At 43.0% G+C, this 116,245-nt stretch overlaps 6 protein-coding genes across 9 annotated transcripts; 4 read left to right on the top strand and 2 right to left on the bottom strand.

Moving 5' to 3' along the window:
• Positions 1–3,327: 3,327 nt before the first annotated feature.
• On the top strand, positions 3,328–6,582 carry LOC147795428 (uncharacterized). The gene is made up of 4 exons (XM_087131920.1): positions 3,328–3,841; positions 4,593–5,279; positions 5,788–5,903; positions 6,088–6,582. Exons 1-4 carry the CDS (start codon positions 3,328–3,330, stop codon positions 6,580–6,582), a joined length of 1,812 nt encoding a protein of 603 aa, XP_086988046.1.
• Positions 6,583–36,605: 30,023 nt separating this feature from the next.
• LOC147795427 (uncharacterized) lies at positions 36,606–45,033 on the bottom strand. Its single transcript, XM_087131921.1, has 3 exons — positions 44,901–45,033; positions 39,686–39,770; positions 36,606–39,340 (listed from the first exon to the last, which is right to left on the bottom strand). The coding sequence occupies exons 2-3, from the start codon at positions 39,750–39,752 to the stop codon at positions 38,436–38,438; spliced, it is 972 nt and encodes a 323-aa protein (XP_086988047.1). The 5' UTR covers positions 39,753–39,770; positions 44,901–45,033; the 3' UTR covers positions 36,606–38,435.
• A 10,063-nt stretch (positions 45,034–55,096) lies between these two features.
• Positions 55,097–58,024, bottom strand: LOC147795426 (paraneoplastic antigen Ma2 homolog). The gene is made up of 2 exons (XM_087131922.1): positions 57,807–58,024; positions 55,097–57,220 (listed from the first exon to the last, which is right to left on the bottom strand). The coding sequence occupies exon 2, from the start codon at positions 56,345–56,347 to the stop codon at positions 55,097–55,099; it is 1,251 nt and encodes a 416-aa protein (XP_086988048.1). The 5' UTR covers positions 56,348–57,220; positions 57,807–58,024.
• Positions 58,025–66,380: 8,356 nt separating this feature from the next.
• Positions 66,381–81,391, top strand: slc9c1 (solute carrier family 9 member C1). Its single transcript, XM_022233586.2, has 20 exons — positions 66,381–66,799; positions 67,800–68,029; positions 68,481–68,646; positions 69,170–69,286; positions 69,757–70,027; positions 70,692–70,835; positions 71,423–71,676; positions 72,266–72,453; positions 72,851–72,991; positions 73,398–73,556; positions 74,280–74,546; positions 75,535–75,726; positions 76,362–76,563; positions 76,719–76,867; positions 77,591–77,716; positions 78,266–78,364; positions 78,814–78,990; positions 79,766–79,903; positions 80,161–80,277; positions 80,396–81,391. The coding sequence occupies exons 1-20, from the start codon at positions 66,562–66,564 to the stop codon at positions 80,828–80,830; spliced, it is 3,810 nt and encodes a 1,269-aa protein (XP_022089278.1). The 5' UTR covers positions 66,381–66,561; the 3' UTR covers positions 80,831–81,391.
• Positions 81,392–86,378: 4,987 nt separating this feature from the next.
• On the top strand, positions 86,379–88,347 carry LOC147795425 (uncharacterized). Its single transcript, XM_087131927.1, has one exon. It carries the CDS (start codon positions 86,379–86,381, stop codon positions 87,822–87,824), a length of 1,446 nt encoding a protein of 481 aa, XP_086988053.1. The 3' UTR covers positions 87,825–88,347.
• An 840-nt stretch (positions 88,348–89,187) lies between these two features.
• LOC147795424 (uncharacterized) lies at positions 89,188–115,535 on the top strand. 4 transcript variants are annotated; one of them, XM_087131924.1, is made up of 12 exons: positions 89,188–89,450; positions 93,966–94,046; positions 102,562–102,718; positions 103,149–103,223; positions 104,723–104,944; positions 106,486–106,669; positions 107,375–107,797; positions 108,360–108,595; positions 109,894–110,145; positions 110,741–110,918; positions 111,062–111,345; positions 113,840–115,535. In XM_087131924.1, exons 1-12 carry the CDS (start codon positions 89,338–89,340, stop codon positions 114,425–114,427), a joined length of 2,793 nt encoding a protein of 930 aa, XP_086988050.1. In that variant the 5' UTR covers positions 89,188–89,337; the 3' UTR covers positions 114,428–115,535. The 4 variants fall into 4 exon arrangements, with proteins under 4 accessions (XP_086988050.1, XP_086988052.1, XP_086988051.1 ...); XM_087131925.1 differs by having other exon boundaries at positions 89,189–89,450; positions 109,936–110,145; positions 111,059–111,345; positions 113,840–115,534; XM_087131923.1 differs by having other exon boundaries at positions 89,189–89,450; positions 111,059–111,345; positions 113,840–115,129.
• Positions 115,536–116,245: the final 710 nt, after the last annotated feature.

Below are 116,245 nucleotides of genomic sequence, written 5' to 3'. Positions count from 1 at the left end.
AAAAATCGAACCCAGTATGGTAGGCCCACTGTTCACTCTGGTTGGTATGGTATTTGCCATCTTGCAGACATGCTTCCCAAGGGAGCGTTTATCGCAGTACGGTCTATAATTCAAAATGTAACTACTCTTGGCGAAGAAATGTCACGCACCATAACTTTGAGAAATTTTACTTTTTCTTGGTTAAAAGAAGTTGTCAGCAATACAAAATCACGAAAAGTTTTCCGAAAACACTTTTTGAACCATTAAAATCTGTCCAGAGGAAGCCAAGACATCTTATTTTTTCATTACAGTAGTAGAAAGGTATTTCACACATTTGAAGTTGTTCAGGCAATGGTCCGTGGTTCAGGCATTCTCCCGGTGAAGGCCGTCTGGTCATGGGCATCATTTATCTTTCTTTGGGGGGGGGGGCTTGTGTTAATTACTCAACGAAATGACTTCCAAAGGTCTCGAGGACTGCATGTAGATTTGGGTTTGAAAAGGGTCATTGTTTGAAAAGGCTGTTTCGTCGTAGCTGCTGATTCTTGATCGACCCTGGGGTTACACGTACATGTACATGCGTTTCTGTCTAATTTTCTTTTTTCTGTGACAAATGTTGCCGTACATGTGAGAATCTCCACAACAGATAACTTCATTCTTTATTAGACTAGTTTTCGAGTGTTTTATAATAAGCTTGCAGTACCGGTGATGGACGAGATCTTGGCCTCTATAGGTCTTCCCGATGAAGTAATGAAAAATGCGACGCCCGTAAATAATGCGACGCCGGTTAAAAAATGCGACGCTGGTCGAAAAATGCGACGCCCGTTGAAAAATGCGACACCGGTCGAAAAATGCGACGCCCGGTCTAAAAATGCGTCACATTTTTCTGCCGGTGTCGCATTTTTCAACGGGCGTTTCAACGGTCGTTGAAAAAATTTAACTTTGACCTCCACACAGCCCATTTGAAGCAAGTTATTGGACGGAGAGAACCCCCACCTTTGTGTTGGTCATTGTTTAATCGGAATCTCAGAAATTCTTTACAGACTTCTTGGGGGGATGTGTTAGGTAACAATAGTCTGGAGTGTGTATACGGATTAGACAGGTAAGGAGGGTACCCCTCCGTCCCATACCTTGCCTGGTATAACACAGCCTGTAGCCTACATGCTATAGCCTCCGACCTGAGTAGAAATGTATACGTTGCTACAACCACAACATGCTTTCAACACTGACGGCAATGACACTATCCTACAACAAGATCAATTGGTCCGTCATTACTTTGAAACAGGCTACAGCTACGATGAGGTTCTTTCAATTTTGGTCTTTCGACATCGTAAAGCCATCAGGTATTGGCCTACTTTAGTGAGTGTTGGCCTATGGCTGTAGTATTTGTGTACATGTACTAGTTAGACTTTGAACGGTTAGTATCGCTATCCTGCTGCCCATGCGTGGAAATAACACTTGTGCATTGTTTTATAGAAATGGATATGTTTTCATTCCTTGTGCTGTCAGCCTGAGAACGCTGCTTCGAATTCTCCGCAAATTTACATACAATTAATCGACGCATACATGCTAATTTATCCGCTTCCATAATCATTAAAAATATGTACGCACACTTTTAGCATCCACGTCAACAACGTCAGGTCCGGCTGGACCAAGGTTGACCATTGATGATTAATGGCTTATTCACATTGAAAGGCGACGCAAGTTGAAAAATGCGACGCCCGTCGAAAAATGCGACGCCGGTTAAAAAATGCGACGCTGGTTGAAAAATGCGACGTCGGCTGAAAAATGCGACGCCCGTCGAGAAATGCGACGCCCGTCGAAAAATGCGACACCGGTTGAAAAATGCGACGCCCGTCGAAAAATGCGACGCCGGTTGAAAAATGCCACGCCCTTCGAGAAATGCGACGCCCGTTGAAAAATGCGACGCACGTTGGAAAATGCGACGCGGGATGGCACATATGGAACACCATAACTCAGCCGCACTCAAAAGAATTAGACAAGCGCTATGGAGATGTTGATCTTCCGGCCAATGCTTATGTTCAGTGTACTCTTGGATGGCCAGAAATAAGACATGATGATCCATCAGGACTGGATGCATTTGCCATATTCTTGGTGGAATGCAAGAATGCAGTGTGCGCCATGAATGCGGCGAGAGTTCTGGAGTATTCAGAAAACATTAAAAGATTGGTCTCCAAGCTGCCATTCTATGTACAAGAACGATGGAGAAACATCGTCATGAACAAGAAGGAGCCCGTAACATTCACGCATCTAGGACACCCTCAGCGGCATCAAGTCAAGAAGATTGGATGTGCTTGTGGAGTGGCCAAGTGCAGCAGGACCAACAAGAAGTATGCCTCTCCAGAGTCAAGCACCAAACCAGCGGCTGGCACAGCAAGCTCTAAGCCATGGATTTTCTGCGAGGGACCAGGACACATGATGCAGGAGTGTAGAAAGCTCAAAGCAAAACCACTACACGACAGATTGCAATTTCTGAAGACAAAGGGACTTTGCTTTGGCTGCCTTAAAGGTGGTCATCTTGGTAAGCAGTGCAGAGCCAGAGCCAAATGTGAGGATTGCGGTGCCCTGCAACCCACAGTGCTTCACCAGGAAAGGGAGCAGGAGAAAACGGAGGAGTCCCCAAAGCATGAGACGCCCAAGAACACTGAACAGGGGAGCTCATGTTCCACCTTCATGGCTCCATGCAAGGAAAGAGCAAGTTCCCATATGGGAGCCGGCGCAGGTCTCTGCACCATGGCCATCATACCAGTTAGGGCAAGGTCGTCAACCACCAACACGACGGTGCAGACCTATGCATTCCTCGACCCAGGTAGCAACGTGACATTCTGCACTGAGGACCTGGCACATCAGCTTGGAGTGACTGGCAAGGCGACGACGATGGAACTTCAAACCATGGGGCAAACACATAATTTTTCTACCCGCCGTATCTCGGGATTGGAGGTGTCTGGACTGGACTCAGGCCCTGCTGTGAAGCTTCCCATGGTCTATACCAAACACGAGATGCCCGTCACTAGAGATCTCATGCCAGTGCAAGAAGATGTTGACAGATTTGAACACCTCAGAGGGATCAAGCTTCCAGTAATTCAGGCTGAGGTGGGGATGCTAATAGGCAACTATGTCCCAGCAGCTTACACACCACAAGAACTGAAGACAGGACCAGTGTGAGCCCCATGGAGCCAGGTCAGTGCTTGGATGGATCATATGGGGCATGATTAGAGGCGGAGAAGAGCCCCTTCACATTTCCAACTTTCTATTAGCACTGGCAAGAGAGGAAGCGGGGCATCTACATCATCACAGAAGTTGGAAGACATGGTCAAATCATCAATAGACATGGACTTTCCAGAGTGCCTAGTGGACAGCAAGAAGGAGCCCTCGGATGAGGACAAGCAGTTTGAGGAAATCATATGCAAATCCTTGAAGCTGGTTGATGGCCACTACCAGTGTGACCTACCATTTCGAGACCCAGCTTGTAAGCTACCAGACAACAAAGGTCAGTCCATGGACCGTTTAATGTCCTTGAAGAAGAAGCTGAGAAACAATCCAGCCATTCACTATGACTACACGGAATTCATGGATGCACTGATCAAGAGAGGGTATGCAGAGAAAGTCACCGAAGCAACCGACATCAGCAGCAAGCAAGTTAGCCGATGGTACATGCCTCACCATAGCATCTACAACCCCAACAAGCCGGGAAAAATAAGGGTGGTTATTGACTGCTCGGCAAAGACGAGAGGAGTTTCACTCAATGGCGTACTCCTACCAGGACCTGTCCTCACAAACACAGTCGTAGATGTTCTACTTTGCTTCCGACAGCAGCCAGTCGGGCTCATGGGAGACATTGAGGGTATTTTCTTCCAAGTCAGGGGCTCTGAACACCACCATGACTTCTTACGTTATCTGTGGTTTCCTGACGGGGACACATCCCAACCCCCAGAGGTCTATCCTCTGAAGTCTCACCCCTTTGGAGCTGTGTCATCTCCGTCCTGTGCTTCAGCAGCTTTGCGCAGATGTGCATCTGAAAACCAGCATCCTTAGATTCCGAGAAGCTTCTACGTTGATGACTACCTGAGAGCAGTTTACGACGCCAAGGAGGCCGTTGAGATCAGAAGGATTGTCAAGGAGGTTTCCAGTCATGGAGGGTTCAATCTGCACAAGTGGGTCTGCAATGACAAAGCAGTGAACGACTCCATTCCAACAGAAGAGAGATCGAAGTCAGAGAAGCTGATCATTGAGAACAATGACCAAGTGCCATCAGAGCGAGCCTTGGAGTCTTCTGGAATATTTGGAGGATACTTTTGGGTTTAAGGTGAACCTGAAGGATCGCCCAGCTACGCGGAGAGGCATTCTGTCCGTGGTCAGCAGCGTATTTGATCCCCTGTGTCTAGCAGGTCCATTCATTCTTCCAGCTAGAATTATGCTGCAACGTCTCTGCAAGCAGGACCTGGGATGGGATGAAGAAATTTGGGTCATAGAAATGGCAGTATAGAGACAGAGGCTTCTGGACACTGTAAAGTTGGAGCAGATGTCACTACCAAGAAGTATACAACCAAAGGACCCCATGACCTGCCAAATGCGTGCATTTTCTGATGCGTCAGATGAAGGCTACGGCATCGCTATCTACACTCGTCTGGAGGACAGTTCAGGCAGAGTCTTCTGCAATTTGCTCATGGGCAAATCTAGGGTCGCCCCTCCCAAGAAAGTCACTATTCCGAGGATGGAGCTCACAGCAGCCAGTCTGTTGGTGAAGTTTGTCACTTTGATCACTTCAGCCATGGAGTTGCCGTTTGATGTCCACTACTGGACAGACAGTACCTCTGTCTTGAGGTACATTGCCAACAAGACGACCAGATTCCACACCTTCGTGGCGAACTGGGCCACCACCATCCAAGAGGGCTCGAGCATGGAGCAATGGCGGTACGTCCCAACTTCAGAAAACCCAGCTGATCTAGCTTCCAGGGGAATCCATCCAAAGGCAGATCCCAAACTTTGGTTTCAGGGGCCATCGTTTCTGTGGGAGCCGGAATCCACTTGGCCAAAGACAGTTATCACCAGAAATCTACCAGCCGAAGATCCAGAAGTCAAGCGGGTTCATGTCGCCATGCTGAAGACCCATGAGGGTTCCGTTACTGTGCACCAGCTGATTCACCGATACTCGACCTGGAAGCGACTGAAAACAACAGTGGCATGGATACTACGAGCACAGAGGCTCTTCAGACAGCGCAGGACATCCAGTGTTGACTCGCAACCAGAACATAGCAGAAGCCCGAGTCCTCTCAGTGTGGGTGAGTTTGAGCTAGCTAGCCAGCACAGAGATCATCAAATATGCTCAGCACAGCCATGGCCTAGCTGACTCTGTACGAAAACTTGATCCTGTAATGGACGAAGCTGGACTGCTGAGGGTAGGTGGTCGCCTCAAGCACTCCAAGTTGCCAGTAGACGTTAAGCATCCAATAATCCTCCCCAGAGATTCCCAAGTGTCAAGGCTGGTACTTACCAGTGCCCACCAGAAGGTCGGACACCTTGGAACTAACAGCACTCTTACAGAATTGAGACGCACGTACTGGATTCCAAGGGCCAGTCAGTACGCAGCATCATAGCAAAATGTGTGCTGTGCCGAAGATACCGAGGACGCCTCCAGGTGCAGAAAATGGCCAACTTGCCAGAAGAGCGCTTAGAGCCAGGCCAGCCAGCATTCATGAAGTCCGGTGTTGACTACTTTGGGCCATTTGATATCAAGCGAGGAAGAAGTGTCCTGAAACGCTATGGGGTGATTTTCACTTGTATGGCTAGTTGAGCAGTTCATCTTGAAGTTGCTCAAGCCCTCTCAGCAGACTCTTGCATCAATGCAGTACGACGATTTGCAGCTCAAAGTCAAGTTCCTGAGATCTGACAATGGAACGAACTTGGTGGGTGCCCGAACGGGAGATGCGCGAAGAGATGGAGAAATGGATCCAAGCCAAGATCGACTCCAGCCTGAAACAGATGGGTATACAATGGGAGTTTAACTGCCCATTAGCTTCCCATCATGGTGGAGCCTGGGAAAGGCTCACCAGGTCGACGCGTAAGGTGCTGTACGGCGTTATGAAGTAGCAGCCGATCAGACTTGACGATGAAGGCCTCTGCACAATCTTCTGCGAGGTGGAGGCCATCTTGAACAGCCCACGCATCACCAAGACTTCTAGTGACAGTGAAGATGAACCAGTACTGACACCCAACCACTTGCTGCGCATGGACTCCGACCAAAGGTTACCCCCCAGAATCTTCGTCAAGGAAAACTTGTACCTGAAGAAGAGGTGGCGCCAGGTGCAGTACCTCACCAACGTCTTCTGGCGGAGATGGAGCCGTGAATACCTCGTCAGACTGTTGGAACGTCAGAAGTGGCACAAGGAGACGCGAAACATCAAAGTGGGAGACTTAGTTCTTTTCGCGGACAGCAATCTTGTGAGGAACAGATGGCCTATGGGACGAGTCACCGAGGGTACCCCAAGTAAAGACGGCTTGGTGCGGAGTGTTACAGTACACACAGGTTCTTCAGAACTGAAGAGGCCCATCACCAAGCTGTGGCTCTTGCTGGAGGCAAACTAACCTTGCTCACTATATGTAACTGTTGACGGACTGTCATTCACATTTAAGTAGTGTTAGTTTTTTGGTCATTGTAAGTAATTGCTCCTGACCTTTCGTCCCGCAATTAGGCAGCCGGAATGTTACGGTTTAATCAGACTCTCTTCAAGTAATCTACAGAGGGCGTGCTTCATGCAACGCGAGTACGAGTAGAAGGGATCAGATAAGTTTCTGTATAAGTTTTAACACCATACGTTGGGCAACAAATCACTCATTTTTTCTAGTTGTAGGACCCTGGACCCCGCACCAGCGGTAAGGTCTTTTCATTTGTCTTTGATTGTCAGAATTATTCTATTATGGAAGGTTTTAATATTAATCTGATGGGGTAAAACAGGGTCCTTTTTACCGCACATGTGACACGTCTTGTGTCTAATATCGTTGCAGTGCTTTAGGTCAGACCATCACGCTCGCCATTTTTATGCAACAGCGCCCTCTCGTGGCGGGTTTATTCCTCACTGCTTTCCTTAGTTTCTGTGGGGTTTTGGGGGTAGTTTTCTAGGGTTTGTTGTAGTGAAGTTGTTTATCATGTAATAACTAAACACTGTTTGTGTGTTTTTAATTATAGTTGACGTGACAACAGGCAGCTGTATAGTGGTATTAAAGAGCAGCTGTATGTCAGTATAAAATGAGAGTGAAATAAACGAAGTGTTTTGCTCTAACTGACGTTACAACATCCATCGCTCAAGCTGTCATTACTTTCAAAAATATACGGTCCTTATACCTGCCATTTTATTGAGGCCCAATTCCAACGAATGAGAATTAGAATAACATTGAAAATGAAATATAATTATATCCACCTCGTGGAAGAACTTGAAGGGAAAACAAGAGATACGTAAACAAACGTGCTGTTTCGGCTTTTAGGTAAACAGTCTTTGCTCATGAATGTTATATAAATGTTTCAGAAAAGTACTAACGATCAAACAAAACGTGTAAAAACCAACGGAGAAAACTGTACGCACCTTTAATCATGTCACATCAACCATGACGCTACCATCATATTACCATCAATTGTTACACAATGCCTTCTCTAGCCTTCTACCAAGTATCAACCCAATCGGACATGTACTTCAAGTGGTATATGGTGCTTTAAGAGCGCACCTTTAATTGATGTAACGTGACGTGTCCCTCATGATGTCATCACCACAAAAGGCCAATATTTCTCTAAATCCCTACCCTTTCAAGATACCAGCAAGGTTTGAACCAATCGGACATACAATTCAGGAGAGGGCTTTGAAGGGTCCCCTTTTAATGTCACGTGACTTGTCACCTGATGACGTCATTGTAACACAGGTGCACGTTGTCAAACTATATTAGGTTTACCTTTGACCTTGGGTGCATGATTTATTCATTGGTCTGTAAGCATTGCCCATCGGGCACCAGTTCCCGGACTACGCGTCCGAAATGTTAAATCTAGGTCACAGTAAGTGCATCATGCAGTCTGTACATGTATAATGCATACATACACTTGTGTGGGTTTAGACACGAGGCATTAAACTCAACTCCCGAGATTCGAGTCATGCTCGACATTGTGTTTCCCATTATATTGGAGCAGAAAGCCTCAACGATGTAAGCTAAATTAACGTTGTTGTGAGACTGATTTAGAGCTGATCGGTCCTGCAGCTATTCTAGTTATTAAATCTGACTTTCTGTATTATCCTTGCTTAAGAGTAATCTATCATTACATTGATTTATTAATCACAGATTAAACAGAGTCAACATCCCACGGTGACAGGCGGATTTGTGTCGCAAGTCTAATTGTTATTTTGGGGCGTCAGTGACCACACAATGGCAGCCAGATGTGGGACGAGAAAAACGGGGCATGTATGTGTGTAGTCTACATACTCGTCTACGCAATATTGACAGTGTAATTTTCACAGAGCCTGGGAACAGGACTATGTGCCCACTAGTGTATGTAGTCTACATACTCGGAACCAGACTAACAACTACCAGCGATGCACAGCGAAACATTTCTCATGTACATGTACATGTGTACATATACACCGGCCCAGATAGCTACAGAATACCAGCAAAAATTGTTACGTCTTGCGCATGGCATGCATTCTATCTCAGCCATTTTTCATTTTGTTGAGTGCATTATGCAATATCAAAAAAGCGGAAGTTAGATGTAGAATTTTTTAAAGACCTGCAGCGAGCCGAATGTACGATTCAGACCTATTTATCAGCCAGGAGTGCTGCATTGAACACCGACTTTGTCAAGGTTAATGCTCTCTCGACTGATGACAAACTGTCTCTGATTAGTCGCAAGATTTTCTTTTGACGAAGTTGAAGTTCAGCTCGTTATGAAAGCTGTCCTGGACAACAAGTTTGTGGATCCCATTTTAATTTCGCAAGGTTTATCTGCCGAGTTTTACTTTTGTGCATTTTTGTATTTTTAGTCAGTTTTTATCTAGTGTGTTTCTTGTATTTGTTGACATTTTTATGGAGACCCTCTCGACAATGATTGAGTTCGCTTTTAGGCTATCCGTCAGGGGTGTCAGCTAATATTGTTCTTATATATTGATATGTATCGGATTTCGTGTTGGTTTTAGTACCCTGAGAAATAATAAATGAAATGAAATGACATCGAGTTGTGTGAAGCACTGTGCATCATCACACGGGAAGAACACAGGCCATCCAAGCAGGCCTGCTTTGTACTAGTAGTACTACCAGTACTAGGCCTGCTAGTAATTTGCGATGCTCAACATCCAGCTCTGGCTCTACTGCTGATAGTTTGTTCGCACCACCGGTGTCTCACTGCATTGATTCTGGAAGTAAACTCACTACACACCATGAAATAATAGTTGTTAAATATTTTACAACAAATGGTGTACAATTTGCTAAAAAAGTCAATCTCCGTTGTCGGCCGTACCAGCTGGTGTATAATTGGCACACATATGACAGCCAGGCAACATCTTGGTAGTTGTATGATGAAGAAAGGCCAGCCATCAAGGCAAATGATTCAGTCTGGTTCGAATGGCAGTGCTCACTTGCGTAAGTTTTTTCCCCTTTAGCCTAGGCCTAATTATTGGGAAGATGGACAACAGTAATTGAGTCTTATTCAAGTTCCATATACGGACACCAGTAATTCTGGGTCTTACTAATTGCTGTCAACACACCGTCAACACATGATAGGCTTAGTATAATTTAATGTCAACACAGCGTCAACTGACCAAAAATGCAACTTTGATCTACAAAAGCATGAAAAGAGGGATAGAATACTTGGGCTGAAAGAGACTTTTCAGTTGTTGGATGTCAGAAATCAATTTGCAAAGTGGAGTTAATCACATGAAAAAAATTATTTTTAGCTTAGCAGCGTAGCTGTCTGCTACCATCTTGCCTCCTCATTGAATTTGGACTGTATTTATGTTGCTGACCAGAGGAGATTGTTCCACAAAATCACAAATAGGACCTTCATCCATGCCATGTAAAGTTATGTGTGTGCAACAAAAAATTTGTGTTAATTTGTTATATAAATGATGCACCATGATATCTAAAAACCTTGCAGCATACATATTGGATGCTTAGATTGCTGTACATACACCACCGTGTGACCTTTTTTCAAACTCACTAATACAGCGACAGGCATAACAACCAACTAGTATAATGAACACTTTCCGGACAAATTTAAAAACTGACATTAGAATTCGGTTAAATTTGTTAAAACTTTTAACTTTTTGCTTTCCTTTCCTGCATTACATCAGATGGGTTGCATGCAACAAGTGCTCAAAATGGTTTCACTAGGAATCTGTGGGCATCAAAGTTAGTGATGAAGAGGCTGCAGACATTGAGTTTTTGTGTCCATTATATGCTCTATAAATCAACTTTTGAAGTACTTTTTGACAGAGTGGTTAAGCTACAAAAACTTTGACCAATTCGGTGTGTTAGGTTAGAATGTTGTCACTGTGTGTGACGTCCTCAAAATTATTGCGCAGTTTGAAGAGTTGTAAACGTATACATGTATTGTTACTGATTTCTTTGTTTAAGAAATCAGCCAGCCTGGTACATTAATTTAAGTCATTTGATGTACAGGCACCCATTTCAATAACACCACTTATAGATTCGCCACAGAATGCAGAGGTCATTGGATTGTAAACGAACAGAACAATCACGTTTCAACTAGAACTGCTCTCCTTCGGATGTATAAGTGTCATTTTTTGGATGGCTTTTGTAAGTCCCCAGTTAGGAAAAGGAAGCCTTGATATCAAAGTACCTGGATATTTCATAGTTGCTCATTTGAGGAGGAGCTGGCATATATGCTTCACATCAGTTATTAATGATGCCATGCTTTCCTTCATGTATATTTAGAAAATGCTTTGGCGTGATAGGTTTTTCTAGTTCATGACCATGCATCAGTGTGGTTCCATACATTTTATTCGTAAATGTACACTGGTAAAGATTTTCCGGAAATGATTTAATTAAACTTCAGAAGTTTAAAAAAACAGAAAAGCTATTCAGTAACGCACTGAGGGTGGCACACAGAAGGAAAACTCAAACGGCAAAAAATGGTTCACGTTTAACATGTTATTGTGGGTTCATATTTATCAGAATTCCACTTGTGCATTATTTCAATTTTCTTTCAAACTCCTCCAAAATATAATGGTAAAGGACATTCTATAACATAAAGATTTAAAAGTGTCCTCATAACATAGAAGTGAGTGACACGATCACAACGCGTCAGTTTTTGTATAGTTATGAAGTCTTTAGTAGTTTCAAATAATTCTATTAATATCTCACAGATACCCATCTCACAAAATGTTTCTTAAGTTGTTCCATCACATTCAAGCATTATTTTCAATGTCAGCGACTTTGCTAAATACATAACACTGGGAAAAAATTAACTAATTCAAAGCATTTACAAAATTTAAAAGGCAAACGGCATAGTTGAATTGCAGTTATTTTATAAACTGCAGACAAATGCACATTTCATCAATAACCTGAATGTCTGCCACTCTATCGAAATGGGAATCAGACAATGTCCAGTCAGGGAGGAAGGAGGGGATGCTGTGTGTGGCTGCATCACTGGAGAAGATCACGGATGATAGTTGATAGGTCAAGAAGGTAATACGCTGCAGTAACTATGATGGAGTAGGTGTTATGGGATGAAAGCATTATTCAGGCAAGTTTTTTAAATGTAAATCCACCAGTACAGTATTCAGTCCCCTGTAATTAGAAAACTGATTCTTCGTATTCCATAAAACAATGAAAATTTGCACCAACTCAAACAGAGACTTCCAGGATTCTGTTTCTTTAAAATTACCACTTGAGTTCAAGTTTGCATTTATTCCTATCTGTCCTTTAGCACGGTTTGCAATTCTAGGCCGCAGTAGGTTGTGTCTACTGCATCTCACAAAAGTATGGTGTTCCATATGTGCCATCTGATCGCATTTTTTGACGGGCGTCGCATTTTTTAACTGGCGTCGCATTTTTCGACCAGCGTCGCATTTTTCAGCCGGCGTCGCATTTTTCATTACTTCATCGGAAAGACCTATGAAGGCCAGGATCTTTTCCATCACCGGTACTGCCAGCTTATTATAAAACACTCGAAAACTAGTCTCACAGTCTAGTCTCTAGTGAGATTCTCACACGTACGGCAACATTTGTCACAGAAAAAAAGAAAATTAGACAGAAACGCATGTACATGTACCCCCAGGGTCGATCAAGAAGCAGCAGCTACGACGAAACAGCCTTTTCAAACAGTGACACTTTTCAAACCCAAATCTACATGCAGTCATCAAGACCTTGGGAAGTCATTTCCTTGAGTAATTAACACAACCCCCCCCCCCCCCCACAACGAAAGATAAATGATCTCAAGCCCATGACCAGACGGCCTCCACCGGGGGGATGCCTGAACCACGGACCATTGCCTGAACAACTTCCAATGTGTGAAATACCTTTCTACGACTGTAATGAAAAAAATAATAATAATAACAAGATCAGTCTTGGCTTCCTCTGGACAGATTTTAATGGTTCAAAAAGTGTTTTCGGAGGTTTTTCGTGATTTTGTTGTGAGATTAATGGCACCTTTGGCACTATTGTGCCCTTTGTGCCAACTTCAAGTACAGTAGCTGAGTCACGACGAAATCCTCCTCACAATGAAGACATCAGGCTTGAACTTTGAGAACAATGACGGATAAGAAGAAAAGAAAGGACAAGTCTGAAAACCCAAGAACTGAGAAAGGACTGTGTAAAAGGAGGCATGTACTGTAGGATATGTAGGAGGAAACCAAATAAAAAAGAGATAATTATACATGCATACAGTCAAAAAGAAACTGGACAAGGCTTAGATGAGAAGAACTACATATGAAATGTGGAAAACATGTACATGTGTAAGGCAATCGGTAGATGAAGGATGTTATGGGGGTGATATGACATCAACGATCCTCCAGACATGGAGATGCTACAGTGTCCTGCAAGCCAGCCGTCTCCCTTGCAATTTAAGGGCCCGTGATCCGCCGGTACGTTCGCAGGATGCATACTCACATATCACACCAGAAAGCATAGGCAAATATGGATAAATGCACATGTATGTATGAGCATGCATGTTCATATTAGATGTTACTGTTGTTAGTAGATGTATTTCAGTAAGTGGGGAATATTATATTTTGAGTTTAAAACATTTTTAAGTGTCATTTGATCTGGAGTTAATTTTAATGATTTTTGAAGTTTTCCCCAGGCACTAACATATTTGTTACAGTTTATGAGAAAATGCTCAGCATTGTCGTATGTGTTGCATGTTTCATAAAATCCGTTCGCGTGTTTACCGATTTGTTTTATAGAAACTATTTAGATTTTTACACATATCAAGCCGGAGTCTGTGAATCTGAACTTCTTGCCAGCGTGAGAGGTTTCACGTGTTCATGCTAAGGGAAACAATGGGTTGTATTTTTTTAAGTAAAGAAGCTTTAGAATTATTCCATTCTCGTTGCCACTGTTGCTTGATGCAACTTTTGAGTTGATGTTTAACTTCTGTTATAGAAAGGGGCAGTTTATGGTCAATAATAGTTTTTTTAGTACCCTTTTTAGCAATCTGGTCAACTTGTTCGTTTCCTTTTAACTCCACAGTGTCCTGGTATCCATTCAAAAATAACATTGTTAGCCTGATTTTGAATATTAATAAGTGTATGCCAAATATCACAAGTTAATTTGTTTCTAGAGATAGGCCGAGATGTAGCTTGTATAGCATTTAGACAATCTGTGAATATACAGGATTGCATAGGCTGAACATCGTCAATCCATTCAAGGGCCAATAAAATGGCAAAGAGTTCCGCTGTAAAAATAGAGGCTTCGTTGTTCAATCTGATGTTCTTAGAATAATTAAGTTGAGGTATGCATATACCATATCCCACAGTGTTATTATTCGGGTCGACAGAACCATCTGTATAGATGTGAAGTGAGTTACCCCAAGTCGTATGTATGATCTCTGTAGCAAGGGAACCCTTTTCATTGATATCCATAATATGTTTAACATGGTTCAGAATTTCTGTTGAGATATCAGGTTTAGTATGATGCCAGTAAGGAAAAGGGTTGTGGGAAGGTATTAAAATGCAGTTTACCTGTTCTGGCTTCAAATGGGGCTTGGTATAGATTATTTTTCCATTTTTTAGCAAAGTAGTGTTTCTGCCAGCAGTCTATTTGGACGTATTTATTAGGATGAGAAGCATGCATATCCAGTTTGATATTATATAGATTACAAAAATAATTACGGCTGAGATAAAGAGGAGGATCTCCACACTCTACTTGCAGTTTCTGTAATGAGGTTCCATACAGTGCTCCACAGCATATCCTCAGAGCCTGGCATTGTATACTATCTAATTTTTGCTTGTGTTATAAAGCCGCTGAGTTGAAGGCTTCATATCCGTACTCCAGAATTGGTTTGATAAGAGTTTTGTACAGGCGAAAGAGAATACAACAGTCTGATCCCCAATCAGTTCCACTAATACATCTGAGGATGTTAAGTTTAGCGTTGCTTCTATTGACGACATAGTTGATGTGTTCCTTCCAGGTTAGTTTGTTGTCAAAGATGACAACAAGAAATTTAGCTGAATTTTGAAATTTGATGTCAGAATTATTTATCTTCAGTTAAGAGGAAGCATTTCGTTTATGAGTAAATAGGACAGCGTAGGTCTTGGGAGTTGATATTTTAAAGCCCCATTTTCCACACCAAGAAGAAATGTTATTGAGACTTTGTTGGATCTTATTGGTAATGAAATTAATATTTCTATTGGATTTCCGTATGACTATGTCATTTGCATATTGACAGATATTAACTCCATTAATACATTGAGAAAGGTCATTAACAGCAAGATTAAAGGGTGTTGGACTAATAACGCCACCTTGGGGTGTGCCATTTTAACAGTACATGATTCAGAATAAGTGTTATTTATTTTAACCTGGACTTTCCGATTTGGGAAAGTCATTGATCCATCGGGTAATGCGCCCACTAATTCCAAGTGATTGTAATTTGATGACAATTCCTTTGGGCCATAGCATATCATATGCTTTTTCAAGATCCAGGAAGACCGCCAAAGTACTTTCTCTGTTGGCAGACGCCTTGTTTATGCTAGATTCAAGATGAATGACAGGGTCTTTGGTGCTTCTCCCTTTCCGGAAATCAGACTGATTATTACTGATCAAATTGTGCTTCTCCAGGTACCAGATGAGTCTGTTATTGACCATGCGCTCCATTATTTTGCAGAAGGTGGAGGTGAACGCAATTGGCCGGTAATTTTAGGATCGGTGGGAGTTTTGCCGGGTTTAAGAATTGGAGTAAGTATGACTTCTTTCCATTGGCTAGGACACTGGGAAGTACTCCAGATCTTGTTGAAAATGATGACAATAATTTCACATGCTTTTTGAGGGACATGTTTAATAAGGTACACTTTGCTGCATCAATGTCAGTTTCCAGTTCAGACATAGTAAAAGGTTCATTAATAACATTCTCATTATCATCATTAAGATGAAAATTATTTTCAGCATTTTGTTTAGTTTTTAAAAAGGAGATACTGTAATTTTGATCATTGCTGATAGAAACAAAACTTTGAGCAAGTAAGTTAGCTTTATCTTCGTCAGAGATAAACTCTTTATCACTGTCTTTTAAGACTGAGATGTAACCTTAGTATGCGTATTGTTAATATGATGAATTTTGTCCCAAATCTGTTTGGAAGGAGTTTGGGAGTTCAAAGTATCACAAAAACTTTTCCAATCATCTCTTTTAGCGGCTTTAATAGTTTTACGAACAATAGCACAGGTACGTTTGTAAGCTATAAGGTCTTTAGGGCAACGGGTTTTCCTTAACAATTTAAGGGCTTTTTTCCGGTTTTCAACAGCTTTTTTACAGTCATCATTCCACCATGAAGTAGATATCTTTTGGGGATGGAATGATTGATAGCCTCAGTAGGTTGCTCAATGTACTCATTATAAGCATCTTCAGCATTAATATTAATGCTTGGCTCAGTAATAAGGTTATCACAAGTTCGTTTAAAGGCATGCCAGTTGGCTCCTTTGGTGGACCAATGAGAGTTATAGTTTTTAGAAGTGTACTGGCATTTTTGATTAAATTCAATAATGATAGGGTAGTGGTCGCTTCCCCAAGTATCATCTAAGGTAGTCCAATTACTCTTGGCTGCGAGATCTGGAGAGGTGATAGTAATGTCAATGCAAGTAGTAGTGCCATTGGAGGTGTTAATTCTAGTGCCGTTTCCACTATTAACACAGACAAGATTGTGTTTGTCCATAACATTTTCAATGATATTACCGTTTCCATCTGTCATTTTACTTCCCCAGAGGGAGTTGTGGCTGTTAAAGTCTCCACAAATAATAGTATTCTTACTTATATGATTTTCGATGTCGGTTAAGGAATCGTCCTTCAAAGTGAGACAAGGGTTGTAAGCATTAATAATTTTTAATTTACTTTTATCACTATTATACATTTCAAGGACTTGATACTGGAAAAGGGAATTTTTGTCAGCAATATTTTGAACAACAAGGGCTTTTTTGGTAAAAATAGCACATCCCCCGCCACAGGATTTAAGGTCAGGTTTCCTGTCCAATCTGTAAATGTTATATCCAGGAAGATTGAAATTCTTACTTTCTTCAAGCCATTTATCTTGTATACAAAGTATATCAGGTTTGTCGTTCCAGTCATTTATAGCATGCTTGAGTTCATTTCCGTGTGCAATAAGTGATTGTGCATTCCATTGTAAAATAACAACCATGAGGATAAGATTCATGTTTATGTTTGCTGACTTACCCCTTTTGACCGATTGGATGTTTTCAATGCTGATTTGAAGTTTCAGGTTGTGTGGACTTAGAAGGGGCTCCTCTCTGTTTCGTTTTGGACTGAGAGAATTTCCTTTGTGTCCCCTGCGGGGATGTACCAGTGCTTGAGGATTGTGTGTGAGCATTACGTTTTCTCTCTTTGTCTGATGCCTGCTGTGTTTTGGTTGATTGATGGAATAAGTGATCAAAGAGAGACTTTATTTCTGATTCCCTACTTTCTTTATTTTTAGTTGACTCCCAGATTTGAAGTGTTCCAATAAGTAGTTCTATTAGCGAGTTATCTGCCAGCAAACATGGTGAGATAGGTTCAGTTTGGCTAGCTGCTGATACATCTTCGGTTTGAGTAGAAATCTCTCTTTTGGACGACGGTTGCAGATTCTGTCTTCTTTGTTCACTGCTGACATGTACATTTGTGTATTTTGTGTGTTCGCACATGTTTTGTTTGGAGTCCAGGTTTTCAATTTTGGTGCTGAAGAAGGTGTGTCAGGCTTTTCAGCATGGGTAGTGATGTCTGTACGGATGGACTTTGCTGCCTCAGCATAGGATATGTTGTAGGTTACTCTAACTTCTTGAATTTCCTTTTCTTCTCTAATGGTATCACAACCGGCATAGGCAGAGGAGTGGCTTCCACCACATCTGCTGCATTTGACTTGGTCTTTTTGTCACACTGATCGTACGTGTGAGTACCACTACATCGTACACATCTTGTTTTACTACGACAATTGTTTGCTGTGTGTCCAAGGCGTTGGCAGTTGAAACAGCGTATGACTGGTGGTATGTATGGCTTAACATCGAAGTATTGATAAACGAGTTGAATGCGCTGAGGCAGGTGAGGCGTGTTAAATGTGAGGCAGACAGAGAGGCTGTTTCCAGTGTGTCCATTTCTTTTGAAAGTTAGCCTTCGTGCATCCATGACACCGTCTTTTTTGCATTCCTTGAGGATTTCTTTATCAGAGAGTTCAAGCGGTACTCTAGAGATAACACCTTTACTTTGTGTTTTTGATTTTGCAAACTCGGTGGTTACGGACCACTGTCCAAGCGTATTGATTCTTTTAAGTTGTTAGCCTGACCAGGTGTGTGGCATTTAACACTGATGCCACCTTGGTTGGTTTTAGTAACATTTTTAATGATGTTCGATCCGATTTCATTGAGAGTTTTGGCTATTTTAATGGGATTTATCTGAGCAAGTTTGACATCTGGAGAATTTATGATAACAATGGTAGGATTTGCATTTTCTTGGAACGAATACGGATAAGCATTTACATTTCTTCTCTTTTGGTATCGAGGATAGGAACTGTTGTCAGTCTGTAGAATCTTCACTTGGGCTTATTGGTTTCGCTCTTTTTCTGGACATTGGTCTCCATGAAGTTTTTGGCGAGCTGACCCGAGTTTCCATATCTTTGGCATGCTCAGTATTTTCGTTATTGCTATCTGCATCGTTATCGTCGATATCATTTTGGTCATCTTGGGCTTGACTCATGAGAACTTCTAATGTAGAGCGTGGTTGGTTATTGTTTTGGTTTCGACTATGCCTAATTTATATTCTGATATCTGCTGTTATGATAGCTGATCCCATGTCATGTCTTCCTCACTTTCGTCGGCCATGTTGGCTCGACGATGTACATGTAGCTTTAGTACGTGTAGTTATAATCTGCAGATGTTACTGTAAATGGTCATAAAAGCAGCAAGGAAAAAAGGAAACAGCAAAGCAAGCAGAGTCATGCAAGCATGAAAGCAAAGAAATGATTGCGTGTGGAGAAGGTCTCACCACTCGCACAGCAACGTAGAGAACACGTTCGTACCCGTTCAAAGCTCAAGCCGCTCTTCTCTCGTGATTTTGTATTGCTGAAAACTTCTTTTAACCAAGAAAAAAGTAAAATTTCTCAAAGTTATGGTGCGTGACAATTCTTTCGCCAAGAGTGGTTACATTTTAAATTATAGACCGTACTGCAATAAACGCTTCATCGGGAAGCATGTCTGCAAGATGGCAAATACGATACCAACCAGAGTGAACAATGGGCCTACTATACTGGGTTTAATTTTTGTGGCAACTAGTAATCATCAGTACGGGGACATTTTTCACTCAAAAAGCTTGCAGAAGTGAGAAACCAAATTGAGCGAGGTGAACTTTCACGACTAATCGGGTTCATTAAAGGGCTGTTAATTTATTTACACACAGTTAATCGACGCATACATGCTAATTTAGCCGTTTCCATAATCATTAAAAATATGTACGCACACTTTTAGCATCCAAGTCAACAACGTCAGGTCAGGCTGGACCAAGGCTGACCATTGATGATTAATGGCTTATTCACAATGAAAGGCGACGCAAGTTGAAAAATGCGACGCCGGATGGCACATATGGAACACCATGTATTGTGAAACGTATACCCCCACTCGTCTATATACATACACATTGAATCACATAACGAATGCTTTCATAAAACTTGTGTGATGGTTTAACGATTGAGCATCCTTACTGATCCAAATACTGTCTGGAAATAAATGGATTGGAAAGAGAAACATTTTCTTCATTGTGGAATTAATAGCGAGTAACAAGCATATGTATGCACATGTACACATGTGCGTATATGGACACTGTTTCAACTAATAAGCCTTTTGCAAATTAAGTAAGTTGAATAAAATCGGGTACAATGAGTTCAATTCATGTGAACCCAGCAATTGGAATTATCCACTAGTAAGACACTTGCTATACCTCCTGAATTAGGACAAGCTTTTCTTCAGTTACGTAGGAGATGCCAATTCACTATTTAGTGGATAAGAACGGAACCAGAGTATCCCTGAGACGGTACCTGTGGCCGGTTTGCAAAACTTTGCCCCGATTCACGAGGCACATTTTAACAATGATGACGGTCTGCCCATACTCGATTGTGTGAAGGAAACAATCCCTAAACTCTCCTAAACTGTACGTAGTACCAACTGCTTTTACGTCTGTCGGCTTGTATTGTACCTTTCAATTATACGTAGGGGAGATGGCTGCCGGTGACGGCAGATGCGTAAAGAACTGTTCTTGTACAGGGTAGATGCGTTTAGACTTTTCTTGTTCAGGATAGATGCGTGTAGACTTTTCTTGTACAGGGTAGATGCGTGTAGACTTTTCTTGTACAGGGTAGATGCGTGTAGACTTTTCTTGTACAGGGTAGATGCGTGTAGACTTTTCTTGTACAGGGTAGATGCGTGTAGACTTTTCTTGTACAGGGTAGATGCGTGTAGACTTTTCTTATACAGCGTAGATGCGTGTAGACTTTTTTATTGTACAGGGTAGATGCGTGTAGACTTTTCTTGTACAGCGTAGATGCGTGTAGACTTTTATTGTACAGCGTAGATGCGTGTAGACTTTTCTTGTACAGGGTTGATGCGTGTAGACTTTTATTGTACAGGGTAGATGCGTGTAGACTTTTCTTGTACAGGGTTGATGCGTGTAGACTTTTCTTGTACAGCGTAGATGCGTGTAGACTTTTCTTGTACAGCGTAGATGCGTGTAGACTTTTCTTGTACAGGGTTGATGCGTGTAGACTTTTCTTGTTCAGGATAGATGCGTGTAGACTTTTCTTGTACAGGGTAGATGCGTGTAGACTTTTTTCTTGTACAGGGTAGATGCGTGTAGACTTTTCTTGTACAGGGTAGATGCGTGTAGACTTTTCTTGTACAGGGTAGATGCGTGTAGACTTTTTTCTTGTACAGCGTAGATGCGTGTAGACTTTTCTTGTACAGCGTAGATGCGTGTAGACTTTTTTCTTGTACAGGGTAGATGCGTGTAGACTTTTCTTGTACAGGGTAGATGCGTGTAGACTTTTCTTGTACAGGGTAGATGCGTGTAGACTTTTTCTTGTACAGCGTAGATGCGTGTAGACTTTTCTTGTACAGCGTAGATGCGTGTAGACTTTTGTTGTACAGCGTAGATGCGTGTAGACTTTTATTGTACAGCGTAGATGCGTGTAGACTTTTATTGTACAGCGTAGATGCGTGTAGACTTTTCTTGTACAGCGTAGATGCGTGTAGACTTTTATTGTACAGCGTAGATGCGTGTAGACTTTTCTTGTACAGGGTAGATGCGTGTAGACTTTTCTTGTACAGGGTAGATGCGTGTAGACTTTTCTTGTACAGGGTAGATGCGTGTAGACTTTTTGTTTTACAGGGTAGATGCGTGTAGACTTTTTTGTTGTACAGGGTAGAGGCGTGTAGACTTTTCTTGTACAGCGTAGATGCGTGTAGACTTTTTTATTGTACAGGGTAAATGCGTGTAGACTTTTCTTGTACAGGGTAGATGCGTGTAGACTTTTCTTGTTCAGGATAGATGCGTGTAGACTTTTCTTGTACAGGGTAGATGCGTGTAGACTTTTCTTGTTCAGGATAGATGCGTGTAGACTTTTCTTGTTCAGGATAGATGCGTGTAGACTTTTTTCTTGTACAGGGTAGATGCGTGTAGACTTTTCTTGTACAGGGTAGATGCGTGTAGACTTTTCTTATACAGCGTAGATGCGTGTAGACTTTTGTTGTTCAGGATAGATGCGTGTAGACTTTTCTTGTACAGGGTAGATGCGTGTAGACTTTTCTTGTACAGGGTAGATGCGTGTAGACTTTTGTTGTACAGGGTAGATGCGTGTAGACTTTTGTTGTACAGGGTAGATGCGTGTAGACTTTTCTTGTACAGGGTAGATGCGTGTAGACTTTTCTTGTACAGGGTAGATGCGTGTAGACTTTTGTTGTACAGGGTAGATGCGTGTAGACTTTTCTTGTACAGGGTAGATGCGTGTAGACTTTTGTTGTACAGGGTAGATGCGTGTAGACTTTTCTTGTACAGGGTAGATGCGTGTAGACTTTTCTTGTACAGGGTAGATGCGTGTAGACTTTTTGTTTTACAGGGTAGATGCGTGTAGACTTTTTTGTTGTACAGGGTAGAGGCGTGTAGACTTTTCTTGTACAGCGTAGATGCGTGTAGACTTTTTTATTGTACAGGGTAAATGCGTGTAGACTTTTCTTGTACAGGGTAGATGCGTGTAGACTTTTCTTGTACAGGGTAGATGCGTGTAGACTTTTCTTGTACAGCGTAGATGCGTGTAGAATTTTTTGTACAGGGTAGATGCGTGTAGAATTTTCTTTACCGTGTTCATGTGCATGCGCACGTGTAGACGTTTCTCATTATGCTACGTGTAACGATAGGGCTAGGGACTGGTAGACGTTTGGATCATTAACTTACACACGCGCTTGAGGGCGCTTCTTCAGTCCAATTCGTGTAGCCGTGTATGTAGTCTACACACATACCACTCAAGTTTTTTTGGTCCCATATCTTGCCGGGTATAAGATTGTTGACGTAATTCGTCGTCATTATCAGCTAACTCCGAAGGCCTACCGTGTCAAATTTAGGTTGGCAACAATGAACCACCAGGAAATGCTTAAAGAATTTGCCACAAGGCATGAACTGCCAGCAAGCACTGCGGAAACAAGTAGTTGAGATGCTGGCAGATGGCCGAATTGAACCCTCGTGCTCACCATGGTCGTTCCCTGTGGTGGTTGTTCCAAAGAAGACAAAGGGAGAGTACCGTTTGTGTGTTGACTTCAGGAAACTGAACAACTTCAAAAAAGAAGATGCCTATCCAATGCTGTCTGTTGACAGCATCCTGGGATCTCTTCACGGAGCCACAGTTTTCAGTTCTTTGGACTTGAAAAGTGGTTACCATCAGATGGCCCTGAATGACACAGACAAAGGGAGGACTATCTTCGCATTTGAAGAAGGACTTTTCCAGCTCACTGTCCTGCCGTCGAACCCATCAGGTCACTCTTGTTTAGCGACGAAAACAGCGAGCACCTGAGCAAGAGCCACTGTTGGATCAAAGATTTTTCCCGAGTTTTATACAGTGAAGTCAACAGTCACCACAAAAAAGTACTTTTGTTATCGTTTCTTTCTCATTTTTACAAACAAGGAAAGTTTGACACACACAAGCAAGACTGCCAAGGGAGAGACAGCGCTCCTTTAATAAAGCTGTTATTTCCAGACAAAGACAATAACATTTTGAAGTTAAAAAACTAGACAAAAACAAGACGCGCCTTTTGTGATTTATGCGATTTGGAATCTACGCTAGCTAAGTAAAAAACAATGTTATGTATACATACACAGTCTATGTACGTGTGGCAGATTATTAATAATGCTGCACACAATGCTGTTTGAGTAGTCATGAATATTCTTGTTGTACGTCCGGGAAATTTCTTGTAAGCTGACGATATTTCCAGTTATCTAATGTATAGTCTGATAGTTTCTTGTAAGATTAAGTAATGCTAAAAAGGTCTATTTTAAGAAACTTACGCAATGAAAAGAAATTTGTAGAAGAGGTGTATTACAAAATACGGGCTCTGGCAGGCAAAGACAAGGAGAGACACACACCGCAAGAGAGATCTTGGAAGGCGATTGTACCCTATGCAGGCTGTGAAAAGTCTTTTACTTGTTGGCTTCTGCACCCTTTCAACCTGTGGTGGCGATGCGTCTGTGGAGCGACTCTTGAAAGTTCGACCAAACCAAGTGAAGTGCGGAGCTGAATTTTGTTCCAGAAGAGACATTTTGTGAACTGAACAGTTTGTGGGAGCATCAAGTCCCGTAATTGTGACGGTCATCACGCCCTCGCCGTTTCGTCACGGAGTGAACTATTTTTTGCCATCTGTGGAGTCCAGAATTCGTCACTGTAGTGCCTGCCAAGCTCTCGCGTAAGATTATCTTGTTTGTGTAAGATCTTTCTTCATTTTTTATCCTTATCTTTGTTATTAACTAGTTCCAATCAGCATTTTCTTTGCTATCCTTATTTTCACATGCAAGCGTAACGCTCCCATATAGTATTTAATGAGAGCGTTACACTTGCATGAAAAATTAGAAAAGCAAAGAAAATGCTGATTGGAACTAGTTCACAATGACAAGGACACTGATATAAGGAACAAATAAAAAAGAATATATATTTAATACTTGTTTATTTGTTCCTTATACTTGTTTACGTGTCCCTTATATCAGCGTGATCTTGTTTGATTTCTTTGTTGCATCGGAGAAAATTCAAGCTTTAGAATAATTGTCAGTCTGAAAAAGTTTGGAGTTTTTCAGATCGTAACAAGAAGTACAAACAAGCCAGCCCGTAACTCTACCAAAACGCAATTGCACAAAGCTTTGTAGAAATATTAACCTCATGTGATGATAACGTCATCAGGAGACAAGTCACGTGACATTAAAGGTGCGACCTTTAGGGCCCTATAAATCCTAAAGTGCATGTCCGATCGGGTTGACATCTTGAGATATCTTGATACGTGAGTGTTTGAGAGGAACATTGAACTTATGTGATGATGACGTCATCGATGTGGAGTCAAATAACATTTTATTTAAAGGACGTTATTTCCTGAGGTGCTTGCCTGATATTCTGTTGAAACCTTGGCTAGTCAGGCGGAGCCGGCTATTCAGGGGCAGTCAACCGTAGGGGCGTCCGCTCCTACCAAGCCCATTGTTCCTGGGGACGAACCATTCAAGAACGTCACCAGGAACAATGGTGTTACCTTCCGTGCCACTGACTCTGTGTCCGTACAATCCTACATCGATTCGTTCAGTAATGTTCACCCAGCTAAAGATATCGTCTCTGCCTCTCGTATTTCTAACGGTCGCATCGCTATTTATCTCAGCTCAAGGGAGGCGTCGTGGACGCTGTCCAGCGCGGACTCGACCACGGCGGTTCTTTCCTCGAGCTAACTCCCTTGATCCGTCCTACTTCCCGAATCACTCTCTCAAACGTATACCCTGAAATCCCAAATTCTGTTCTCGTCACTAATCTATCGTTGTTCTGTAAAGTGGTTTCCCAGATCCGTCCCATTCCCCTGGGTTTCAAAAACAGGGAATTGTCACACATCATGTCTTTCCGCCGCCATGTTCAGGTTTTGATTAACGGTAATATCACACCCCCTGATCACATCAATTTTTCATACAACGCAGTGATCTATCGAGTGTTTATTTCTACCGAGTCCGTTCGGTGTTTCAGCTGCGGAGAGTTTGGCCATATCAGCCGGGCCTGAAAAAAGGTCCCCTCCAACCCTGACAACCCTCTCAACCCACCCCCAACCTTCGTACACGGAAAATCAGACCCTAAGCATCCCCCGAAGAAATCCAAGGTCTCCTCCTCTCCGACGACCGGCGGGGGCGGCGCTGCTTCTGCGGGCCGGAGTTCCGCGTCTCGGCCGGGGCCTAGTGCCTCGGCCGGGTCCGGTGCTTCGACCGCGGGGGCGGTGGCTTTCGCGGGCGTCGCGGGTGGGGGGCCCGCCTCTGCTCCGGCGTCTGTTGGGGCGGACCGCGGGGCTCCTTCCTCGGCGTCTGCGGGGCCTCCGGCGGGGGCGTCCGGCGCGACTGCTTCGGCGTCTGTCGCGGGGGCCGACTCGTCGCCACCGGCGTTTGCTGGAGGCGTTGGGTTGGACTCTGCGGCCCCGGGCGGCTCGTCGTCGGGTGCCTCGGCCGGAGCTGCTTCCAAAGAAAAACCAGTCTACATCTGGGGAACACCGCCGGCCCCCTCCCGCCTCTTCTCGGAGGTGACCAAACGGAAGAAATCTCCTCCTTCTGATCCTTCCATTGACACCACTCGTCTCATCCCCCTCAAATCTCCCTCTCCCGTCCGTAAAATTGCCAGGAAAGTCAGCACCCCGATGCAGGTCGTTTCTCCCACCGTCTCCCAGGCCCTCGATGCAGATTCTTCCAATCCCTCCACGCCCGTCCCTTCCACTCCCGCCCCCTCCACGCCCGCCTCCGCGGCTGACGGCACCGATACGGACTCGACGCAGTGGGAGGACTCGCAGGCCGACGATGATCCCTTCGGCTCTGCGGGTCTCCCCACTTACAACGGGCCCCTTAAACCCGACGAACTCCTTACCTTCCTGAAAACCGTCAAATCCAGCAAAAAACCTGAACTTGTTGCACAGAAATTCACCCCAAACATCCCCGGCCTTGTTGCTCAACTGAAACCCCTGAAAAACAGCCCTCTCTTCAAACGAAACTTACAGCAGAGGATTTATAAACTCATTAAAAAGCTAGATGTCTAATTTCTTCCCCATTTTCTTCTCATCATGGATTTTACTCACTTCACTCTTTATATTTTTATAATGACACTGTCACTGCTGACTTTGAACGCGAGGGGCTGTTCGTCTCCGATTAAACATGCCTCTCTTTACACCTATATCGACTCACTTTGCAATGAACCGGATATCATTTTTCTCCAGGAAACCTATACTTTAAATGATCAGCTCGAATCCTGGAGTTCATGGCCTGGTTACACTCCCTACTGTAATCCCAGCCCCTCGCGTGGATCCGGGGTCACTAATTTAATTAAAAATAATATCTCTGTCCTTGAATCTCCCTCCGTTTATGACGGACATGTTACTTACACTAAAATCTCTCGAAATAACGCCATTTTTTATCTGTACAATATTGTCATCCCCCAATCTGACGGTGAAGCCTTAAAAGCCGTCGACTGCATTTACAAGTAGTGCGACCCCATCAGTGATGGTGTCATTATAGTCGGAGGTGACTTTAATTGCACTTTTGATCCTGAGTTAGACCGCTTAGGCATGCCAACCGAGCGTCGTCCCAAAACTTCCTCAGCTCTCAAAAATATTCTAAACAAACTGTCCTTGTACGACGTCTGGCGCAGACGGAACCCTGATGAACAAAAATACACTTGGTACAGAGTTAACCCCTCCAGCCAGTATGGCGTTTCAAAAGCCAGACTGGACCGTTTTTATCTACCCACTACTCTTTTGTCCTCAGTCTCTTTGTGTAACGTTCTTCCCTGTTCTTTGTCAGACCACTCGACTGTGATCGTCACCATTAAGGTTCCTTCTTCCACTTGTAGAGGAAGCGCCTATTGGCATTTTAATAACTCTCTTTTAGACGATCCGGCCTACAGGGAATTGATAACAGACTTTTGGACTGGCTGGAGGGAGAGACAAAATGAATTCCCCGACATTTGCTCGTGGTGGGACTTCGGCAAGATTCAAATAAAAACTCTCACCCAAATGTACAGGTCGAAAGTAGCTAAAGAAAAACGTGACACCCTGCTTATGATTAACAAAACTATAGAAAACCTTCTGTCTGCGCCAGATTTTAACGACAATACCAGACGTGTTCTTAACGAACAGAGAGATCAATTAAATAAGATTCTTAGTAATGAAGCTCGGGCTGCCCTCGTCAGGGCCCGTTTTCAACATATCAATGAGGTTGACACTTGTTCCTCTTACTTTTTCAACCTACAAAAATCTCACTCTCTGTCAAAATCTCTGTCGAGTATCCGTCTTCCCTCCAGTGATGTTACGGACGATCCCGTTCAAATAAAAAACCATGTCCGTAGTTTCTATCGAAATCTGTACAGTCGACCTCAAACTGACGAGGGTGCCCTGAACCAAATTTTAAATGATTTACCGAGACTTGACTCTGCCGATTCGGAGGATCTTGACGTTCCTCCGAGTCTGGAAGAACTGGATGCAGCGGTCAAGCAACTTGGCAGAAATAAAACTCCCGGCCTGGACGGTCTCACCTCGGAATTCTTTCAGTCCTTCTGGCCTCTTTTCAAAGACGATTTTCTCTCTGTGATCTCCCTCGCTTGCAGCTCCGGAATTCTTCCGCATACCTTTCGTCTAGCTGTCATTACGCTCATTCCCAAAAAGGGAGATCTTTCTGTTGTAGCAAATTGGCGTCCGGTTTCCCTCCTAAATACGGACTATAAAATTTTTGCCAAGTTGCTTGCCAATCGTCTCAAACAATTTATTGGTAATGTGGTCCACCAGGACCAGAGTTACTGTGTTCCTGGTCGGACTATTTCTGATAACATTTCTCTCATTAGAGATATCATTAATTTCTGTAATTTAAATGATGTTCCTGTAGCCGTGGTCAACTTGGACCAAAAGAAAGCTTTCGACAACGTTGACCACGGCTTCTTGTTTCATACTATGAGAGCCATGGGTTTTGGGGACGCTTTCATATCATATATTAAACTTTTGTACAATGGCGCCGAGAGCCTGGTAAAGGTGTGCGGTTCCTTGACTGCACCCTTCACCTTCGACAAGGGCATCCGTCAAGGATGCCCGCTCTCGGGCCTCCTTTACTCTATTGCGATAGAACCCTTTTTAAATAAACTCCGTAAAAATCTTAATCATCACAGTTTTCTCCTTCCCGGTACTGATAGATAGTGCTCGGTCTCGGCATACGCCGACGACATTTCCATATTTGTCACCTCCGACGCCGGTTTTAAAATAATTGAGCACACGTATGGTCTTTTCAGCAGAGCCTCTGCTGCAAGGTTAAACACTCAAAAATCCCAGGGGTTGTGGGTCGGTTCGTGGACCGGACGAGTCGACCGGCCCCTGAACTTTCAGTGGAACAATCAAGGTCTCACTTTTCTTGGAGTTCGCTTAGGAAACACTCACGACTTTCTCAAACAAAACTGGACTATCTGTAAAGAAAAACTTAACAAAACTCTCTGTCAATGGAAACGTCTCTCTTCTACTCTGTCCTTTAAAGGCAAAATTCTCGTGGCCAATCAACTAGCCGCGTCAAAGCTATTTCACAACTTGGCCGTTCTCTCTCCCCCCGAAAATGTCCTGAGCGAACTCCAAGACTTGCTGGTCGACTTCGTCTGGTCCCGGAAAAGACATTATCTTAAAAAAAAAAAAGCTCGGATTGACATACCTGTGGATTCGATCAGCCATGTTGTCAACATTCCTATCAATAGTTCTCTTCTCGAACATGCAGCTGACGATGGGAACATCTGTTCTCGGCTCCTCTCGTGCGGGATCAGGATCGTCCGCCATCTTCTCCACCCCTCCACCGGTCGCTGGCTGGAAGCCGAAGATTTGCCTTGTGTTTCCTCGAGAATCCGTCGTCCTTCCCTCCGCCTCATCGATAAGTGGCTTTACCGCCCTCCGCTCGTCTTTTCCGTCGCTCTTCGGCTTCTCCGGTCTGCTCTCTCCTCCAACCCCTCTCCGCACCGTCCCCTGCTTTCCGGACACCCCGATACCTTTCTCCATCCTACCCGACCTCAACGGACTGTCGCTATCTTCAAAGACTCTCTACGACATCTTCAACGTTTCTATCAACTCTCACCCTCCCCCCCACCGCAATCACCCACTGGCATCGACTCGGCTTTTTCAAGAACTGCAGTCTCTCCATCCCCTGGAATCCGATCTACAAGCTCCCTATTTCCAAGAAAGAAGGCGACGTTCAGTTCCGTCTGCTTCACAACTTCCTGTCCTCTCTCCCTGTTCTTCATCATCTCAACTCTGACATCTCCCCTTCCTTCGGATGGTGCGGAGAGGAAGGAACTGTCGTCCACCTTTTCATCCTGTGCCCTGCCATCCAACCAGCCCTCAACCTACTACATACCCTGCTCTCCTGTCTTCTTCCCGATCTCCGTCTCAACTTTGACCTCTACTGGATCCTGATCCCAAACGCCGGTAGTCGGGACCGGGACGCGGTCAAACTCGCAAATTATCTCATCGTCAGCCTCAAAAACGTCATCTACTGGTCCTATCGCTCTACTGCCTTCTCCGATCCCCTTCTCGTCTGGTCCCACCGCCTAAAATCAAAAATCGTCATCGAATATCACTATCACCGCTTGAACTCCTCTCTTAATCTGTTCTTCAAAAAATGGTATATTAACAACTCTCTTTTTGCAGTAGTTAACGACAAGATAACATGGCTGATCTAATCACTGTCTTCTTGCTTTTTTCTTCCTAACGGCCCAAGTCCGGGACGGCTGCTCGCTTTGTCGAGCGAGGGGATCCCACCGTCCCGTGACGCGGGCCTTTCTTACCCTATTGCTTCTTGTCGTAAATTGTGTTTGATCTATTATACTTCATAAACTTTGATTTGGATTATACTTCGGTTTAAATTCAGTGTGTCATAAAGTCTTTAATCATGTTATTGTGTCTTAATTTTCTCAATGTAATCTTTTATACCCAAAGTATGTATTTTTACTTGTGAATTTCTTTACCATGTTTAAATGGGTCTCCCCGGGAGTGGCTGTTCGTGCAAACGAAATGTGGTGTAATGCCTCTGCTCCTGGGTGGGACCCTCGAGTTTTTTTCTCCACTGTTTATCTGTTTCTTTAATCTAATTATACTTTGTAAGTTTGGTTTCTCATTAGTTTTTTGTTACTTATCGTTAAATGTTCCTTTTCCGTCTCATTTACGTATTATACTGTTCATACATTTCGTGTAATTTGTTTGCGCATTGTTATCAGCTTTTTGTTTTTCTTTGAAATTTTCCCTCCCCTCCCAGGATCGCCGTTGCGTGGATAGTCACCGCTGACCCAAAGGCGGGACGTTGTGCCTTGCGCACAGCCCACCTCGGCGGTCCTACCACTCCCGAACCGGGGATTCCCGACAGTGGGCGTTTAAGATGCCCACACCAGTGATGCCGGGATCCCCTTTCCCTCCCTCCCTTTACCCTTCTTCCCTCCCTTCCCTTTAATCCTGCCTTCGTTTATATCTACTAAACGAGTTACTATTGTGTGGAATTTTCGAAAAGCTTGTTTTCGTATTTATAAATTTCTCTGCGTATCTCTTTCTTTTTTGATTATCTTACTTTAACGTACATACGTATTTTATTTCTGTTCATCCAAGTGTACTCTGTGGTAAAATTCGTAGTCGGTTATTCCTGTCAGTACTTTCTTTTAGTTTAATTCTCATTGACAAATCTATTGTATGTCATTTTGTTAAATTTATTTTTGTTCATCGATTAATTTTTTTTTGTCCTTGATTACAAACTCTTGGTTACATTTGACATGAGTACAATTTTATTGTAATCCTTCTCGTCAATGATCTCGTTTGTATATTATTTTCCAATTAATGATCTTTTTGTACTTTAATTTGTGATTCTTGGTCTTCTTATGATTATTCAGTAACTTCTTGTTTGTATTCATTCTTCATTTGTATTTTTCACGTGATCTGTTTCCAACCTTATTTACGTGGCTTTTTCCATGTTTACAAATCTTTAGATAAATGTTATATTAACGACTCTCTCTTTACTGTGGTCAATTGTACGATAACAAGGCTCATCTAATCACTGTTCTATCCCCCTCCCCTCCCCTTTCCCTTCCAGGAGCTTGGCCACGGCAGTGGGCAGAATTGCCCATGTCCAGAGACGCCGGTGGCCTACTCCGCCCCTTCTCCCACCTCCCCTCTCTCAGCCTGGCCTGAGTCCGGGGCAGCTGCTCGCCTCGGCGAGACATGGGCCGTAGTCCCTCTGCCTCGTGACGCAGGCCCTCCACCTCTCCTTCCAGTAACCCTCCCTGAGCCACATAGAATATTTTCATTTGTTAATTTGTCAATAGTGTATATTTCCTTCCATGTATTGTACAATGTTCCTGACTAAATTTTGCTGCTGCTGTTTTTCTCTTTTGTTCACCCTACCTGTCTTCTTGTCAATTGTAATAATTTCAACTGTTAACAGTTGAAATCGGTTATATTGTATCTCTTAATACATTCTTCTGTTTTTTCAATTATGTTAAAACAAATCTTTTATCTGTAAATATTCTAATTTCTTGTAACTTATTGTATTTTTGTTCATTTCAATGGAACGAAATAAAGTTTCCATTTGAAAAGTCAAAAAAAGTCTTCTTCTTCTTCTAATCCCCTTTGTTTTGTACGTTTCTGCCACCACCCACTTCAGTCCCTTAGCAACTTTGGATCTTCATCAAACTTACATCAATGAAGGACCCTTGTCCAAAGATGTGCGTAGAACAACAACATCATGATGACGTCATCGAGTGATTTATTATTGATTTTTTAATATTTATTTTAGCCCATTGACTTTGTACACGTTTTCATGACTCTATTTTGGTGATTTGGCGATCTTCAATTGTAACCAAAGTTACAGCCAACAAAGACCCTGATGCAAGATTTATATCATATCACCTCATTTTTTTATGGATTTTGGAATATTTAGTTTTCCTCATACGTTTATTACACGTTTTCTACTACACACTGTTATCGAGCTTAATGAGTGAGTAGTCCCCAACCTCCACCGAGAATTACTACCAGAAGCAAAGAGACTAAATTTTTTCCTTTTTTCGATTACAAATATAGCCTAGAGTAAAAATATCAAGTAATATTTCAGAAAATGTTTTCGGTTAAAACGCAAATCACGTGACATAGATTTAAAGGAGCAGTTTTTCTACATGTGTTTTCAGCCCATTGTTTTTGTACATGTTTTCAGGGCATCGTTTTGGTAATTTAGCGATCTTCAATTGTTATCAGAGTTACAGCCAACAAAAACTCTGATACAAAAACACTAATATTATGGCGTCATGATGACGTCACCTTCTGATTTTTTATTGATTTTTGAATATTTTGTATTTCATATAGGTTTCAAACATATTTCTTGATCTGATTGACTGTTTAATAGGTGTGAATTCGTTATTTCCCCCAGCTAGAGAGGGTCCGAGAACAATATCGTCATAATGGCGTCATACGGTGTCGGCTGACGTTACATTAAAGGAACAAACTGCAAAGCCCTATAACTCCTGAAGGACACATCTGATTTGGTTGAAACCTTGCAGATATCTAGAAAGGGAAGGGCAATAGACACAAATTGACCTGACGTCATTACACATAACCAGTCACGTGACATTAAAGGTGCACTCTTTCAAGCAATGTTTCTTGTAAAGTACTTTTCTGATTGGCTTCAAACCTTGCATTTATCTTGAAAGGGGAGGGCTTCTGACGAATAATGAACTGATGAGCCGATCACGTCATCAGAAGACAAGTCACGTGACATTAAAGGTGCACTGTTTAAAGCCCTATATCTCCTGAAGTACATATCCCATTGGTTTCAAACGTTGCAGATAACAAGGAAAGAAGGTGTTTTAGCTGAAATTATACTTGATGGGAAGATGACATCATCAATTGAAGATTCAAATTATGTTTTATTCAAAGCACGTTTTTTCCCGAAATACATTCCTAATTGGTTTGAAAAACAGGACCCAAATAGTCATGATGACTGATTTACACCATTAGGTTTGTGGAGTAGATTGGTTGTTCAACTTAAATGGGATTCAAAAAGCCCTCTGTTCTGTTGGCGAACAGACAGATGACCTCTCGTTGGCTTTTTTGCAAATTTGCGAAAGGCATTCCTTTTGTTGGGTTGTTTTTGTTTTTGTTTTTTTGCTTTTTTGCAAGTTTCGAAATAGGCATTCTTTTTGTTCCGTTTTTTTCTTCTTCTGACCCAAATCCCCTTTGTTTTGTACACATTTCTTCCACCACCCACTTTAGTCCCTTAGCAACTTTGCATCTTCATCAAACTTATATCATTGAGGGACCCTTGTCTAAAAATGTGCATAGAACAATGACGTCATGATGACGTCATCAAGTGATTTAAAATTGATTTTATTCTATTTATTTCAGCCCATTGACTTTGTACACGTTTTCATGACACTATTTTGGTAATTTGGTGATCTTCAATTGTAACCAAAGTTACAGCCAACAGCTAAGATGCAAAGATACGTCCAAATTTATGATGTCATGATGACGTCGTCAAGTGATTTTTTTTTTATTGATTTTTCGATATTTATTTCAGCCCATTGACTTTGTACATGCTTTCGAGGCACTGTTTTCGTACCTTAGTAATCGTTGATTGTCGTCAAACTTACAGCAAGCACTAACTATAAATCGGAGATAATTCTAAAATAATAACGTCATGATGACGTCATTACCTGTTTTTTAAAATTAAATTTTGAATATTTGAATATTCTGTTAAATGTATAAAATCCATATAAAGTCAACCGTGGCCTCCCGCAACATTCTGTTTGCAGCAAGTGCCAGGATAAAACGTGGTCTTGAATTCGTCTCGTGTAGGTCAAATAACCCTTCCCTCCGGCTTATTGTTTAAAAGTGGTAAAAGCCATTAATTTTTTTCAACAGAATTTGTCTGTTGGTGTTAGTGCTGGGTTGAAACCATGCTTATATCTTGGAGAGGAAGTGCTTTAGGCAAATATTGAGCTCATTAAGTGATGATGTCATCAACAATTGCTTTTTTTCATAACGGACGTTATTGACATGTCAAATGTTATTAATTTTACCTGGATTCTACTTTATCTTTGATTAAAAAATGGGGCGTGACACCTGATGATCTGGGTGGGGACGTATTAAGTTATGAACCCCAAACAGGACGGGTGATGAAGTCAATGACAACACCAGACCCTTAACTTGCAGATTCAGCGTGACAAAGTATATATCATACAGTACAACTTCTAGTCACAGTTAAAAGTGAAATTCATTCATGCACCAAAATGTTCAGGGTAGTGCAACAGATGTCATCTATAGTGGTCCTGCAATCTTTGTCTTATATTTTGTACACAGAAAATGTGCAATGTGCAACCAATTACTGTTATGTTAGATATTATCAAAGAATTTCAGTTTTTTAGAGTGACAATGCATATTTATCATTATGCAACTAAAGCAGGGTTTGCAGACCGATGTGAATGGAGAATACACTCTTTAAGGCCCCGTATCTCCTGAAGTACATGTCCGATGGGGTTCAAATCTTGCAGATATCTTGAATAGAGAGTGCTTTAGAGGAAAATTGACCTTATGTGGTGATGACGTCATGAGGAGACAAGTCACATGACATTAAAGTTGAACTCTTGAAGGTCCTTTATCTCCTGATGTACATGACCAATTGGTTCAATTCTCGCAGATATCTTAAGAAAGGGGTGTTTTAGAGGAATATTGACCTCATGTTATGATGACGTCATCAGAAGACAAGTCACGTGACATTAAAGGTGCACTCTTCAAAGCACTATATCTCGTGAAGTACATATTTGATTGGGTTCAAACCTTGCAGATCTCTTGAAAAGGAAGAGTTTTAGACAAACATTGACCTGATGTGGTAAGGATTTCATCGTGTGACTGGTCACGTGACATTAAATGTACATTCTTTACAAGCCTATATCTTGTGAACTACATGTCTGATCGGGCTGAAATTTGGTAGATAGATTTGGCAAGTGTTATACACAAGGTGACGTCATGTAAAGGGCAAAAACTTTTATTCTTTATATCTCATAATGTCCAAAAGGGTTAAATTAAAATGTGGTAGTATCTCAAATGAAGGAATGCCCTTTCTTAAGAAGAAAAGAAAATGCGAAAAAGCCCTTTGCTCTGTCAATGAGACAGACAAAACCTCTAGTTTTCTTCTTCCTCTTCTGGCCAAAAGCCTATTTGTTTTGTGCGCGTTTCTTCCACCATCGACTTTGGTCCTTTTGCAACTTTGGATCTTCATCAAACTTATATCATTGAAGGACCTACGTTCAAAGATGTGCATAGAACAATGACGTCATGATGACGTCATCATGTGATTTAGTATTGATTTTTTAATATTTATTTCAACCCATTGACTTTGTACACGTTTTTGAGGCGTCATTTTGTTTACTCAGCTATCTTTGATCGTCATCAAAGTTACACCAAGGAAAGACCTTGGGACAGAGATGATACTAAAATAATTACGTCATGATGACGTCATCAAGGGAGATATTATTAAATATTAAATATTTAGTACTCTGTTAAAATTTAAAAATCCATATAAAATCAACTGTGGCTTCCCGCAACATTATTTTGCGTCAAGTGCCAGAGTATACATTGACCTTCAATTCATCTTGTGTGGGTCAAATCACGTAACTTTTCCTTCCGGTTGAAACCGGAAGTAGGCTTATTGTATAAAACTGGTAATGGGTATTTAGTTTTTTACTATGGAATTAGTCTGTCGGCGTTAGTGCTGGGTTGAAACCTTGCTTATATGTTAGAAAGGAAATGCTTTAAGCAAATATTGAGTTCATTTAGTGACATTAAAGGGGCACTATCTAAAAAGCTGAATCTCCCCAAGTATATGTCCAATTGCGTTCAAACCCTTCAGATATATAGAAACGGAAGAGATTTGGACAAATGCTGTCCTGATATGATATTGACGTCATCAGGTGAGAACTCACTTGACATTAAATGGGCAAGATTTAATATGCTATATCTCCTGAAGTATATGTCCAATTGGGTTCATACCTTGCAAATATCTTGGACAGGGTGTGCTTTAGGCAAACATTGACCTCATCTGATGAAGACGTCATTAAGTGACAAATCACGTGATATTAAAGGTGCATCCTTTAAAGTACTATATCTCCTGAAGTACATGTCCCATTGAGTTGAAACTTGGCAAGTGTTTCGAAAGGGAAGTGTTATAGACGAAATTGACCTTATTTGATGATGATGTCATCAGATAATCATGTCACGTGACATTAAGGGGGCACTCTCCCAGGCGCTATGTCTCTTGAAGTGCATGTATACTGGGTTCCAAACTTGAACCTTTCTCGGCATGATCAAATCGTTTCACCGAGAGGTTTATCACGCGACATAACTTTAAAGTTGCAGTCTTTCTCCATAGATTTTCTGCACTTTTTCAATAACTAGACTTCCACGCTGTTCTCAACCTGACTCGATGGATGTTCGATCAAGATTCTTAGCCCAACAGCTCGATAGGGTTTAGAAATAAAAAATTATCCTGATGGTGTCATCGAGTTATTTATTATTGAATTTTGAATATTAAATTTTTTGCAATAGGGTTTGTACACTTTTTGGTGAGTCAGCAGTCCTCAACCTCGACCGAGAATTACGACCAGAAGGAAAGAGAAATCAGACTGATTTTTCCCTTTTATTCGATTACAAATATACGCCAGTCGAAATATCAAGTAATATTTCATAAAAATGTTTCAGTTTAAACGCAAATCACGTGACATGAACTTATAGGATCAGTTCTTCTGCATGTGTTTTTAGCCCATTGACTTTGTACATGTTTTCAAGCCACCACTATGGTAACTTCCCGATGTTTGATAGTCATCAAAGTTACAGCCAACAGCCAATAAGACCTTGATGGAAGAATTATTCCAGATTGATGACGTCATGTTGTGATTTTTTTTAAATAATTTGTTTCAATTTATTTTCCCCATTTAACAACTTGAAATCCGAAACAGCTCTGTGGTTGTTGCTGTAACAACAACCACCTCTAGTTTGATTTTGAGACTAATGACGACAAAGTGAGTTTGTTGTGTACAGACAAGGACAGTCCACTCTTGGGAATCCAAACCGAAGACTTTTACAGAGATTTGTCACAACAAGCCGAAGAATACGACTTGTCTGACTAGCCCCTAAACCACGACCCGAGAAACAAAACGTCATTGGTAAATTTAAAGACGAGTCTATAGGGAAAGTGATCAGCGAATGCGAGTGCATCAGACCAAAAATGTACTTCATTTTAACTACCAACAGTCTAAACAGTCTCAAAGTTGTAACAGCTAAGGGCACCCTTTTATATTCTCTGGTTCTCATATCGTTTTGACTGGAAGGAGGGTTGGTTAGTAGACAAAAAATCAAACTCCTGAACAAAATTCTATGCTGCTGCCCTATAGATGCCCGAATGAACCAGGCACTATGCATACCTTGCTTGTTTTCATATTGAGTACAATGAGTGCCTTTGATTCTAGCTGAGCACAGAGACATATTTCTATTGGTGAACAGTACAATAAATTTTCGAGAAATAGTCATGGAACTTCCGAAACTGGTTGCAAAAGAAGTTTCATGAAGTGGAACCAAATGTCGTAATAAAACAAAGTTTAAATATGAACCTTATGTGACAAACATGCCAGACAAACATAAACGTGAGCAGCAGAGGCTGCCTTGACATGATGAAGGAGGTCCGACAGCAAAACTAAATTTATCTCATTCTCGATCTACTGTGAACTAATAAGTCTGTGGGGCAGTGTATGGGGGGTTGTGTGCCTTTTTCCAATTTCAATATTTACGTTTTTCACACTTTTTTATGATTTCATAAGAACAACGTTAGAATATTTTGGTGTCACATTTAGTAGGGTATGTTTTAACCCATATCGGTAGCCAGAAAAAAAATCACACTTGACTTTAACAAGTTTTTTTGAATGAATGCCGCTGCGGTGCAATACCGCTATCGACGTTGAAACACGCCTCACCTCATTTTGAGTTAGTATCAAGACACCCTTGTGGCGTTCCTGTGCAGTGTGTGCGTTTTCTATGGCGCTCTGTACCTCTTGTATGTCGTGCATTGGGTGCGGTACGGTATTGCTCGTTCTGGTATTGATGCAGCACCGTAGATTTCGACAGTCGCTGTGTTCATGTTTGGGCCAAAGCGTATCACTCGTCATTTTTGGCGCTATTTTTGTACAGGTCATCATATCTTGCTTTTATGTTTTTAAGCAAGATCCTCTTAGCAGGGTCGGTAAAAAAAACGGTTTTTTTAGAATTTAACAGGGCTGCCCTAAGTACGTGGAGAATACAAGAACTGTTGATCGTGACCAATGAAAGAAGAGCCAATGATAGATCAATGATATATCAGATACTTTATGGTTATAGAAGCTGCAATAATCTATCAGACCGTCACCCTCGCATGTTACGTTTCTAGAAAATAATCAGGGGGCATTTTGTCACATTGTTGGTGGTAAAGTTCAAATCAGCCACCAGCCAAATTCCTTTAACTTTTTCACTTTCGCGTCATGTCCTTTAACAAAAGTCAAGTGCAAAACAGTTGTGTCATTGTGTTTTTCTCGCCAACCCACCCAATAAAAGTATTTTTTTCCATCGGGGTAGTTGGTTTCATTGAGTGTTTTTATTTTAAGACCAGGAACTCGTTTCTCTGAGATCATCTGGTTCATGATTCTTTGATCTGGCACCCATGTATTAGAATTTAGCAATCGCACCCACTCTCTCACAAAACGCAAAGTATTGTTTGTTCGTCTATAATAAGCAAACCCGTCACAAAACGCAGATACGTTATCTTTCTCGTTATGCATGGCGATGTCGAAATTCCCTTGGAGGTCTTTGAAGGGATCTTTGAACCAGAAGGTATCCGAGTCCACGAAAAGTACGTTGCTTCCTTTTTCGAGCAGGGAGAGGACATAGTGCGGACGCCTCCTGACAAACTGAATGTATTTTGGCGAGTCAAACATGAGGCTTTTGGATTCGGTAGCTCCTAACTCAGATCTCTGGACGTGCAAGCCCTGCTGGGATTTCATTCTCTTGGTCAGGTTTTGGTACGAAAGCTCATCTTCAGCAATGATTGTGATGTTTGGGCAGGCCCGTGCTCTCTTGACACTCTCCAGCATGTTCTCGGTCACGTCGAGGAAGCCAGCGTTTGTCGTCACTAACACGATCGTGCCCGACCATCTCTCTATGTCGGCCTGCGTACACGGCGGCGAGCGTGAGGGGGAGACACGGTTCATCGCCAGTCCCCGGAGTGATGTGTGTGACGCACTAGCATTAGGAAGTGAAGCCCTATCCACGGCCTCGTGACTGGGTGGGCTTGTCTTTGCGACAACATATTCAGCCCGCCTCGCACGAGTAATCCGCCAATCTGAGAATAGAGCATTGAATACAGGTCTGTCAACTGCCGGACGCTCCTTTCTACGCTACGATTGCCGGTAGTTTTTCCTCGACCTTGAGCATAATACTTTATCAACACGCACGAGAATTAAAGATTCCTTGCTCATATACCAAACACTAACACCATCAACCATTCAAAGGGGAAAATTAAATCCATCAAATCGAAGTTAGAAGTTAAAAGGGAATGAAGAAGACCATTCGAATTTATGGAACCTCGCATGTCCCTGTACGTCCAAATGCTGCACTTGTCTGTCTACTGTCTGACTTGCAGAAAAATTGTTAATTTTAGCCTACAAGACCACTCTTCGGTACTTACAAATGAAGACGGCGAAGAAAGATAAGATGCCACAGAAGAAAGACTTTCTTAACATTCTTGAAGTCATCGTTTTTTGTACTTTACTCTGCCAGAGATAATAGAAAAACACCGGCGTGATCAGAATACAATATTAGCAATGACGACAAACGCAAAGTGACTTTCCTCAGGATAGCCTACTCAAATTATTTTATAGCAAAACACATGCAGCATGATCTCTGTAGTTCACCAGTTAACAGTCAAGTGGATGTAAAAAAAAAGCACGTAGCTAGTGCGAGAAAGTGCGTAATTAGATGAGCCTTTTCAGTAAGTGTGGGCTTGTGAAGTACTCATGCGTGCATATAGTCAATACTAAGGGGAAGACGTCACTGGCTGGGTTTATGTATTTTACTTGCTTCATTTTATTTATTTACTTATTATGTTGGCACTAACAATGTCAATAGTTTACATAATTTTGGAGCATGCGTGGGGTTGCGCTGCTGGTTCCTCAGCTCAGACAACAACAGGGGTTTCGCTTGCCGCTTATAAAACATCACAACACCAGAGAAACAGGGGTCCAGTCGCTGGAGATTTACTGATCGTCACTAAATTTGATTTAAAATTACGTTAAGATAAATCACATATATCACATGCACGGGAGGAGGCAAACAGTGTTGCACCAACCGGCTTGGCTTGAGGTTTACTAGACGCCATTATGAACAAACCAGCTTCACTACCATAGACTCCGGCGTAATTTCTAGCCGCAGGCAAGTAATTCAGATCCTGCTTATCTCTGGGCAAATAACTTTACGGTAAGTACACGAGAGCCTCTACTGACCCAACTTGTTAACAATCAAGCTAAAAATCATAATAAATCGTTTCCCCACGCATACCATGGACAATATACATTGACAAATATTGTGAATATAAAAGTAACGAGCAACTAGTGACGAGAAAACAAGTGTTATACTACAGTCTGTTAAACTTATTTGACTATAGAAACATCAGAAATGACAGCATCGGGGTCTGAAGAAGCTGGAGGGTCTGGATTAAAATCGACGGTCCATGTCTCATCGGGAGTATACTTAGCAGGTCATGTCTGATGGCGACAGCTCTAGATTTGTCTTGACTCAAAACACCTTCAAATCTTCTAGCTCGTCGAGTGAAACAGAAATTGCTTGGCGAGGTGCAAAATTCCTTCAAGAACTTGGTTATAAGAGAATATGAAACCACAACGTCGTATCGCTATGAAAAAGTTACCCTTATCTGATAAATACGGTGATGACACACAACTAGAGATCCTGGATGAGATATACAAGTATTTGCCCCGTCTCACACTGTACAGGACAAACACACCACTTGCAAACAAAGATTCAAACCCCATTCCCCGACGAAGACATTGCAGAGAAAGCACGCAGAAGGTATGCATACAGTATTTTTTTTATTTTTTTACATTTTTTTTAATGATCTCAAAGAATAAACTTTGCGTGTTTTAGCTGATAGAGCGCAAAACAAACTCAACAGTTGCATTTGTGTGTGATCAAGCTAGATTGAAGGGGTTATACTCTAATCATTCCTTGAGAGTAACTGTTGCTTCAAGATTGTACCAGCAACAGTTTGACAAACAGCTCCTTTACGAGACCACCGGTAATCGTTCATCTACTGTACAATCATCGAGAGAACAACAGATGCACAATCGGAGGCCACAAATCTACAGCAAACAGTAGGTTCGTTACAAATCAACAGCAAATTGTAGGTTCGTTACAAATCAACAGCAAATTGTAGGTTCGTTACAAATCTACAAAAACTGTAGATTCGTTACAAATCTACAGCAAACTTTAAGTTCGTTCCGAATTTACAGTTTGCTGTAGCTTCGTAAGTATAATATATACTTTGAACAATAGTGTGGCGTCACAGAAATAGTTCAACATTTCATAATGCCAGCTGCATTAGTGCCTGCTGGGTATAAATGCGCTGGCATCTGGATACGAGACAGTTTAATAAATTCCTATTTGGTCAAAAATCTGTGCGTCGCGGAACTCGCCACGCGCTCGCCAAGTCCATATAAGGAGATTCTTCCGGACTGCTTGACAGGGAATATACCATAAAATGGAAGGGGGTGTTGAGGAAAATGAAGTGAAATTTGGGAACAACATCATCGGAAATCTATCGTATTTTTACTTTCTCGGAATAAAACGGTATTTATGAATGGGAATAAATGTCTGTTTGGTCGGTCTTACACTAACGTTTCAGCCGGTGTAGAACGTGCGTTTAAGACAAGCGTAGAACATATTTATTCCCTATTAAATTATGTCATCCATCGCTTACGCCAAAAATAATACTGCCTTTTGTAAGTATAGGCTACGGCCCAAACGAGCCATTATATTTCAGTCACATTCAACGACTGAGAATAAGAATAGCGTATTGAAAGCTGTTCATACCCACCTCACGGAGAGACTTCAAAGGAAAACTGAGAGCACTAGTTGTATATGCTGGAAGCGTAGACCTACAACATTGATTCGATATATATATGCTGGGTGCCCAGGGTTACCGTACCAGCTGACGGTCACCACTAGAACCTGTAGGTTTCAAATTATAACCTCGCTGCTCAAAAGATTGAAATTAAATTCACAAATCAATGCAAAAATATATCAAATAAAACGGGCACTGTTGGAGGTTTTAAAAAGATATGGCGCCATGTACATACAACAAATAAACGCGCATCGATTTACTATGGTGGCCCTGAAGGTACATAAAAATTCACAACTCGTCGCAAATATTTGTGCTACTTAATGCAATTGCCTTTTAAGGATCAATGAATTATTTAGAATTGAATTGAATTGAATTGAGTTGAGTTGAGTCGAGTTGAGTTGAATTGAATTGAATTGAATATTTACGACTAGTCGTGAATATTTCCGAGATGTAATTTTTTTTCATCACGAGTGTCCAATAATTTTCCATACGTTTAGAGGGTAAGTGCGCTAATAATTAAACGGCAAATACATTATTATAAGTGCCTGCCTGACCTGACCTGGCCCCGAGCATTCTGTATGCACAGCGGTGCAGTAACCATGCACGTGTATTATATTGCATGGTTGTCCACGTGCGATGCCAAGTGGACAGTGGAATTATGCATTGGGAAAGGAACAAGGTTATTGGGAACCGACAGGTCTCAGAAAAAAAAAGATTTGCTTTCCACATGGCTTGTTCCACCTGTTTCCGAGAGCTAGGTCTTCACCACATTGGAAATACGCGAAGACGGTCTTAGAAAGCCTTTGCGTGCCAGTGAAACGGTCCCATTCTCCAGCGTGCTCCGGTTTCCAGAAGAACGCGCTGGATAATTAAGCACGTTGCCGCAACGGGCCCATTTATCAGGTGTGCTGATTTTTTACTTATTGTTTCAGGGCCCAGGATATTTTGATTTGGCAGCTACAGTGAAATTTGACTTGAGAAAAGTGTATCTGGCTCAGCATTTCATAGTACTTAACACTTATCTTTTTTCCAAATACCATGTCAATTATCAGGTGTATAGTGTTATCATTCAAGACAGATGTTAATTTCAATGTTTGTTTCAAATTCATTGCGCCCGCTTTTTAATAGCATTTTATAAGTACATGCATACCTATCTACCATAATACTTTGAAACGATATTGAATTATGCACAACTTTGTAGGCTGACTATTTCTGATTTAAATTTGCTGGCTTGCTAATGGTTACTTCCCACTTTTGCACTTTTGTCTCCATTTAGATCAAAAGACATGGCAGAACCCATAAGAACAAAAGAGAGGCATCAAAACAAGCTTCGACTTATGAATTAAATGGCAAACATCAACAAAAGAAACATTAAGAAAAATCCTAAAGAACCAGTTATGAGAGGGTCCTAGATAGAGTGCGTCAAAGAGCTGAATATTGAGATGAAGAGTGCATACCAATGTGGGCGTCTCTTTGCGAAGTGACAGTAGGTGTGTTGAGGCCCAAAAGTGCTTTATGGCATGCATTATGCTATATGCTCTTATAACTAACAGCATACATCTCACAAGGGCAAAACAACAGAAAGGTGTTGCTCGCAAAGATGCCTCACAGCCCAAGCGAGAGAGAAGGCTTCCATCTGTGGTAGCCATACAGTCACATCCAGATGGTGCAGAATCATCAACACTGGTAGACTCACACGGTCACAAACACCTACGTTTGATAGGAGTAAGTGATTCTTCTGCCAAAGTCAAATATTAGGGCATAATCTTGTTGAATGTCGTTCTGCCAACATCCGAGAAAAATATATCCGAAATCACCAGAAACTCAGACAATGCTCAATGGAAGGTTAACTATGATGTTGTGAGTAAAAATGATGCATTATCAAGAGATATAAAGTATCACAAGATATGTGTGACGCGGCAATGGAAGCAAAACTGTGTTCCACATCAGAGAGTTTAAGAGCAACACGAAGAAGAAACAGTTGCTTTCATAGTTGCTAAAATGCAGTTTTACACCCAGCTCAACGACAGTATATCTTCTGGTGAATATATCCCCGTCACCGAGGCATTAGCTACAATAATATTATGGAGGAACACAATGTGACTGGCAGAATAATGTCAAGGAAGAGGCTGAAGGAGAAGATTAAAACACACATAGAAAAGATAGAATTCACACGTCCAAGAAATTGTTTTACGCCAACCCTCATTCACTCGACAGTAGCAAAAGCAACAGCTGTGGATGTTGCAGCACACAAGAATGGTATCGAGGAAGTGCAAATAATATTCCAATGTGTACAAATAATGCGCAAAGACATCGAGCAAGCAGAGAAATGGACATTTTGTGGATCCCTAAAAGCAACAAACGGTCCATCTGAACTAGATATATTATTAAAGTAGATAATACAGGGCCACACTGTTCTTCAGACAAAACTGCGTGCTGACACAATCGAAACCATTTTTTTTTAACTCTGAGGCCATCTTGGATTAGACTATAGTTATGTTTTGAATTAAGAATTCGTTGAACCTTAAAAATGGATTAGCACAAAGGATTTAAGGAAAAGAAGACTTAATAATGAGTAAAATAGTATGTTTTTTTACGTCAAATTTCAAAATGGCTGCCACCATATCAAGATGGCCGCCATAAAAATAAAAACTGTATTTTTTGGATAAGTATGTGATATATGTATTGGAAAAAATCTGGCTTTGAAGAATCTACCCTAAAAGCCAACTCAATCACATAAGATAAGAGTGATTAAAGCAATATTCACCTTCCTCGTCTGAGCTTCTTTGGCACGAGCGGTGAACCACCACCTCTTTCCAAGCTCGCAACAACAGTATCCTTGTTTCTTATTAAGTTAACTTGAAAGTTCCTGTTTTCATTTTGAAACCAGACGAGAGATTATATTGCGGTATTGCTTTGATACGATCTGCAAACGGTGTTTAAGCGAATATTGTCCCCCAGATACATTTTCGTGTGCGTGTCACGTGACGCCATATTTATAACATATAACTCAATCCTGAATGCATCGCCCACTTACAAACTACTGTTCGATGTATAAATGTAAAACTGAACTTGATCATGCTTTCCTCCCCCTCCCTCTCTCCCTCCCCCCTCTCTCCCTCTCTCTCCCCCTCTCTCTCTTTGAAACTGTTTTAGATGGTTTCTGAATGGCTGAGTTCGTTACAACCCAAATTACATGGATTTCAAACAATAAACAGCGCCCACAAATGCAATAATTATACTTCAACACCTTCAATTTGCTGTTGCACTTAATAGTCGCTGTTGTAAGGGTGCTAGGAATTTAATGGGCTTAAAAAGGCTTTTCGACTAGCTTGCTTTTTAAGTATGAATTAATCCACGATATATATGTTTCATGAGTATGGGACGTACTGTCTGGAACAGAATATCACACCACAACGGCAAAGTTAATCATAAACATTATTTACGCATCATATGACTGATAATGTATCCGCACTTGAACTTTGGAACAAAAACAGCATTTAACTTTCTGTACCACATATTCGCTTTGGCTACACAGGGATATGCACAAACAGGTACACTTGATACATGATACAATAATGGTCCAAAAGTCAAAGTAAAATGCGGAGTAGAACGCAACATGAAAATCCTTGAAAACTGTGTTATCGCAAGGTCGTATCTGGTGTATGTTCTTTACTCGTATTAACATTAGCACACCACATTAAAGTCACCTGTTGTGCACAGTATATGTACATGTATATGGGTGTTTGGGCCCCCTTTTCTCCCTGTTGCCAGGGATGATATCCGTAGAAAATCAACTTTTCCTAGAAAACCTTCAGGTGCGTGCATCTCGGAGAGCAGCACAATTCACTATAGACTGTTATTAATAAAATTAAAAAGTTATGAACTTTTTCATCAAAATGTCTGAGTGTAATATTACATATGGATAAATTTAGCTTGATACAAAGTTTAATGGCCCAGGTATAAGGATTAAACTAAAGATTTCTGTACGGCGAATATTCTCTACGGTGACACATTTTAACGAATTTCAACAAGGGGTATCATCTACACATACTCGGTGCGCGTGGCATTGTCCCTAAAGAATCATTCTCTTCAGATATTGGTATTTCTAATAGACCGGATTAAGCTAGTGGTTACAGTCCACACGATATTGTAGTCGAGTACAAAGTGTCATCAAAATATAATTAGGAGGGAACAAACCTGACGTACATGGGCGCATGATGGTACACGCACAAGGGTAAGATCACATAGTAAAACTAGAGGTTTATGGTTGTAACAACAACCATAGAGCTGTCTCGGATTTCAAGTTGTTTTTAATTGGGAAAAATAAAATATAAAAAAATCATTTTAAAAAACTAAAGGTGACGTCATCATGACGTCATCAATCTGGAATAATTCTTGTATCAAGGTCTTTGTTGGCTGTAACTGAAAACAATCACAGATGTCAAAGTTACCATAATGGTGTCTTGTAAACATGTACAAAGTCAATTAAAAAGGCATGCAGAAAAATTGCTCCTTTAAGTGCATGTCACGTGATTTGCGGTCAAACTGAACAAAATTATGAAATATTACTTGATATTTTAATTCTTAGGTATATTTGTAATCGAACGAAACGGAAACTTTATAGTCTGATCTTTCTTTCCTTCTCATAGTAATCTTGAGCTGAAAATGAGGACTAGTCAGTCAGTTTTTAAGTCGAAAAACATATACAAAACCTATGGAGAAAATTGAAACTATAGAGTCTGAAAAAAATAGAGGCCATCTGTCTGTTTGCCAACAGAACAGAGGGCTTTTTCGCTTTTTCTTTTTGAACAACGAACCTACTGCACAAACCTGAGGGTGTAATTATTTCACATCATGACCATTTGGGTCCAGGGTTTCAACCCAATCAGGCATGTACTTCAAGAAATAACATGCATGTACATGCATGTAAGAATACATGTACATTTACTATGTAATTTAACTCCTCGTCTGGTGACGTCATCATCACATGAGGAAAATCTTGGACTACAACACTTTCTTTTCTTGTTATCTGCAAAGCTTCAACTCAATGATTTATGCACTTCAGGAGATAGAGGGCTGAATTTTTTAGGTCACAGGACTTGTTAGCTGATGACGTCATTATCACATGAGGTCAAATTTGCTGAAATCACTTCCTTTCCAAGATATCAACAAGGTTTGAACCCAATTGAACATACACTTCAGGAGATACAGACTTTTAAATAGTGCACCTTTAATGTCACATGACTCGTCAGCTGATGACATTGTCATCTCATGAGGTCAGTCTCCGTTTATAAACCTACCCTTCCTAATTATCTGCAAGGTTTCAACCGAATCAGACATGTACAATACAAAATACAATACAAAACATTATTGTTATCGCAGAAAGAGCCCAGGTTAGAGATTTTACACATTTGTCCCTTTTGGCGTTCCATAGAATGCGATCTGCTCTCGGCAGCACGTGCTCGACATTTTGCAAGGTCCTGAATATATGCCCTACGCACTGTGAGCTGCCGGCCACATGTTACAGGTAGATATTGAGCCGAATGGGATTTTCGAGTTCGCAAATATTGTAAGGGGGTTTTCGTCGTTGGCGCTTCCTCTTTGTGAAGAAGTACACCACTTATGCACTTCATGCAGTTGACTTCAATGTTTTAGCTATCATCTAATGAGCAATTCATGCTTAACAGTGAAACTTATCTTTTTCTATATGACTCCAGATGGCGCTGTCCACTTTTCTTGGAATCAGGGGATTCATGAGTCTTTTGTAGTGACATCTTGCCAGAGAATTTTACCTGTTTTTTCAACTGTTATTCTGTGTTACCAGATTCCTGAGACATTCCATTGTTACAGGCAATATTTCTCCCCATATTTAGCCACAGTCGTGTAAGTCCAGCTGTTCTTGATGTAATTTTCTCGATATTTTCGTAAGGCAATCTGACTTGTTATTACCATCCCAGGGTGTTCCAAGTTACTATTTCATTGATCGCTTGCCATTGTTAAAGTGTTAGATAGTTCTTTAAGTTTGATCTTAGATAACCTTAGATTGCTGAATGATATGCTATGACTTTCTAGATTCAAGACATTATAGTATTCCACTGCCTTTATCAGTTTTTAGTGAGTGGGCAATACCTATTTCTTGTCTACAACCCGCCATTGTTAGGATGGAACGATCCCCATTCCCATGACTCATCGGGATCTATAGATACACGTTCAGTGGTTTAACTGTTTCTCTATTGCTCTTTAGATGCACCTTGTGATGTTTACAAGAGTTGTGAAGGCTTTCTTGTATTTTTGTTACAGCTTTACCGTGGAACAAAGTCAGTGTGGATACCGGAGCCTGACCTTCGGCCATAATTTTTCTTTGTTCTTCGGTTGAACTTTCTGGTTGAAATTAAGTTACCGCCCCCGTCCGGCTACACTTTTATGTAGGCCAGAACAGTAATCTTGATCCGAAGTAAAGGACTACTCGTTCACTGGTGTCAATTAGACAAACGTATGTAGCCCACACAATCCAAACAACCAGGACAAGTATTTCTCAGATTAAACTTCACACTTTAATTCAACCTTGATTTCCTCTGGCAACAGTAAATCACTTATAATTATGCAGATTTGGAATTAACACTTGTAAATGTATAACAATACAAAGCAAAGGTCAAACAGTAGTAAAACCGATGACAATGATAACAATGACAACAAGATAACAATGAGCGCTCGATACACACACACAAGATATAGAATATGTAGATCTACACAGTTTTCACCAAGATCTTGGATTTCAACCACAAATGGTCAGTTCTCTTAAATTCAAAAGGATCCTGGCTGGTCCAACACCAGCACTGCAACTGTTCAGTTCCCTGATCAGGTAGGGCCAGTATGCAGAGCACAGATGTCTGAAGCCTACGTTCAGAGTTGAAGATGCAATAGACGTCTTTGGAGGAAGAAGTCCACACTGGGCTGATCACGGAACTCTCCAATCAGGTCAAAAACTCCCGAGTGCACAATCCAACGGTACTGTCTGGCACACCTGGGCTAAGGAAGAGGAGCTGAATGTGGGAGTTGTCCAATACTTCTCTCGGGTCAGCGCACTGGGCCTGAGAGTAAACAAATTTGAACCTAATATACATGTAACATTTTCTGGTGGCTCAATTACATATCCTGTCACATGCAACATGTGAAGCTTGTTCACAAACACTAGACACTTCTAGATTCCACTGGTAATCATATTTACTTTAATAGTAAATCAGCTTGGGAATTATTACCTCTTGGCATTTTCCACAAATTTCCAAAGAGATATGTTCCTCACAACATTCTTAATTTGAGAAACAAGTATTACGTTATGCAAATTATAGATCTTGCCGGTATGGTATCCCTTTAATGCACAATATTCACCCATGAGTTACGTATGTCCCCATGTATATGCAAAATATCCCCCACAAACATTATTGGTTTTCTCATCCAGATAGTTAAGTCCCATAAGTAGGCTTACAAATATTAAATTTCCCCCTGTTACAGACCTATATTGTTCGCAAATATGATGGTTTTACTTTCAGATTTCAATTACAGGCTTATTGACAAAATCCCCCTAGGTTGAGTAATGTATGCATAGCACTGAACTGTTATGGTACAAGCACATGGCTCCCAAACGACTATTTTTCTATCATCAAAGTTTGGCCTTACCTGAGAGCCAGTAGCTACTTGCAGTATCCCTGGAAGCAATGATTATTAAACTCAGGAATGCGTAATATAGGAAGTGATTTTGGCCATTAAATTACAATTTTAGGCCCCTTTTGTTTTCCTGCCGGTCGCTTTCCGAAGGAAAAAGATGGCTGCATCCATGAGCTTTTTCTGCCTCTCTCTCAGTGGTCGCTTGAGGGCGCTATGTATATTTTGGGCTGGGCTACACCCTCCCCTTCTAGACATGCTGGATTGTCCCGATCCTGTCCCTTCTCCCAGTTCCAAAAATAGTGTCATAAAGTGTTGGGACTAGATTCCCAAAGGTAGAAGATGTCACTACATAAGTTCGGGTAGGTTGACCCAGTGTATCATATGTGAACCTCTGTGGTGGTTTTCGCTCTCTAGATGGACGTGCACTTTCCATATTCTCACGACTCAAAGGATGTGTATCTGTGTTAGGGCTAGGCCCTGATACAACAGGCATATTGCCAACATCATTTTCGGTTGAGCCACTCTCTGTGTTTGAGCAAAGAGAGCCATCCGCATTAGAGGCCACACCAGAGCCAACCACAGGTCTGAGAGAACAAAGATCATGCTCAGCAGGTTGAGCTGAGGCATCTGGTTTTGCACTACCATCGTCTGAGATGTCATCTTTGTTAGACAAGCTTTCCTCTACCACAGGACCTAACTGTTCTGACTCCTGACGTTGACCATCAGATGACAGCTCATTCTCCTGTGTAGCCTCCTTGTGGACTTCATCACAAGGGTTTTGTTCAGCTTCTGACATAGGACTCGTTCCTGGGAACGTGTCTGAAGGAACAACATTAACACATGGTTTGTCTCCACTCTCCTGGTCACAGGAAACCCCAGACTGCTCGACAAACTCTTGGTCAGATTTACCCTGCTGTTCACTTGGCTCTGCCTCAGACTCCGAGGACTCTCTCACTAGCGGAGCACTACAGGGTTGATCATCTGGTGATGGCAAGGCAGATCCCATCAAGTCACATGCATTCTCATTAAGGTCCAAAGAAAAGGTTTGAGGAACAAACTCCTCAGCATACGGACTCAGAGCTGAATCAGAAGTAGTCTCCTGGGTGCCTTGCTCTCTGGGTGTGTCTGGTTCAACACCTATCAGATCTTCTCCCAAGTTGGTAAGTGGCTGAGGCTGGTGAACAATTGTGGTTGCCTCATCCTCCTTTGGCCAAACAGTAATTACTTCAGGCTCGTCAGACTCAGAGTCAGACGGGTCGGCCTCCTTGGAAGAAATCAGAGATGGCTCATTCATTCCCAACTGCCGTGTGCGTGGCCGGTCTGCCTTCCTTGGAACAGGGGTGGGACTCATCTCTCCCGTAAGCAGGCCAATAGGAAGAATCATGTTTCTGTGGAGTGTCTTGATTGGTCCAGAACCAATCTCTGGTTTAAGCTGATAGACTGGGATACTGTCATTGTGACGACCAACAACAACATAAACCTGCTTACCCCATTTGTCAGCAAGCTTGTGAGTGCCCTTAAGGCCAACATTCCGTATGAGAGCTCTATCTCCCTTGTGGAGCTCATTACCTCTCACTTTTGCATCATATCGACGCTTGTTGGCTGCTGCTGTCTTAGCAGACTCCTCGGATACTAGTCTATAGGCACTCTCCAAATTTTGTCGCAACTGTTGTACATACTTGGAGTGATCGCTATTAGCAACACCATCAGGGGATGTGCCAAAACAAAGGTCTATGGGGAGGCGAGCCTCCCTGCCAAACATAATGTAGTACGGGGAAAATCCTGTACTATCATTGCGGGTACAGTTATAGGCATGTACCAGAGAACTTACATACCTACTCCAGTTTGGCTTGTCCTCAGTTGGCAGAGTACCCAACATGCTAAGTAAGGTACGGTTAAATCTTTCTGGCTGGGGGTCCCCTTGCGGGTGGTAAGGTGTCGTTCTTGATTTCTGCACACCAAGGAGGCTTGTGAGCTCTTTAATGAGTCTATTATCGAACTCACGTCCCTGGTCTGAATGAAGTCGTGTTGGCAGGCCATAATGTAGGAAGTACTTCTCCCACAGCAATTTTGCCACAGTTCGGGAAGACTTATCCCGAGTTGGGAATGCTTGCGCATAGCGCGAAAAGTGGTCAGTTATGACCAGGATGTATTCAGCTCCACTGCGATCCTTCTCAAGCTTGAGGAAATCCAAACACACCAACTCTAACGGGTAAGTAGTTGAGATATTCACAAGAGGAGCTGAAACCTTGGGAGCAGTTTTGTGCGCTACACACCTGGCACAACACCGAATCCACTCCTCTAGGTGGGATGCCATCCTGGGCCAATAGAATCTGGGTCTTGCCAGAGCAACTGCTCTCTCCATCCCCAAGTGACCTACATCATTGTGGACCCCTCTCATAGCCTGTTCTCGGAATTTCTGCGGCACCACTAACTGAAACAATCTAGATCCAGATGGGCCAACACAGCTTCGGTACAATACACCATCTTTCAGCACAAACCTGCTGAACTGTCCACACATGGCTTTCAACTCTTTGGAAAAGTTGGTTGACACCTTGGGTTTGGATTTCTGCTTGACAAACTGGATGACTTGACTAATGTCCTCATCAGCTGTTTGTGCTTCTCTCCAGTCAACGGATTCCAACCCACACACTTTCAAGTCAGCGCCCGGGCTGGAATAGTCATTTGGGACTGCATCTGCACTCATTGCCATGCAATACACCAAAGACTCACCATCGGTAGGGTCAGAGATAGAAGACCGCTGTCTGGCCTCTGAGTTAGTCAGATGTTGGGCTGAAATGGCATTGATTTCCTCACGATTGCAGGTCTGATCAATGTCCTTGCTTTCTCCTCGCAGGCGTGCTTCAAGATCCCGAATTTTCTCCTGCTGATCAAATTCTTTGGTCCCACCACCACCTACAGCTGGTCTTCGAGACAAAGCATCAGCATCTTGGTTCGCACGTCCGGGTCTGTAGTGTATGGTGAAATCAAAGGTAGTAAGGGCAGCTAACCACCTGTGACCTGTTGCGTCAAGTTTTGCTGAGGTCAATATGTATGTCAATGGGTTGTTATCTGTGAACACTTGGGTACCCTTTGCCGCATATAAATAGTCTCGGAATTTTTCCGTTATAGACCACTTCAGGGCAAGGTACTCCAGCTTATGAGCTGGGTAGTTTTTCTCAGCCCGGCTCAGGCTCCGACTCGCATAAGCGATGGGACGAAGTCTTCCATCAGCCTCTTGGCAGAGCACGGCCCCCAGTCCTTCACGGCATGCGTCAACATGAAGAACAAAAGGGCGAGACATGTCGGCAAAGGCTAACACTGGAGCTGTGCAGAGTCTTACTTTCAATGTCTGAAATGCCTTTTCACAATCAGGCGTCCATCTGGTCTCAAAGGGGGTTCTGTGATCAACAAACCCATCGCCCTTCCCAGCCACTGCTGTTTTCTTTGGAGCACCTCCAGTCAGTTGGAACAGTGGTTTGGCTATGGCAGAAAACCCTTCAATAAATCTGCGATAATAGCTTGAAAATCCTAAAAAGGATCGAAGCTGACTGACGTTTTCGGGGCGGGGCCAAGTTTTCAGTGCCTCCAACTTGGCAGGGTCTGTCTGAACTCCCTCCTTCGAGACAATATGGCCAAGGTATTTTACGGATGTACAACAAAGTTGGCACTTCTCCGGGGATACCTTTAGGCCGTACTGGGCAAGACGGTCAAAAACTTTGCCAAGTCGTTCTTCCATCTGGACCAAACTTGAGGAGAACACAATTATGTCGTCCATATAGACCAACACTTCCGCCATGTTGAGGCCAGCCATGCACCGCTCCATTAATCTCTGGAACGTCGCTGGTGCACCTTTTACACCCTGTGGCATCCTCTCGAATTGGTAAAAACCGACTGGGCAAGTGAAAGCCGTCTTGTCCTTGTCACTGGGATGCATGGGTATTTGATAGTATCCCGACTTAAGATCTATTACGGAAAACCAGCTGCATCCATGTAAGGAGTCAAGAGCCTCCTGTACCAACGGCACAGTATACTGGTCAGGTATGGTTCTGGCATTTAACGTGCGGTAGTCAATACAGAGTCTTATCTGGCCGTTCTTCTTTCTTACTATCACAATTGGTGAAGCGTATTTGCTCTTGGACTCTGTGATTACTCCGATGTCCATCAAGTGCTGAAGGTGTTCCCGTAGATCCCTCAGATCCCCAGGGGCAACTCGACGTGATCTTTCACGAAATGGCTCATCGTTTGTCAGGCGGATCTCATGGTAGATCTCTTTCGTAGAGCCAATGTCCCATTCATGCAGAGAAAAGATTTCTGATCTCTGGTAGGCAATTTTGAGGACTCGCTCTTTCTCTTCTGCGCTGACTGGGCCCCAAACAAATGGCAATTTGTAAAATTCCTTCTCTGAAAGTGAAGGTCTCTGGTCTCCCCTCACCTCAGTGGAGCTTGTCGCTGCAACCCTTAGGAACTCAGCGGAGGTGCAAGGTTTGTCTTCCACTTTGCCAGTCCTTCCAGCCACCCATGAGGTAAGGTAGGCCCCTGCCAGAACGCATTTCTTGGGCAGGAATATGTCACGGTCAGTTTGATTCAAAAGACACACTTTGACCTTCCCAAAGCCTTGAGCGATGTTGATAAGGGTACATGAAACTGTTAACCCTCCTGGCAGTCGACTGGGGACAGTGGAGTCCAGTAACCCGTTCACGGCTCTTCCAAGCCTGTTCCTTATCTGCCCAACAACATACTGTGTAGATCCTGCTGGGACAATCATGCGTGCAGCAGCTCTGGATTTCACATAGCCTATCAACCCCTCCGATCCAATCCTCTGCAGACCACGGATTTCTTTATAAATACCTTCGCAGACTCTGTCTATTGGTACCCTTTGCGGCCCACCCTGAAGGGAGGAATAGCACTCGCGAAATACTCCACTGTTTGTCCCCACAATCAACTTGTAGTTGGCTGTATTCTTGCTATTTGGGACAACCAAGGCCAAGGTAGGGAAGGCCCGGTCCGTCCCACAAAAAGTGGCATCAAATCCAAGGTTAATCTCTGTCCACCCAAGATAGGGCATTTTTCCATCACCACCATGCAGCAACACAAGATCCTGCAGTGGACGGAGTGGCAGACCAAGACTTTCAAAGAAGTCTCGATATATGAGGGTCACCTGTGAACCACTATCCAGTAGTGCCTCGGTCCTCATGCCATCCACGTAGCAGGGTCTTGTATGGAGATCCCCCACCAACCCCTCTGGAATGTCTGTGTTGGGTTGATAGATGACGGGTCGACTGTTAGGTGGCCTCAATTTTTGGGCGCCGAATCGGCCTTCTTCTGACGCCCCCGTTCGTTTCCCTGCAGGTAGAAGCTAACAAACCTCTCGTTCACTTTCTCTGGGTCAGGTTGGTTATCACATCTGGTGCGATAGTGACCGTCCTGGCCACACTTAAAGCAGAAATTTGGGCGTTGGTGCGTTGATTCTTTGGTGTTTGTTCTTTTCGACTCTCCCTGACTCAGTTTTCCATGCTTGGCCGTCTTGATAGGCTGAGGCACCGGCTTAGGCTCTCGCCGGGACACCTTTTCTGCCTGCTCAGCCTCCTCTCGTCGGACCATCTTGAGTAGTGCCAGGTAAGTAGGTGGAGTCTCAATCTTGTCTTTCAGCTGAAGATTAACCAAGAGCATCTCGTTGTACAGTGTCCCCTTCATGAACTGGGTAAGTAGCATTTTATTTGTCTTGTCAGCCGGGGCACCACCTTTTCGTGTAAGTTTCCGAAGGATGCCCTGCAAACGTGTCAGAAACTCGGAGGGTTTCTCTCCCTGCTTCTGATGGAGAGAATGGAACTTGATACTCAACTCATCTGCAGTGTGAGTGTCTCCAAATGCTAGCTCAAGTGCCTGGAGATAATCCTCTGATGTGGCTTGGGGATTTTCACGCCTCAGGTCTGTGATGATGTTGGCCGCAGGGGCCCGGAGGGCCTCCCGGATACGCCTCTTCTTCTCAGCCTCCTCATCCTCTTCATCCAATTGTCCCTGTGCCACTTCCACCCAAGCATCAAAGGTTTCCCCTGTAGCAACACCTGAAAATGGAGCAAGTCTCCTTGACCTAGCTATCTTGCACTTGGAGAGAGCTGCTTGTAATGCCACAGTGGGTCCTTCCACTCCTGCAGGCTGTGCACTCTCATCCTTATCAGTAGACGACAGCAAACCCCTGGCCTTGAGGTCTGCTACTGTGACTTTGTCACTTCGAACTCTGGTAAGTCGATGAACAGCAAACACAACTTCTCGCCCAGACAATGTCACCTTCAATTTACCACTTGGCGGAAGAACCACATCTGACGTATTTTGGTCAAACTCAAGAAGAAGGAGAGTCTTACCCGATTCTTCGCGTCGGGAGACACCAGTTAGATGTTGGATGACATCACAGAGTGCAACCAATATGGAGTCAGTTGAGATAGCGATGGGATTTGAAACTAGCAGAAGGGAATGGGAGGGACGTACATCGTCTTTCTTGCACCATGCAAGTCCGATCGGTTGAAACTCGCTGCCGGCCGCCATCGCTGAACGCTTGTCCAAAGTTAATGAAAGTCGCGCTACCAACTATCTCAAATATCACATGGGAGAGGAAAATTTAGTACATGTTTGGTAGTGTGGATACGGCAATTACATAACTACTGGCTCTCAAGAAAAACTTTACGATGAATGACAAAAAGCAACTTCACTCCAAATTACATGGATCCAATTTGGAGGAATCTGATGTGTGAAATTGTGGGAAGAATCAAAGTCAAGTTCAATCTGCTAGTCTGAATTTGGAAATGTGGTTTGGTTTAATAGGTCCTGGCAAGGTCGCCAAAAATGTAGCCCACACAATCCAAACAACCAGGACAAGTATTTCTCAGATTAAACTTCACACTTTAATTCAACCTTGATTTCCTCTGGCAACAGTAAATCACTTATAATTAATATAAATGTATAACAATACAAAGCAAAGGTCAAACAGTAGTAAAACCGATGACAATGATAACAATGACAACAAGATAACAATGAGCGCTCGATACACACACACAAGATATAGAATATGTAGATCTACACAGTTTTCACCAAGATCTTGGATTTCAACCACAAATGGTCAGTTCTCTTAAATTCAAAAGGATCCTGGCTGGTCCAACACCAGCACTGCAACTGTTCAGTTCCCTGATCAGGTAGGGCCAGTATGCAGAGCACAGATGTCTGAAGCCTACGTTCAGAGTTGAAGATGCAATAGACGTCTTTGGAGGAAGAAGTCCACACTGGGCTGATCACGGAACTCTCCAATCAGGTCAAAAACTCCCGAGTGCACAATCCAACGGTACTGTCTGGCACACCTGGGCTCAGGAAGAGGAGCTGAATGTGGGAGTTGTCCAATACTTCTCTCGGGTCAGCGCACTGGGCCTGAGAGTAAACAAATTTGAACCTAATATACATGTAACATTTTCTGGTGGCTCAATTACATATCCTGTCACATGCAACATGTGAAGCTTGTTCACAAACACTAGACACTTCTAGATTCCACTGGTAATCATATTTACTTTAATAGTAAATCAGCTTGGGAATTATTACCTCTTGGCATTTTCCACAAATTTCCAAAGAGATATGTTCCTCACAACATTCTTAATTTGAGAAACAAGTATTACGTTATGCAAATTATAGATCTTGCCGGTATGGTATCCCTTTAATGCACAATATTCACCCATGAGTTACGTATGTCCCCATGTATATGCAAAATATCCCCCACAAACATTATTGGTTTTCTCATCCAGATAGTTAAGTCCCATAAGTAGGCTTACAAATATTAAATTTCCCCCTGTTACAGACCTATATTGTTCGCAAATATGATGGTTTTACTTTCAGATTTCAATTACAGGCTTATTGACAAAATCCCCCTAGGTTGAGTAATGTATGCATAGCACTGAACTGTTATGGTACAAGCACATGGCTCCCAAACGACTATTTTTCTATCATCAAAGTTTGGCCTTACCTGAGAGCCAGTAGCTACTTGCAGTATCCCTGGAAGCAATGATTATTAAACTCAGGAATGCGTAATATAGGAAGTGATTTTGGCCATTAAATTACAATTTTAGGCCCCTTTTGTTTTCCTGCCGGTCGCTTTCCGAAGGAAAAAGATGGCTGCATCCATGAGCTTTTTCTGCCTCTCTCTCAGTGGTCGCTTGAGGGCGCTATGTATATTTTGGGCTGGGCTACACGTATACAAAACCTATCAGGAAATATCAAATATTCAAAACTCAATATAAAAGATAGTGTTCACGTCATCATTTCGTCGTTCATTTTAAATAAATCTTGCATCAGGTCTTTCTTGGCTATCACTTTGTCAACGATCAAACATCGTAAAACTACCAAAATTGTGGCTCAAAAACGTACACCAAGTCAATGGGCCATAAACTCGTTTGCAGAAACACTGCTCGTTTAACTTCTTGTCACGTGATTTGCGCTTAAACTGAACAATTTTTATGAAATATGACTTCAAATTTGGACTCTTAAACACATTTCAAAGCAAATAAAAGACTGGAAAATACCCGATTTCTCTTTCGTTCTTTTAGTAATCTTGATCCGAAATAAAGGACTACTCGTTCACTAGTGTCAATTAAAAAAACGTGTACACAGAATATGGGGAAAATCAAATATTCAAAAATCAATATAAAATAAGGCGATGACGTCATCGTGACGTCATAAACTAGGCAATGATTTTGAATCATGGTCTTGCCGGCTGTAACTTTGATGACGAATGGAGATCGCCAAGTAACCTAAATTGTGCCTGGAAAACGTGTACAAAGTCAATACGCTAAAAGGCTTTGTATATGAAACTTCACTATCTCGAAGTTGGGACAGTCTGAAATGTTACTTATTGGCAAAGGTGATTTCAAAAACTGAATGACTTATTAGTCGTTCATTTTCCCCAGATTTCACCGGAAAAATCTCCAAGACGGCTATGATTTGTGTTTGTCGGATCCAAAGACGCACTGACCCCAAATCGTGTGACAGACGATGTGATATGAGTGACAGAATTCTTCGGGGCAGAGATGAAACCAAAGTGAGAGGCAGAGTACTGACGTTCCTGTTGAATGAAGTTACAAACAACGAAATTCAAAGTCAACGCAATGAAAGAAATTTAGTCTACATAATAAGATTATTTGTTCTCAATTAAACTGACGTTGTTATGCCGGAAAGTAATTGTTAAATGTAAATCTTTAAGTCAGGTTGTGAACTGAACTCTTTAAGCTGATTAATAAGTGTGTTTTAAAAACGGCAGTAAGTCAGTTTGCCGCTCATTTAAGGCTGCGCTCACTTTGTGCTCACAGAAAAGATTCTCACACTTCCGTATGCCGCATGTCGGTTTTCAACAAAATTTACTCAATAAATGAATGAATTTCATCCAGTATAATTTTTCCCGAGAGTGTGTAAAATTAAAATCATTTTATTGAAGATTTTTTTCAGTGTTGGCTTATCGAAACCAGACGGAAAAACGCATAGACAGTTTGGACATCATATTTACTGACAAAACCTATTGCATGTCCAGGTGGAAATCTCAAAGTTTTACACACTGAATAAATTGCGATTGAACCGACCCAAAGTGAAAAGATTGCTAAAGCGAGACCTTAGACAATAGGTGTAAAAAAATGAATTAAAAACAAACACACACAAAACACGTTAACATTATCGCTTTCGAGTGGGTTAGTTAATGAGAAAATGGTCAGTTATTTCCGGAAATGATATTCTTGCATTTTCTGTTTATTTTTGGCTTGTTTTCGGGAGGAGGGGGAGTGCCTAGCCATCATCCCATGAGAAAAAAGTTATGTTGACCAGAAATGCACAGCGTACAGCATCACATTACCCTCCTGGAGCGCCGCCATTGATCGGATGCGCATTTTGTGCACAAACAATGCGTGATGTCCTATATACCAAATACGCCCCCATAGAAAACAGTGTCAACTCAGACCGAAATAGCGCCGCCTGTTGACTCTTGTGAAGAGGGCTCTGTTGTTTTCACTGGAAATTAAAGATTATGGTCAGAAGATCACTTTTCGTTTCAATTTTATGGGGGTTAGCTACGATTGTTTTTTATTCGCCTTTTCCAGAAAATACCCCCAAAATAGTAGTAAAATTATGAGCTCAATCAGCTCTGAATGTAGCCGCCCGCCTCTCGCTCGATCCAAAATAGGCCCGCACTTTGGGTCTTTTTGTGAAAGAAATACCCGGAACTGGAAACTATCGATCCCAAATTCGGGATTTAAAGAAATATTTCTATGATCCCTCCTGATTATGGCATGTCTTATTGTAAAAACCCCGTGGGATCAAAAAATGTTAATGAGCTCGTGCGCATAAATACAACCATTTTGTGGAATGCACCCTTATGCGGTCGGCGGTGAGGAGAGATGACGGACAAGCACCCACCCAGTAGTCGCCCTGGTGTATATCGCATTCCATGTGAATGCAGCCAAGTATACATCGGGGAAACCGGAAGGAACCTCCCCATAAGACTCCAAGAACACCGCTCGCACGGTCGACGAGGAGAACACGACAAGTCGGCCATCGTCAAGCATGCACACTCCACGGACCACCGCATCGAATGGGACAAATCAGAACTCATCGCCCCCATCCAGAACTGGCTCCCAAGGAGAATCTGAGAAGCCATCGAGATTTTCCGGCACAACACCGTACCCCAAGACATTTGTTTCAAGCTCAGCGACATCTTGCGCCCACTACTAGCACCCAAGCAGACACCCCCTCCCCGGCATAAGGGTCCCCTATACCCGAACCCAAGGTTTCCCGTCAATTTCAGGATTCAACACCTTCACGCAACAGGGCACACACAGAGTCACTCAAACCGTGAATCCCGTTCCACGCTCCACCGCTTCCGGATTACTTTTATAAGCAGCTATCCACTCCAGTCCGGTGTACCTGCAAACCCATTTCTCATTAAAAAAAAAAGCAAAACTTGGCTGTTTCATGAGAATTCTGTGTGGAATATCTCAAGACAACTTTACTTTATTATTTGCTGAATCTCAGGGAGTCTGACAATTGTTTGGGGTATTTTCAATATACTGTAAAAGGTAGAAAAGCAGCGATTTGGCCGTCGGGTCTAGTCAGTATGGTCGGTTTGGGTCAAGTTGGGTTGGGTTTTTGTTGTTGTTTGTTTGTTTGTTGGGGTGTTTGTTTGTTTTTTGATAAAACATTAAATCAAGAAGGGTTAATAAACCATCGAAATAAGTGGATGACATGATGAAATATAAAACCCAGGAGTGTCCAGATTAATTGCATGCGAAAATTTGAAAATCGTCGGAGTTTGTACAAATAACTATGAATTTGAACTTAATATTTACTGCAAGGACCCGGTAGTGTGGATCTGCACATTTTAAACCGAAAAAACCCGTTTCAAATCTAACATATCATTTTGCGTCCGAATAAAATCTAATTATTATAGCCAAGAGTTATTGCTTTATCGAATTTTTGATAAAACTTAGAATACCCTTGCACCGTACTCTTGTAAGGGCAGACTTAGTAACACTCTGGTAACGGTGAGTCACGGATCAAACGCAGTCGTGTGTTTACGTGTTCAGGAGTGAGCGTGACATGTACGTGCTCATGTTCTTGTGCTGGGTCGGACCCGATGACTTTGACGTCAGGAAACCGTACTCGTTAGTACATGTATCTAAAGAAGTGGAAATGATGGACAGAAAATTATACAAGTTAATAATACTACGTCAGAAATCGGTTTCAATACAGAGAAAAAAATCGGCACAATCTAACAGAATATCATCAACGATCCAAATCAAAAATCATCAGATAAGCCAAAATTGAATGTTCGTGCACCGTTAGAACGATAAATTTTCTGGGCGATTCGAAACGACCTAATTACATGTATTAAAAATGTTATCCAGCGGAATCAAAATACTACTGCTGCGCTGAACCATTAGGGGGTCGAAGCGACCTCCACCAGTCACTGTCGATAGCAGTAGACCAGCGTTCTTCGACTGTCATCCCCATCTTGGATGACATCATGGCCAGCCAGGTAAGTCTAGGACGGCCACGTCGACGCTTCCAGGTAGGGAGCACACCTAGACAGCTGACTGTAGGATGGTATGGGCTGGGACTGTAACCTGCAACCGACGAACATAACCGAAAAGCAAATGACGTCAGTGGGCAATAAAAGTCTCGATTGGTGGAAGTCCCGTTCGGGATGAGACCTCAGCATTGGAGATAAAGTCGTACCATTTGATTCTGAGAATCTGTCTCTGACAGGACATGTGGGAGACTTGGAGAACCTTTTCATCACTGGCCAGTAAGGTCGGAGCCATACAGTCGGATAGAAAGAACGCATGACTTATAGATCCTCAGCTTAGTAATCAGAGAAAGTTTCATGTGCCTGCGCACACTGCAGAGTTGACCCATGCAGCCACCGGCCATGCCAATGCGGCGACGTACCTCGGATGTACGGCTGCCCTCAGGCACAAACTCTGAGCCTACATATTTAGGAGGACATCGAGTGACCAGGTTATTAGGATACAACTCCAGACTGGTTCTGTAAAGATTACATGACACAGACTCCATATTTACGCAGCGTGTTCCTGAGGAATTTTTTTTATGCTACCAGAAAAAACACTACCGCACGGTAGCGAGGTGGATACTCACCACTATGACGTCACCTGGTCGCGTATCATTTTTACTTCCGAGACGCAAAGTGGAATCGGCGAGAGACACGCTCTGATTTGCTTAGGAATATTTATGAGTTGTAGTAGTAAGTTTTCCAAGTGGGTTCCAGAACGCTTTCTCCGTGTACGCAAAGTGCTGTATCTAACTTTCGTTCTTCAAACCAGCAGGTTTTAGGCACCTCGATCGCTATCTTGAACTCCACCAGTCTTGGGAGCTATGATTGCCAATTCTGCCACTCTTTTCTCAGCCAGGTGGAATTTCTTCATCCTATTCCAACTGCATACTAAATGAGGCTTGCAGTAGTTGTTTGGATGGAAGCACAACTAAGGATACACATCCCAAGGGATCAAAAGAGAAGTGACAGTAGATAAAATACCTCTTCTTGTTGGTGGTCTTTCTTTCATTTCTATCTTGTCTCCGAGTTCATCATCTTCTATAGACCACATCATTCTAAGCGCTCTCTCAACTGGCATGCTGCCTGCATCAATGTTTGAGCTCTTCAAGTTTTTGCCCAATTCTTCTTCTGGGATGCACTCCAGATGCACTCCTTGCTGTTGCCCACCCACTTTATGGGGTGGAAACCCCCCTTACTGCACGTTTCAGTCAAGCCTTTGACAAGCTCAACTGCCTTTGACTCTGTTGGAGTAGAGCACAGGCAATCACCAACATAGAAGTCGCGAAGGATGATGCGAGCAACTTCTTCATTTTCTGCATGGTCATCTGCCATCTTCTTTAGCGCGTAGTTTGCACATAAAGGAGAAGAGACCGCACCAAAAACAAGTGCTTTCATGCGATACTCTCTCAACGGTTTCTGGATGTCACCATTGTCACATCAAAGCAGCCTAATAGATATCTTTCTTCTTTGGTACCAATACTTGAGAGAACATACCGTCAATGTCGGATATTAGAGCAACTTTATCTTGTCTGAACCTTGTTAACACACCAAGGAGGCTGTTGGGCAGGTGCAGCCCCCGTATGAACTGTATGTTCAAAGAGGCACCTCTGTAGTTGGCTGTGCAGACATACACCAACCTAAGCTTGTTTGTGTGGATGCATGACACCATGAGGAGGAAGATACCATAATCTATCATCATCCCTGTTTTCCTCTTTGTCCGGAACCCTTTCCATGTACCCTCTGCTTCCCACGGACTCCATGTAGCCTGTGTATTCCTTCAGACGATGTTGCTGTCTTCGAAACCTTCTTTGTAAGTGGGCTACATTTTGCTCTGCCTGTGGTCTGTTGTTTGGCATTCTTGCTCATTCCTACCTCATCGTGTTTCATTGGGAGTGCAGTCTCACAATGGTCACCAACCATTCCGATGGAACTCTTCAGCTTTGGAGAAAAGTTCAAATCCTGTTTGGACTTCTCTGGCCTGTCTTCTATAATTCTGTCATTGGAGTCATGGTTGAAAGGGTCTGCAGCAGTTCCTCAACGTCTGCTCTGGCTTTCACTGTTATTTTATGGGAGACGACCCTCTATTTACTTTGAATTTTCTTGACCCAAAAACCTGCCAAGTAAGGACTGATCGGCAAGGAAAAGGCCACCCTCTTTACTGTTAATTACTTCAAGGGGCTCCTTAACTTTAGGAACGTTGTTTCCAATCAACAGCCCCACCTCAGCATCCACAAGTGGCAGTTAAACTCTGTTTAAATACTTCCACTCCTTCAAGTCATCCTTTGCGAGGATATCTTCTCTGGCTACTGGTATTTGTGTCTGAGTGTAGACTTCTGGCAGACTTATGACTGTCTCACCTTGCAAATCCATATTATTTCCAGATGCAGTGGTACATGTTCCTTTACCACTTTCTCATCAGTCAACGTTTGCACTTGTGTGTTGACTAACTTCCCTTCTCTGCAAGCAGGGTAATCACTTCTTTAGCACAAAAGACTGCATTACTGCCAGAGTCTAAGAATGCATAGGTTGTGGGCTGCATTCTTGTCTTCCTTGACCTCACGACAACTGGCACAACTCGAGGAGGTGATTGTCATGGGCATGTACTGGAAATTGTTATGCCGTACTTAACATTGTCCTTCACCGACGTTGTTTTATTTATGTGATTCTTCTTTCCTTAAGAGGCACCGGCTGTGCTGATCGGTGTCAGATCTGGCTGCTGGGGCCCTTTCCACTCCTTGCGCAATACTGTGGGATGCCACCGTCGACAGATATTGCATTTCTTTCCTTTCTTACAGTCTCTCGCAAGATGTGATGAGGCTTGCAAGCTCCCAAAGCACAGCCCTTTGCCACGGCAGAGCTTAATCCTATCCTTATATGGCTCGTAAAATGGACGGGGGTGTTCAGGAAAACGATTTGAAATTTTTGAACTAAATCCTGGGAAATGTGTCGTATACTGACTTCTCTCTGACTAAAACTGTATTTGTGAATGAGAATAATAACGTGCTTGGTCGGTCTTAACAAACATTTGAACCGGTCTTAAACACACGTTTTAGATCGGCCATGCATAAATGATGTCATCCATTGCTTACGCCCCATATAATACTGCCTTCCGTATACGGCCTAACGAGCAGTAATATTTTAGACCGTATTGTGAAACTGTTTATATCCACCTCACGGAAGAACTTCACAGGAAAACTGAGAGCACTGGAGTACAAAATCAGTATAATTATACTGCAGGCGTACAATATTGATTCGACATATATCTGCTGAGTGCTTCAGGGTTACCATACCAGCTAACGGTCACGACTAGAACCTGCGGTTTTCAAATCATTACCCCGCTGATCGAAAAGTTGAAATCAAATTCAAAAATCCGAATGCAGATCTATTAAATAAAGGGAGTCACAGGTGGAGATTTTGAAAAGATACGGCGCAGTGTACATAAAAGGAACGTATAGTGCGTCGCTTGATGGTCGTTCAAGATCCATGGGTGTTACCTCAGCATGAGTGGTCAAAGATGCGGGATGCAAAGCACTAATCAAGCCCCATTAGGGTGTAAAATCAACAAAGTTCAGAAACACTGGAATTTCTCTTCCTTGGTCTTTCCAACTGTTTTCAGTTGTTTGTGGGTTAGCCAGTTAATTATTCCCCTAAAAAAGAAACTCATCCCCGAAAGGGGACAGTCTTTCAGCCTGCACATCGATATTTCACGGTATCCCTCAGACTTGGGCAACCAGGACCATTTTTCAACAATTATTTCATCTACTCTGTCCTGGGATGGAAGCCCCCAAAGCTAGGGATTTGATCCTGGCTTATATTTTCACAATCCTCGATTTTTTGGGGGGCAAAACAATCTCCTTTTTCAAAAGAACTGTGGCGTTACATGTATTTTATGCTAATAAGCACGGCAGATTTAACACTTTATAATGTACTGCACCCTGAGGAGAGCTCACCCTGGCCCATTTTCCCCCAAACAGTGAGGCATTTTCGTGAAGCGTTTAATAGTAGTAGATCTATGTATTGTAACGGATACGGGAGTGCAACCGTTTAGAGAATACTTCCAGCTTTGTGCAGATACCTCAAACTGATGTTTAACCGAGAGCAGTGGGAGGGTAGCGACTTTCACCTCATCAGAGCCTCGTAGACAAATTATTAAAAACACGTTAGATATTTGCCGCAGCTCTACGAATGACCAAAAACTTTGGTCAAATCTGTCTGTCAAAATGAACTGTGGCGAAGAAATATAGAGCAAAGATGGTATAGAGTACCGAAGTGTGACGTCTCTGTGAACCAGAAAGTGCTGTGCAAACGAATGGAGTACGCGCACGTGTTGGTTCACGCGCTGGTTCTCGCGTTAATGCCTCTTACACACTAACTGTGCGCGTGACGTATTCACTTCGGTACTATATGTACGTAACAATAACCAACAGCATCCCGGCGCACGCGCTTCTCTATTGGCAACACGCGTCCTAAAAATTGGAAGAAAACAAAGTATTCCTTACCGCGCGCGAGCGTGCTTGCTGTTGCATCAAGTTCAATAACAAAATTAATTTAGATAATGTTGCAGCGGCCCGGCTGCAGAGGCCAGAGCATTGAAAAAGCAACTGAAATATCCCTACCCCTCCAAGGACGTCCAAAAGAAATTCAGAAAGAATCTTAACAAAACTACTTGATGGCACCAGATTCTGGACTAGGAATTTCGTTCTACGTGGCCGTCTTAGCGGTGGTAGCGGCGCAGTTTCTCAGCCCGACAGGGGGAGCGGTACCGGCGCACGATGTAGCAGGCCATCCGGTGACACCTGGGCCCGGTGGAAATGTCACCGCTGGGAATGGCACGGCACCAGTGGAGGACCATAGCCATCCACCACCGTATGAAATCGTCTTTCTCTTCGGTTCATGCGTATTTGGAGGTAAAGTACGCTGATGTACTCTTTTCCCCAAGTAGGCCTTATCGGCGTAGTTTGAAGAGCCGAAGAGTTAAAGTTTTCGACCTGGACAGACACGTTTTCAGGAAATGACTTTTTCTCAGAACGACTCTTTCAGCTCACGGACTGGTAAAATATTTCACATTCGGGCTATTGGCCATCCCGCAACTGATTGATTGTTCTTTGTTATTTTAATATTATAAGCCGTTCAGTTCCCACTTTCTAACTTTCTCCTGATTTTCTAACTGATAAGCCAACCATGCAAATTTGAATCCATCATTTGTCATGTGCTAGCACTTACACACAGCTTCCCTTCATAATTTTGCTCAAAACTCAAAATACTGCCCTTTCTTGACAACATCAACCCTACAGTTATACTGAGGACGATGTCATAGTCATCTACCAAGGTGCATCCAAAGTGAAAATGTACCTCACCCTTCTATTGTAGGAATAGGGTCCCCAAATTTACAACCCCCGAAACTTCAATGAACGGCTACCATTTTTTCAACAATTAGAAAAATAGCTCTTGGTATCCTAAAAACGCAACGAAATGAAAGGCTGGCTTCTTATCTTTACCTCCATTACTGCAGTCTACAGTTGTTTTCGGGATACAGCCTCAAGTCAGCATGCTTTGTGATTAAAACCCAGTTCAATAAGATGACTAAAAAATTACTTTAAACGATAAGGATGGAATAGGCTATTATACAAAAAATCCTAAGGCAGTGACCAATGTCAGACTATAACACCATGCAAAATAGATATGCATTGAAATTTTAAGTCTGGTTTCAGATCTGAACATTAATGGTACTGTCCTGACATTATATACCATGAGCGAAAACTATTATTAATACAGATAGGAAAAATCTGGTTCTTCGACTTGCAGTCCTCAGAGATTCCGCAGAGCAAACGTCGTTTAAATAGGGAAAATGCAATCTAACCAAAGCAAAGAAACTTACATGTAACGATGGACGATCCGTCCTTACAGCTCTCGTGCGGACGCTCTTCCAGAAGATACCCATACCTTACACCGTGGTCTTGCTCATCCTCGGGGTAGGGCTGGGCCTGCTGTCCGAAAAGGTCCCGGAGGTAGGCGACTACACTACCTCGGTAGCCCACATGGACCCGCACTTGCTACTGCACGTATTCCTGCCCGTGCTCATCTTCGAGTCGGCCTTCGCTATGGACGTGCACACGTTCATTAAGAGCATTGTACAGGTAAAGGTGACTTCGTACCTCATTTCCACTTCATTCAAAGGAGACGTGCAACGTAAGAGAAGGCATAGTGTTGAGAGTAGGAAGTGGAGGGCATCCGTAAGATGAAGAGCTTGCCAAGACGGCTAAAAAACAATGGGACTTACTCGCAGTGTGTGGAAATCAAGTTTAAAGAATTAGACACAACAAGACAAAGACGAAACAGACAGCATATACAAGGGCAGTGACATTATATGGTGGCTTTGGGAGCAAACAGCATGAACTACCCTGACAACAAAAACAATTATTGTGGCATCGTTTCTTTGTCTCTCGATCGATTTCGTGAATATCAAAAATATTACCTTTGCGAATTATAAGTCATGGTGAATTGGCCCGTTTACCTTCTTCAGCACAAAGTCTTAGCAATACGAACTTGGGCACAAGGTTGATTTTCGTCCTCGCCATTCATTATCAGGTATGCATACTGGCCATTCTAGGACTCATCTTCGCTTCGGCACTGACGGCAGTTTTGGCAATGTACGTCTTCTCCTACAACTGGTCGTTCAGCGTGAGCATGATGTTTGGTGCCATCATGAGTGCAACGGATCCCGTTGCCGTGGTGGCGCTGCTCAAAGATCTCGGTAGGTTGCAGTGCTGCGCACGTCTTTCAAAGTCCACGTCTTTCTGGATTGGTTGATGCACAATGTCAGGCGGCACTGAACCCGGGGCTGAAATTAGCTATTACATAGAATGTCGTCGTCTGCTCCCAAGAAATAACAGCTGTTGTATGTTACACTGAAAACCAAGGCAGTTCTGATGAGTCTCCGTCCGTTAGCCAACTTCGCTGGGCATCGTTTGAATAGTTCTAATCTCCAGGTTATATTTCAGTCCGTTTATAATGATTAATAATGTGTCTTCAAATCTTATAAAGACTTTAGATAATGTCATGCAGCTATGCATATGAATAAAAATACGGAAAAGATGCATTGGCACGGGGTAGTTTGCTGGTAGATAACTGATATTTGTGTATATAACAACTATAAAATATTCAAAGAAGTCATAAAAAGGGTGCACAATATTGCGGTACACGTATTCAGATACCCAAGCATAGTGAAACACCCTGGAACATTTCTCAAGAAACTACGTTTTTCCTGAAATGCACAGGAGCATCGAAACAACTGGGAACCATAATCGAAGGCGAATCGCTCCTCAATGATGGTTGTTCTCTCGTCATCTTCAAAGTCTGCAGAGATATCTCGGTGCCAAATCATGGTGCAACCGGTAAGTCTCTGCTGGCCAGATGACAAAGAAGTTGGTTAAGACTCGGTCCAAACTGGAGGGCGTTCAAGCCAACCTCTTTGGTGTGGGATCAACTTGGACTCCAAGGGCTGCGTTTGCGTTCCTTCACTAGCCCCTGGTTGTACGCTGATTGGCTATTCAAGATGAATATACATAACGTAAAGTCAATCGCGGGCGTATTTCAAAAGTTGCACGCTCGCGCCCACGTATTCTCTTGCACGCCATGCGCGCATAAAGTTCTTATCTAAATATACCAAATAGTGGGACATTTGAATTATACAATACCGGGGGTTAAATCACACAAGGCATGGTGGGAACCAACATGGCGCGGCAAGATCGTACCCATGGGAATGAGGCTGGTGTAGGATGGGACGACATGCGTGCATGCATTCTGTATTTAGCACTGTCATGATATCAGGCCCTGATTTTCTGACTCAACTGTGCTTCATTAGCATCCAGTGTGGCATTGTACTTTCTTCGAGTCGCCCTGGGAGGTCCCGCCTTCGGCTTTGCCATGGCCAAGGTGACCACTGCCTGGTTATCCTACATCTTCAACGACGCCATGGTGGAGATCACCATCACGCTGGCCTCCACCTACTTGACTTTTTACTTCGGTGAGTCGGTGTTGGGCGTGTCCGGGGTGCTGGCTGTCGTGGTTCTTGGGCTCATTGTTAACGCCGAGAGGACTGCCATCAGTCCAGAGGTGGAGGTTTTCTTGCACAGGTAAATGCTCCAAAGGCACAGCTCTGTCAAATTTTCGGCGGTAGATACAAAAGTCATGCGGCCACTTTCGCGTCATTTTCACCCGTGTTCCTCCCGCGCAGCGCAGGAACGATACCCCCTTTTGCACGTTTTAGCAATAGTTTCAAACTCGTCGTTCGCGCTACTTCTCGCGAACCGGTACGCCGCGCAAACCGTGATCCGTCCGTAAATTTCTCCTGATAACAGTGATGAGCTTAAGACTCTTTCACATTGTGCATTCACTCCTTATTCGAAAGTCTGATAGATATTTAGAAGTGGGCAAAATAAGGGAGAATTGCGCTGGTCAGTGGTATTCTGAGCAATCCAAGTTTGTAAGTATGACACACTTTTGCTGCAACGGGTTCGAAGCCTGTCAACACCTATAGTAACGGTTAAAGCTTTTGTCTCTAAAGTTGTTTATTTTTCACACTTTGGAAGCTTTCTGAGCGTCCCATACCAACTCTAAAGAAAATGAACTTTTATTTAAATGGTTTATAACATCACTAGCTTGTCACTATGCAATTTCATAAAAGAATCCGTGCTTCGAAAAAAAGGAAAAAACTCCCTTTAATTAGTCCCAACAATGACGTAATTTAACGTTGTTTACAATTAATAAAAAGGAAAATTTGCCTCTCTCGCCGCGCAGATTCTGGGAGATGTTGGCTTACCTTGCCAACACGCTCATCTTCATGCTCGTTGGCCTGGTCATCATCAAACACGCCCTGGCGAATGTGGAGCCCATTGACTGGTTTTACGTGTTTGCCCTATACGTTGGTGTCAACATAATACGGTGAGTAACCCCACTATCGCGAACAAGTAGCGGCCTGTTTGGGGACAAAGCGGAAGTGAATACAGGAAGTACTCTGAAGTTAAGTTTTATTTCTTTCTTGTTAAATACAATTTCCAAGATTTTAATGTACCTTTATGAGATAATGTTAATTGGTTCCTCTATTTTTACTAACGCCTGTATGGACTTTCATTGAACACCAAATACCACATTGCAGAATCAACTTGAGATTTTTGACAGATGGTGAGATTATCCCTGCAAATCTTTTCCGTCAAAACTGAGATCGAATGGGTCTACAGTAATAAGCGTGACCAAAAAAATTCTTGTTCACATTAATGCTACTGGCATTTTACTCTCTAGCATACTGACAGAATGCAGCGGTATATTTGGATATAATTAATGTGACGTCACCGTTTTGTCCACCTTTGGTGAGTCCAAGGCGGGCTCTTAGAGCAGCAGTTGGTACGTCTCTCTCAGCATGTGCCCTGCCTTGTAACTGAGGAAGATCTAGACCTACCTCTTGACACAAAATTCAGACGCGGATTCATTGTCTTTTTCTCTCTTTTCCCCCTTTTTTTCTTTTACCTCAGGGGCTTTGTCATCGCAGTGTTTAGCCCCATCCTCTCCCGCGTCGGGTACGGGCTCAGTTGGCGCAACGGGGTCATCATGACGTGGGGAGGCCTCCGCGGTGCCGTGGGTCTGGCGATGGCCCTCCTGGTCACCCAGTCCGAGGAGCTGGACTCCCAGGTCATTGGCAGCAAAGTGCTGTTTCACACGTCGGGAATTGTGGTACTCACGCTGGTCATCAACGCTACCACGATCCAGTTCCTGCTGAAGCTTCTGGGTGGGTTTCCTTCCCTGTGTATTATAAGCCCAAGAGCGACAAAGTGAGGGCACAATTTTCTGAGCAACGGAGCTCTTTTGGCTGTAACTGCACTTCGCCGGTGACGAACGACTATGAAATGCGTTTGTTACGGTGGCTCAGCCACCAATAATGAATAAAAATGAGCACTCCCCAGTGTCATGGCCCTTGTCAACCGATGAGGGGTGCTTCTGCTCAAGGTGGATTGTATCCATTAGCTTCTGAATTTCAGCTTTCAAGAGCTTAGACAGTTTTTCAGGGATCAGTGCTTCGCATCTTTCCTATGTCAGCTTCCTTTGCTCGGTTTGAAAGCAGACACAGCAGCAAAATAAAGGGTTTTCTAATTTTTGTGTTGTATGTTAGTGCCACACCTTATTGCGCAAGTGCAAAATTTCTGATTCCACGCATTTTGCCATTTCTCACTGCATTTTACAGTTTAACAACTTGGTAAAGATACACAAGTATCGTGCTCATAATGGTGTTGTTTGATTTAATAAGCCAATTTAGGTAGTCACCGCCATGTGTGTATTAAAACACTTGTCATTCTGACTTATTTTCCTCCTCTTAAAAGGTATGAGCGACATATCCATACCGAAAAGGCTTGCTATGGCTAACGCTGTGAAACGCATCCAGGAGGGGCAAGCGCGCACCTTTGCAATGCTGAAGGCAGACCGCTTCCTGGCTGACGCCGACTGGAACATTGCCGTGAAGGCAGCCGAGATCCAAGACCCGTACAAGACGCTAAATGAGGAGGAAGGGGTAGGGGTTAAAGTCCTTGGCAGCTGAAAGTTCTCTTTTGGCAGCACGCGAGATCAGTTTCGGTTGGTCGCGATAAGTGGAGTTTACAAAAGATTTTACAAGAAATGCAAAAAGCAATGACCAACATGTATTACAAGTATATTTCCTATTAAGATGGCATTGAACTAAACAGAGGGACTGACGCACTTGGTAGCACTGGTTTAAGTTGTGAAAACGTCAGGGAAAAATGAATTATCGGTCATTAGAAAAATTAAGGACATCTGTCCAGTTGCACTGAGATTATGACATGGTCCCTTTGCCTTCCTGCTTGCGGCTTTGGATTTTTCTCGTGCACTCACTCAATTCACCTGTTTGTATTGTTTTCCGTGACGTTGGAGTTCTTGATTATTTGGGGCAGATGAGCAAAGAGGCCATGAGTCTTGCCCAGCGGTTCAGCGTCTGCCCTAGCTGCCACACCGACGTACCCAATGAGCCATCGCCTTTAGAGTACGCTGAGATGATGGACGAGGCCAGACTGAGAATGCTCAAAGCGGAACAAGTGAGTCTGGGGCCGTGGCCGAATAGCTAGGCTGCAGCCTGAAATTATACAGGAATCTATGGTAGCCGGTGCAGTAAGTTCCCACAAGCCACAGCCAAGTGATTCGGGCGCGACCTCGTTCCGGCGCAATGCACTACCTGGACGCTTGTGGCATTCGGCTGCATGCTGAAGCCTTACATCATAACGGCCGTTGTTAGTGGAAATGGTCTGTAAGAAGTCTGAAATATTTCTTGGTGAATGGAAAGAACCATTGAAAAGCATTATTCCCCATAAAATACTACAAATGCCTTGACTTTCCCGTTGTTGTTTAGTTTGTCTAAGAAATCAATAAAGATAATGTGCTTAACTAAGTCTAGCTCCGCATTATTCCTCTCTGAGATTTGACCAATTCCTGTGATTTGTATAGGTAAGCTACTGGAAGCAGTTTGAGCACGGCATGCTCTCCCGGGAAGCGGTCCGCGTCCTGGTCGGTTACACAGAGACGGCAGCTGACGAGGAGGGAGGTTTCATCAGCGTGTCCGACCTGAAGAAGAACTGGGAGATCAAGGGAATCTATCCGTACCTGGTGAGTTAAGTGGCAGAAATGCTGAGACTATTTTGATCTTCGCAAAGACTGTGGTTCCCAAACTGCTTGGATATTCTATGGAAAGGGGTTGCGGTTACGCCGTGTGGATAGATCTCTTTTGGAACAAATGTGGTTCTGGTAACAACTGGTGAGTGTACGTGTGTACTCGACGTTTCGACCAGTTTGGTTGGATGTGTAATTCTATGCTAGATAGAACGTCCTCTCCTATGTATAAGCACGCTACTTGACATGTGTATTTATTGTACAAAGAATCAGAGATATTTTTACAAACTTGCTTTATATCTGGCTGCGTATACCTTCAAGAAAGATCTCAGTGAACGGGTGTGGTAATTTTGCCCTTGGTGGGGCAATCACGTAATTAAGAAACAACAGCTATACCATAATGCTGACGAGTTGGCGGAAGCATTTTTCTTGTGGGAAAGGGGAACAAACATATTGCGCTGGTCCTGTAAAACAATACCTTGAAAGCTACTAACCAATTACTATTCATGATTGCATTTCAGTCCAGGGACAGGTTTCAAGTTCCAGGGAAAGGTCCAATTGGCCGGCGGACTGGCTCTCATAACATTTTTAAGGTCACAATATCAAATCTTGGCTGGTAAAGGGCACCAGTGCACGTATAACATTCTGGCTACTGCAGGTTATGCTCTCAGCTAGAATTCATAACCTCTTCTCTTTTTTACCCCCCCCCCCCCCCCGCAGAAACGCAAATTGGAGGAGATTGTCCGGGGTAAGAAGACCGAGGAGATCCCCGAAGCACGCTTCGCCCTCTCCCGCCTCATGTTCAAAGTCAGCAGCCACGTGGCCTTTGAGGTCAGTATCATGGCAATCATCATACTCAACATGATCCCCATCATCATGGCCTTCGTGGTGCAGGAAGAACACCCGTTGTACCCTCAGTACAAACCGGGCCTGAAGATCAGCAATTACGTGTTCACCTCCATCTACACGCTGGAAGCCATAGTCAAGGTGAAAACAGATTATTGTAGGGTTTCCTTGTCGAACATGCCTCCAAATTTATGGCACGTACTCTGTGTTCAACCACGCCTGGGCCTCAGATATCGTTAGCGCGCCTGAGCTGTCTTAGGGGAGATAAATGGCACTTATTTGAAACGGTAGGGTTGAATTGCAACTTAGAAAAGCAACATCAACATCATGAAGTGTTCTTTGTGTCAACCACATCACGTTCCTCTACTATTATTGACACTGTGCACCACGATATAGGTCAGACTGTGGTTTTCTTAACGACGGTCTCAAGCAGAAGCACCCCCTCACCAGTTGACAGGAGTCATGGTGGTCGGGAGTATTCATTTTGTTGGTAGCAATTCAACCATAACGCGTGCATTTCATAGTCAATTGTGAACCAGCGAAGTTCAGTTCCGACCAAAGTAGCCTCTGTTGCTAAGAAAATTGCGCCCTCTGTTGGTCCAGCTCCAGGCTCAACTGTTTGAGAATCCTTTTCATGACTGGGTGGATCTGGGTTTGAGGCTGTATAATGACACAATCCTCCAAAGAAAGTTCGCTTTTGCAGTTTGGCGTCAAAGACAAGAGATTTAATTTGCACGCAAATGTGTGCGTTTGGTGAACTTGATAAAAGCTGGGCCGAATTTCATGGCGCTGCTTACTGGCCGCAGCATTCCGCGCTTACGATCTCCGTGCTGCGCTAACTGCGATAGCAGAAAAATTCTGCCCTAACCATTCAAGCACAAAGTCCTTAGTTACGGGATGTGCGCATGCGTACAATCCAAATTCCTCGCCAACCTGTGAAATACGTTCGCCATTAGCACAGAACTTTCTGCTACGGTAAGCGCCGATTTTTCGCTTGGGTAAGCAGCGCCATGAAATTGGTCCCTGACCGCATTCCTACACGACAAAAGTTACATTATCTCAATTACTCACTGAAAAGTTGTCTATCATGACATAAACCACCGTCGGTCCAATTGTTTCACTCGACCAGGTGATTGGCTGGCGTAAGTACTACATCTTCAGCAACTGGAACAAGTTTGACTTCTTTATTCTGGTCATGTCTTTCATCGACATCATTCTCGACGAGACCATTGGCGACAATAAGGGGTTTAACCCCTCCCTGCTGAAGGTGGTGAAGCTGATCCGCCTCCTCCGGGGCCTAAGGATGCTCCGCCTTTTTAAGGTAATTAGGTATACCTCAGCCTTGGGCACCCTACCAATATGTGCAAAAAAAAAGAGCCTTTGATGCCACACAACCACAGTTTCATCTAGTATGTGACGCGTGAGCAGTACCAAGACCTTTTCCGAGGAGCAACACTTGCGAGGGAGGAAGCTGTCAGTATTTTTTTTTCAAATAAGTAAGCTGTCAATGGAGGGTTAGTGTGGCTGCCATCTTGCAGGCCAAAGCTTTTGTTCCACAGGGTATGCATAATGGAGGTTTCCCCACGACACAAAAGAACTGCCCTGCAAGATGACTACCGCGCAACGCCTCCACAGTGGAGCGGTCAACTTTCCTTTATCTCTTCCTTTCCCACGTTTGTTTATTTTTCGAATTATCCACGGGTCCCTATCCGCCTTAAGCAGATGCCCCCCATCGGTTTCAAAAAGTCATGATTGTCGGGCGTGTTCATTTTGTTGGTAGTTATGCTACTTTTAATACCACCCTCGTTTTCTAGTCGTTCGTGAACCAGCGAAGTTCAGTTCCAACCAAAGAAACCTCCATTGCTGAGGAAATAGCGCGTTCTCTTGGTCCAGCTGGAGGCCCGTACCATCCCCCTTACTCGAGCTTCCAATAACGTTACCCTCGATCCTGTATAGGTTCTTCTACCGAAGCTGGTCAACTTCCTCAATGGCCGCATCAACCTGCAGCTCTCCCTAGGTTATGACGTGGGCAAGGGCTTCGTGCTTGGCGAGGAAGAAGTCAGCAAGCTTATTGACCGACTCGTCGACAACGACAACATTCTCAGCTACCTCAAGAACATCTCGGAGACCAATCGGCTAGAGTGCATCAAAGAGCTAGGTGAGATGTTTTGTAGAAATAAGAACATAAATTTAACACATCGTTGCAGATTAGAAAATTGTCAAAATTGGGGAAGAAAGAACATAAAGAGCGGCGCAGTTATCAGTATCATCGCTTCATAAAGCTCGTCGATGTGCCTACTCTAATACACGCAGGAATGTTGCAGCGTGTACACCCTGGTATTGCCGTGTCGGTCAAGACCAGGCAATCTATCCGGACGGTGTTAAACCACTCTCGCGACACCATCCGAGAACTGCAAGGGGCCGGCTTGATTGACGAAGGCGAGGCTCACAAGTTAGAAAAGGTTGGTAACATTACATGCCTATGAGGAATAGATTCAATCGGAGACTTGGTACGCTGGTGGCTCGTGCTCAGAACTATTCACTTATACTCCGACAACAAGCGCAACCTCACAACTGGTAAAACACCGGTAATGCTGCCACCAATTGTCGCAAGGTCACCTATCAACATCAAGATATTTTGTCTTTACTTGTGAAACCACATCACTGGGTGAGTCGCTGGAGAAGTTGTATAAAAGCGTTGCATCGTAATACAAATTCAATGTTGACTCAGGATCTGTGAGAACGAATGCAGTAGCTTTCGAACATTCAGTATGCTCGTTGACACGATTAAAATTGATTCAAAACTTAGAGTAAAGGCCGATTCATACTTGGTGCAAAAGCAAAAGGAACGAAAACGCGAATTTGTGACGCAAGATCAAAAGTTCGCTCTGCAAATTCGAAAAATTGAACACATTTTAGTTAGAGCGAGATATTGCTGTAATCTTTAATGACGTCAAATGCACTTCGCTGTCACGTTCGCCTCTAGGATGAACCGACCTTAAAGCGATACACGATGTTGAGTACGTGTACACGTACCTACCTGTACTCACAACCACCTTCACATTGAGTCCCGCCCCTGTGCAAAATGTACCATGGGCAATTAAGGTGGAGGCCCAGACTTTTGGGGGCTACGAGACAAACGTATCACAGGTTTGAAGGTTTTTGTAATTTACTTAAACTGGTAGGTTGTAGAAATCAAGATGAAACAACTGATGAATGCACCGGCCAGCATTCCACCACCCCCTCCGGAAAACCTACTGAAAAATGTACCGTGGATCGAAGGAGACAAGAAACTCATTGATTTCATCAAGGTAAAGATACTTTTGTTTCACTGACGTTGGGTATTTTTTTAATCATCTGCAAGCTAGGGGAACAGTAAAAAAAACTTCGATCAGGGAATTGTTATTTCTTTTGATAGACATTATTTCTTTTGATGGTGGCCTTCGCAGTGACGAAATTGGAACTGGGAAATACCATACAATTGGGCTTGTTTTAAAGACTTTGTGTTGAGACGTTAGGAATGCTTGTCAAATCAGTTTCTGTGTCAACCTATGAAAGATCAACTGGATGAAGTAGCCGACATTGTACTTGATCAACTCGAGTAGAAAGAAGACCGCTCGTGAATATTGAGTCATTTTACATTTAGAAAAAAAACGTGTCCGTTATCAGTGCAAAAAGTTTATTAATCTCCCTTGCATAACCGGTTGCTTGTTCAGTTTTGACCGACGCCCAACCGTTTAAATATGGAGCTAATTTGAGATATCTGAAAGTCGAACGTAGAGCAAATTGTTATTCAGATAAATTTTGACCAAACAGGGATTCTCTTTCCTTCTTATGAATTTTGTTACTCCTTTTTACAGGCACGTGCGGAGCTACTCCACTTTGACTATGGGGATGTGATTGTGAAGGAGGGTGACAAACCCAATGGAATTTATCTCATCGTGTCCGGACTTGTCAAGGTAAATACCAGCTCTGCAACAATCAAAACAGTCTTCAAATTCGATAAGGATTAGTCAACGTCCACAGAACAAAAAAATCCAAACTATACCGGCCTGTACAGGTATGCATTTTGAAAAACAAAAAAGTTCCTGATGTATACATGCCAAGATACAATTAATTTGTTTCTTACTGCAGTTACAGTGTGGTTAATGCATTATGTATGTGTTTGCATCGGATCTGAAACTGTGATAGATCGGAATGTGCTAAAACCCAGTAGGCTCACAGCACTAATGTCATCCTTAAATAGCATGTCCACTCTCTTTAAAGAAAAGGGAACATAGGCCGTGATAATTTTTCATATCCAAAGAAGAACTGCTATTTATAAGCACGTGCTTATACGCGCGAGCGACTGTTTGGAGATCTCATCTTGAGGCGTCCAGCGCATCCTTTCTGTGAAACCAATCAACAGCTTTTTGGTCAGAGTGAGTATCTTGACCATGAGCTCGCCAGTCACCACTCAGTGATGGCGGCGAGCGGCCACGGCCGTTTCGAGGACTATCTCTCTGTCGGCAACGTCATCGGTGAGATGGGTGTGCTGACTGGGAGGCCGAGGAACGCAACAGTTCAGTGTGAAACAACCGTACAGGTAGGCCCACCTGGGATTCCCTGTACCCATCTCAAAGCTTCTTGTTTTCGACAGAGGGATAAACAACACTGTTGAAACTAGTGTCAATGTTAGACGCCTTCCTTGTAACACTTTATGAACGTGTTGAGCTAGACACATTGTGGTGTTGTCTTCAACATATCCGTGTTGATGTGTCAATAAATTTAGACATAATTTGGGTGTTAATAACAAGACTTTCTGAACAGTGAAACACACTTATTTCCCAAAAGGTGTTTAATTTGAAACGGTAACATGTGAACAGTTAACGCAAAGACGCGTTTATAATGGACCTTTTTTACAGTGACGATACATGCTAATTGGTTTTATTAATGTTCTTGCCACGCCTTCAGAATGCTGTAATATCTTCATCGCTTTCGTTTCAGACTTAGTATAATATCACAGGAATTGACCGCAGGGTGGATTATCAATTTGTGGTTTCCGCAAAGTGTGTTTTCTAACTTAATTACAGCGCCAACATGCCATATTATTGCATGTTATACCGTTTTCACGGCTATTCTCTTCTGCCCACAGTGGAAAATAATTATGTCAGAAACTATTCGACTTTTCTTGCTCGTTAGTTTCTCGTTGGTTTCTCAAAGTCCACAGTTAGACAGAGACGTTCCGTCTTATAATGACTTGGTGCCACGCACGTGACAGAACAGAATATAATCCTCGCTAGATATCAATATTCTGACTGTGTGGTAAAAGACCCGTTTTCATGCACATGTTCACTGGGTTGTATCCTCGTCGATTTCAGGTTTATTTCATCAACTTGGAGGACATGGAAGTGGCTCTGGAGACCTTCACCTTACACCCGTCGCTTCTATATCGGTTGTGGCGCATCATTGCCATTCGTATTGCGACACCTTTGATGCTCGAGCAGATAGCGTACCAGGTAAACGTTTTCGTAACAGACGTTGGAATTCAGGATTGTCGATGCAAAGGCGAAGTTTAAACCCTACACACTCCAACAATATTTATCAGAGTTCAGCACAACAAACATCTGTCACGATGCGCCCCCCCAAAAAAAAGCCTTTAGCGAGTGCAAACTGTGCAAGAATTTTGCGATAGAAAACGGCAGTTTATCATGATTATTAGATAAATCACAGTTGTATGGTCTTTCGAATGAGAAGGCTTTTACTTCACTTACAGGGCTGGACTCTAGAAAAGATCAAATTACACTTGGAAAGAGGCTACTTACCTGACTTGGAGGAGGAAGGGTATTCCTTTGAAATCGACGATAACGTGGATGATGTAATCTTGATTCAGGTTTGTTAATCGAGTACTGTCCTCACACGTAATGCATAATCATTATGCGGGTGTCACCGAGCTGTTTAGGAAACAGCAAATCTGTATTTTGAACAAAATATCTTGGTTTGTTACACAGGCCAAAGCAACTGATGCTCACACCCGTGACGAGCTCTGCGCCCCGCATGTCATCCCGCGCTCCGTCCACCGCCTCACGTTCAAGAAAGACAACCAACACGAACCCAAGATCCTTGTTGTGCCGAACCAGACGATGACGCTGCCGGTTCTCGACGGTGCAGTCAGCGCCCACGGCTCCGTGATATCGGTGGCCGGCATCCGCAGCAATCTGTGTCTCCGCCATGCCTCCCGACTCCGCCTGCACAACACCCAGTCCGGGATCAGTAGCAGCGGTGGGATCAACAAAGATTCCTCCAGTGCCAAGAAACTCGATGGTCCCCTGCCACCCCCTAAGGGAGGATTCCCCCTAAGAAACCTTGAGCCGCTTGATCCTATCGGGTATCCCTCCCCCGTCAAAGGTCAGAACGGTATGACTTACGTGGATGACGCCGTCTAGGTACAAACAATTGCTCTCCTGGTAAATGTACTGAGACCAAGAACTAGCCAACGATTTGATAGAATGAACCCAAGTCAGAGTGCTCCTCTGGGAGACTACCAGAAAACACGAAGTTTAACTACACCAACAGAGGATATTCGAAGCTTGGACAAATTGTAACCCTGTGTATTGGTTGGAACTCTGAAAAGGACGTGTAAGATCTGTCTCCCGATGACACATATACATTGTATATTGGTACACAAACGGTTGATATATCTCTGAGCTGACTATGATAGTTTCGCAACATTTCGCTTTTCTTTTCTCTTTTTTGACATAATTACAATCACCTTCAAGCTGAGAATATGTCTGTTCAATTTTGCTGGGCTAGAACAAGCAAGGGTAAAGCCTATCCTCAAAGAGTTCAAATAATTGACGTCCATAGCTGGAAATAGATATCTAAAGCAATAAAGGCCTGGGCAAAATCTCTTATATTGATAAATCAAATTCTGAAGGCTTCCAACAGAACACTTTGTAACAAGCATTACAAAAAAATAAATAAACAACCCAATTGTAAAACGTCAACCTAATTGTAAACGTGTAATGCTTACGTTGTAGCAACACGCCTTGCCAAGTCTTGTAATAAAGAGGCGAAAGCGACGGTGAAAAATCTCAAAACGATACAAAATCTTGTCCCGCTGGAAAAATATTTATGGCAGTAGAATATAAAATAGGAGATTACTTGTTCCGTTGAGTATCAAACACAGTGAAACAAACTCTATTCAAACAAGCCCATAATTTCAATTTCCGATTCAGTGTAATTAAATAACGAAATTCCCAATCTTCCTTTTGTTCAGAGACTGGACATAGCAATTAGACAATAGAGTAAGACAAAATAAAACCCTGCCAGTTTCATTTCATTTTTTACTGACAAACGCATGACACTGCTTGAACACAGTGTAGTTGAGTCTCGAAGACAGTACTATTTCCGACGACCGTCTCACAGCTTCGAGCTTTTCGGGAAGGTTTGTGCCAGCCTTGATACGACTGAACAAAGTACTTGGGAGGCCGGTGTGTGGTTTTTATCCGTCTCGAACAGAAACACCCCCTCATCGGTTTAAAAGAGCCATATTGGTCGACAGTGTGCATTTTGTTGGTAGCGTTAAGACCGTAACGCGTGCATTTCATAGTTGTTCGTGTACCAGTGAAGTTCAGTACGACGAAAGAAGCCTTCGCTGCTACGAAAACTGCGCCCTTTCTTGGTCCAGCTCGAGGCTCATCATTGTTTCTAAGCATTCACGTTGCCTGGCCTCTCTGGCGTTAACCATTTCCCTCAGCGTTTTTTTTCCTCTTGATAATGTAGAGACGGCTTTAGCTTAAATGTATATGCATGACTAGTTTTTATAGCGCTGTTTAGCAATTAGCGTGAAAGTCGATTTACTGAAATAGATGGCAATGCTGTTGCCCAAGCATATTCCGGTCCTAAATGAGCTAGCATTTTACACGTGCATGGAGATCAGTTTGTAAGTCACCAATTTAAGCAATTATGCTTACTGCTCCACAGTCTCTGTGAAACAGACGAAGGCATCTGTCGGCACAAAATTTGGTGTTAAAGAGCGCGTTTTGAAAATGGATCATGGTCACATTGTAGGCCTAGTTTGTTTTGAAGTCAGAGCAAACAGACCCCGACTTCGTTTGGATCGGTCAACGATCGGAGTTGATCGCTGTGGTAAACAAATGGCCCAAATCTAAACCAAAATTTCGCAGACTTCTACAAATCGCCCAAAGTAATAATACATTGGTGGTTGATGGGGTGAGTGATCCATACACGCAAAAGCGATTTCATAGAAGGCGTTTTCTCAGAGTCTCCACTTTTTGGATTGACCGTTGTGAGGCCAAGGATACGGAGGGAGTCCCATAGACTCTGGGGCTAGTGTAGATGGTAACCAGGTGCCATCTTCTTTGTAGCAACGTGACTGCGACACTTGTATTTCACAATCGTTCTTGAACAGTAAAGTGCAATTCCCAGAGGTTGCTAGGAAATATTGCAGCCTCTCTTAGTCCCACTTGGGGCAGATACCCTGTCCTTATCTACCCACTTGTTTGTAAGGAATGTCACAAGGGATGTAACCGTGAAACTGGCACATGGCAACAACGCCACCATGTGGCGGTCAGGGCATTTGTGATGTTGTCGTCGCGTCTGCTGTTGCCTGCTTCTTCCGCACCAATTCACAGTGGCTGTAATCCGCTCGGAGCAGGAACAAAAGAGGGCGTGTTTTGAAATGTAATTGACAGTCCTTTGGTACCACAGACATACAAACACATCCGCCACCGGTTTTGTGCGTTTAGCCGTTATTTTAAAAAGCTTGGGCAAGCAGGGGGTGATGAAACAATGGACGGTAGTGCGTTCAGTTCGAATTGCACGAGGGGAGAGATGATTTAAAATCAGTGCAAGATGATGACTTTGTGACTGCAACAAACCATGCTTATGAGAGAAACCACATCCTGGAAGACCAGCGAGGCCAGTTTTTGCTGGACGCACTTCGAGGTGGCCAAAAAGTTGAAGTCACTGCTGTCATCCGGTATGCCCTGAAATACTTGGAAAGCTCCTATGGTACATAAGACCCTGACAAGTAGAGAATTGCAGAGGCGATGTCAGGAAGGACGCCAGCAACGTGGTGAGTCCATCCGTCGTTTTAGTGTGGAGCTACACCAGCTCTTCAATCGACTATTAAAATGAAACCCCAGACTTTACAAAAATCCAGACAACATCATACTGGAGCAACAAGAAGAGCTGAGGCACTCATTTCGAGATTTTGTTGATGGTAATCCATCTGTCTTCTTTGGGGAACACTTGGACTGGGCCAGAACGCGGGAGGAACGGGCCTGGGCACAGACTTAAACCTCTCAAAGTACCACATCGGAAATAGGGGCTGAGATGAAACCTCATGTAAAACCAAGCGGCTGGAGAGACAGCTGCAGGAAATCACGGTGTCCTCTCCGTGAAATCCCTCGCCGAGAGAATTCCACCTGCCGGAAGATTGCCTCCACCATAGGTGTGGCCAACCTGGATATTTTGCCTTAACTCTGCCGACAACACCAACCTGCCCCGTCCCCTGCATCGCTTAGGGCTGGGGGACTTCGGGAAACTAACGCATCCCACTATTGAAAGCCAATTAATGGGATATTGGACAGATGGCTGGACTCATCTTGACATACCTGATTTTCAAGCCCATGCTGCCTCAGATTGTTATGCAGTTAATGTCATATTTGGAAACCGAACTGTTCCTTGCCTGTAAGACACTGGATATATAGTCACTACGATCACCAAAGACTACTTCAATGGAACACTGACACCAGATGGTGTGCAACATGAGAGTATCCCCTGTAAGTTCAAACTCGTCGCAGTTAATGAAACCAACATTCCCTATGTAGGATGCTTCGAAAGTGGTGTGCATTTGCTGGGGAGGACTATTAAATCCCGACTATGGTCATGCAGGAGGCCAGGCCGAATGCTAGCCCTTCAAAATGTGCCAAGCATTCTAGAGATGACCATTTTGTCTGACTGTCGGTCTCAGCTGGGTAAGCGTTGAGTCCGTAAGCGTTGAGCTGACGGTGTCTAACCAACTAAGCGCAAAGCTTTTGACGACGTTCAAGGTGCCGTTGCGAAGGTTCACTTAAACAAAGGTCCCCCTCTTATAGTCCCTGCCAGACAAGCTGTTGTCGTTGCAGCCTCAGTACGAAGAGCCCTGGCAGATGTTGATTTTGAAACAGTTTCTGAACCACTGCACGGCGCCAATGTCCCTCAGGGTATTCAGGCAGTGAGAGGGCCGGTGAAATTTTCCTCAGGAAAGTTGGCAGAGGTATTGATGCACGAGAATGACCAAGGTTCCTATTGCCCGAACTTGGTTATTTTGGGTACCCATCATCATGGAGACATTGTAGAAGACGTCCCAGTGGATAAGACTGAAGAAGCCCAACCACGTATGTGTACAGCCTACGCCTCCCCCTCCCCATTCCTGTGCTCAGGAGAGTACTTGTGTTAGCACTCGCTCATTTTTTAAAAATGAGCCTCGAGTTGGACCAAGAGAGGGCGCAAAGGAGGTTCCTTTGGTCAGAACTGAACTTGGCTGGTTCACAAACGACTATGAAATGCATGCGTTACGGTCGCATATCAACAAAATGAACACTCTCAACCAATGTGGTTCTTTTTAACAGATGAGGGGGTGCTTCTGCTAGAGGCGGATTGGTGGACTCTACTTTGCACTTTTATGTTTCTCACCTTAAACAAAGGTTGCACTGGAATTAAAGGGGATGGTTCTATATAATAAAAACTGACCGAACCCATCCGGTCGACGGATGAAGTTTTTCCTTCATTTGTTGTTTCGCCGACAGGATCCAGGTTGGCCTGCGAGATCCAACTGTGTCTAAAGTTAATACACAAGATAAAGTATACTGCCTCAGAAACATGACTAAGGTGCAAATTTAGCCAGTGCCCCGGAATAACAACGTTGTTTTAAGATTTGAGTTACGAGGGTATCGTCTTGACTAGTACAGTAAATTAGTTTTAAACAAATATAATGCATATTTCAAGGTGTACTTTTGCGATGGGGAGATGTTAATTTTAATCAAAGGTTTTGCCTTAACACCGACGTATATTTCCTGAGAGCTTGAGGCAAAAGCATATCTTTAAATAATTTGCAATACCCGCTGGTCTATCTGACTCGGACCGGCCAGAAACCCTGGCAATCTCGGTAGTCGAGTGGATAAGACATCTGCTCTAGTAAGCAGGAGGTCGTGGGTTCGAGCTTGTGATTTTTTTTAGCAAACTCTCGGACATTTACTACAGTATACAGTGTTTATGAACCTTTAATTTAAAAACAACGCAATGCCATGTTAGCTTGAATGAAGAATTAGCTGCTAAACTAAATGTACAAGTAATTTCTCAATTTCGTCTGGAAGTTAAGAAATTTATTTTCTCACTCGATTGAAAATAAAAGTAATAACAGGAGTATTTGGGGGTTTAGTGCATCGATAATTTTGTTGTGGCTCAGAGATTCTCTGAAAAAAATTCTACGATTCCCCAATAAACGTGGTTGTTGGTCCATGTTTGCTTGAAATCCCTTGAAATCAACGGCGATAGCAACGAGCTGTGACCGTAGTACTTGAAGCTTTGATCCCCTGCCTTATGCACTTTCATTTTCTGCGTGCTTTTAAAAACACCTGAAGCAAGGCAGCAGGAAGAAGCGGTCGACTTGAGCAGTCATGCTCGACGGATCATGTTCCCTGCACACACTGCCCACATTAAATTCCATTTCAATCGCTGCTCCATTGCTTTTTTTTTTCATTCGATGTGCAGGGCAAATCAAGTGGCAGTGAGATGTTTTAACGGCAATGTGAGTTGGTATTATGTTAAACTTGTCACTTTGGTTATAGACCAACGTCTGCACGGCCATAAAGGAGTCCAAAGAATGAACCCCTAGCATTTCAGTCGCTGCTGCAACGGAACAGCGTTGGGTGTCGTTCAGTAATTCAGAGCCTAGAACGATCCCGATAAACAGACTGTACGAGGATGCCTTCGACCACATCGTCTGGCACTTTTCCGTTCGTTGAGAAACTAGAAATTACACGATGGGCCGAATTTGCCCTGTGGCTGTTCGTCTTTTTTGTCGGCGTACCGAGCAACTCATTGATTCTGTGCGTCTGCCGGGCAAGAAGGCTGCGAACGACCACCCACGTCTTTATCGGGGCGCTGGCCACAGCCGACCTCCTGATATGTCTCCTGAAATTCGTGGACGCTGCAGTCTTGGCGTCAGCCTCGCACTTCCTCGACTACAACGATCAGAGTGTGGTGTACTTCCTCAGTACCGCCCTGCTCTACACGACGGCCTTACTGACCACGGCGATCGCTTTCGATCGCTATGACGCTGTCTGTCATTCTTTCCGTCGCACTATGACGCTCGGACGGGCCAAGATTGTGGCAGGGGTGTGCTTTGCGACAGGGTTCATCGGAGTCGTCCCAGAAGCTGCCCACAAAATACACGAGGATGTGTATGGCCACACCGTAGATAAATTCATACGGTCAATTTTCAAGTTTATCCCAATTTCACTTTACTTAGTGTCGCTGTGTTTAGTTATCATGTTTTATGGCATTATATTCAAGTTCGTCCGCAATCGGCGACAGATTATGCCGTCAAGTGTTGCATCACGACGGGAAACTGTTTGCGCTACCGACGGGCGAAATCGACCACTCACCGGGGGTTCCGTTTCCACTCAGCAGGCAGGGGAAGATATATATACTGGATCCCAATCTGTAGCACTCAGACCTGCTGTCAGTGGTGTTTTGACTTACCCAGCCGAACCCAAACTGGCCAGGCTGGCAGATCTTGGCGAGCATCTCCACTGCTTCAAACGCACACTTGACTCCTCACCACCAGCAAGCCTGCAACAGCCTCCTCAGGCATGCAATGCGCCCGCCGACAATGAAGCAAGCAGTCCAGTACGTATGAAGATCAGCAGATCCAAGATTAATCAAAGAGAGACAGAAGGCACATATGCAGCCAGAAGTGCAGCAACTGATCTCCCAGAATCACTTCCACAGCAACCGCTCTCAGTTAGTGGCACAGAGGTTGTCCAGCAGCAAATGCCACCTGCAGGACCCTCCCAACAAGTTGACAACCCTATCCAACTCCAAACCGCTCTTCGTCCGCCTCAACATGGACGCCGCCACCAAATCGCAGCCCATCAGTCGCGCACGACCAGAATGCTCTTCGTTGCCACTTTCCTATACTTCGTCCTGTGGCTGCCGAATGTCTGCATCAGAATCTACGCCCTAGGGAGCATGTTCGCTGATTTCCTGAAGTCCTCCCACCACGCCAGTATGATTGCTGCCTTGGTAGCTCTCCGCGACATCGTGTACCTCAACAGCGTCCTCAACGTGTTTGTCTACGGTAAGGCGAACAGGTACTTTTGGGACGAATGCACGGCGATCTTGCGGAAGTTACGTCAGCGGTTTTAAGATGTGAGCGAAAAGGTTCAGTTTCCGTTCAAAAAGCTATGGAACTGCTGAAAAACTGATGCTAGTCGGATAGTTCTTCAAAGCAAAGGAGTAACCCTAACGAACGCCGATGCACCTGTGTAACACAAACTATACTAAGGTCACTTTTCACTTTTCTGCTCTACAACTACGTATAACACAAAAAATAAGACGTAGAGATGACTTTTCTTATTAACGAAACATTTGATTTTGAAGTGCATATACTAAATAATATTTTGATCTTTACCATCGCACGTTTGCAGGTTGTGGGCCCCTATAGTGTGATTTTTAATCCTTATATTGGGATTTCCCTATCTATTTTACGTCCGTTGTATGAAAAAAACCACATGTACCACTTCTCAAGTCGCCATTTTCTAGCTTATAAAGTTCAAGAATTTGTTCTTTATATCTTTTTGCGGAATCAGCTCTACCGACGATTAGGGAAAGAACTCATGGAGCAGAATAATACAGTTCCCTCGAACATGACATTTTGCACATTACACAAACACCAACCAGTGGGAACATTTCTATCGTTGTCAAGCAGTGGGGTCGATCCAAAGGGACGTCATTGTAGTAGGCTTACCCAAATTTGCTATCCATCCACGGAGCCCCGGCATATCCTAGTTCCGTAGATACGTGCTATAAGTAGAATGACGAAGATCCCCCATCATATCGAGTTGCATTTCTATCCGGGAAAAAAACATATTTCCAGCCGAAAAAAAGTATTTCACAATTTTTTCGCTTCTTGGATATGTGGCAAACATTAGAACTGTAAATTTGTCTCTCCTGCGAAAGATCTTATAAATAAAACTGTGCTTTTATTGTCAGGTCTATATGATAATCAAGTGAGTTTGAATCAAAATAAAATAAGTAGATAGCTTCAGAAGATTAATAGTGTGTTTGTTTATTCGTTGATCTCAACCCATTCAAGTCAGCGCTTTTCGAAGCCTAGCAAGGAATGTTGATGGATCTAAGCCCATCTTGATTGGCGACCGACGTACATGCCAAAGTAGGCCTGTAGGTCTACTGTAGTCGAAGGAAGTTACACTATTCGACTCATTAAGAGTCAAACTTTAGCCAAAATGCCAATAAAGGAAAGGCTGATATTGTACAAAATTGTGTGAAAGAGGTTTAGTCACTGGCCGGCCGGCAGACTGACTGATTGACTTATAATAGGGGAAAATCACGAAACCTGAGAAATATCTCTGAATGACGTCTAGTGGAGAGGTAGGAAAGTGAGCCACCACTCGTTTGTTAAATTATTGTGACGAACCCGACAACAACTTTTTAAACACATGTGGCGCGCGTTGTTAACACTTCGGTACTATACTATACTGTACGCCAAATTCATGTTGCATTGTGGGTACTATGCAATAATGGCGACAATGTGAAAGTCAGAAGATACTCTTCCGGATTTTCTTTTTGCCGGAATTCCACCGGTTTTTACCTGACTATATTTTTTTAGTTTAGTTTTTAATTTTATTTTTGGAACGAAATGGGAAAGGAGCAAGATTTGTTGGATGCTGCCCGGACAGGGAACGTTGTAACGATTCAAAAAATATTGTCGGCTCGACCGAAGAATGCACTCTCGCAAGCGATTGCTATCGGGTAAGAGTTGTACATGTAGGCCTACATCATATGCCTGTACAGTAGCTTCCGTTACGAACAATCACTGTGCATGTACTGTGCGCGTGGTATATGTTCACTGTAGCCTGTATCTGCTCAATATAGTCGGCAATACATCCAGAGGACACATCATACCAATCATTTATCTCAGTCTGGTATTGCCTTGGTAATCATGGTAATGACACCAACAGACCAAGGATTCCTCTTTGACATAAATGGCCTAGGCACTGTCATGACTGTAGCTTGCTAGCCTGTAGAGAGGATGTAGCTTGCTAGCCTGTAGAGAGGATGATCAGTACAGTAGGCCTAGTTAGTTTCAGAGGTAGGAGGAAAACCCCAGAGGAATATTCTGGCATGTCGGGATAGAACTCTCGAAGTCAGGCATGTCAGGTAGGGACTGAAAACCCAATCCACATGTGGACCAGGCCGGGATTTGAACCCGGTACCACAGAGGTGGAAGGCATGTATGCCAACCTGACAACCTGAGCCATCGTGACAAGTCATTGTTACACCTTAGGCTTAGCATGCTTAGAGAGGTAAATATGAAATAGTTTTTTTTTTCTGTTTTGTTTTTGAAGCGATGTAGAGTAGGGTGTCGTAACTTTGTAAGAAACATTGCAATATATATTAATATATTAAAGTTTGGATTCTATCAGACCCTGCAAAGCAATGAAAAACTGAGTTTAAGGCAAAGATGTTTCTACATACATTTATTTTTACATACATTTATTTTAATAATGTTTTTTGTACATGTGTAATGCATGCAAACTGTGATCATTTTGGTACAAAAAATGATGGTGAGTCTGTACTGAAAAGTTTACCATTCATCATGTTCACAGTTACATGTATGTAAAATCTTTGTTCTTGCACAGTATTTCAGAGAATTCAGTGCTTGCTTACGCATAAATTTGAAAAAGTGTGAAACTAAAAATTAAATGGAAGAATGGAGGAGATACGTGCAGAATGGAGGCTGATAATGTCCCTTACATGTCCCTTTGGCCTGCCTCATTATCACTTGATCCTATCCCTAGCTAGTGATCATTTAAGACCAGCCAAGTACATGTACATGTACATTCCCTTAACCCTAACAGTTCTGCATAAAATTTGGCTTGGAGTACTCACAGTACTCAGTACAAAATACATGAAGCAGTAATGTGAGGCTTTTTGTGAGCCTGAACTTCAGTGAAGGACCTACATGTACACGTAGCATTACAAATTACTACTTCTGGCTAGGGCACTTCCATTGTTACTCATACAGAGAACAATAAAGTCATGCACTCATAGTGCAAGAACACTGTATGGTTCATTGTCTTATCTATTGTATTTTATGGCTTCAGAGAACAATAAGCTCATGTCCTCTTTCAAGCGACAGCACTGAATAGTATATTTTACTACTAAGTAGTACTTAGTACTTTGTAATATTTAGGGCTGTTCAGGTTAATACAGGCCTAAAGTACATCTACATGCATATTCGGCAAAAATTCAGTGTTTTCCTTTTTTTGAATACAAAATGTAGAAGTTTTGTGGTGTTGAAAGCTTGAGTAACTCCAGCGGCGATGCTCATGATATCCAGAAATTTGGGTTTCCCTATAAAGTCATGAGAGTTGAGGCTGGTGTACTCAAGGGGTGTTCAATTTCACTGAAGTAAAACATCCTCTTAAAAAAATAGGTCCACAGTTGACTGGTTGAGTCTGGAAGTTGAAACCAGCACTCAGGGCACAGTACACCGAACTTGTCTCCAGTGATATAATATTGGCAGAACACTGATCCATTATTTTACGCCGAGTTGGCAATTTTTGTCGCCTCATTGGACCGGAAGACTTTACAGACAATTTCACCACTGTAAACAGAATGAAAGAAAGCCGTTGACTATACAGCAGCTTAATCTACTCAGTGCTGACACCCCCTCCCTTCCCACCGAAATGCACTTCCTAGGCAATTGAGCATCGTTAATTCACCGTGAGTCTTATACTGCCTGTAAATGCACAGACTACCGGCAAGTTGTATTGAAATATTGAGACAGTAAATGTCTGAGCAATGATGCGAGGAACTTTACCACAGAAGTACAGAATACATGTAGGACATTGTGGCTTCAACTACTGAGTGCACAAAGACTCAGCGCAATACAAGTAAGGAGTAAAAAAGGAAGGTCCATTCACATGTATGTCCTTTGACTTTTCTTTGTAGACAGGGCCTACATGTACATGGCTAGTAAAGGTTGATGATGATTCTGTTCTTGGTGGTGCACTCAGCATTATATACTGTACATCATGCTCACAGCTGTAATCAACTAACCTCAAGAAATTTTGCAATGCCATTGTGACAAACAGCCAAGGACATTTTCCACGCATTTGACCTGCATTCCAAAAAAGTGAACATACAATAGAAATCTGTGCTTACACCTATCAGATGTGAACAAGGGCACTACTGTGGACGCTTGCATACCCTGTATGTAATGAATGCACCAAAAAAGGGGGCAGTCATCGCAGTATAAAGAGTACCTAACAAATTTGGCAGTCATCAATTCTGATAACTGCCAAACACAGACCACCACAAATATGTCCCAGTGCTGAGTGCCTGCAAAATGAAAGGAACCCCACACGTTGCCCTAAGGCAGGTCATCCCGGGTCAATTCGGGCATGTTATTTGTTATGAAAGAGTGTTCAACACCTTTCATCAGTAGAGCACACACACACAGGAGTATCGCTGTACGTCTGCACAGCACAAGTCACTTATTAGCGGAATTTGGGCGTGCTGAGCCCAAGTCTTCTGGGGACAGTGAGCGAATCTTCTTTCAACAAGAAGCTGTCATGATGAGTACACATGCAGCTGTGGCTTTTGGCCCATTGCTGCCTGTGAACAAATGCAGTACATGCAATATTGTTGATGACGATGTTTGTCACACCACAACCTATGTACAATTTGTGGTAATTTAGTTTATTTTTGAAGAAGTGTTCTTCAAGAAACTTGCTGTGGCTTTCTACTTACATGTACTACAGTACATGTACAATGTATACAGTGTACATAGCTGGGCTCAGGTTTCCCTTGGGGTGCTGATAGCACCAGGCAGCTTAAAAAAATTGAGACACAGAGCACCTGCAATAAATAAACCTGACTGCTGCTGACAGGGCCAAAAAAACTCTGAATTCATTTCTTCAAAATAGTTCACTCTTGTTCTCAGTGGCCTTTTCTTTGCCTGTGAGAACAATCTGGAGGTGATTTACCACACATCATTTCATGTTTTCTATCATTTTTCTTTGTGTAACTCAGGTGGCAATATTTACCTCCCCCCCAAAAAAAGGCTGAAGGGTGGTGATAGTGACTTAGATTTGTGAGGTGAGCTGCCTCACATAGGCCTACATGATAATGTATGAATTGGCAGGGGAAATCCTGGCCGTGGCTGGGCTGTACCGTTGCGTGCACATGTACCCGAACATGTAGGCAGACTCCTGTGTTCACTGGTGCTTTGGACTACCACACAAAAATAGAGCACTTCCACAGTGGTGTGAGGGTGGCAGGTTCAAATATCCCTTTTTTTTGGGTAAATTTCTCTGTTCATCTTTAGACCTGTTCACACTACAGCCTCTTGGCCTGGCTTGAACTCGACCCCGGGCGAACTCGTGACCACCCTGGGTTGAAAGGTTGATTTTTCAACCCTGTGTTCAACCCGGCATTGTTTCACACTTGTTATATGTCTGTCCAAGTTCAACCCAGAAATGAGCACGAAAACTTTTCAACCCAGGTCGAAAAATCTCCACCCTGGTCCAGAGCAGGGTTGAAGTCAATCTTGGGCTTGACGGAGGGTTGGCGCAGGTGTTGAAAATTAGCAAGGGTGCATCGTCGCCAGTTTCCAACCCTGCCCCAAACCCTGTGTTAACTCTGAGATTTACTTCACGGGAAAAGGCCTATTACATGTACAAGGTTCCTGTCAGTTTGCCAATCGATGTTTCAACCTTTTCATGTTCTAGCTGTCGAGCTACTGGTATGTGTACTTTGTGTTTAGCACTTCCTGTATGCACTTGAAATAACATTTGGTTGGGGCTTTTACTGGCATACCGGTTCATGCATATGCACCGGTTATTTTCACAGCTACTGGTACGTGTATACTCCACTGACATCCAGGAAATTCTACGTAAATAATTGTGGGCACCCTCGGAAGGGATTCGAACCCAAGAACCTACATATACATACATGTACATACAGTGTACATGTAACTGAGTGCATATTTGTGCAAACATCATACAACCCAGCCACTGAACTGGCTTGAATCTGTTAAATAGCAAAACCTGTTTTAAGATTTATTTCTGCAGTCTTCTGGTTAATCATTTGATCGTGAGTTGCATCACATTCCAGTTTTCTGTAAATTTCATACTTCATTCTGAATTCCTTTCTGCCAGTTTCTATTTCATTTTGGGTGTAATAAAGTGTGTGATATCTTGGACATACATGTACATGTACCTGTCATGCTAAAAGTCTGGATTTTTCTTCTCCCTTTAGTTTCAGACGAAGTGTGGCCCCTAATTGCCAAGACAGCTCTGGGTATACACCGATGCACCATGCAGTTCTGAATGGGCACAGGTACGGTAAATACACGCTACTCAAGTACACATGTTGAGTTTAAGGCATTGGAATTAAATATACTGGGTGGGTACAGATTTTGTTGTTGAGCTGTTGATTTTATTTGATTGGAATCGGTTTGCATGTTTGTGTTTCGCTAAACATACATGTACAGATTCAAGAGAATGCCTTAAGTCATTACGCCTGGCATCAAGAAATGTTCAGTGTGCTCTGTTTCATGGGCAAAAATAGGCAACGTTTACAGTGTGGATGATGAAATAACTTTAGATTGTGATAAACATGTGACTTGAAATATTGTACGGCTCAATTCCACCTTTAATTCCCCCTTTTTTATGAATTCCACAATTCTGCCTGATGTTTGGTTAGGTATAACTGACTTGTTTTGTTTCAAATTGAACATCGGGAAAAGGTGTGGATACTGTACCAAACTGGAGTTTACAACCGCTGTAAAAGGTGACAACTATACAATTTTAAACCAATTAACTCATATTGGTGTATACATGTATACACCATCATTGTCAGGAATGTCAAGAAAACTCAACAAGCTCTTGCAAGAAGGCTGGCTACCGACAAACCACTCTAGTCTACATGTACACGCTGCTGTCCATATTCCATGCTCTGACCGTGCAAATGTCCAATCTATGTACATGTATGTACAGTTGTGGTAAAAAGTTTACATACCCCCCCCCAGTACTGCTGTACACCTGGTATGGTAAAACAAAAACAGTTTTCCAATAACTTTCACAACTTTGCTCATTTCTATCAACTTTTTTTTTCACCAGGACAGACAAGATGGGTCTTTACTTAAAGTACAGGGTGTATGCATGAAATAAAAACACCCGAGGACGTATACGATTCATATTTATATTTACAGAGAAATCAAAATTTTACATATTCCAACCCTAATATTGAGTGCCACTTCCTGTATTTGTGGTCACATCACACAGTCGCAGTGGACCACATTCTGAAGTATTTTTCTTCATCATCATCATCTTCGGTTTTACGTCCTTCTTTCCATAGAAAAGCAGGGGTTGGACTGGTCCTCCCTATAGTTGGCTTCACTTGCCGAGGGGGTCTTACTGCATGTCTCTACCTCTCTCTGTTCAGCGCCATTTCAACACAATAACGGGGTGCTTTTTTTACAAAATGATTTTTCAGATATAATAATATTTTGAACCATAATAAATGTCTCGGAGTATTTTCAATTGAAGTGCATGTACACACTATGGACATTGAGTTGAGGTACTGTTTGTTTGACCTCATAAAATACAGTTGGCCAAACTATTTTGAACAGTGAAAAATTGAGGAAAACTGTTTTTTGTCTAGTGCATGTAACTTTTTGCCCCATCTGTACGTACCTCAGTTTGTAGAATTACCCGCAGATACAGTACCTTAGTACCTGTACATGAACGTTGGCAGAAGTTTAAGCCCAAAAGGTGCCAAAATGTTGAGACACGTGAAGGTAGCGGATGTGTGTGCTGCCAATACTGTCCTATTGCGTCTTTTTGCATTTCCTGTCGAGGGAAGTAAGGATTACCTCAGCAAATCCATCACTTCCCCAAAAAACTTGTTTTGCTGATACAGAATTCAGCCCTTGGACTTCTGAAAGACATCAAGCGTGCACCGTTTATGCTCAGGGTGCGTGTCACGTATAGTGTACAGTTGTACATGTGCATGTACATGTGAGGTTGGTTTACAGTCTAAAAGTACACATACATGTGTGCGAGCGTCTTTCACTCTACACCTTCTAAAAAGGAGACCTTATCACTGCTCATACAGTTACCTGGAGCCTTGACTGTTCCCGAGAAGTCTTTATGCAAAGAGGGATGGATACTGTAATATGGTCAGGGCAGGGAAGCCATGTTTGATTGTGTTCTGTTATTAGTGTAGTGCCAAAACTACTTTTGCCTTTCCATGCCTCACTTTATTATTTTTTTTTGTTTTAATAATTACAAATTTTGAATTCATAATCAGCATATTTGATATTAATTTGTAATGAGTTTCATTTCAGTGCTTTCATTTGTTTTTCTCAGATGCCAAAACAAAAGGAGTACATGTAGCCTCACTTTCGATTCAATATGACTGACTTGTGAATAAGGCCAGTTCATGTTTACTTAAGCAATTAAAATACCTTTTAAGAGATACAATTAAGAACGTGGCCACTGACCCATTGGGCATTGCCAGTGTACATGTATACATATACTATCAGTGTCAGAGCTCTTAGTTGAAGAAACACCAACTACATGTACATGACGTTACTGCATTGGCATCACTCAGGCTGTGTGCATGAATTGACACACACGCACATTAGGCAATCCACAGCATCCCATCACTGACCAAAGGAGCATATAATGCATGCATATGTACATCACCTGCTCAAGAGTGTATGCTACCGCAGGGATGACCTCCGATGCCCCCTTCACACTACCAGTAACCAAAGGTCACTGATTCAAGTCTGGCTTTGGCAACCACAGCCTCAGTTCTTCAAAAAAAAAACTTAAACATTTCAAATGTTTTTAAAAAGTGTATCTTAAATGCACTTTACTCACAAAGGAGGTCCAACGGTTTTCGTGCATGTACTCTTCAAGCAAATTTGACACGCAGTAAAGATGGTAAAGGGGCTTTGCATGCTTTCCATGAAAAAGACGACAAAAGGTATCATACACTGTACATGTACATGCGCACAGCAAAAAACAGTAACCCCGGTGTACACCGAACACATGTACAATGTATGACACGTCTGCGATTTTATCTACTGAGCATTGAAATTGTTTATTATTAGGGCTTACACTAATAATGGAAATTGTTAAAATTAAATGTGACGACCAGCACAGGCAAGCACGCCTCTTGAAATTTACAGTCACGCAAATGTGCGTTTGCTGTTAGTGTAAAAATAGGACAGGACATTGAGTTAGAACAGCGCATTATGCAGGGTCTGACATGGACCACGCAACACAGTTATCTGTCACACTGTTTGTTGCCGTAGATTGACCAATCAGAATTCAAGTGTGCCTGAAGATACCGGTAAATATATACATGTACATGTACTGAATTCGAGTATGTAGGCCTATGCAATTCAATATGAATTTCTTTGGGATCTGTGCAACAACATGTACGTAAAGTTTGTACGTACAATGTATGTACATGTGTACATCGTCAGTACAGTACATGTACATTGGTACAGTCCACTAATTCAAGCCCCATTAAAAACTGTGCAAACTCAACACTGTTCAGGGCCCAATAACATGCATACAACATCGCTGAGATTTCTGACACATCAATTAAATTTTTGTCTGGTGTCTAATCTTTCAATATCTTTTTAATTTTTTGGCAGGTTAACCAATTACATTTTTAATTATTCCCACAAAACAAAATCACCCCCCAAAAAGTGATATTTCCAAAGTCTGCTTGTAGCCATTTTTCAAGTGGTAACCCTCAACTTTCCCGGGCAATTGGGACCATTTTTCAACCGTATTTTTTAACTTTTCTGCTCTCAAATATGAAAGCCCAAAAGACCCAGGGAGCTGATCCCGGCAGATATTTACACAATCACACCATTAGGGGGGCCAAAATCTCTTTTTTCAACAACACTGTGGGGGGCACTTTTAATGCTGGCCAAAAATTCTCACTTCAATTTTAATAGACTACACTGGCATCACATTCACCATAAAAACTTCCAAAAAAGGATATACATGTAAGCAGGTTGAGTAAGCTTTTCACAGAATTAGAAGTGATCTTTTTGACCTTCAAGCTACTACAGCCCATGTACATGTATACATGTGCCACTTGTGTACAATGCATATACATGTATGTCTTGGTACAACTAACTACAGTGCATACATACAATGTACATACATATACATGTGAACGTTACATGTGCAATACTTAACACAGCACAGACCAAAATGACTTGGCCATAATAGCCTGGGTTTAATCTTACATATCAGTACATCTTCAGTACATTGCATGTCTGTATATATTGAAGGTTATGTTACAGTTCATGTATTTTTTAGATTAAGGAAATACTGTGTATGGTAATTGATACATGTATGGTACATGTATATATGACCTATTGGTACATATACCCCAACAATGAGGATATCATTGAACAGGGTATGTACCGTTTACACACATACAAGTTCATGGGAGAAACAGTGTATATTGTACTCATGAGTAGGACATGGGTATATTAAGGGACCGTCTTCCCTATTTCCTGTGTTTGAGAACGGGTACATTGTACAATGTACATGTATGTATGAGAACGTGCATCCCTTGAGCTGTCAAGTTTATTCTTGGTTGAACTGCAGGCAAAGCCAAGGACAGAAGTGGTACATGTACATGCATGCACAGCAGAGTGGATAGGGTCCACACAAACCTGGCTAAGTTATATCCAATTGGTGTATACTGTCAAGGTTGGGAAAAAAAATTGCTTGGTAAAAGTGTTTTGACACTTAAGCTTTGCACATTGTAGGCAGTGGACTTCTCTGTCTCTTGTGAAGGTCCTGTCTGCTCTCCAGTGACAATCAGTTTACAATGTACATTGTACATGTACAGTGAGGGGTGTTCATCCCTTGTCACAGTGTTTAAGTGGCACATTTTGTGAAGATGTTACCGTAGTTTTTTGCCAGTGTTCTGACTGCAAGCTTCTAGTTGTTAGGTGCTCTGCCACCGTACATGTACTGGTATAAAACAAACTTCAGCTAAAATTCTGACCTGTTGGCAAAACAAAAAGTAGTGTACAAAAGTATATGTACATGTAGCTGCAAGAAATACTGGATGCTGCTAAAATGCTTCAGCCACCATGTTTTTTGAATTTACATGTAACTGGCCTCTCTGGTACCACCCCTGTACACAAATAAATGTGTACATAGTTACCTTGCATTATCCCTTTTGTTCTGATACATGTGCTTACACATACCATACATACCGTGTACGGGTACTTTGTTCGTCAGATGCACTGTACATGTACATCAGTATTTGTTTACAGCATGAACAGGAGTTTCGTCTTCCCTTGGTTGTGGCTTCCAATAATACCACTCATGAAGGGATTTTGTTATTGTGGAATGGGATTGTCGGCTGCCACGTCATATTTTGTACTGTGAACAGCACAGAATTGTCACCTGCTGTGATGGTGTCCATGGTATTTTACACACCCAAGGTGGCAATTGGGCATGCAAATGCTCATACATTGCAGTGTACATCAACTTTTTATACAATTTTTTCAAACAAATGTACATACACGTATATCTGGTACAGAGTGCCCAGGTCAGTCAACTTGGGCAATAACTCCAGTTTTTTCATACACCTGTACCAGGAATTCAGAATTCCAGACTTCTGTCACAGGGATGGATGTCAGAAGCCGTATTAGTAAAGAGGAGAATTTCAAGATCAGGAACTTTTGAGAATTAATGTACAGTGTATACGAGTATTGCTCAAATTTATTCACTGAGACAATGTACATGTACATGTGCATTTACTGTACATTTGTATGATGTGCTGTGCACATTATATACCGGTACAAGTGAGCACTTGTTTAAATGTTAAATATTTCGCTGTCCTGTGTGGAATATTCCTACATGTATGCCATTTTTTGTTTAGAAGTATATTTCATGAATACAATATAATGTTCTTATTTCCTGTTGTAGGTTACATACTATGTACATGTGTGCAATCACAGCCCCGCAAAATATAATTTGGACGTTAGTTGTGTACAAAATATTCGGGTATTTTGCTTTTCTTCGGGGAAGGGGTATTACTTTGTTCTTCAGTTACATGTACCGGGGTACATAAATTTGCTGTTATTTACCGTATCATTTGTGATCCACGATCTTTTGAGCAAAACAAAATCCACATGTACCGTACAAGTCAAGTTTCCTTCGGACTCCCATGTACGGTACCGGTACACGTACATAGTCTGCATCATGGTGGGACTTCTACCCACAACAATGAATTGTACCTGTGTGGTACCACAGGAAGTAATGGGTTCAAGTGTAATCTAGAATAGAATATTGTACTGAACGTGTATGATGATAAGGTAATGTACCGATATGCACATGTACAGAGAAAATAAACAGACAGTTACTGTAAGAGTAAACTGTTTGCTCTAGTAATATCAACCTAGTTTATCAGCAGTTCAGATGAAAACTATATGTACTTGAGATCATTTCAACTCCTCAAGTGTAATCCTGTGGTGTACAATATCCAATAAATGGCCTTTTCATTAGCACCCAATCCTGTAATGGGCTCTGATCAAATCATTTCAGCCCCCAGGCCATATTTCCTGGCTCGCTGGAAGCCAACTCTCCACTTCCATAAACAGGAATTGCTGAAGACATGCAAGCCAGTTGGGAGGCCACATCAAAATGAAGTATTGTTTCTCCATACTAAATTTGACCTGGCTCCAGCATACCGTACCGGTACATTGTAGTTTCCATAATAAGGTTTCACTTTCCTGTAATATTATACACTAGTGAGCCAGTTTTGGTGTAATACATCGTACATGTACATGTATATGGCTGTTTTGTACTGTACATGTACACATATATGTGCATTGTACCGGTAGCTGGCCAACTGATGAGTGCCAAGGGATGGGTGCTGCTTGGTCAAGATACACATGCAAATTATGTAACTTGCAGAATTTGTACCCGATCTACACATGTACCGGTACATGAACGTACATGTACCGGTATCTAGTCCCACACATACATTGCATACAATCGAATACGTTTTAATACGAGCTCCAAGGGACTCTCCAAAAAACCTCGTCTTACTGTAAACCTTGTTTTATACATGTTGACACTTACCCCATGCATAGAGCGCAAGCCTGGCGTCATACACCAGCAAGCTTTGTTATACATCACGGCAATGTACGTGTGCTGCAGGCCTACATGTACTGGTACTCTACGATACAGTACATGTATATGCAGTGGATTAGTATTCGATGTACAGCCTTTAACTTGTTAATAAATTTTAAATCATACGATTCAAATGAATAAAACAATGATTCCGAATATGCCTACTTGTTGACACAACAGTGGCTGGCCGGCCGCCCTGCGTGCGCCGCGCGCACGCGGCATAGCCAGGTAAAGCGCTCCTTGGAAACTGGTACCTGACGTTGCTCGTAAGTTAAGGTTTAATTAACTTGAGAACCAGTTCATATAAGGAAGGGACGTAAGAGGGCGTTGAAATTGGAAAATTTCTGTTGGTTTGTAGTTGGCGGGAGGGATCTATTTTCAAGTCAGGTTCACGTATAATTGTTCATGTTCAGCTGAAAAAAAAAAACTCTTTCGGACCAGACCCGCTGTGATCAAAACTCCTTTGATGCCACGACATCGCAACACCTAGTGTCATCTAGAATAAAGCCCCCTCTAGCGGCACAAGGAACAGAGTCGCTAAGTCATCGTTGGCAAAACCGCAACACGAATTGCCGAGTGGATAAGCATTTTTAGAGAACTACTGATGTGCTCCATCAGGAATTACTTACTGGGATTACGGGGATTAAGCTTTTGAAGATGCTTTTCAGTTGTACTCGTATAAAAAATGCCATGGACAATGGTTTTTGACACTGCCAGTTAGGCAAAAGTGCTCGTCTTGTCCGTGTTTTTGTCTTAGCATAGCTCGTATTAAGTAAGTTTTCTGTCATAGGAATGTGTACAGTTTGATCGGGACCAAAGAAATATGCTCGTCTTAAGTGCGATCTCATCTCAAGCGTGCTCGTGTTATTCATGTTCGACTGTACATGTACTTACATGTACACATGTGTGTGAGTCCCAACCCACTTGCAAATTATAATGGTGTATGTTTTTTTTCCCACAACCCCTCGCTCAATTTTCAACTTGATGTGCATAATACTGTAGACAGTAAATATCGGTACTGTACCAGTACTTGTAAACAATATTTCCCTGAGACGGACGTGCCTCGTAGTAGTACAGTACATACATGTATGTGCACATGTATATACGGTTCATGTACCAAACTCCCATACTGTAGTTGTGGGGACATACACTCGATATTTCAGGAGTCAGGTTGGCAGGGTAGTTCTTTCCTCGCCTTCCACCTCTGTGGTCCCGGGTTCGAATCTCGGCCCGGTTCACATGTGGATTGGGTTTTCAGTCCCTACCTGACTCAGTGGGTTTTACCTAGAATATTCCTCTGGGGTTTTCCTCCAACCTCTAAAACTGTAACTGCTTCATACTGTCTCCGCTTTACTGATGTTGGTGAATGTGGGTCATTTGGCGGCTGCCTGAGGCGCCCTTGTATGCCATCGGCTCAACCATGTTTAAATGTATTCATTGTTCCACGCTTAATGTCTTTATTTTACAGCGCATTTGAACATATCTATATGAAATTCGCGCTTTATAAATGAATATTATTAAATTATTACTGGTCACGTACATGTACTGGTACATGTATAGTACATGAAGACAAATTCCGGCAGTTAGATGTTGGATGTGGCACATGTGTGACTGGATTTAAACCAATTTTACATTTCATCTACTGTGTTCCATGTCCTCAGGCTTGCAGTGGAGATTCTGCTTAAGTACGATGCCTCCCCGGGCATGCCAGATGCCAAGGGCAGCACACCATTCCACCTGGCTGCCTGGACAGGAGGGACGGAAATCATCCGTGTACTCATATCTCACGCCCGGGCGTACTGCCACATCAACGGACAGGTACTGCATGGGAAGTCTCGGGTGGCCTCTCGGTTTGAAGGCGCTGTATCTTACGTTTGATTGAGTTCACGTAGTGCCATCCTGTGACTGAAATGGTGTTTGAGTGGATACCCTGCTGCTTACGAGGGTGGCAATTATCTCATCTTATCCTCGGTTGAGAAACAGTGGTGGAGTCTGCTGTGTGGACCTCACACAAGGTCTCTGCCTACATGTACACGTGCACTACAGGGTGACGAGAGTGCATCTTGCAAAGAGCAAATCAGATCTCCCACTTTGCCTTGACTTTAAAAAATTTGGGGTCGTTTATTGACTTGTGCCCTTTGTAAATACCTACATGTAGTACGTGTCAACATTAATTTTATGATTCTGATCGTGGAAAGTATTAGCTTACAGGTGTTTGTATGTTGTGGTTTCCAACTGTTTACTTCAGAATAATGACTGGGATACTCCCTTGCACTTCGCAGCGCAGTATGGCCACACAGATGTCGTCAAACTATTGCTGGAGGTGAGTCAACTTTTCCAGTTTGTTCATCCCGACAATAATTAAGCCTGTCACAGTTGAGCAGTGGTGTAGCGGTCATCACCTAGCCAAATATTACCATGGCCAGGTGTGAACAAAGCGAGAGAAGATGAACATTGAATGCTATGTGTACATGCATGAAAGTAAGGTTACACAATAACCTTAAGACTTGAGACTCTCCCTGAAAGAAGAATGTTTTCAAGGAGAAAAGTACTTGAAGAGTACTCATCCAAGTATTTCTTAAGTTGTTTGGTCTAAAAAAGTTTATTTAGTGTCAGGGTTGAAATGAAGTCCGTCACCGGTCCTTTCACTAGTCCTGTTACTAGTTACAGGACAAGCAGTAACAAAGGAATGCTTTGGTCACAGTTTGTTTGAGTACCCAGTGGCATGGAATGAGTGTGAGTGTGTGGGTGACTTGTGCTGGACTGAAATGTGCAGGCTTGGCATACAAAGTGTGGACCTCTGCACATACAGACAAAAGAACTCCAAATAATGTAGGGTATGATAGCATTGTGTGGACTCGCACACGTCCACACAATGTTTTCCCCTCTCTAAAACACATCTTCAGCAACATTTTTGGGTCAGAGTTATGCAGTTCGAAATAGTTATCCTAGTGGGAGAAAAAGAGAGCATTTTTCCAGAGTTACCAGTACCTTAACCACAGGAGAAAAAAGGAATGTCCACACTTCGTGAAACAAATATGAGTGGGCTTGTGGTAGACTCGCTATGCCTACCCATATGTACTGATGACGTACCGGTGTTACACTGGTTTACCGCACTGGTTTAATGGGCTTCATCAGTGTGGTATAAACAGGCAATGTACATGTACACTTGTACATGCATGCCATGAGCAGAGGAGATGGCAGCGTAAGAGGCATGTTCGATCAGATGAAAGTGAGAGGTGAAATCCTAGCGTTTTCCATTGTCAAAGATAGTTCCCAGAAGATTTAAAACAGTGTTTGCATAAAAATTTTTTAAAATGCAGAAATTTTTTTCAAAAATCTGCTCTGTGTAAACAGAGATTCTTCTTATTAATAAGTTTTTCTAGTAATGAAACCAAGGATTCCTCCAAAGCGCACCCTCTAGACATTGTAAGCTCATAAGCCTGAAGAAACCTGTAGAGGAGATAATGAGCAGGTGCATTTTTGGTGGCAGGAGGAAACACAAGACCAATGGTCTGGATAAAACCCACACAATCAGGTACCGTTAGGGACTGAAAACCTCAATCCACATGTGAACCGAGCGCGGATGGAATCCAGGCCGCAAAGGTGGAAACCGAGGAAAGAAGCACTACACCGACCTGACTCCCAGAAACTGTACTCATGTGCTTTTGATAGCAATGTAAATGTACATGTATGGCGATAAATGTATACACCACCGACCCCCATTCTGTCCCACCATGCACCGCGTTGATACTCCATCAATACATAGGGCTGTTACAAAACTCTCACTTGTGTCCTGCTGTCTGTATGTTCATCCTGCAGAATGCGGCTGACCCTACCATCGTCAACAAGAAAGAGGAGATGCCCTTGGACCTGGCGGCCCAGTACGGGCGGCTGGAGACGGTCCAGCTGCTGTTAGGGAGGCAGCCCGAGCTGCTGGGCCGCATCCCCGACCATCGCTCCATCCTGCACCTGGCGGCCAGGAACGGCCACCCGGAGGTCATCAAAGCTCTGCTGGCGGCCGGCTGTGACATCAATAAAAAGGTGCCGTTTTTGCTGTCATTATTCCACCCTGAGTTATCCACTTCATGCCGGGGCATTTTTCAATGTTGATGATGCTGGGTCGCATGACTATCATTTTTTCCGTTTTCAAAATCCTTCAAAAATTCACCATTTCATTTAACATTCATTTATAGCCGCACCAAGTATTCTTTAGGCACTCCTCTAAGTTGACAGGTGACCTTCATTGACGCCCGAGTATTTCAGCCACGCCAGCAGCCTTGTAAACAGAGCCCAGATTGTGCGATGTTGTATAACTGTCTTTTGTTCGCGAACCTGGCTCAGTGCACTGCTGACTTCTTTTCAATAGGGGCCAGATTAGCATGCAGCGGTGCTGTGTGGCTCATCGCTGCGGTGGTGGAGTGCTTTTGTCCCTGGTGGTAATCCCCTTGCTCTCAATGCCCCAAACCGTGGTATACGGTTTCAAAACAACACTGGATTATCACCACTTTTGAGAGTGAAAAATTTCGGTAATGCCCAACAGCCTGATCTTTTGTTCGGAGTACGGTCTTTTGTTACAAGGCCCTGTTTCCTTTGTCCGAGTTCGGAGACCCCGGCCACCCATATCAACCATACGTCTCCGATCCCGGAGTCCCTCGCAGGAAGTGGTTATATTGTAATTTATTTCTGGTAATGACGTTAAGGATTCCTCGAAAGTGTCCTAGGCACTGTAGATCCCAAGCCTGAAGAAATCTGTAGAGAGGAGACAATTAGAAGCAGTAACACTTATGCAGGTGGGAGGAAAACCCCAGAGGAATATTCTGGGTAAAACCCACGAAATCTGGTAAGCACTGAAAACCCAATCCACATGTGGACGGAGCCAGGAATCAAACCCAGACCGCAGAGGTGGAAGGTGAGGAAAGAAACACTACGCCAACCTGACTCCCAAAAGTTGAAGTGAACCCTCCTCAGCTAAGGAAAGACGGGCCAGTGGGAAGGTTTTCAACTGAGCCCGTGCATGTGCCAGGCACACGGGGGGGGGGGTTGTCCGCAGGGACCATGCATTCCAGCATATACTGGTTGCACGTACTCACTGCGCCCCACACAAAGTGTGCATAAACTTGCATGCTCACAGTGAATTTCTATCAAAGAAGCGCCGTTTCCATGTACAAGCACACCCTCTCTCATTCTAGCTCGGAACACATTTCTAAATATCTCACTAGCAGAAAAAAACTCCAGCCTAATTCCCAAACTGTGATTGTGGTTTCATCAAATCTTCCTTCATATCAAGAATGGCAGGAAGTGGAAAAGCAAAATAATCCCTTGGCACTGTTTGACTACGCAGGCTTGAAACCTAGTATATCATAAAAACTAAAATGTTAAACAACCAGAAATATTAACCAGATCCTTATTCAAAATGAGTAAAATCCTCCTGATGGTTTCCTAAGTTTGAAGTACAGAGGACTCAACAGTCCACAGACATCAAAAGCAAGCGAAAAAGGAGACTTCAAAGAACTCAATCTCAAGCATAAACTTAAACTGTTTAACAAAACTGCTTAACGGTGCTTATTTTCCCCCACCTGCAGCTCAAGACAGGTTCAGCGCTACATGAGGCCGCACTTTTTGGTAAAGTGGAGGCGGTTCGAGTCCTCCTAGAGCACAGCCCAGCGATCAACTACCGCATGAAGGACTCTGCCAGCGAGACAGCGCTGCAGAAAGTGGAAGGATACCCGTCCAAAGTGGCCATCGAAATAGCCGCCATGATCAAAGGTGAGAGTCTGGGTGCGTGAGCTCCGAAGCACACTCCCATCCAAACCAGCAGAGAAGAATTGAGACCGCGTCAGAATCACTTGGCTGCGGCTTGAAAATACACAATACAGTGGCTGTGGCTAGCGCCATGGACTCATGTAATTTCAAGCCATTGCCAAGTAATCTGGACACTGCCTGAGGCTGTGTCTCTACTGTTGGACATAGCTTACTTGTCTGTGGAAACCACCAGTTAGTGGCTACATGTATTTCCCCTAGACGTGCAGTTTCTAGCCACAGCCTGTTGATTTGGACATGCAATGACATACACTGCTGTTGGGTGCGGTATCCTTGTGTGGCTTATTCAAGAGATGTACAAGAGTGCTCTTTTTTGTTTGTCAAGGAGCTCACATGAAAGCGGTGCTAGAATGTCTATTAACCCTCCTTTTGTTGTAACTGTCAAAAATTCCTTCCACTTGATTTCCCCCAGTACACAGACACATGTGGGAAATTTGACTGGTTCTGATTGATAGGACAACCGGTTTAAGAATGTGTCTTTGCATAGGAGGGTTTAATAGAAGTAATGTATTGCATTTAAACCACATGGAGTCTTTCGGGACTACAGAATTGTTAAAAAATTCCTATCCAAAGCATTGTTTACTCTGATTTTTGGATAGAAAGTCTTATGATTGTGTATTCGCATAATCTAAATTTTCCTTATTTTTCCAGCCCACATAAGAGGCGATCCACTACCCCCATCCACAGCAACTCCCGGCCCACTGCGCAAAGCCAAAGAGCTCATTGACGCTGAGCAGCAGTCGACGTATGATAACGTGCCTCCAGCTACGGCCCCTGACCTCCCCGCCGGTCGTCACTCCTCGTACACCCCGCCGCTGGTCAAAAAGCCTGCGCGGCCATTCCGCCCAATGGCGGGCGCGGGCCGCAGTGCCAACTACATGAACGTGGACCTGCCCGCCAAGGTGCCTCCCAAGAAACCAGCTCGCTCCTCCATCGGGATTCTGCTGGACAAGGTGGACTTGTCCGCCTCGCCCAAGGCCGAGTCGCCGCTGGTGAACTCCACCTGTTCCATGTATGACCTGTCTTCTGCTCCCTTGGGCAGCAGCAGCCCAGCGTCTCAGCCAAAGAGCTCAGGTGATGGAACACCGGTCCGAGTTTGATCAGTGATCACTTGTCAATCAACTTATCAATTTTACCTGTTGCCCAGGATGTATGTTATGCATAGATTACCAGTCAAGTTGACAGAGTGGCCTCTTCCTCCTCTGTCTCTGTTCAGCAGGTCTCAAGTGAATTTCCACAACCTCGTAGAGGCTGTGACTTTGAGAAAAGCACAGCAGAAGTGACTTTGAGTACACAGCAGAAGGTTGAGAAATTAAAGTATCCATTAGTTACAGCTGCATCAGAATCACCCAGCTGTGGCTAGGAATAATGTGTCCTTATGGAAGGCAGTGGCCAGTGGCACAGCCACTTCTCGTTGACTTATGTGGAGTGGCTATCTGTAGCAGTGTTAGCCACTTCCCATAAACTTATTTAGAGTGGCTAGCGGTTTCAGCCAATTCCTGTAGACTTCTGTTATATTGCCAGCTACAGCCAAATGATTAGGATGCAGCCAATGTACAATTGGTCTTCAATGGTTGTGGGTAGGCACAGAATTCTTTATTAAATGATGGACCATTATTGTATTCTTGTTGAATAGATTCGGAGAAGTCACCTCCGCCCTTGCCGGACCGCAACTACTACGACGAAGACGTCGCAGGGGAGTACACCCAACTCCGCTTGGATGCCACCAAAGCCACCGTCAGTGCCTCGCCCTCAGTGCCTATCAAGTCCACGGGGTCCTCTTTCAAATGCTCTGCCCCTCCTCCCACCACCGTACCGCCGGAGCCCGCCGTGCTGATGAGAGCCAGCTCCAGGAAGAAGCGGCACATCTACGTGAGTCCTTCTGAAAAAGTGGGAGTAGACTGGCCGCGACGGCATGGATTTGAAGCTGTGGGGTGATTGATCAAGAATAGACCTTTCATGGGCTGAAATTCATCATTTTTGATGTTTCTTATGCTTCAGAAAATACGTACACAATGAGCTTTTTTCCCAAAGATTTTTATTATTTAGCAGAGGCCTTATTATTTAGTTAGAGTTAAAAGTTATTATTTAACTAGAGGCCTACAACTGTGCGCTTTTTTGAAGTTTAAAGGAAAAAGTGGGAAAGTTGTGAGTTTTTGTAGAATGTGCTATTTATGCAACCGGAACAGGTTTGCCACAGGCACTGTGGAAACTTATTTCAACGACTGCGATTTTGTCGTCAGGCGATCGTTAAAGCCCGCCTGTTGGACACTGCAGTCCACACACTTTGCCGTTGTTGTGTTTGACAAGTTGTTGAGAGAATCCTGTGGGGGTTTTATGCTATTTCTTTCATATCTTTGTTTTCCTCATTTATTGGTTGCTTACTATGTTGGCCTTATCAGTGATTTTGTTTTTAGGCAAACCCCATGCTAGAGTGGCTCCCTTACACAAATTCTGTTGAAGACCTGCACGCTCCCAAGTCCATTACCCACCCAAAACCAGAATGGGCTCATTCATTGCATGTGCTCCAGGTTCATCCAACTACAGAACCACGTCATTTGAAAATCAGTTTTCTGTATGCATGCCGATTTCATCCACCAAGGCATGAACAGAATTTATTTAGTAAAAGAAAACCTCATATTCCAGGCCACCGGCCACCACCCAAACCTGCTAACTTTACGGAGGGGGCTTAGTTCCACCAGTCAGCTGTATTATTAACAAGAGAACACTGAAATTTGCTGGCCACATGTCAGACCTCATTCTCCAAAGTTGTCCTATTTTAAGACACTTTGCAGTTATATGGGTGCAATGAAACAAGAGTTGCAGGGTCATATGTCAGATTGAGAGCAATGGCACCACGCCTGGGGCGTGTACCACCAGAAGAAAACTTCCAGATGACATGATCGATGATGATGATTCTTAATTATCCTTGACAGTGGTCAGAATGACTGTCCACCTAGAATCACCTTGGTCCACAGATTTATGCAATCACTATTCCACACATGAACCACCAATCTCCGCTAACTAACTCTGTATCCACAGTAATCCACCAAATCATCCACCAATCCACACCCACCCATCCACACCCTGGCAACCCATCCGGGTTCACTTTTGCGTTAGCTTTCTGTCTCTCTCATTTGCAATCCATTCTCCATCTGCGTCAACTCTAGGCACCAGACCCCATTGACGATGACCCCGTTATCTCTTCCAAGGAGGACGTCAACGAAGTCCGCAAGAGCCTGGTCCTCCTGGACCACCCCCCTCTCCTGGCCCAAGCCCCTGACCCCATCCCCGGCCCCGGTCCCATGCCCTCCTCGTCAGAGTCAGAGAGCTTCTATGAGGATTTGTCCGAAGCGTACAGCGGTGAGGTTGTCACCATGCAGCAGGTGCAAAGCTCCACAGCTCCCCTGCAGCACTTGCAAGTGAGTGTACACCACTGATTTGTACCAACTGCAGAGCGCAACGGAGGGATGATTCCTACACAGTGAATCCGTTGAAAACACATATCAGCAGTTCTTCACGATAGTCTTAGACCACATCCCCATTTTCTTCAGCGAGGTCCAGGCCACCATTGGTTGTTTTAAGCTATCATTTGCGGGTTTCCTTTTGTTTAAATGCAGAGTAAAAATTTACACATACATGTACAGCCCGGCTTGTTTGTCTCGCACACCACAGCAAACCAGATTTCTTCTTGCTTTAGCGTCGCAGTAAACTAGTTTTGGTTTTGTGAATCATCTGAGGCATTGAAAGTTGCAGTATCAGTTTGGAAATTATGTCATACAATGATCTGCAAGGAGTTGCAGTGTTTCCCTTTGATATGAAACCAAAAATGCTTTTCGGTGTTAACTGGTATTCTCTCAACTCATACTTGGACATTTTGCTCTAATTTATTGTTCAAACAACCATCATGGTTTTTTATAATAATTCGTGAGTCGAGGAAGGATATCTTCTCCCCTCTGTCAAATCATCATTACACAGTAGAGTTCATGACTCTTGTGAACATGTTTCTCTTTACAGATCCCAGCACATTGCAACAGTACAATGGGCTCATCCACGGGCAGCGACACAGACGCAGATGTCTATGAGCTTCTCTCTGACGCCACGACAGGACAGCACGAGAATTACAACACCCCCCCGCCCACCAGAGTTGCCCTTTCCTCGGTGGGCTCCGCCCTGGAAGACTTATCCCCAACAAGTGAGTATAGGCCTCGTGAGTAGAAATTCATGAATACGAGTTGAGTGGTGACTCCCCTAAAAATGGCACTAAATATCACTCATCCATTTTTATCAAAAGCATTTATTCTGCTATTAATTTCATCTTTTCAACCACCTCAGAAGGCATAAACCCTGTCCCTCCGCCTCGCCGTTCCAAACATCAAGCTGCTTCCCCCAGGAGCTCCACCCCGACTCTCCCCATGCCGTCCATCAACAATGACCTCAACGGTAGTTTGCCCACGCTGGCCACCAGCTCCTACTATTCGGACCTCCAGAGTTCGGAGACGGCGGACTCGGACGTGCCGTCCTCCCCCGGCAGTTGCTATTCCCAGCCGCCCACCCCGGACCACCCACCACCCTCCCCGCACACCGCCATGTTGGGCATTCAGGCCAAGCTGTCCCCACAGGTGAGGGAAGTTTGCCAGTCTCTCCGCACTGGGCAAGTTTGCCTCGGTGCCTTCTCCACGTTTGCTTCAGTTCATGCACGCTAAGCCAGTTTGAAACGTGTATCGTCGGAATTTAACCCATGCTGCTCTGGCAAACAATTTGGGCAAAAGCACAGTACAGTGCACCACACAGAAGCTGCCGTGGAGGGGCCATTTTTTTAAGTTTAAAGTCAGTCAAAGCATGGCCGCCTTGCTGTGATTAGCACTTGAGGGTATACATGTCAGTAGGCAGTAAATTTTTGATGGATTGGGCCCTTTCATGCAGTAGAAAGAAGGGATCAATTGAAACTGCTATTTGAAGCACACGTGTCAAACTTCTTCCCCGACAAACAAGCATCATGAATTCTTCCAGTTGCCAGCGTGCAGCGGGCAAATAGAATTTGTCGACCATTTCCCACAATGCACTGCATACAAAATGACCTTTCTGTTGCAACCTCTTGGTGGTGAGCTGTGCTGTGAATCTGCAGTATTATTGATATATGCACAATCTCGATATACATGGAAGGGTGTTGGAAGATGGAGAGTAAAGCTAACGGAATTCCTTCTGTTTGCCCTCACATTTACTGGTCATAAACTATTGGATGTTTGTGTAGCAGAAAGTGGGGCAGTGTTCAGAGAGTGTCACCTCATGCGACTAAATTAACAAAACTAAAGCATCAAACTGAAAACAGAGGCAAAGTTATGATTGCAAAAGCTGCCAGCTTGTTCTGTTGCGTGCTACTCTGATATCTTTGTGAAACACTGCATCAAAAAGAAGGCAACAGTGAAGACAGTGCAATACTGCCCTCTATTGTCTTGTGGAGAATGAACCAGTGACGTGGCAGGAAGGAAACATACATGTAACCTTTGAAACTTTTCACCCTTTTTGGTAACATTAAGAAATAAAAAGTGCTGTGATTCAACACCAGCACCACTAGCAGCAGGTTCATGTGTAGCGGTAACCAGCACCAAAATTTTGAGATTGGCTTTTTTTTTTTCTGAGGGTACAATTTAATTTATTGACGTTTGGTAAGACTCCTTTCCTGAAGCTTTCCACCAAGTCAACCAATCTGAACAGATTGGTTGACTTGGTTGACAGCTTCGGAAAAGGAGTCACAGGCTGGGAAAATTAATACGTTGCTTTTAAATAGTGATTCATTTTAGGTAGCATTTTTTAGTAGGATTGGACACAAACACCCTTCAGTCTATTTCACCTGGTTTTGTATGTGATGTATTTTTTATTTTTTCAACATTTTTGTAGAGAGCAATGTAGTTACTGCATCATTATGAATGTATACATTACTTTAAAACATTCCCAAAGAAAAGTACACCTACACAGAACACATATGTAGTTGTTAAACTGCAAAGAAAACAAAATCAATTTGACACCAGGTGTCAATTAACTATTTGTGTAAAAATTCAAATGTGAAACGAGAGCAAAGAAAGTACGCAGAAGATAGCAATGAAAATGACAAACAATCCTACAAATGTATTCCTTTAATTCAGCATTGAGCAACAGCTGTCTAGTTTTTGGTAGTATCGTACTTTGGTTTGTACATGGACATGTATGTATTGTCGTACATGCACATATAAAGTGCAGTGTGTTGTTGCTCGTTTTGGTACTTGATTTGGTACTTGAAGTCGTGAATGAATATTTTGGAAGTGCGACATTTAGACCTTTCTGGAAATCCACCTGGGATTAATTGACCTTTTTTGGCAGATTAAATATATCCGTAACAACATCATTCAATTGTCAACTGTTCACCACTGTGGCTTTGAAGTCTGCGAACATTCAAACAGTACTGATAAGTACAACTTTTGAGTTACAACCCATTCATTTTGCGTCTGGAAAAAAATTTTGCCTTGGGGAAAATTTCTCTCTGGGTCATAATATCAGTCCTTAAATTTTTTTTCAAATTGAAAAGCAATTATAACAAGTTCAAATACATTAAGTTGCCTTCTTGCAGTAGACATTGAGATATGCAGACACACAAATACATGTACACGTAAATTCATGCTCCTGAATTACTGTTCCATTAATGCATTCTACTAGTACTATTGCTTGTTATGTCTAATTGTTCACATTTTTCTCTTTTTTCCCCCCAGAAAGCGGGGTATTAAACTCAATATTTGTAAACCCTGTGATGCTTATTCTTTCTGCAAAGCCTGTGCACAAAAGCACATTTGACAAATCACCGGCACACTACAGTTCTTTTAATCCAACCCTCCCAGCAATTTCCAAAACCACTTAGCAGATTAGCGCAAGTATACCTTCAAGTTCCGCCAGGCTGGCCAGCTGTCCAAGGCCAAAGCTAATTTTACATGAAGACCCCCGAACACTCTCAGCTGCTTCCAGCATGCCAAGCTTCCTTATTTACCTCAAAGCTCCTGCCCGATTGGTTGCATTCATTCTGATCACGTCCAATTTATACGACCGCACTCTTGTCTCACTTAATTTTTTTTATTTATTGCCTAGTCCTTCCCGCGTGGTAACTTGCTCGGGGGGCAGGAGCCGTCAAATCAAGCGTGGACTTCTCAGCGTGCATCAGTGGAGGAGGGATCAGCCTTCCGGCCGATCGGGTGCAGAGACCCCGCAGACTCTTCAGAACAGGCGTCTCGCTTCCTTGAGACCCGGCATTGCCTCGCTCCAGAGAGTTCTGTTTTTTACAGCACAGGGACTAATTACTCCCTCGCCGATCCGTCCAGTGGATTTGACGACCGGAGCGAAGAGAGACAGTCCGGAAGACGGCTGAACCGACCAGAAAAACCATCCCGTTTTGGCTTCCCACGGACGGGCATCGGCGCTACACCCCAAACTCATTTCACCGACGATAGTCACCCAGGACCTGTGGATTTGCACCAGACTGAGACCGGCAGGGGACCAGTGAACGGCAGCCACTCTCTCACTCACTCAAGCATTGCTGACTCAGAGGGTTACCAGGCCAACGACGAGTTTCAGAGCATCACTGATACCAGCAGTAGCGGCGATACCGAGTTGCTGAGACAAGACGAGGAAGATCCCTTTGCTGGTAAGTGCTTCCACAATATCAACCCAAAGTCCTAGGGTCATTTCAACCGTGCGCCTTTAAAAATCCAACTCCCTGCATTATTGCAGCAAATGATGTGTGGGTTCACATACATTTAGGTACCGGTACAATGTTTATTCCTAGTTTTCCAACAAAACTGAGACAGTTGTAAAACAACGCCAACCACTCAATATTTGGATAATGACTCAGATATGTACTTGCTCAGTATGAAATTAAATCAACTAAACCGATTGATATTCAATATTTGGCTCTTTTCAAAAACAACTTAGAAAATCAGCAGCAATTGTGGGCAGATGAGATCAGTTTCACATATAGACTTTTTTTTCATGTGAATGAAATAGAGAAAGTAGAAGCAAAGTGTCAGCTTTGGAAGGATAGCCCTTGCCAAGTTTCAGAATTAGCATTTTTAGAAAGAACAGTCACCTTTCGAGTGTTAATTGTGTAATAGAGGGTACCTGACAGCACCGTTTAGTCATGCAAGAATGCACACATGTAGTGGCACTTGTGAGGGTTAATGGATGGATTTGATTGTTCATTAAGCCCTGGATGGGTATTGTAAAAATAATAGGGCCATGCAGTATGATGTAGCATAATAATTTGCCTGTTGCATTAAAATGAACATCATAAGGGAATGCCATTACATGTACAGTGTGCGACATCTTAATACCGGTGTGCCATTTGTTTCCTGAATAGTAATCATTTATAATATTTTGGTCATTACTACTTGCTTGTGTGTTCCCTTTTTCATCAAACTTGACGTTACCTGTACTCAACATTTCCAGAAGCACAAAAAACATGAAAAATAGCTGGATAATGTACCGGTAGGCCTATCACGCGATATGGTACATGTATAATGAAGAAAATTAGAAATGAAAAAGCAAGCATAAACTGTCAATAAGCCATTTGCAAGTTAAATTTGAATAAAATCTGGTACACTGAGTTCTTTAAAGTCACTTGAACATAACTTGAATTCTCCATACTAAAACCACTGTTGCTATACCTCGTGATTCAGGGCAAGCTTTTGCTTAATTACATAAGCATGATAAGAGACGCCTTCCAACTGTGCACTGATCTCAATGGATAAGAACAGCACAAAGGAACCAGTCCATTCCAGAGATGGTGGTCGCTATGCAAAAGCTTGACCCGAATCACAAGGTATAGCAACAGTTTTTTTAGTCTAGGGAATTCAAATTGTTACGTTTCTGTGCAATCAGATAACACAGTGTACCAGATTTTATTCAAATTTAACTCGCAAGTGGCTTATTGTGGGACCTTGTCTGAAGTGCATCCTGTACATACCGGGTACATGTACATGTAGTTTGATAGGACAGATGAGATTATGGGAGGTAATGGTTTTAATGTTTAACTTGATATCACCGGGATGAGGGGGTTCATTGAAAATTATCACTGCACTGTAAAGTACAGTAGCATGTACATTGATGCATGTGTCTGGAGTGTCTGGATTTTGATATGAATTATGGAAATTGGTCAAAGTCCACATTACATAATATACTAGCACCTGTACCGTACATCTACATGTATGGCAAGAAGACAGAATTGTGGGACTTTGTTCCTAGTAAGTTCACTTTTTAAAATCAAGATGCATGTGTGTACTATGGAATCACCTGTATAAATTTGTAAAAGGTCCTCCTTTACCCGTTCTCTGTCACTTGAGGAAGACGTGAAACTATTGAAGCATTTTAACCCCGTTTAATCCAAATTCTTTGGGCATATTACATGTACGTCAGGCATCTTACTTCAATCCTCCATCATTGCCACTCTGTCTCTACATATTTACCGTATGTGATTTAAATCATTTTAGAGCATGTGATCAA

The sequence above is a fragment of the Acanthaster planci genome, unplaced genomic scaffold (genome assembly GCF_054643075.1).
Source record: "Acanthaster planci isolate LZ-2023a unplaced genomic scaffold, COTS_SCS Contig32, whole genome shotgun sequence".
NCBI classification, from domain to species: Eukaryota; Metazoa; Echinodermata; class Asteroidea; order Valvatida; family Acanthasteridae; genus Acanthaster; species Acanthaster planci.
Note: the sequence above shows the minus strand (reverse complement) of the source record. Positions and strands in the feature narration are given on the sequence as shown.

Excerpts from the sequence above, each read along its gene's own strand:
- LOC147795428 (XM_087131920.1), top strand. The coding sequence starts at position 3,328 with ATGGACTTTCCAGAGTGCCTAGTGGACAGCAAGAAGGAGCCCTCGGAT. Across the intron at positions 3,842-4,592 it reads GCTCATGGGAGACATTGAGG|ATGAAGGCTACGGCATCGCT; the intron begins GTATTTTCTTCC and ends CTGATGCGTCAG. Across the intron at positions 5,904-6,087 it reads CTGACAATGGAACGAACTTG|CAGCCGATCAGACTTGACGA; the intron begins GTGGGTGCCCGA and ends GTTATGAAGTAG.
- LOC147795427 (XM_087131921.1), bottom strand. The coding sequence starts at position 39,752 with ATGACTTCAAGAATGTTAAGAAAGTCTTTCTTCTGTGGCATCTTATCT. Across the intron at positions 39,341-39,685 it reads TTTCTTCGCCGTCTTCATTT|ATTGGCGGATTACTCGTGCG; the intron begins GTAAGTACCGAA and ends CTCTATTCTCAG.
- LOC147795426 (XM_087131922.1), bottom strand. The coding sequence starts at position 56,347 with ATGGCGGCCGGCAGCGAGTTTCAACCGATCGGACTTGCATGGTGCAAG.
- slc9c1 (XM_022233586.2), top strand. The coding sequence starts at position 66,562 with ATGGCACCAGATTCTGGACTAGGAATTTCGTTCTACGTGGCCGTCTTA. Across the intron at positions 77,717-78,265 it reads AACTCATTGATTTCATCAAG|GCACGTGCGGAGCTACTCCA; the intron begins GTAAAGATACTT and ends TCCTTTTTACAG. Across the intron at positions 80,278-80,395 it reads ATGATGTAATCTTGATTCAG|GCCAAAGCAACTGATGCTCA; the intron begins GTTTGTTAATCG and ends TTTGTTACACAG.
- LOC147795425 (XM_087131927.1), top strand. The coding sequence starts at position 86,379 with ATGCCTTCGACCACATCGTCTGGCACTTTTCCGTTCGTTGAGAAACTA.
- LOC147795424 (XM_087131923.1), top strand. The coding sequence starts at position 89,338 with ATGGGAAAGGAGCAAGATTTGTTGGATGCTGCCCGGACAGGGAACGTT. Across the intron at positions 103,224-104,722 it reads TCGTCAAACTATTGCTGGAG|AATGCGGCTGACCCTACCAT; the intron begins GTGAGTCAACTT and ends TTCATCCTGCAG. Across the intron at positions 108,596-109,893 it reads GGAAGAAGCGGCACATCTAC|GCACCAGACCCCATTGACGA; the intron begins GTGAGTCCTTCT and ends CGTCAACTCTAG.